Source organism: Dermacentor silvarum, chromosome 7, assembly GCF_013339745.2.
Source record: "Dermacentor silvarum isolate Dsil-2018 chromosome 7, BIME_Dsil_1.4, whole genome shotgun sequence".
NCBI lineage: Eukaryota > Metazoa > Arthropoda > Arachnida > Ixodida > Ixodidae > Dermacentor > Dermacentor silvarum.
This window is the reverse complement of record NC_051160.1, coordinates 61,942,951-62,067,871: the sequence shown is the minus strand read 5'-3', so window position 1 is coordinate 62,067,871 and position 124,921 is coordinate 61,942,951. Positions and strand designations below refer to the sequence as shown.

The 124,921-nt window shown below is 46.4% G+C and overlaps 2 protein-coding genes and 2 long non-coding RNA genes across 5 annotated transcripts; 3 read left to right on the top strand and 1 right to left on the bottom strand.

Moving 5' to 3' along the window:
* Positions 1 to 10,399: 10,399 nt before the first annotated feature.
* LOC119458912 (protein Skeletor, isoforms B/C-like) lies at positions 10,400 to 31,194 on the bottom strand. Its single transcript, XM_049671503.1, has 9 exons — positions 30,987 to 31,194; positions 29,970 to 30,042; positions 27,764 to 27,866; positions 26,172 to 26,340; positions 22,089 to 22,164; positions 17,137 to 17,354; positions 13,219 to 13,308; positions 11,399 to 11,451; positions 10,400 to 10,547 (listed from the first exon to the last, which is right to left on the bottom strand). The coding sequence occupies exons 1-8, from the start codon at positions 31,192 to 31,194 to the stop codon at positions 11,423 to 11,425; spliced, it is 966 nt and encodes a 321-aa protein (XP_049527460.1). The 3' UTR covers positions 10,400 to 10,547; positions 11,399 to 11,422.
* A 5,230-nt stretch (positions 31,195 to 36,424) lies between these two features.
* LOC125946505 (uncharacterized) lies at positions 36,425 to 53,259 on the top strand. Of its 2 annotated transcripts, XM_049670013.1 has the most exons (5): positions 36,429 to 36,572; positions 42,948 to 43,017; positions 44,593 to 44,670; positions 51,078 to 51,197; positions 53,184 to 53,259. In XM_049670013.1, the coding sequence occupies exons 1-5, from the start codon at positions 36,546 to 36,548 to the stop codon at positions 53,225 to 53,227; spliced, it is 339 nt and encodes a 112-aa protein (XP_049525970.1). In that variant the 5' UTR covers positions 36,429 to 36,545; the 3' UTR covers positions 53,228 to 53,259. The 2 variants fall into 2 exon arrangements, with proteins under 2 accessions (XP_049525971.1, XP_049525970.1); XM_049670014.1 differs by lacking the exon at positions 44,593 to 44,670 and having other exon boundaries at positions 36,425 to 36,572.
* A 1,664-nt stretch (positions 53,260 to 54,923) lies between these two features.
* On the top strand, positions 54,924 to 58,542 carry LOC125946504 (uncharacterized). Its single transcript, XR_007467628.1, has 3 exons — positions 54,924 to 55,047; positions 55,184 to 55,250; positions 58,473 to 58,542. It is a non-coding gene; the product is annotated as an uncharacterized LOC125946504 (long non-coding RNA).
* Positions 58,543 to 58,553: 11 nt separating this feature from the next.
* On the top strand, positions 58,554 to 60,952 carry LOC125946503 (uncharacterized). Its single transcript, XR_007467627.1, has 3 exons — positions 58,554 to 58,709; positions 59,732 to 59,824; positions 60,832 to 60,952. It is a non-coding gene; the product is annotated as an uncharacterized LOC125946503 (long non-coding RNA).
* The last annotated feature ends 63,969 nt before the right edge of the window (positions 60,953 to 124,921 follow it).

Genomic DNA, 124,921 nt, shown 5'->3' with positions numbered 1-124,921 from the left:
CCTGTGTGATACAGCTCAATGAAAGGCAATATAGAAATGTGACATGTCCCGGTATTTTCGGTAACGGACGTCGGACTTTTACCTCGCACGAGCGGAGGTGTGCTGGCGTTTTGGTGCTTGTTGGGTTTGTGCGCCGTGCGTGCGTGTGGGTGTGGTGTGTGTGGGTGTGTGTGCGTTGCGTGTGCGTGTGCGTGTGGGTGGGTGTGTCGTGCGTGGCGTGTGCGGTGCTGTGTGTGTGTGTGTGTGTGTGTGCGTGCGTGTGCTTGCGTGTGCGTGTGTGTGTGTGCGTGTGCGTGTGCGTGTGCGTGCGTGTGTGTGTGTGTGTTTGTGTGTGTGTGTGTGTGCGTGCGTGTGCGTGTGCGTGTGCTGTGTGTGTGTGTGTGTGTGTGTGTGCGTGTGTGTGTGTGTGTGTGTGTGTGTGACAACAGAATGAAGCCGATGACGATAGCATGGTTGCAGTTTCACTATTATTTACTATTACTACCATTGTTGTTATCACTCTATCATTGGCGGTATTGTTACTATTCGACGTGACGCAGGAGAAGGGTAAGTTTCTCACCGATGCATACGTTTCATTCCAGCACGTGTTGCACTCTCACACGTACTCGTTCTTCTTTAACGGTACGGCAAAAGTAGGCGCTTGCGAAAAATAGGGAAGAAAAAGGTTTCGGTTTGTGGTGCTCATGCTCGCTCTGTTCAACCACTGGAACCGCTATGGTGACGTTACATTTCACCGCTAAAACTGCACCTATATACGACTAAGCTAGTGCTACCGGTGAGTTTTAAGTGGTGGTCGTCTTCTGCGACATCGAACGACATACTCGGGTTCTTTACCGCCACTTTCCGCTATGCCCCATTACGTGGGGCAGAAAGATCCTGCCTCAGCCCCGACTGTCATCTGTTCCGGCACGTCAATGCAGCGTGACCCTCTTATATTCAGTGGGACGGAACACCACGACGTTTTCACTGTGTTGCTACGTGAGGTGATACAGGCGCCAATGGTCACAAAGCGCTTGTATGCGTCGGAGTGAGAGCTTGAGGCCTAATGATCAGGTCATCGGGTGTTTACTATGGGTTAGCTCTGTCGACCTCGTCACAGGACACCTAATCTATTTATTGAAGACTCCAGAAGCAAGGCGGGAAGTTACCTACAGCGAAGTGTATGGTATGAGCCAAAGAAGACGTACTGGGAGCTCGGCCGTCGTACTTCAGGTTTGTGATGACGATGCTTTTGTCGCCGGCGGCGTATACGGTGCCGCTGAAATCGTGCGCCAATGTCTCGATCTGTCCGATCAGCTTGCCATAGTACGCGCCCAAGACACCTGCGAGAAAAGGAGATAGCGCTCAACAACAGTCACGTTTAATTACATTTTGCATTCCCGCCACAGTAGGTCTCTGGCTACAGCATTATTGTATAGTGCACGAAGTCGCAGAATCGGTTCATATGTGCAACCAGGGAATTGGCCAGATGTAGGAATGTGAGAACGTTCTATACAGAATTGGTTGCAAGCTAATGGGCTCAAAGAAAAAAAAAAGCTGTCAGCCCTTCCTCTGGGGTGGAGATGGAAGACCAGCGAAGCTGTACTGTGGGAATTATGTATTTGCAATTATGACTATTAAGATGTGATGGTATAATTGGTTATTTGAACTATTAAAGAATGAGAAATATATATGATCCGGTGGTTTTCATTTATTTACTGACCACAGGGACCATGGTCTTATGGTCGCTACGGTACACAGATATAGGTTGTATGGCAAAGGTTGGCACGTTCTTCATAAACACGTCACCAACGCCGCGCGCGTTCGGTGCGAACGCGGGAAAAACGCCGCCGCCGTCGACAACAGTTCCGCGCGTTGTTTGTGTGACCGCACACAACCGATGTCAAAACGCTGGCGGGAGCAAGCGCGCCAGCAGCATCGAGCGAAGGCTCATGCGGTCTATCGCTTCAACGGAAACTGAGCGGTGAAAGCACAGCGCATACAAATGTAGGAGCCGTGTTGCAGATCGCTTTCAAGATGCAATGCGCGCGATCGCCCGGCGCCGCGCAAAGTACAAGTTTCTCGCATAGCAGAAGCCGCAACCCCTCCCTACCGCGCTGCCTTCCCGCTGTCCCTTCGCGTGGGCGATTGAGTCGCCAGTTCCCCTTGCGCCCGGTCGCAAGATACGCATTTGGTGCCGCTGCTAAACGTGGCCTCCGCTCCCGTCCCCCCACGGCCTTTCGCGCGACGGAAGAAGTCGCGTTTGCTCTCCGCCATGCGTTCGCTCCCCGTGAAAGCGCACGTCCCTCGTGCGCTTTCACTGGCACATATAGTGTACGGCCAATGAGAGTTTTTTGTAGCGTTAGCTACACTGGCCTAGCCAAGCCCGTTTCGCGCGGCACATCAAGAGCCGTGCTGCGCATGCGCAAGGATCAGTGATGTCACACGGCTTGCGCACCGGAGCCACCGGAGCCGGCACCTCTCGCGCACTCCGCCGCCGCCGCGCGCGACTCACCGCCGCCGGTCTGCGCATTCCAGAGGAGTGACGTCGTAGCCGTGGTAGACGCACTGGCGCCGGCGCGCGCTCGCTGTGCAGTCGCCGTCTGACACTGCGCTGGAGCCGCTGCGCTTCTGACTGGCGTTTGCCAGTGTGGTATAGCCATGGAGAAGGAGAGCGCAAATGCTGCTCAACAGCGCAGAAGAACGGAGAAGCTTGACTCATCAGATCCCGAAGTAGTTTCCTGGCAATTAGCGGTTGAGCGTAGGAGACAACCAGGAAAGCTAAGAATAATCAGCTGAACCTTTGCTAACGCTACGTATATCCTGGCATAGCCGAGCTAAGCCACTGCAACTTTTTTCTACATCCGGACGCGACCATGGAAGAGTGAGGTCTTAACAACTTCGCTGTAAAAGATATTCCGCATTGTTCTACTATAGCTTCTTTCATAACAAAATAACGTCTTGTACATAATGGTGTATCATTTAATATGGCGAGTTTGCCTGACAAGAAAATAAAAAAGCCGGCAGATCCAACGCCCTGTGGGAATCGATGTTATGCGAAGCAGTGTGCGGGGAGCCTATCAAGTTAACCAAACGACCATGAGAGCACCAATACGTAGGCGGCTCTTTCATGACCTACATGACACCCATGTCATGAGTCCACAGGAGTCCCTTTAGCTACACCTAAGAGACCTTAAGGCGAAGCCTTAGTCATGCTCATGACTATGACTACGACCATCATCCTTTAGTGTTTCCTTCACTAAGTACCCACGTCAGAACCCATTTCAGTGGCTTTTGAGTGTTAATCTTTTTTCGCCGAGTCATTGTCCTTTTTTATCAGTCATGGTCCTGACTATGACTTCTGCCATTATCCTTTGCTGTTTCCTTTATCTAGTGCCCACTGCCCGCACACATTCCAGTGGTTTTTTGAGCGTTAATCCTTTTCGCTGCTTCATTGCCATGACCTACATGACACGTATGTTATGTCATTTATGTCATGACCTATCACTTAGGTTCGTCATACTATGCCAATTTTGGTACCCACCAAGTTAACGAAACGACCATGAGAGCATGAAGACGTAGGCGGCTGTTTCATGACCTACATGACACGCATGTCATGACAAATCATTTATGCTCGTCATATACTCTTGTCATCGTATGCCACTTTCGGTGCATACCAAGTTAAGGAAACGACCATGAGAGCACAAAGACGTAGGCGGCTAGTTAGATATAGATAGAAAGATAGATGTATAGATAGAGATAGATACTGTCAAAGTAGCAAATGTTGGCCAAGAAATGCTTCACATTTAATAATAATTACAAAGGCCTGAGTGTGCCTTTTGTGGTTCCAACGTCTCCTACCTATGCAACTGTGGGCTTGTGTGCCTTCACTCTGAAGCGCGATCTCCAGGCCTTCCGTTTGTACTCAATTAATGAGGCGGCACGTGTAGTCAAACAGTAAACAGGGTCAAGTCGGGAACGTTCAGTCGGGACTCTGGACGTATCAACGCGATAGCTTTAGGGCCCCGTGTGGCAGAAAATCCGGCTTTTGCGTCGGCATTGGCGTCCGTGACCGAGAATATCATCACGAACCACGTTTAGGTATGCCACACCATTCTATCACTAATGTTGTCTTGCATTCCTCGGAATTTTGAGAATGACAATCCACAAACAAATGTCATGAAACAAAACACCCACAGCGCGTGCCTTTTATGTTAAATGTTCTCAGACTGAAATATTAAAAGTGCGAAACAAAAACGGAGTGATTTCTTTGGCGCGGTTGTGCACTAACTCCGGGATCGGCCCACGCAAGAGGCCGCGTTTCCACCAGAAAGCTCACCTACGTGCATAGCGTTCGCCGCCAGTGTTTCCCAGTAACCATTACGGCTGCATAAGCTGCAGTCGTCGGGAACCATGAGTAGCAGTCAGGGATCTGTGAATGCTATTGCGTTCCACTCTTAAAGGCGAAGCTTAAGCGTCCTCCCACTTTTAGATGCGAAGCAGCTTAAGGCGGGGGCTTTGTCCGTCCCTCCCGCGGCGTCCCACACCCCCACAGCGCATGCGCGTCCCCTCCTCCTCTCTATCCTCTCCTAAGCTCCCCCTTTTCTCTCCTCTAGGAATCCTCTACTGTACGGAGCGGCGCCCGTGTCCCACACCCCCACAGCGCATTCGCGTCCCCTCCCCCTCTCTCTCCTCTCCTGCGCTCCCCCTTTCTCTCCTCTAGGAATCCGGAGCGGCGCGCACGACAGGTGGTGCGACAGCTGCATAATCCGCAGGGGGCACCACGGTAGTTCCGCGGTATGAAAATGACGGAGCGCGCGCGCCTCATTCTCTCTCCTGTGCAGCGCCGCGATGAGCGCTCGGGGCGCTGCCGCGAAACCATCTCCCGCTCAAGCTAACCATCTCCCCGCTGCTTCGCATCCACACATGGTTCCCTTCAGTGGGAGATGGAGTAATTGTTTTTAATGAAATCGGGAGTGGTTTGTCAATATGGCGGGTGGTTGATGACTTGCTCTTTTATACCCGTAGTTGAATGCACCGCTGGGCACTGTGATAATGCAGCTGAAACTTGTTTTCTTCTTTCATTTCTCGACGAAATGTTCATGTGCCGCACAAGGCATGAACAAAGTTTCCTGCAGACGGGCTGGTGCTAACTTATTCTGTAGAATGTACCTTTTGGCTAGCGATACTTCTGATTGATAATGAACACGAAAAGATGGTGTTAAGCGCTGTCTCACGAGTGACCATTCATGTCAATAAACACCGAGGAGTCTTACTGAAAAGTTTGTGATTGCTGAATGGGAATGGAGAAGTGTAACTTCCCAAAGCAGCGCGAGTGCAGCGAAAGGCATTATGCAATAAAGGTCTCGGATGTGAAGCAATATCTGCCACATGTTCTACATTACCGTTCGCTAAACGGACGGCATATGAGCGTTTTTGGATCAGGCTCCTTTTACAATGATATCTTATAATCTGGGATGCCAATTATCTACCTCGTGTTCAGCCGGACACTAGCCATAGTCGCTGTTGCCATAGCAATTATGAATACCCTGCTTTTTAGTCGTGTCTTTAAAAGGATTCACACATGATAAATTTGACTTATTTGGTGTTCCACGGCATGCCACCCTATGAAATCAAATAGAAACATATTATTTCTCATAAAGAAGAGCATTTTTAGAGAAATTCATGAGCTAATAGGTAAGTAGGGACAGTTTGACTGGGCATAGCGTTTACCTAGACAGCATTCATGGTTAGTTTGGATTAGAAGGATGGAAGACGAAATTGTTTCCTATTGTACGAGCATGCATACGTGCCAATCACATTAGCAAGAGACACTGTAAAACTAGCAATAAGGTAACAAAGGTACCTTTGGGGGTGATTATTAGCAGGAGAACAGCAATGGATGGCCGCAGACCCATGTTTAGAAGCACGCTTGCTGGACGCCAGGTAAGGGAGCTGCTGAGGTCTACAGGGACTTTGAAGCAGAATCGGGGAGCTGCTTCTGAAACACTTCGTCGTCTTCTCTGCGTTTAGTTCGCTAGTGTTTTAAGCATGGAAGAAAGAAAAGGAACTGTTCCTTTTTATGTTGGAAAATTCTTTTTCCAGAGATTCCGCCTTCTCTTTCAACTCGTTTTCAGTATGTTTTTCTAGCTTGTGTAGTTCGGTTTGCTTTGCGTTGTTTCTGTTAATATTTAGAAAGGTGTTGTTATTTTTTTGTTTAGAGTAGAAGACTGGAGCGCAGATGCCCATGTCGACCTCTCTGCATTTTCTTTCCTGCGTATTCTCAATTATAGTTTTGCTAATATAATGCTCCCAGGTCCACAGCCCATTCCCTACGGTAAGTTTGTGCCAATAGTGCCGGAATCGTTATCACCATCATCGAGCTCAGCATAGAGCACTGCACGGGCCGATTTTTGCGGCCCGGGCCCGGCCCGGGCCCGTTTTTACACTGGGCGGCCCGCCCGAGCCCGATCAAAATTTTTATGGTGAGACCCGGGCCCGGCCCGGGCCCGGAAATAATCTACGTTACCCGCCCGGCCCGGCCCGCCACCCCTTTACCTTAAGCCCGAGCCCGGCCCGAGCCCGACTCGAAACCGGCCCGAACCCGGCCCGAGACCGAAAAATACAGGTTTTTCAGAGTTGAGAAGCCCGAGAATAACTCGCAGAAAGCCCGAGCCCGGCCCGGGCCCGCGTCAAAAAACTCGAGCCCGGCCCGGGCCCGGGTCAAAATGCACACGCCATGCCCGAGCCCGGCCCGAGCCCGTAAAAAAACTCTACCCGGCCCGGCCCGGCCCACGGGCCGGGCCGGGCCCGGGCTTTCGGGTAAGCCCGAGCCCGTGCAGTGCTCTAGCTCAGCAGCATGGATAACCAGTGTTGCTATTAATGATGATGAAGCTGTGTTTATTTTCGAAAAACAATTGAACGGTTGCAAGCTGTCATGGTCAGCGTCATGTATAAGTGATGAAAATGCTAAATAGGGCAGTGCTCGAGGTCCGCGGGTATTCAAGGAATGAATGAAGTAACGAGCCTTCTGAAACAGATCCGTTGGTTCCTTTGGGGAGCTTTCAGTCCTATTGTTTCGCGAGTATTAATGCGACAAGCATCTTTACGGTACACCACGCACCTTTCCGGGGACTATCTATCTATCTATCTATCTATCTATCTATCTATCTATCTATCTATCTATCTATCTATCTATCTATCTATCTATCTATCTATCTATCTATCTATCTATCTATCTATCTATCTATCTATCTATCTGTTTTCCACTAACTTGGACGACTCGGAGTGGGTATTCACTGGTCTAATGGGTACCGCATCTGGGTGCTGTGCCAGGGTTCAAAACCAACCATCGGACCAAGTTTGGTCACTGGGTACGGGACCAAACTTGACACCTAACATTGAACCTCAAAGAGGTTGAATGAACCTCTTTGAGGTTCCATGAGGTTTGAGAGAAAAGAGGTTCAATGAACCTCTTTGATGCCAGCGTGGGCCACGGATTATGCGCCACTAGGCCATGTTCCGCTCTGGAATAAACCTCTTTCACGCCAGCTTGAGTATAACTGTGCGTCCCTTAGTATGTGGCGCTTTTCAGTGGTGAAAAAAAGGACACTTATAATTATATCGTTCCTAGAGGGAATCGAACCCGCGTCATATAGAATTGCACAAGTTTCTCGGAATCTAGATTCACCCAAGCGCCACGCGCGGACTTCACGGCGGCGCCGCTGAACGACGCAGCGTGTCCAAAGAGAAACGCGAGGAAGGAGGACCGGCTGCCTACACGCCTCGTGGCGGACGCGCGTCCCTGCGGTGGAATTACTGTAGCTATACATTGCTTCCGTGTTATTCGCCTTAACGTCGACATTCACCGTGAGGTCGGTTCTGCCGGAATTTCTCATTTCTATTTCGTCGTAAAGGCCCTCAGGCCTAAGGAAAGGTTAACAGGGAACGTATGTTTGGGTATGTAGGTAGGTTATTTCATTTAAGCCTTTTATCGCTCAAAAATTCACACGGACTGCCTGTTTCCGTCTTTTACACAGTCCCTGTGTATTTTTGTGCGCAAAAAATGCTAAAATAGAAACAGGGAATAAACAGGGCGGTATGCTGGCGACACGTACGAATACCATGGAGGTTGCGCTGATATTGGCGCTTTGTATACATAGAAAGGTGTCGCTGCTACCGATAAGAAGAAATAATCACACCGCAACAGAACAGGAGGTGTCTCAAGGCTCAACTTGTGACCACACAGTGCGACGGTGCGTCGTTCATACAGAACGTGTCTTATATCCGTGTCAGTCTTACCGTTTCTGTGGTTTTGAACCTGTGTGGCTGTGGAATTTAGCGAGGACCGTCTGTTGCGGCATGGTCTTTTTCTCGGTGAATGGCTTATTAGAATTAGCTATACCAATGAAATCTTCTGCGCCTTTGCGAGCCGTCTCATCCGTTCACAAAGACTTTACAATACAATATAAGAAATCCCAGAATTAGTGAAAATCTCTTGCTGCAGTGTACAACGCATGCCTGATAGTCAAATAACATTTTTTCACCCAGAAATAAAACTTTCCACATCATCTGACATAAGAAATTGTCTCCACCACAAGCCAATGTTGTGTTTTTCTCTTTAAGTACTTTTGTTTGGCTCCCTTCTGCACTACAGTGGTATGCACATTTTTCACAAGCATTTGCTTTATTGTTTAATGTATTGTAACTCCCAGCTAAAGACACCTCTGCAGCGCGAACAAAACAGATCTTTCGGTTTTCTCAATCTGAAAACAAGATGAATGCTCTGGAAATGTTGATGATGGCCCCAAAATACCAATTTTATCCAGGCAGTAGGCGCAGACTGCAGAAAATATACATAAAGAAAACTGCCTCTACAACTCTTCAGTAAGCGTATTTCTTATTGCACATGATGCCTGATCTTTTCATGCTTTTCTTAAACGCAGTCTTCCGTGTCGCGAGCACGGCGACGTGATTCGAAGCTGATCTTTCAGTGACTACTGAAATGCTCCGTTCGTAAGCATCGACATGTAATTACATGTTACCACAAGAGGTAAGTAGTTTTATCCTTAACTGCCTTTAAAGTTAAACTATCGACACTTTTAACAGCGGAGCTGTTTAAGGTCAACGTTCAGCCGTGCCGAGCGTCCAAGAATCGGCGCAGGTGGATGAGGAGCGCGCCCGGGGCGCAGGCATTCGGAGAGCAGCGAGAGTGAGAGAGGAGAAAGGCGCGCGCTGAGCAGGAGGTGGGCGGAGCTAAAGAAAGTGTAGCGATGACGTAGTGGTGGAGAGATCGAGGGAGTGTGTGCGCCAAGCAGTAATTCAGGCGGAGGTTAAGAGAGAGAGAGGAGAAGGTGATGATGTAACCATGACGTGCAGGGTTCTCCTGAGCTGAAGAGAGCATGCGCTGGCGGCGGCGTCATCCTGCCGTGAGCATGGCTAGGACGAAGAAGCAGCTTTCTCCCGAAGAAGAAGAGGCGCAGCGACAACGGCGTCGTGATGCTGAAATTCCGAGCAAGGGCTGCTGAAGCAAAGCGACGGAGGAGGGTTGGAGATACAGAGTTCACAGAGAGGGAAGCCTCATCTCGGCAACGCCACTAAATGCTGGACACTAAGTGCTCACCATGAAGATACACAAATTGAGTGTAAAGCAAAGTTCAGGCTAAGAAAAAGCAAAAATTAAAGCTAAGTAAAAATTCAAGTTAACGCTATGTATAAGCCAAGTTACAGCTACGTAAAATCCAAGTTAAAGCGAAGTAAAATCTAGTATATAAGCCAACAGCTAGGCTGTTTCATCAGTCTTCGTGACGTTGGGTCTGTGAAGCTGGCTAAATTTTGATTTCATCGAAATGGTATGTTAGTTATGGAAATGATATTGGCACAGGTGGCCGTTGCGCCTGAGTGAACACACATTTAGTGATTATGTAGCTAACGAAGATTCAGAATAAAGCAATGCGAGAAGGGTACAGGCGTGAACACGCCAGAGGAAGGCCTGGATAACAAAAAAAAGTGTGGCAATCATACACATTCAGTGATGTCGCAATTTAGTAAGCAGTGAAGAAAGAGCAACGCATACGGAAGCGCATCGCAGACGAGTCAATATGATTTCTTTAAAAGTTCTCTACGAAACAGTGCGTCGACATTGAGGACGCAACCTTTTTAGTAGTAACTACCCTATCATTAACAGCACACACGACTGCAGGCTTCTCTAGGAGCTTGCTAATCGCGTACACTTGGTATCGACTGCCCATAACGTTAATTTTATTTACAAGGCATGGTCTCTGGTTAGCTGGGGCACTACAGTAAAGCCAGCAAGTTAATCCTGCGTCCTGATTTGGCACTGCTTTGCTTAAAGTTAGCCTTGGGCCACGATCAATGCGCTTACAGCAGGAGATGCACAGAACCAGCGAAGACATTTGGTATAAGATAGCTTTTATTTGCACCAACAGACCATTGTATACTTTCCACTCGGCACAGCACACAGATGGCGCCGGCAAGTTAAGTCCAGCACTCGGCTGTCGAACACGAAGAGTTATGGGCGCAAGACACACGGCGGAAGGCCTTGGAAGCTGCAGAAAACATTGAACACAGAAATGTTATATATTCTGATCGTAAATTCAAACTGCCATTGAGGAAGATTTTTTTGTTGATTGATGGCACGCACAACAAAGAATACAACCGATCCAGCTTTCTTTTTGCTTTTTCGTTAGATAATAAGATTGTCATCATATGCATTGTATCGTTATTAATCATTCTTTGACACCCATTGCAATTTGCTTCAAAGAAATAAATAAACGAATTACTGCGTGCGAGAAAGAGGAGCTCACTCTCCGATAATTCAGATAGCGTTTCATGCACTGGGAAGAAAGAAACTTGCACCAAACTGTGCGCATTCAAATCGCCAGGGTGAATTCTTTCCGATTTCCAATCAAAGCTCGGCAGCAATTTGTGTTTTAGTTTAGCATTGTACAATACGTGTGGCCACTGGAAAGTAACTAGCTCATCTGCGATTTTCGTGATACCCGGAAAATGCAATATGCAAGTGCTAAAAAACAATGCAGACTGCGGAGTTGTCGTCTAACTGTACTTCCACTCTATGCCAAAGTGCGAAAATTTCTTCTTGTTGGAAACAGTTGGGACGCCGATCCGCACACAGATACGCGCGGAACACGCCTAGGCTTCATGTTTCTCTTAGATATGGCGCCGTCTTATTTCTTTATGTGAAACGAAAGACGACGAGTATTGCTGACAGATTTGCTTTGTCTACGTCCTTGAATTTCGTATCGGTTTTGAGTTGGGTGCATATTCGTATTGTTGTGAGTTAGGAGCTGGTGATACGCCTATCTCCCAACTAATACACAATGTTTTGCATCTTGCAATGCTATGCGGGAAAGCGTTTCTTGCCACGGGCTTCACCTACCTCCACAATAAGAAGCCGTCGCTTTCAGCATGTCTTGATGCGATTATCGCTTTCTGAAAAAACATACAGCACTGTCAGTGGATATCAGGTGTTCTGCCTTCACAACTATATTTGTTCGCAATTGAGTTTGCAAAAAAACAACCTCCTGAATATATAGGGCAGTTTTTACTTTGTTTCAAAGTTAGTTGCCAACCAACTCTTGACTTCTCTCTGTTAGTCCTTGATCCATGGATCTAACTTACAGGCTTTCCGTGAACCCAGCCTATTTGCCTCGTCCGCATGAATTTCCGTTAAGTGGGAATCTTTGTTCCCGTGCCGGTCAGTTCATCATCTTGACATGCAATGTCTTTCTTTTCGGCCAGTAGCGGGTCGCTTGCTTTAACGCATGTAAACATGTAAATCGTAAAACATTTTGCACTAATATTGCTTACATCTTTGACAAATCAGTTCTTCGGAAGCCCGGAAGGCGAATTAAAGTTTATGGAAGGAGAAATTTGACAGCTAACCGTTTTGTAGTATGAAGCTAGAAAAGAAAAGAAATTGAAGAAAATTTTGTCCTGATTCGGGATTTGAACACGGGACCAGTGCCTTTGCGGGACGGTTGCTTTACAATCTGAGCTAACTAGGCGCCTAGCAGATCGCAGAACAATCTGCAAGCCACCTATTTCGCATCTTTGCAACCGTACTATCCAGGTGCATTAGTTTGGTATCGTTGTGTTGAGAAACGAAACCAATTACTCGATCACGCATGTGTCGCATGTGGTGATAATGCCAATATTGCACCACACATGAGGAAATTGCAACTAAATTTAGCCTCGCTATATCGCGGCGTTCCCAGAGGCGTGACTCGGCAGTGCGTGTCTGCAAACGTCGTGAAGTTAGTCGGGCACCTATCCTCGCCCGCCCCTCTTTGATCACAGCGATGCGTGTCCCTCTCCGTAGGTACCGCAACCGCAGGAACCCCAAACATGTACGACTGCGGCAGGCCCGAGCGGCGTAGCGCAAGTTTCCGGCGTCACCAGTGCAGGAGTCACTAGAGCATCGCAGCTAGACAATAAGACCAGCCTATCCGCATTCGCCAGGAGAATCCAGGGTGTATACCCAAAAACCCCGAGTGCGCGGGACCAGATACTGAGCAGATCACATGTGCGCCCGATTACCACAGGCGCTGGGAGTTGGCTACAGCGCAAATAAAATATATCTTCATCGACAATGAGTCATGTACCGATAGCTGCTTGTCCTATCTCTTTTTCAGTCTTCATAGGTATTTTCCGCTGTGTACTAATGTCCAGCTAAAAATGAAATGTATACGGCTGCAAAAAGAGGGAACTAATGTTAAAGTATTTATTTCTCTGTTACATATGATTAATTTATTGTATTCTGTTTTATTGCTATTTACATAGCTATTGTAAGTACCTCCCGTAATGTTAATACCTTGAGTTGATATTACATCTTTGTTCAAGAATTATGTCGGACTGTAATGTATTAGCCGACCTCTGTGCTGGTTTCCAAAGGGGGCTCAGGTCCTTTGGATTTTCTTCTGAGTCCCCTCCGTCCACTATGCAAACGGAGCTAAACTCCTTCCTGTTCTATTTGGTTGCCTCATTTGGTACCCGAGTATCCATACGCCCTCAGCAGCACGCTCAATGCGTTGCTGTACCCCACTGCGGCTGCGTCCCTGTTACAGACGACCCACTTTTCAGTTTCTCAGTATAGTTTGGTATGAAGCAACTTTAGATGTTTTAGAGAAAACTCACTTCTACAAGCACCTTGTACGCACCAATAGAGCCAGGAAAGAAAAAGAAAGCAATGGAACTCACCAAGGCATCGCCGAATGGCGAGAGCTGACGCAAATGTGACAGATATCAGAGTAAACACACAAAGTGCTGAGAACGGAGCGAAGGGCGCACCTGCACAAGTGAACACATTCCAAGATTTCATATCGGTCTCAAAGTCATTCTACAAACATCCTGTCACATACTCACACATACAAAGTAAAGAAACAGACGGTGACATTTCGCCGTGCCAATTAGTGCGCGTAGATAACAGCATGGCTATATATATATAGATACTTTGTTATTCCAATTTTCGTGAAGCATAGATAGTAGCACTCCCATTTATTTTTCTGCTTATATCAGTGTCATACGGACAACTCAGAGGCCTTCGAACGGATAACTTTTCGAATAAACGGCAAATGAAGAACTTCTACGCGGGCACCTTCCACTGTTTTACTGATAGAGTTTCTCACTATAATACCTAGAGGGTAAACTGGCGCCACCGTCTATGCGAGTTTCTTAAAGGGCGCCGTGCCCTCATGGGAATGACGGGATATGTGTCTGCGAGGCTTGTGTCGGCTGGTGTTGAACGAGGCTTCGTCTAAAATGTGGATATGGCTACACAAATAATGCGTTCTTAAAGTAAATTCTACATAAAAGGCTTTTATTCACCCATAATACATCTCTCAGTAAAGTTTACTCATCTACAATGCAGAATCAAGCGAAGACAAGCAAGAACAGACAACAAAATATTCCAAAGTGAGCGATAATGTTGTCGTCTGCCCTCCAACTTTAGCGGCCAGCTGATACTTTTTACGTTTCATATAATTGTGCATCCAATAGTAAGTCCTCAAAATTAAACAAAACTGTGTTTTTGTGTAATAATAAAGCTAAAGCAGTTTTTTAAGTGCTGTTTTAGCAGGAAATGAATCATTGTGACAGGCAGAACAGTGCTAGCCAGGCGCGTCTTCAAGGCGTTATGGCTCTCCAAGAACGATGCCAATCCGAAGTCACAATATACCGGCATTCCCATGGATACCACAGCGCAGCAGCGCCAGTTTTCCCTCTAGGTAATATAGTGAGAAACTCTATGGTTTTACCCCTGTATTCTCAAGTAATCGAAGCTCTTCCTCCACTCGCTTGAGTTGAGTAGAGCATCGCTAGGCGACAGAAAAGAAACGCTACGGTTCTCAAGATTTGCCGTGAAGCGCATAAGAGAAGCTGCGACCACTTCTGTCGATCGGTGGGGTTGCCATCCACTTCCTAGAGTAGAGACCCAAGGCTGAGTGGTGGAATGTTCTTGAATATGGGGTCTAGAGTTAACGGTGTGTCGAGTGGAAACGTTCGTGCTGACATCTATCGAACTCTCGAGCGGCAGCTAAAAAAATGTGTTTCTTGGAACTGACGCATTTCTTCGAACGCGCAAAAAAATCGGAGAAGTAACTTTGTAAAGTTCATATATTTTCTTGCAATACCAGCAAAAGCTCTGTTGAAAAAAAACTGCATCTGGAACTTCAACGTTGCCAGATCGCTCAAGAATATCCGTCAAAAATCCCTACAAATTGCGGACACGCCATAACAGCTAGAGGATAGCACCATATTTAAGCTTGACATTTATAAGCCTACATCAACAGAAATGCGCTTTGTGTATATTTAGTGCAATTTTCTGAGCAGGTCTATTTCAGCGCCGCAGAGTTATTGCTAGCGACGGCTTTGTTGAAGGCGCAATGGACCTCTCCCTGTCGTAAAGAGCGTGACGTCACTGGCCGTGCGCAAATCGAAGTGCGAGACGTGTGCGAACAGCTCCCTGATCCTTTTCTTATAGTATACTGCTGCAAAAACGATCCGAACTGCTGGCTGATCGTGCAATTCGGCTATATATATATGTTTACCTCGTAACACGGCCCTAGCACTTTGCACTATACGGGAGCAACGACATCTTACCGCTCGCTTAAGGCGTATCATTGAGGTTGCAGATTACTCCCGTATTTCATTGCGATCAAGAAGCTCTATCATGTTTGAATGAGTCAGGATCGAGCATAATCGCAGTAGGGAATGCAGGTGTAGCAGCACTTTAACCGGATCTGGTTCGGCCCCAGTCGAAAGTGCCAGTGTGAAATCAATCAATGTAGCAGAAGGTTAAAATGCTTGTTCGCTTCAGTAGCAAACCCCTGCTTAAAAGCAGTTCACACTAATGTAATAAAATACGTCACGTAGAGAACTGTCTACGTGTCATGCGCTGTTTCCAACACGTAAATGCGAACCAGACCACATTTTTCATGGCGGTTGCATCCTGTGTTCCACCTTGTAGCAGCAGGACACTGACAAGGCAGCAGCCACCTTATTGAAGTTTTTGAGAAAAGTGCTAGAGATCTCTGCAGATTCTATGAGCCCACCACACATTTCCGTGCGTACGCGAAGATCGCGACCCACTCGTGATTACTAAGGACGAGAGTGGTCTATCGATATCAAGTTATTGAAGCATTTGAGCGGCCCAATAATAACTTAGCGCTCTAGTCGGACTGTGGTGCCCGAATATACTTGCGCACTCTGGCACCTTTATTATAAAATGAACCTGTGTGCTTTAAATAATAAACTTAGACACGAGTGACGCTCTCTCGTTGTCGCATTGCACTTTTGTTCGCGTCTTGACGCACTGTTCTGTACCAAATGGTGAGTGTTGGAAGACCATAACCAACACTAGCGTTTCGTTCAATGCTCGATAGCCGTGCTTACCAATCAGTAAACACAAGATGTCGACCAAGAAAGTCACTACTGCATGCAGCGAAATGTAGTGGGAAGTACGGCTGCAAAGTGAGTGTGGCCATGTTCTGCAACTGGTTTCGTGCGACAGCTTGTGGCTGAGTACCAAACACAAGCCCTCGACGCTGTATTTTACACGATGCTTTTAGATAACCTCATATATTGACGGCAAATCTTGAGCCTGAACCCGCTTGTACTATACTACGTGACTTTCTAGGTTCCTAGCATTGCTAAGTGTGTTTATTAATGGTTGTAATCGGTAGCTTTACCAACGCCGTTTTCTAATCGCCTTTCCATTGCAGTGAGCTAGCGATATCAGATTATTATTATATGCGAAGCATTTCTTGGCGAACATTTGCCACTTTGAGATTATCTATCTATCTCTCTATCTATCTACATATCTATCTATCTATCTATCTATCTATCTATCTATATGTCTATCTATCTATCCATCTATCTATCTATCTAGCTGTCTACGTCTTGGTACTCTCATGGTAGTTTTGTTAACTTGGTATTTTCCAAAATTGGCATAGTATGGCAAGAGTGTATCACGCACATAACTGATATGTCATCGCATGAACTTCATGATATGCGTGTCATGTAGGTCATGCAACCACCGCCTACGTCTTGGTGCTCTCATGGTCGTTTCGTTAACTTGGTAGGTACCATACTTGGCATAATACGACAAGAATGTATGACGAAGATAAATGATAGGTACTGACATCAATATCATGACATGCGTGTCATGTTGGTCATGAAACAGCCACCTACATCTTGGTGCTCTCATGGTCGTTTCGTTAACTTGTTAGGCTCCCCACACACTGCTTCGCATAACATCGATTCCCACAGGGCGTGGGATCTGCCGGGTTTTTGTATATTTTAATTTTTATCGTTGTTCAGGCCTACTTGCTGCGAAGTTGTCTGAAACGTTATATTTTTAGTACAACAGGTAATAGCTCTGTCAGCTGTTGTCATACCTTTAGCTTTTGTACCTTTCTTGGTGTATTTCAAACATAGTCAAACCTTGTTACAACCAAACGGGATATTACAAAGTATTGGGTAGAACAATAGGCGAAATTAGGTTTAAAGTCCCCATGAAGATTCTTAGTAGAGTAGATGCAATATTGCATATATAGAAGCAATTGATATAACGAAGTATGGATGACTCCCTCTTCAACTTCGTTATAATGAGGTATTTACCTGCGTTGTCTGTCGACTCTATCGAAGGCAGGGGCATGATAGCCTTGGGATCGTGCAGCGGCAGCTTCTCAGCCACCGCCTGGTTGATTGCGATTTCAGCGTAGCTCTGCTTGGCGTCGACGCAGTACACTGAAAACCACTTGAACTCGTTCCAGTGCCGACCAATGGGCAATATCGCCGTGATATCCTTCTTGTTGTAACTTCCCAGCTTGCTCGTCCTGCGATCGCAAAATGCCGGTTGGTTAAAGGCGTTCTGTATTGCACATGAACTTCAATAAAATAGAATGTTGGGCTAGTTGGCTTGCGCGTAACCTCAAGTTATGCACATGAACGTTTACTCCGTTTATTGCTTAGTCATCAGGAATTACGAAACGCCTATCACATGCCACCAAATGTGCTCAGGAATAAGACACCGAACACTGAGCGCAATGGCTACAAACTAGCGGTGGTATTTGCCATGCACGTTCTTGTACTTTAAAATAGACAACCCGATTTTTTTTTTAATTTATGGTACCAAAGACCATAACGCAAAATATTGGATGCAGGTTGGCCTTGAGTATACGGCCGTTCCACGTTCCATATTGAGGTGTTCTTCGATTGTGGACTTGATTTAGAGGGGCTCAAAGCGACGCAGGCAGCAATGTTGTTCCAGCTTAGGGCAGAATGCAAGAAAAACCTCATTTGTGGTATGTCGTAATGCTGGCTTACGGCGATAAATGATGTTTTAAAGACTGCTGCGTGTTTTGTGACGTGAAGGTTGAATGGAATTGTTGTAACGTGTAATGACCAAAAGAGCATGTGAAAAAAAAAAGAACACGTGTCAACCAAAGGGGACATGAAAGTAAACAAAGTCGACGTACATGGTCTCGGTATTTAGATATGCTAGAATTGGGGAAATAAGCATTATGCAATGTTGCACAATTGCATGATATTGTTGCAGTATTTGCATTATTTTTTCTTTGCTTCATTCTCAGAGATTAAATTTTTATTCAGGACCCCCTTTTTCCATAATTCATGTTGAGGTTTTGCATTCGCTTTTTCTTCGTGCTTGTACGTAGACGTGTTCTTTCGCGCCAACATTGGTTGGAACTATAATTGTTTACCTAGGCTTCTGGCCCAAGGTTTTCTTTTTTAGCGAATTCTGGAGATACTACAGTCTATGGTGCAACCTAGTAAATTTTCGACTATATTGGCGCTAATTACGCAAGCACCGCTAATATTACCTTCTCTGTGACTAATCCGTGCTTCTAATTCTCCTTGAGACGTACATCGCGTTACCTTTTGGGACCCGCTATTACGCTCTGGAGGCACGAAAGGGCCATTTTCTGACCATGAGGCCAAATAGATACACAGATCTCGCGTACGACAAACCCGCGTCAAGTCGCCAAAGAAGACTTTGTCCTCAAAAGGCAGAGTTGGAGTGACGTGCGACGTAAGGCGACTGTGGGAATGTGAATATTGAACTTGAGTGTACTTAACATGATGTGTTAAGACTCGTTAGATGAATAATGGAGACATGGCGTTGAAAATATTCTGGCATATGATGAATCTAGCATACAATCTAGAGTGCTGACCGCGTAGTATGTTTGACATTATTTATGCTAAGAGCGTTTGTAGCGATGACGTTTTTTAAAAATAGTTTCCTGGCACCCATCGTACACAAACTCTGTTCCCGTAGATGCAATACACAGTAGACGGCGATTCCTCATGCAGAAAACATCAATATAGTAATAACCACATGATGCAAAGTTTCACTACAGCCACCGTGAATTCGACCAATAGTGCATAGTTCAAGGGTATGGCCAACACTAGCGAAAAGAAAAGGAAGCACACTTGTGCTGGAACGCGTGCTCTCAAGTTCATTCGAGCGACATTACGTCTCCTGCACTTAAGAAAATCAGCCTCAGCGCTTTGTTGCAGTGAATACTTCATTCTAGGTCACTTGGTTTGCTCACTGGCATTACATGTTTTGGAGAGATCTTCATTTGTAGGGTTCCGGCAAGAGAAACAACCAAGATACGCGCGTATAGATTGCAGAGGTGGAGAACAGTTTTTATGTACGGACAGACTGAAAGAAGGTTAGCGAGTAGGTTCCATAAAAAAGTGTGGCACGTTGAAAAAAAATAGATACGTCTTTCATAAAAATGGTGTTTTCAAAGCCACAGAATGGTTCTACTATATGCAAACGATGGCTCTAAGAACCCAGCAACACTCAGAAGCGCAAAACTTTCCAGGGCAGTATCCCTTTACTTACCCGTGCTCTGCATGATTTCTATAGTTCGGATAAGTAGTAGCAAGAGCCAAACCATAGACATTAATCTACAGGGCAATTACACGCTTTGCTTTCAGAATGTGGGTCCATTTTATTCTGCACTCGACTTCACAGAAGAAAGTTTAGTGTTTGATGGTAATTTCGACTTTGCACGTTCACTCTGTCATGGTGAGGAGGAGGAGGAACAAACTTTTATTTAAACCAGCAGTTTAGCTGGCTGGGCCTAGGCCTCCCACGTGGGGACATCGAGGTCTTGCCTCTTCGCCGCCTCGCAGGCTTGCTGGGTAGCCCAGAGTTGGTCGTCGAGTTGGGAGCTGCGCAGGGCGGCGTGCCATCTCGACGAGAGGGTCACGGTATTATTTGTCGGGTATTGGTTTTTACATTCCCATAGCATGTGGGGAAGCGATGCTGCCTCAGTCTTACAGATCTTGCAAATGTTACTAGGGTAGGTGTCCGGGTAGATCCTGTGGTAACGTGTTAGTGAGGGGTACGTGTTTGTAACAGGCGAAGGGTGGTTGCCTGTGCTCTGTTTAGCTTGTGATGAGGGATGGGGAAGGTTCTTCTGTTAAGATAGAATGATTTCGTGAGGTCGTTGTAGCTGGTGAGGCGATCGCGTTCCGCGGGTGCACCTGCGCTGTCTCCGGCACGGTTGACAAGGCCTCGTGCTACGGAGTGAGCAACCTCGTTGAGGTTGGTGAGGTGCGGATGTACGTCGCCAGCGTGCGCTGGGAACCAGACGAGAGTGATTTGCTTCTCAAGTGAGTGAGGGGCTTGGTTTAGGATGCGTAGCGCTTGTTTTGAAATACGACCTTTGATGTAGTTGCTGATTGCCGTGCGGGAATCGCTCACGATGGTATGGCAGTCCGGATCAAGGGTGGCCAGGGCGATGGCCACTTCCTCGGCCGTCTCGGCGTTTTGGGTTACGATGCTGGCGGCATGTTTGAGCGAGCCGCTTACTGTGGTAGCCGCGGCGAAGCGGTGCCCGTCTTGATATTCAGCTGCGTCGACGAAGGTGACGCCCGTGGTGTCGCCATAGGCTTTAATGAGGGAGGCAGCCCTTGCCTTTCGACGTTCTTTATTGTAGTCCGGATGCATGTTTTTGGGAATAGGGTCGGCATGTAGCCAAGTCTGTACGTCGCGTGGAATTGGGTATTTCTCTCCATGTTGACGGTGGTAGGTGATGCCGAGTTTAGTTAGAATGTGCCGGCCCGTTACTGTGAGGGTGAGACGCTCCAGATGAGACCGACGCTGTGCTTCGATTAATTCGTCTAGGGTGTTATGGGTGTCTAGCTGTCATGGTGAAGGAACCGAATTTTCTTTCTCGTAATGACCAGAGCCTATAATTTGCTTATTCGTGCACTATGAGTCTATGATTCAATTCGTCTGATGAAAAAGGCTCTATGAGTGACTGCATAAACAAAGCAACAGTTTTTAACTTTCTAAATGCATTCAATCAAGATAAGACTGACAGACAATCATTCCGCGACATTGACATTTAGACAATAGAAAGTGCAGCACCATGGAAACAAATTACGTAACTTTGACGCATTTATTAGCAATCTAATATAATTTGTTACTAAATGAGAGATGGTAGTGCTTCTGTATGGCTATGTTACTTTTAAAATGGGCCAAAGATTAGCCAGACTCATTGAGCAGTAGTTTACGTGAACCTCTTTAGCCCAACATATCTCTTAGCTGTGAAAGGAGCGTGGGAGGAGGTGCTCGACTGTTCGTTCAAAATGTCGTGCAACTGTAGAGTTCCGGCCCTTTATGTAGTATAAAAAGCGGCGCACAATTTACAAATGTTGTTTGTTCCTCATGGTAGATGGTGACATAGTAACAGTCCCGGACCGAATGACTGACAGCGCTGACGCGGCTCGTACACGTCGTTCAGCCACCAGGTAGAGGAGCCAGATATCCAACGAAATAACTGGGACTTGAAGAGCTGATATACAACAGCTGCTGCCATTATTTGGTAAAAGCTTCGTACAGGCTGTACAATATTCTTGTTATTTATGGCGTGCCATGCGTCGCTGACTAGTGAGACTATTGAAAAGCAGTCCTTTCGTTCCATTCTCAGCATCTGCTTTGAAGCTCAATGTGAATAAGCGCGGTGCAAGCAGGCGAGGCACTCTCGTTATCTTTCCTGTCCACCAGCAATCACCGCTGATCGAACCCGCGAAGACCTGAGCCCAACTCAAAGAGACGAGCAGGGTATGCAAAAGTCCTAAGTTGTCAAGTGACTGTTACAGCAGAAGTTGCACATCGGCAATGACTTACGAAAAGGGACACGTCGTCATATGATCTAACGTCACCATGGCGAGAATGACACTGCATGCGTTTCGGCCTAGATGGCATGCCAACGTCGGTGGATGTCTAGGCGGACAGCTTTTCACGTGCTCTCATTTTTTTCTGCTAGTGCGGTCATGGGTTTCTTATTATTTACGGCTGCGCGATGTTGCAGTGCGTTAAATGGAATCACGAAAAAGTTCTAGACAGGGTGCTTTCGCACATACACAAACCTACGAATATGCATAGAGTGACCACTTGAACTCTTGGTCTATACGAGGCACGGAAAGAAACGGCAGTACCACGGGATTCAAGTGTCACTCGCCGTATGCACGATTGGTGAATAAACGCGGATGAAGATATTTAAGACGTAAATTCAACATCTACTTACTTTCCGTTGTCGTAGATTAGGCGAGTCAGTTGATCTGGTTGGGCGTTGGCAGTACGGCCCGCCACGAAATAGGCAGCTGCAGGCAATTAAAATGACAATTTGCCCTTGTCGTTTTATTCAATGTCTCGCGGACTAAAACACCTACTAAAGAAAAAAGTGCTGCACTGTAATCGAACAAGAACTTCCTCAAGGCATTGAAGGCCCATAGAGTAGCGTGTCAAAATGGCGGTCCGGCACGGGGCTTAGGTTTCACGAGAATGCGTAAATTGCAACGGGAATATACAAGAGCAATTGGCCCTGACGCATTCCAGAGTGAATATATTGTTCATAAGTATACACGTTCTTTAAGTGCCTGTAGTAAGAAATTGTTTTTGTCAAGTTATTTATAAGTCAATGGAACAGACCTCAGAAATGCTTGCCTACGAAAATAAAGGAAATTTGTTATGATCAAACTAACGCTCGCATTTTATTCGCTTACTTCATTGGCAACTGTCACAACAGCGAACTGTTGTCTCGTTCCAAGCAACCTATTATGCTGGCCAGGTCGCATTTGTCGACCCGCTAAGACCAATCACGCAAACCCGTAATGGTATGAACGCCTTGCAGGCGTAGTGTTCTACTAATTTATATTAGTGAGTGTTTCAAGGCAAAAATAAGCAAAAACAAAATTTACTACACGCTTACAAAACAGCATGAAGCCTGTTCGGTAATCATTATGCGATAAAACGATTTCTTATGGTGTTTGAAAAATGAAGTAAAACTGAAATCAGGGCTTTAGACAGCTAACACCATATTAAACAGCAACCATTTGTCGAGTAAAATTATATGCCTACTGATGCCCCCGTTTAACTACCGGCTTCATAAATTCAGCACCACGGCCAAGCTTACCTGGTGCAGAGCCAGAACTCCTGCTGAAATTTACTCTTTGCCTGATGATTTCCCGCTAAACCTCATAACGTCCTGGGTAGCAAATTCGCGGCATGCGATATATACGCGGAGTTGGAATTACCGCGCGAGAATTCCCGGGTCGTTTAGGTCCTTCGCTTCGTTCATAGGAGCTATTTTTTATTAAAATATGGAAGCACGATCTAGTGGCAATAAATTGAACGAGAAACGAGAGCTCAGTAAAGCAACGTACCTGAAATCAACTACAAGCAAGGTCACAATGTTCCGTCTAAGGTGATACTGGCCGCAAAAATGTTTTGTTCTCCGGCACTTCAACATTATCCGTTGCATCAATGAATAATATACCTCAATGCTAGTATAGCAACGGAAATCCTTGATTTCTGCATTGTCACGAATTCCCGACAACAGGCATTTAGGCTTCCTTTGTACTGCCACAAATGGGTGGAAAGTGACCGCAAGAGGAGTAAGTGAATGCAATTCAAACGCAATTGAGCATCGCTGCTAAAATGACGCGAGCAGCATTACCATGAAAATTTCTTGTGCACACCGATGGCCGTGTTCTGAACCATGAATTGGAAGGGTTTTTTCTGCTGCAATGCAGCACTGAGCGCATAGCTACATAATATGGGCAACGCCCGCATGCTTCGAATACATTGGACCATAGGTTTATGTTCCGGAGAATGGTTCGAACTAACTACAAGGTGTGGTATCATTTCATGCAGTTAATACCCCTTCTTTTTATAGATCAAGTCGGCTCAGGACACGTCTTCCGGCAAAAAACTAGAGCGATAATAGCCGTCTTCAGGAAAAAAGTTGACGAGGAGGAGGAGTGCAAAATTCTAGGCCTCATATTTCTAGTAATGGAGAAAAGCAGTGATGACGAGAAAGAAGAAAAATGCGGTTGCTTCTAACGTGAACCTAACAGCGGTATAAAATATAGTGTGAAGTAGACAGAGTCATCCAGAACTGAGAATGTAGGATGCGGGAATGACCCGAATCCGTACTGAGAGTGAGAGCACGAGATTATGATTGAGTGTCGCAGATATATTTGTGTTGGTGTAGTAGCACGCTGAATAAAGCAAATGTCACTGTTTAAGTGGAACGGGTTAGAAGTCATTGTGCATCGATAACATTCTAGTCCTAAAGAAAACAGGAGGTCATGAGGCCATTCCCAACTACGAGCGTGAGAAATGAGAGCATGAGGCGCTGCCAACTTGTAAAACATAAGTGCCAAAGATGCATCCTCAGTCTAAGGGATATACGCTTTTGATGTGCCTCTAGTCGAACTTGCACTTCTTCTTCAAAAAGCACAGCTACCACTAGAACAATCTCAGCCAGTAGTAGCCGCAGAAAGACCGAATTCGTGAATTTTTACAGCGAAGCTGTTATTGGCTAGGTTCCAAGAGATCGCGTCCGACAACGGAAGTAGATCAACAATTTTAGGCTCCATGTGCGTGGCCGTATCCCGCCAGCTGTGCCTTATCACAGGTGGCAGAACAGGTGATGGATGGTCCATTGTTATACCCCTCGCCACTAGCGATGCCTCTTTTAGAAGTGTCGCAATGCTCGGCGGCGGAACGTCCCACCAATCGTTGTGCCCCTTTGTCTCGTGACGTAAAGGTCGCGCTAGCGCTGTTATCAGCATTTGCTCTTAGGACTCGCTATGGAACGGACGGGCGTTTAACCACATCTTCCAGGATCCTGACGTCAGGATCCTGACGCAGCCGTGCAGTGTGCCGTGGCTATCAACGCTCGTGGCTCATACGCTAGTCTATGACGATTAGGTGGACTTGGCGCAGCAAACGCACTACTTGGCCATTAAGCCGGGCGAAAACAAGACACCGGTGTCCGTGCTATTTGACGAACATGCCGAAGATGCTTGATATACTGAAATAATAGTATATAAATTCACTATAGCAAACCCACCATAGTCACAGCTTCGCTAGAATCCACTTTCACTGTAGTGGGAGGGCTCTGAATTTCATAAACATACGGTACAGGAAAAAAAGACATAGCAGTCTTTTTTTTTACGAATTGAAGCTGCATCAATTAGCCGCGTTGGAGAATGAAGGGCTGAATGCCGATTATCGCAAATTTGTGACCCACGAATTGAAAAATTTTGTACAACGGTAACGTGACTTAGCTTCTAAGCTGTGAACTGTTAGCAGTGAGCAGTTAATTAAAGGATATTTTTCTCATGACATTAACCTGCATATGAATCAATTGAAGATCATAACCTTCTCAAATTCGTTTTATGCAAGAACTTACAAATTGAAATGTTACATGCCTTTCCCATACAACAATGTTTTACTTCCCAAGGTTGCTACCATGTAAAGTGCCCTAAGAGTTGATATTGTTTAGGTAAAATTGTGGAATTGCTTGACCTTTATTATTAAAAATGCTTTTATGTACTGTTAATTAAACGCCAGCTTCATAATTTAATTTGTAACCACTAGCCAGATTTATTCAAAGCTAGATTGTGAGATAGACCTCAGCTTTTTAACGGCGGAGCTGTTTATGCCGAGCGTAATCTGTCTGTCGTCAATAAATATTCATGCTACGACTGAAGGCATAATTGACTGATTGATTGCGTCTACCGTTCAGAACCAGCAAAGCGCTACCAGAGACACTGCCATGGAGGGTCCATAATTAATTTTAGCTTCCACTGTTCTGTAAGTTGCACTCACAACCAAATACAATATCGTTTTAGTATTCCGTCTGCAATGGAATGTCATTCGCTCATCTATAGAACTGTGCTCGAGACGCTTGCGCACAGCATGAAGCTTTTCTAACAATATTTTCGGTAAACTTGATTGATGATGATGCATTTCTGCTTGGTCTTTGACAGCCTACTTTTCTACAGCACAAAGCACTCGCTTTCGCTCGGCTACGTAACTAATGCTGCGGAGCACCTTTACTTTACACGCGAATAGCTCAAGTAGGTGATAATGAAGTTGGACGAAGTCGATGGAATGACTCATTGTGCCAGAGGATAAAGCAGCACTGCTGATGGTAACTGCGACGTGAAAGCAATTATTTCTCAATAGAAAAAAAATAAATGAAAGATTTAATACTATTGTGCCATCGTTTTGTGCAAGGAACACGTGAAAGATTTGTTAGCTCTCCATTCTTGCAATTCTATTGCCATATGTATGTACAAAAAGCAGGACAGCTTACATCCTGGACAGGCGGCGCTGTACTCAAACCCCTTGAGCAGAATGGTGGCGCTATCCTTGAGGATGACTTCGGCAGCCATTGTGTTGTGCTGCTTGGCGGACAGCTTGCCGAGGCTCTGCTCCTTGGGCAGCTCATAGCCAGCCGGAATCTGGACGTTGCCGAAGTCAGCCTTCGATGCAAGTTTAACAAGTTGGTGAATGAAAGAATGAAAAAGAACGCCCTTTCCTCATAATGCATGCTTGAGAGCAATTCATAAATCAAATATCAATCGGACTGAACACAAGTAGGACAATAGCAATTGACCGAGCGCCGTCTATCAAATGATCATTCACATTCATCTGCCAGCCTTCAGCAGCAGCAGCATTCGATACGCCACTGCGCACAGTGATTGAAGCTACGAGGATAGACAGATGATTTAAAATTTAGCTTATGCTATTCTATTCTGTGGAAAATATTTCGCTTATAACCAGCTGAAAAAGTCCGAGTTCTGTCCTAGAGGCGAAGAATAGATTGCGATAGGAAATTATTAGACAGCTATAGAAAGTAAGGACAGTATTTTTATCGGCTGTATCAACTTGCAAAGATTCGCTTACTAACTAAATTAGCAAGCTGGCCTCACGTGCTCACAAGCAAACATGAACATATCTCACTCGATGACCGCGGAAACTCGCTCTCAAAACTCAGGAGTGAGTCAGCGTGGTAGCAGCAGAAATTGAATTGACCTTTCGTGATGCCTATCGCTTCAACGCGAACTAAGCGGCACGAACAGAGCGCACACGAATCTATCAGCACTCGGCGCATTCGGTTCCCTTCGCAGATCGCTTTCAGGATATGACCGGCACAGCCGCGCTTAGCCGTGCCATACGTAGCCGCCACCAGAATAGCACGCCCGCCCTGCGCTCGTTCATTCTCTACGTACTATCTTCCATCCCGGTGCCCTGCGCGCGATGGAAAACGGCGCGCTTCCTCCCTGCCTTCCCCCCTTGCGCGCGCGAGATCGAACCACCATCGCCGACTCATACTCGCGCGCTTTCACTCGCATCTACAGCATACGGTGCGCGTCCACCATGTTATCGTACTTGGACTTTATACGGAACATCACGGCGACGCCGACAGCGTAAATGTACTTGGAGTATCCGTATTATTGCTATCGTAATAATAACTTGCGACAACTGAGCAGGCGATGCCGATAATTATGCAATGAATGCTACCATCTACAGATCGATTTCATACAATGTTTGAGCCGCCGGTAGAATATTAGGAAATTATTTTTGGCGTGATCCATCCGCGTTGCTCTTAGTAATAACAGTTTGTGCAAGATCTGCTGCGAAATATCGACAAAAATGCCCAAAGAACCATTTATATTTACTTTCGTCGAACAAAACGTTTGCTATAGGCGTGCTAATGTTGATATCACTCTTTTAATGAAAATGTAAAATATGGTCTTCAGAGAGTCAAGCGACACGTCGAAGCTGTCTTAAACAGTTTTGGCGGAACGTTCACTAAGGTTTTAGCGATGCTTTTCTTTCGAAAATTCTGACGGAATATCTATCTAGCATAACCATGAACAAATCCCGACGAGCGCCACATACCCCGAACAATTCGCAGTAGATGCCCAGAGACTTGTATTCGGTGATCTTCCTAGGCAACCTAAGGAAAACCGTGGCATTCTTGTAGGGCTTCAACACCTTGGTGCTGTGAAATGAGCAAAGAAAATGGCCGTCATTGTTGTACTACGCTTCGACACTGATATTGTGTGCAAAGAATCTCAAGCGCAATCTGACGCAAAGGGATATAATGATCGCAGTATTTTGTCATCAGTCATCAAGAATGCCAACAAACCAGTGACAATTTTCGTGGTACCACTTCGGGAGTGATTGCTATTCGACCATTCACCCCTAGGCGAGCGCATACTTTTTGAGTGTGTTTGGCTCGAGGATGAGTACATGTAATTTTGTAAAAGACACACGTTCACAATATTCTTTGAGATTTTCTTGATTTAAAAAGCTTAACACCTCTCAATGCTACCATTCTCAAAATTTCCTTTAGTAACGTATAGGGTATTCAGGACAGGAAATTAAAGTAATTAGGCAGAGACCATTGAACAAAAGCTGGAAACATCTACAGAAAGTCGTGGTGTATTAGTAGCGTGCATACCGTTGAACTTGCCCCACTAAAACAAAATACAAAACAGTCTATGCCAAATAAGCCGCATCAGCAAAAGAAATAAAAACAGAAATAAAACAAACATCTGTTTTGTGCTAGTACACTGGCTGATACAAAAAGCTGACTCTCTAGCAAACAGTTTCAAACTAACAATATTAAGTGGAAACGTGGCGAGAGGGCGTACGCGTGCTGCCTGTATGACCGTCCGGCAAACAACACATGGCAGTACATGGATTAGGCAAATATTTGGTTTGGCTTCGAGTGACGTAGAGAATTGTTCGCGTTCTTGCTGATCGTTATTAATTTCAAATGGTATGCTAACATATACTCTTCTTTTTCTCGAACTTCCACCATTTAATTACTTTGGGAACATTGCAAAATAACAGTTCAAAATATCAAAAATTTATGGTGCCTGCTCTTATCATCACTTGATATTGAGCTTGGAACGTCACACAAAGTTAGTGTCATTATTTACTTTAGCGCTATAGCTTATACGATAATATAAATTCATTTTACTGAAAGCGTATAGCTGCTCCAAGGAAATTTTTGTGGCTAGACCGCAAGAAAGGTTGACAAACAAATATGCAGATACCATGCACTGTGGGAATCGATGGAACCAACGCTTTCTTTGGTGTTAGCGTTCATTGACGGTATTTGGCGGTGATGTTGACGGCATATGACGGTCGCGATGTGATGTTAATTGTTACCTTGCCTGCACCACATGTGCTTGTCCACGTAGTACACAGAACACAGAGAGACGGGCCATTCATTCTCTCATTCCTTTACTGAAGAGAGCCCCAATGAGCAATGCTTTCTGGCGACTCATTTTCTTTCTCCCGTGCCATGTTAGGTGAACTGCCACGAGGGCAGAGAGGTAAAGTTAATCACCCGTTTCCTGACTGGGTCAGTACTGGATCCAGTTGTACCCATTCTCTGCTTTCTGTCTCTCTACTCCTTCTCTAAAATTCTCCCTACCACCTGCCTGGACTGTAGTTGCTATTGCGCGTGAGTACGGAGCAAAGCGTGGCAGCTGGTGCAATACATTTGCGGGGTGTGACCCCTAATTACGGCGTCCGAAGAGCATTGTTCGATCCCCCAGATCGCTTCAGAGGGAATTGTGGCCCCGCTATACCGAAACGTCGTTGACATCGTCTATCTCTTCTCCCGCATTATTGCCTTAACTCTAATAGCGTCCCCCACTCCCCCCTCTCCCTAACGCTGCGTGCAAGGCAACAGCAGCAGCAGTGCAAAAGTCGTAGGAAGAGGCAAATAAAGCTTCGCTTTAAAATCTGCTGTGTGCTTCGTTCCCGCATTCATGATATGTGCTAGGAAAACAGACTATGTACACAGTTGCAATGTTTTATAGCACCTCGGGGGCGTCAACTACATGGTGCGCCGGCAGTCTTGTAGCGGTGAGCCGTGATGGGAACGGCGACAGTATACCCCGGCCGGAGAGGCGATAACGCTACCCTCTCTGTCCTTCTAAACAACTATTTCTTTCTATCCTGGAAGCATGGTCGACAAAAGTGTTGACTCTAGACAGCAAAATGTCATTTCGCACTGTCGTTATTGCGCTCTTGACTCGTGAATCTGTGTTGCTGTCCAGATGCATGAGATACACACTGTACACACCTCATTTCTTCGTCGAGCAGCTGGTCGCCATTAGGGTCCAGTCCACTGTTGGATCCAGCCCAGAAATGGGCCGCTGAAAGCGTAAATGAAGCGGACGTGTTCAGGTGGATAGCGCAAGCTATTTAGTATTTCGACTGTGTTTCATCCTGGCGGACAGTTAGAAGCCAGGTAGAAGGTATGCACTTCAGCGGTGGTTCAGCGGATTCCTTTTGGTTCTTCCTAGAAAATATTGAAGGTTCTAATCTTACACTAAAGCCAAGATTGTTATGTTGCCTAGCCTACGAGCCTGTGGTATAGAAAAGTGTGTGCAGGTGGGATTATAAAAAAAGACTATAAACTGTATACCATTGTATACACTCAAGAATAGCAAGCTGCGAAGAAGATATAATAAAATCAATACTAGAGGCGTGCACTTAAACTTAGCGAAATAAACAAATAAAATCATTAGGCGGCAGTTTATGCACACTCTTCAGGCGCACGTTTGGGCGATGGACGCAAGCGCTGAAACTTCAAATTCAAATACTGCTGGCAGGATATCAGTCGGAGGTTCAACATATGCATTTCAGAAATACACTGCTGAATATTTTCGCGTTCCCGGCTAACTTAATACACCCAGCGCAAGGAACACCTTTAATGGAAATAGTAGAACACCAGTCAATTCTGCAAACCATTTTAGCTAGGGGTGTCAAAAAATTTGAGTTAATATCTGGTTTCGCTCATCCATGTTACGACCACTCACCAGTTCCAACGCTCCAAAATGAACATATGCTCAAATGCAATTACTACAAGTTTATTTGCGCAAATTCGAAAATCAGAATATTTTAAAGAGCGACTTATCTTACAATTATTGTGCTGCCTTTATTATTATAACAGCCCGGATGAGGTCATCGTATTATCGCCCACCGGTAATCTTAAATATCCTGCCCAATATAGAAATATTGTGACTAGCAAAAGCAAGCAGAAAACAGTGAGCTAGAGTCTCCATATAAGGGCATCAAACCAATGAAGTAGGCCTACCGGGACCCCCACCGTCGTAGTTGAGGTCTGTGATGACGACGCTCTTAGCAGCAGCGGCGTACACGGTTCCCCTGAAATTGTGATAGTAGGTAGTGACCGAGCCGATAAGCTTGCCGTGGTACACAGCCGAGGTACCTGCGAGGAAAAAGCAGTGCAGCCGTGTTTTATGAATGATTACGTCAATGAAGCGTATGTTTCTCGGTTGCATACTTATTTACCGAGTACTCAATATGGGTTCAGCAAATTCGCAACTCGCGCTGCTTATAAGCCTGACATCGAATTCGCTACAACCATGCACATCGGCCATTTTCTGTCCAAGTGCTACAGGAAGGTTATATGGTATTCAAGGGTTGCTCTATTTCCACACACATAATGGTCCCCAACTTCCTAGCTCCCATACTTCGAAAAACTTCTGTGCGACAAGCGCCATAAGATAGGATGTTTGAAGGTCCTTGTGTAGAAACGTAACGGTGTGCGCGACTTTGTGCGGAGCGCCGAGCGGTACCAGCGCCAAGCAACCATTTTCAAGTACGTTACCTTCCGTTGTTCTCATGAGACCAATTTCTCAACTCTAATTACAAATACGTTCTAACTAAAAATGAGTTCGCTGTCCTTGAAGAAATCGTAATGGCGTATTGAACGCTAAGGAGAACCATAAGTTCTACCACGCCGACGACGTTGTCCTAAAGAAAATAATGGTTTCCATGAAGCGCACCTTTCCTTTCACCGTGTTTAATACACACCCTGTACGACGCGCAGGCGGGGACACGTCAGAGAAAAAAAGCTAGAATGCGTGATTGTTCATAAGATTGTTTTGGAATTTGGCACGGTCCAACTGGCCAAGCAGCCGCCGCGCATCTCCAATTTTCTGGCCAACACATCACATCGCAATGCGTTCACGCTTTTCGGTAAATATTATTGCTATTAGTGTGCTTTTAACCAATGAAACGAGTATCGGCCCAAGCAGCCATGCATATGCTGCGTACAGGGGCTCCGCGCGGGTCTATTCCTAATTTCTTTACGACTATTCGTCACAGCTAATTCTTCAGTCGATGTGGTCTTAACTAATGGTACGTAACCGTGTCTAACAAATTTCTCTTATATTACTGTGAGCCAGCTTAGCATAACAAGGTGAATGAAATCCACACTGTACGCACCAGTCAAACGAAGGGAAGTGGAAAGGATAGGCAATAGTCGCACTGGCTACACTGGCCAATCGTGTGCGTAAGAATGTGAATAGGGAGTTAAGCGTACCTTCCGGTGCAATGCACATCACAAGGAAAGCGCGGGCCAATCGCAAAGCCACTGGTGAACGCACGTTCATCGTCTGAAATGGACGAATCGCGAAACAACTTCAAATTTTAGGACTGACGTTGTTGACCTAGAATTGTTGCCTGACCTGCCCGAACGACTCTTTGTCGTTGTCATCTTCTTCTATGAGCTGGTGAGTGAGCACAGTGCAGTTATGTATGACTGATCACTAGCGCCATCATATGTCTATCGCGACAGCGCCGCTATAGAGGCCATTCCGGTCAGTGCTGCCGTGCTGTCACGGTATTGATGGCGCATTCACGACCTCAGCGGTGTGGCTTAAATGGTCTATAGAAAAACGAGCGACGCGAAGTGCCTTAGGCTGCAAAAACGACCTAACCAAAGGGATGCTATAAAATTATTTATAGGTAATGAATTATGCGTTTTATGGGGCCTGACGGCGACTGTGCTTTATCAAACCTAGTTTTTTAATAACGGATCATGTGATATTAGAAAAATGGGTACGCCCGGACAGGTAATTGCACACAGTGACGTCTATGTAGTTATAGTCATCGTTATAGTCATAGTTAAAGTTATCGGCGAACGGTAGGATGTTACAGGATACAAGCAGAAATAAGTCATCATTATGAGAAATAGTCCAGGCCCAAGAACCGATTCTTTTGGAATGCCTTAGGTTACTGAGCTAGTATTTGACAGGTGAATATTAGAAAGAATGTTTTTTTTTCATAGCACAGAAATATTATTAAGCACATACTAGTACAAAACAACATACCGATTCCCTGTGCCTGTGCTGGCCACCTGCCCTCCACAAGTCAAAGCACTTTCCTTACTTGAAGTCATATAACTTCCGGGCTCCCCACAGTACCCTTCATTTTCAGCCCTGAAATACCGTTAGTATGTCGCTAAGGTTGTACCAAAAGTTGTAAGTATATATATTTGAACAGTTTGCAGATGTTACGTTAATATTCGTTGACGTTGATGAAGAATAAGTAATATTTTATTGAAACCTAGCCTTAGGGCAGTAATGCCACCATTCGATAAACTAACATCTAAAATATTTTACCCTTTTGGGTTGCGAATATATATTGCGCTATATCTGTCTCACTTACATGTCTGATAAAGCAATACAATTTTTATTGACGTTATCTGCTTTCAAAATATCCATTGGCACTCTATCACAATAACGCGCGAATATGGCAAGCGCATTATGCTTGGTGCAGCAACATGGACTAAGATCTAAACATCGTCTCTTGCTGCGCTTTCTCCGTTTTTTTTTTCCTGGTCAAGTTTATTTTTCATTTTGAAGACAAGATCTTCTTTGCCGACTTCAGAGGGCCTTCACGGATCTTAGATTTTGGTAACTGTTTGTACGCAGATTTAGAAAGAAACGGTCGGTTAAGCAATTTGTAGATTACGAACATGACAATAATGATAAATGACACCTCGTCATGATCACTTTTGACGGGCCACATATCCCGTACTATGTCACCTACCAAAGTGGGGACTATCACTGTAAGCCCTATCGAAAGTCCGTGCAGTACTGCCGGACGTGTGGTGCCATTGGACAAAGACAAGACATCTGCCCCAGTCCCAGAAAAGACTTCTGCTACAAGTGCGGACAAGACGCAGTACCCGAGGATCACGAATGCCTACCCAAGTGCTAAATATGCGAAGAAGCACACGAGACCGCCGGAAAGGAGTGCAAGAAGTTACGACCAAACCCACCACCTTGCATAAGTGACACAACAACAACTTAACAAGGCAAAAGTACGAGAAAGTCATTGGAATTTAAGCAGCGACGACGAATTTCCCAAGCTGGACAACCCGTCCACAAGCTCGGGCAACGCACTGCGACGCCATGCTAGCCGAAGCAAATCTAGGTCTAGGTCTATCGTACCATCGAGCTCCAAGTCTGGCACGAGATCCCGAACGCGCTACCTTAAGCGAGTCAACTATACTGCTGCAGTGCGGGGTTACTCCCACAACACAAGCAGTTCGGATTTCTCGACTGCTGACACCGCGGCACTTAGGGCTCTGGAGAACATCGTTCGAAATCAGCAGAAGGCGCTGCAAAGCCTTCGCGAGCAGATTCGAAGCCAAGGCACCGTCATCAACAAGCTCACACAACTATGCCAAGAACGAGAAGAAATTATACACAAGCAAAATGACAACATTGAGAAGCTCACTCAATTATGTCAAGAACAGCTACTAGCTAAACAACAAGCCAAGAACCTCACAAAACAAGAAGTTGAAGCTGTCGATGAGGCGAAGATTGTCCCCGTCATCGAAACGAAACTGAAAACCGCCCATTTCGGTAATCGACTTTCCTCATCTGGCACTGTAAATGTATATCCTACAGACCCCGCCTTGGCGAATCTGCAAGAATATACAAAGACAAATGAAACAGACATTATTGCCCTCCAAGAGACTAACACCAGAAAAGTTAGGCTTCCAGGATACAACACCCCCATCATAACCACAAGAACCGCCATACTTCTCAAGAAGACAGTTACGGCCCAAGAACACAGGATAGAAGGCACCACGATTGATAACACTATCGTGGAAATCATACGCGACCGCAAGTCGCACCGAAGCCGCGCACCGAAGCCTCGCACCGCAGCCCACCGCGAGACCAGCTCGCGGACTAGGATCAATTCATCCGCGAACCCCGAAAACGCACAAGAGGCCACCGGCTCGTAGTCGTAGGGGACATTAACGCCCCGCACGCGGCCTGGGGCTACGCCACAACCACGAAGAAATGCGCGAGGGTCCACGACGCCACCCAGCAACACGGCCTCAGGTTTGGAAAGATTCGCTAGCAGCCTACGGAGAGTGGGAAACAGCGTCTCAAGAGACACCAACCGCCCGCCCCGATGGCTCAGTCAGCTAAGGCGTTGCGCTGCTGAGCACAATATCGCGGCATCGAATCCTGTCCGCGGTGGCCGCATTTCAATGGAGGTGAAATGTAAAAATGCCCGTGTGCTTGCGTTGTAGTGCACGTTAAAGAACCTCAGGTGGTGAAAATTAACCCGAAGCCCTCCACTACGGCGTTCCTCATAATCAGAACTGGTTCTGGCACGTAAAACCCCATAAACGAAGACTAAGAAGAACACCAACCTCGACCTCACCTTTACACGGGACGATCTGGACTTGTATCCCCGACACTCTTCGAAGTGACCACTACACCGTTCAACTCGACGTCGAGCACGCACGTCGACCGGCCAGGGCTGGCACGGCAACGCTAACGGGATGGAATGCCTTCATAACCGAGCTCGACGATGAAATCACCATATCGGACATCGACGCCTGGCTCAAACAGATTCTGGATACCGCTGAACGGTTCACAAAAATCATACGACTTGATGACGACCACCCCGCCATAGTCCAAAGCTTCACTCAGTTTATGAGGCGTATCATAGGAGGAGCTGTGGTATAATTTCAATAATGTGGTGTTTTAGAACGTACACAAAGCATACTACAGCAGCTATTTGTCAATAAGGCTCATCTGGATGTAACCTTGAATAAAACCAGCGCTGCTGTGCTCAATAGCAGAATGCCTTAGGCACGTAGCACCCGCCTTAAGTAAACAGACAATGCGTGTAGTTAGATTTATATAAAAAACCGCTAGGCTTTCAGCGTATACAGCGTGATAATTTCTAAAGTTTTATGGGAAAAAATAGCCAGCTGCGGATAACATAATTCTTGTCCTTGAGCTACGTTATTCAGAAAGGTGGACGTTACTGACGCGCAAAATCGAAACGCATATTCAAATAATTAAGAAATATCTACAAATTGTTGTTTGAAATAATTACTTTACACCACATATTACTATTTAAAAATTCTAGCAGGTGAGGTTGCAAGGCAAATTCACTTGGATTGAACTTCCGGAATGACGTCAGTTTGGAGATATGCGCCGTTAAACATGCCGTAAAACTGCCCTGTCGTTCCACTTACTTTTTTAGCAAAACGCTACTTTATGCACTGAAGCGCGAAAGTAACTGGAACGCCGATGTATTTCATTCCACACTTTGGGAATATCTCGAAACTAGTGTCACCCTAGAAATTCGTTTCAAGTGTTGCAAGCATATGTTCAAGACACATGAATAATTCAGCATTGTTCATTGACGTCACAAACCGCAGCGAGGCTGTTATTGCAAGCAGCGTTTGACCTCCTCAGTGCAATAACTTACACAAGTATTGTCGTCGAAATGCTTCGCACTTCGGGGGTGTAGGTTTCTTCGTATACGCAGGGAAGAACGAATACACGTCGTAGAAACATACCGTGTAATGCCCTTAACAAACCTGCCAGCAATGGTAAGAATCATTTTATATTTCATTTAGTCCCTAAAAACAGTAATCTGAGAAGTGCACATCCACGTCTTATACGTTTCGTTAGACCTCCGCCTCTCGCATGAGGTATACGCAGCGTTACACATGAGCAAGTCGTCCTAAAGAATCATTTGCCGTTGGCACGCGAGATTTATGCATGCGAATGTGGCCTAAAGCAATAAGGAAATAGTGACTCTGGTCTAATGATAAGAGAGTCGGTCTGTTGTGCTGGGAGGTTGGAGTTCGTTGGAGGCACGCACTGTGCCTTTTGTGTGATGATTCCTGGTAAACTATTGTTTACCTTACTTTTGCACTTCGCACTTGCTGCAGCTACAAGTTTAAATAAGAAAGTTACAGCGTATATCCACAACCAGGAAAGCAAACCAGTGTTCCTTTGACGAGGAAACGTCTGCAATGTGTGAACATGTTTTGTATGAAGAGCGTCCACATTGTGGAAGTTTGTTTCTCAGTGAAGGAAATATGCAAACAATGTAACTAAATCATTTTTGCTTGTTTACTCTTAATAATAGCCTGAAATTAAAAAAAAATTGTGGATTGTTCGGGCACCTTTGGCTTGGACATCACACTGATACTTTCAAATTTGGTTTCACGGACTCCAGTTGGGATTACAAATCTCGGTACAGTTTTTTCATAGAAACAATGCAGGTTTATATTCTCTGATGAATCTCTGACTAATCACGCATCTAACTGAGCAAATATAAAGAAAATGGTATTTAATAAATTAGCTTTTCAACTGTGCCTCATGCTTTAGTTTCCCCAAATTGCACAGCGTTCCAATCCAATTGCACAACGTTCCAATCCAATGTTGATTGCTGCTGCTGAATTCTCTGGAGGAAGTTTGACTACACGGGGTCGTTTACGTGCAAAAGTATATATGTAAATGCACAAGTTTTAAAACGAATAGCTTCACTTGCCTGTTGCACCTGTTTTTGAGGTTGGTCTACGATCGGCGGTCATACCCGGCAAGAAAAACGCTTGATCATTCTTTCGTTCATTAGATCGTTAGCTGGCGCGCACATACGCTCGGGCTATTCCCTTACACAGACAATCATCGTGGATAATTTTTGCACAAATCTCCTGCATTTGGTTCCATAAAAAAACGGCCGTTGCTGCAGGGAAAAGAAAGCGCGGGCTCACGCTCCGCAGCAGAAAGCCATAGCCAGTGAGTATGCACATCGGTTATTATCATTTCGTCGCCTTGATGTCCCTCATTTCATCACCAAAACATCACTACAACAAGCAATATGCTATGTGGTAGCGAGTGTAAGTGACCAATGTGCTAGCATCCCCCTACTTGATCGCGGCTACAGTTTGTAGTTTGTTCTACAGAGAATATATTTGCTCACCTGAGTACAGCTGGGGTAGAACTGCAATCGTTCGCTCAAGCGGTACGCTATCACAACCAACAACACCAGCAAATCTACCCTAACCCTTCTTCCCCGACACTCATATTTGCGGGCTCTCAGGTAGCCTGCGCAGAGATCAAACTGGACAATGTGTGCAAAGACACGGCTAACGTCCTAAACGTACACTGCACTCAGAACGTAGATATGACATGGACCCCAGGGCACGCTGGAGTGTCTGGTAACGAAAGAGCTAACGTACTCAGCCGATCAAAAGAACTGCGGGGCAACCTATTACGCGTGCACACGGTCCCTTAAATCGTGGCGAAAGCGTACTTGGGCCGCTAAGGCTTACCCGCTGCGTGTTCCCTTCCTCACATGGCTAACTTTTCCATAAGCATGCCGTCTTGATCTGGCAGGCTCAAACGGGCACTCATAACTCTTGCACGAGCCCCCCTCGTCTACAACTCTACTGACTTTCCCACCTGCCCCCACTGAGCAGGGGAGAAACATCATCGTGGTCTTCTCTTCTCAATGGACCACACATCCTTTGATGTCCTGCTATCCGGCCCCATCTGAATCCACCCCCACCCCCCAAACAAAGCTGCGCATTTTGCTTGACCCAGCATCGCTGGCCCTAGCGACATCTGCAGAATACCAACAGCATCTCGTGGAACACACTTTGCGACTGCTGCATCTCTGCCAGGAAAACGCCCTGCAATTACGTTGTTGCGTCCCTATAGTGACAAATACAGTTTTACTGCAATAGCCAATAGAGGAACACTAGAGGCGAATTGCCGCCATTGTTGTAGCCGTCACCACCGTCATCGATTGTTGCTGTGAAGTTCCGTATAAATTCGAAGTGCGATAAGATCCTATTACGCCCTGTGGAACCGTTTACTGTAGGCGCGAAGGAAAGCGTGCCCGGGTGAGCTGAGAAGGATGGTGGCTTGATCGGAGCTGTCTTTCCGCTCGCCCAGTGTTGTGCGCGAAAGGGGCAAAGGCGGGAGGGGGGTAGAGCGTGCTATGGGGGAGGAAGGAAGGCAGGTGGAGTGCGCTAACTCTGTCATTGCGGCCCGTGGTGTGGCTGAGTGCGGCAGCGCGCGCCTTATCTTCGAGGTAATCTATGAAGGCTACACAGGCTACAAGAGCCAAGATATGCTTGCGGCTGTGTCCTCGCGCACCTAGTGTTAGAAGTGGCGTAATTTCAAGTTTCAAACACACGTTGAAGCTAAATGATAGCACGAAGCGTTCGATTAGCGCTGCTGCCACCTTCATCGCACTGTTCTGAGAGCGAGTGTCCCCGGCCATTGAGTCAGATCTGTTCAAGTTCGCCATTTATTTAGTGAGCGAATGTTTACCGCTAATTTATATTGCCGTTAAAACTACTAACGTTGCTTCCCACAGGTAATAATTTGCTATAGCAATTGATGCTTCGCCTTTTGGGGGAAACTGGTAGCTTTTTTTTAAAGCGAAGCTTTATATGGCTGACTTGTGCCGGGGTCGGTGTACGTGAAAAACTATCATCATCAGCATTGGCTCGAGCGTCGTCGTCTTCTTCAGCAGCTGGCTCGTTGGCACCCCTCAGGGTTGCACTCGTGCTCGTGCAAGGCACGCGCTCGTTCCACTGCACCCGCGTTCGTCGTCGTGGACTTCTTCCACAGCTGGCTCCGTTGCCGCTCATCATTCCAGCGTAGAATTTCACTTCTCTGCTTTCGTCATAATGGGGAGGCCACGTTTACCGGGGTATGAGCCATTGCTTAAGGGGGTAATAGCCATTCATTGTCTTACGTGATGGGCATATTTATTTTGAAGCAATGTAATTTTGAAGAATCGCAAGCGGCAATGGCGGGCAAATGCTGTTAACTCGAGACATCGAACGTAATTAAGCGACAAAGCGGGCTTGGTCCACCGTTGTCGACATACTCATAGACGTGCCGACCCGACCGTGAGGGCTTCCCGTAGCCGAGGTTCGAAAGTTGCGCGAAAGGGAAGGAACAGTAGAAGGAAAGGGAATGATAAATAGTACGAAAGGGAAGGACAAGTAGTAGGAAATAGAAGGAAGAGTAGTAGGTAAGGCACACGCGTGGTAAGCTTCGCCTACCCCCATTTTTTCGACAGGGGAGGGTTGGTGATGTTTTTTTTCTTTTCTTCCCCGCTGTGGTGACCTAGTGGCTATGGCATTGCACTGTGCAAGAAGATATCGCGGGATGAAATCCTGTCCACCGTCGACGCAATTAGAGACGGGCGAAATGGAAGAACACCCGCGTATCTTTCAGTGGCTACACGTTAAAGATTCTCAGGTGGTCAAAAACCCCTCCGTACGGCTGCTGTTATAATCAGATAGTTGTTTTAGCACTAAAAGCATTAAAATTTATTTATATAATTATTTTATTATGATCATTCCATGAACGTCACACTTTCGTCGACATCCTCAATCCTTCATCACGCCATCGTCGTCATTCGGTCGTTTTTATGCCTTTGTCGTCCTGATGTTTTCTACTTTCCTTCTTCTTCATGACGTCATCTTCACTGTCATCATCTCATCATATCCGTAATTGTCACATAGTCACCGCCAGTTTCGTTATCTCTTTTTTCTTCATTTCCTCATCGTCACCGTGTCATAATCTATGTCATCCTTATGCATTTGGTATCTTCGTCATCGCCATTCTGTCTTCGTAAAGCCGCCGTCGTGATTCCATTGTCATGTATCGTATTGCGTACGTATTTGGCCTGAACGTTCTTAAGGTTGTCACGAAGCTGTGTGGCTTCGCGTTAAGGTTATATAAAAAATAGGGTAAACGATGATAAAAGTCATCGGAAACGAAGAAGCTAAAGGCGCACAACAAACAAGCTATATTTAGAACACACAGGACAAACAAACGGAAAACACCCAGCAGAAAGAGAGCTGAAGTTTATGCAAGTAATCTCAAAGTACGCGAAGAGCGCTCCCCAGCGAAGTGGGCGCGATGTACAGTCAGGGCCAATGAGCGCGCGAAGAGCATATTGGAGCGCGTTCTGGGGATGGAGCTCGGCACAGCGTCGGTCTTTGAGTATGTTTTTAGCGGCAGCACACCGTGTCGACGTTCACCGGCCGGAGCTTGGCTGAGGTATTGGAGACACCGGTCAGGCCCTGGCTGGACGCCCATGTGGCGTTTGCCAGCCGTATGCTTCGGGCGATGCTAGATGAGGCGCCCACCTCTAGGTGGGAGCCTGTTGCGACCGCAGGCTTAGAGCTCTAGTGGCCGCTACCCCCGCACCACAGACGCCCTCTTCCAACTCCAAGGCTCTTCCACCTGCCGTCGTGTCTTCCCCTCAATCCTCTTCACTTCTTTCTCTTTCACTCCGCGTGGAGGTTGCTGATTCGTTTGGATTCCCATGTAGCCTCGTGCTGCAGCTTCTCGTCAACTTCGTCCTGGATGATTTCTTGTTGATGCGCACGCGCCAGCGTTCTGCGTCATCGTCTTCGTAGTGTCGACACGGCACTGCACCGGCGTATATGATGACAGCGGTGCCTCTAGTCTGCCTCAATTCCACAACCACATTGGATGCTGTCTATGTTTTGTAAATCTTCACCAGAAGGCTGCACCATAAAATTATGTATGGACATCTATCAAGATATGAATCCGACAAGCAGAGGAACACGAGGCAGGGAAATATCTCCGCGGAATAAAAAAAAATAGGTAGGTTTCCACTGTGCAGCACTACAGGCGCTCGAACCCAGAGCCTCCCCTACATGAGGACAATTTTTAACCACAATGCCTCCATGATTGGAGCTTCGTAAACAATGTATACAAATCCTCACTTTTATTCTATGTTATGTAAGTAACCATGTGTATACCTCGGCAGGTACATGCTACAGGATGGACACAGCGCACATGTTCTTCCCCCTGTTCCTTTCCTACGCCATTTTCCCTTACCACACGTGTAGGGTAGAAAACCGTACGCTTGCCTATTTGATCTCCTCACCTTTCTTTTATTGCAAATAGTATTATTGGCTTACTTAAGCCAGGTTAGGTCTATCTAACCTGTTTACGGCGTTCTTCCACGAAAGCAAAAATTCTTAAAATTTTCCCAGTGCTGAGCGCAATCGAGACCCATGCCACAGGGGTTCCTCCATCATAACAACACGATACTTTAGGGCTGGACCACTAATACCTGCGGGCAGAGAGCGATTTTTTCACAGCGTTAGCGCGCACCGGCGTGTCACGACCACACGAAAGCAGGGTGACTTCGTGCCAACTTCGAAGCCAACTTCGCGCGAGCGCCGCTAGACAATCACAGCGTGTCAAGAGGAAATAGAGAGAATTCAAGCAATTCTTGTAACTGCGCCTGCGTTTAGGCTCCTTAAGAGGAACTAGTGCGAGAGAAGCCCGACTACTGTAGGCAGCTCACACATGACGCATTTCGGTAGCTCCTAAGGTATCTGTTGCCACAGTACTTGAATGGTACTCGCATAGCGTGGATAGTCATCGTGAGGTTGGTACTAGCAGAAAGCTTTCTTTCATTTTATCTCTCTACTTAGCTTGGTAAATTTTTATTACACATTTCTGAAAGCGTTATAAATGTTTGAAAAAAGCCGTCACGAGTAATTTTCACTCGATTGTGCCAGCGCTTTGTACACCCGCGATCCTGTGGTTCGTATACGAACCATAGGGTCGCCGAAAAAACTGAATTTGTTTGTCATTAACAAACTATAATTGGAATTGACGAGTACACTGAAAAGTTCGCAATGCCAAGTTTGGACTGCAGTCCCCAATTTCAAGTTTCGTTCAAAGGGAGAGGAAAAAATCGGCTTTATCGCGCAACCCCTTGTGCGTATACTTTTGCTCACGGGTGTACATTGCCTAGTTCCTGGTGGTCGTTTATTAGAGTTCATATATGCTTAGCACTCTTTCTTACACAAAGGTCGTACCACCACTTTCATTAGGCCGCCAAGGTCGCTGAAGACGGCAGGCTTCAGCTTATTTTATCACTTTTGCTCTTTTTTTTTCAGCTAGGTAGACCTAAAGCCTACCGCATGTTTCAATTACTGCTGGTTATCATCCTGGCCACCACCATTTTCAGCAAGTATACATTTTTTGGAAGATGTGTAAACAGAAGTCGCGAATGGTCGTTCTAACACTAAGAACACCAATTATTCGCAGAATGTAGACAAGTGCCGATATTGCAATCGACGGTTTTTGGTTCGGCGCTATAAACATATGAAATGAATTCGCACTTCGAAACTAAAAACACACAGCATATGTTTAGAGGGGAACGAGCTGTTCCTTTCGTAAAAACCCCATCAAATTTACTCACAGTAGCCGCCATCGAATGGACTACCTGGCTATAGCCACAAACTCTAATGGTATATACCAAGTTATATTCAAGATAAAGTGCAGAGCTGAAACTAACCCAGATAATGAAGTTGTGGACACAACCACGAATCTAATTGCTATAGTAGCGGCCATCAAAATAAAACTAATTCATCGCATCTAAAGTTAGGATGCGTTAAAGCTTAAGATGCGTTGAAACAGTGAGGTGTGAAGGACGCCATACTTGAGGTCGTCGAGTCAACTTCGATCTCCCGAGGTTCTTTAACGGGCACCTCTACCTAAGTAAACATGTGTTTATGCATTCGGCCCACATCAGCACTACTCCGACAGTATAGTGGCTAATTCGTCATCGTCTAGCGGCGACTTAGTGCTTGAACGAACGCATGAGACGACAATACTAGGTTGATTAAAAGTTTTATACCACTTCTGAAATAATGCTGGATGTACAACAGCGCTTTTGCACAGTGAATCTGATGTTACATGTACCTTCTAATGCCTAATTCTTGTGCAACTCAAGCGTCGAAGAGCATATTTTGATTGCTATAAGAGGGAGAGATTTAACCAGTCTGCGTACATATTACTTTCTATGTTCCAATAATAGAAAATGCAAATTCTTGAGCTTCGGCCATCACTCTTACATTGATAAGTGTTTTTATTTCTTAAATATATGTCACAAGTATTAGAAACATGTACATATGACAGAGTTCTAGTGAAACTTACGTGCGTGTATGCAAGCGTTTTTTTTTTTTTACACCAGAAATATAAACCCTACATATTCTTGATAATCTTGCGCGTGCTTGCTTTTTGCACCACGGCAAAAAAGAAACGCTGTGCAGGGTAATGTTTACAAGATAATACAACAAAATCTTAAATATATCACCTAATATTTCATCTGAAAATGCCCAATAATATCAGACTCAAAGTAAGAAAGACAAGAAACTTATGGTGTCAATTTTAATTTATATGCGAAATTCCTGCCAGTTAGACCTGAACCTGAACGCTTTTCGTAATACTAATACGTTTTGTTATGGAGAATAAACAGTTGTCAAATGGAGGCTCCTCATACATAAATAAATTGACGCTTTCTCGCACCACCGTGTCGGAATTTCATGCACTTGGTAAGGTTTGGCTTTCAAATGTTCATTTCTTCAGATTAACCCTCGTGAAGTTCGCGTTTTCTATCTACAAATCTTATGCGAAAAATATCAAAGTCTCTTCATTCAACAAATGTTACTAATTTCAGTCATCATATCGCGTTTATAAAATTTCTGCACTTAGATGCCATCGCTGATATTACTGGAAATTGTTGCGCATTTATTGCAGGGGTTTCCATGCGCAGATACGACGATTGGTCGGTTTCAGGACTTTGCACACGCTATGCAAAGTGGGAATGCCGATGGAGTAAGTTATGAATATAAATATGTAAGAAACTAGCCGCAATTTTGGCTTCACACAAAAAAGCAAGAAAGCTATGCAAGAACAATGGACGACGATTGTCAATGTAAGCGGATAGCTGAGCGCTTCTATAAAGCTTTGCCGTTTTATTTAATTATTTATTTAACCTCAAGCACACAAACCTTTACAGAAGGCAGTGTAGTGCACCAAAATAGCAATACAAGATAAAAATGACTTCACATGTATAAACATCTGCAGGCACATATGAGGATGAAATTTTAAAGGCTCACACAGCTGAAATTTCAAATACCATGATGCGAAGTTAGGTGTACAAACAAGGCATAAATAAAATGAAGAGCATTCCCTTCGCGCATACGTAATTATTTGTGTATCAATAAAGAAAACAAGTCATGTTCTCAAATCGAAACATTGTCCGAAGGAAGATGATTCCAGTCTTTCGACGTGCATAAGAAAGAAATAATAAACGCAAGTGTTAGTGCGGCATGTAGTCAGGTGTACCTTATGTTGATTATCTAAACGGGCTGAGTGATAAGTCGGGGTCTTGACAAACTGACTTTTAAAATCTAGATGATGATACATCTTGTGAAAAGGCCTAGGACGAGATGCTTAGCGGCGTGATTCAAGTTACGTCATGGAAAGGGTGCTTTTCATCAACGTGATACTGCTAGTGCAATGGTAGTTAGGTAATATAAAATGTGCTGCGGAGAGTAAGTTTCAGGAGTGTAAATTTCAGGAGAGTAAGTGAAGGGCCATTGAAAAGGCTCCCACGTTAAGCATGCGTATTCAAGGTGATACCACAACGAGTCTGTAGCCCCCACAGAGGGTGGCTGATGGCAGATTGCTTTCAAGATAGGGCCCGCGCCCCCACGCTCAGCGACGCCATAAGCAACCGCCGCCGCAGTAAAACCCTTCTCCCGTCTACCCGTGGTGTCTTGCGCGCGCAGCAAGACGGCGCGCTTCTTCTCTGCCTTCCTCCCTTGCGCGCGCGAGATCGAGCCACCATACTCGCACGCATGCACTCGCGCGCGCCGCCTACGGCGCGCTGCCTCGATGTTATCATACACTTGGGCTTCATGCGGAGCATCACGGCGACAACGGCGGAAATGCGCCTGGTGTTACGTGCGCACAAGCAAACATGAACACATCTCCATCGTTGACCATGAACATTCGCTGTCGAAACGCTGGAGTGAGGAAGCGCGGCGGTAACAGCGAGCGAATTGACTCTCGTGCTGCATCTCCCTTCAACGCGAAATAAGCTACAAAAACACAGCGCACACTATCAGTACTTGGCGCACTCTGTCCCCATCGCAGATCGCTTTCAAGGTAGGGGTCGCGCAGACGCGCCGTACGCAGCGGCCACCAGATTAGAACATCTCAGTAGTTTTCAGACGCGATGCAGGGCAAAGCAACCGCTTTGTCCCGTTGCAGCCATCGTGCTTAGGGATAAAACACGCCTCGGTAGTTTTCAGATTTATGCAAGGCAAAACTAATAGCGGTTTTGTGAGGTCGCGTGACAGACAGGCGAAGTGGGCGTAGCCAGAAAACATTGGACCAATAGCAGAGGGCTAATGGTGAAAAGGCGTCGAATCAGGAATGAATTTTTTTTTTCTCTCGTGCGGTTTAATCATGCATAATCAGTGTGTACACGTTATATCAGATGGGGAGATATCGCGGTTTTCGTGATGTCGCGTGACAGACAGGCGAAGTTGGAATGGCCCGAAATGTTTTGATCAATCGTGGAGGCTGATTGCAGAAATTGGAATCAAAACAGTTTGGAATCATTTTAAGTTATAGCGCCCCAGGGGCGGTATTTTGTAGCGAAGCCTTTTTCGATGATAATGCCTTTTCGGGCTTTTCGTGCTTGGTCAGCGGTCAGAGCGACAGTCCGCGCATGTTATCAGCGAGATCAGCCGGCCGTGAGCGGTGGATGATAAGACTAGCATACAATAAAGCATGATGCAGCGCTACAAAATAGCGGCCCAGGCCTGCAATTTGTCCCAATGCCTTTTGCTTGATTCTACTTCACCTTCATGTACCGTTCTCGGCCGGCTGATCCCTTTGATTGCGTGAGCAGAGCGTCGCTACGACCGATGACGAACGCAAAGAGTGCCAGAAAGAGTAGCGCCGGCCAGAGGCGAGCGTGCCGCCACTTGCAAAGACACCAGCCATGCACGGCAGTGCCTCGATGACCGGTGCTCGGTGGCAGCTGTTGCGCGTGGCTGCGCTGGCGGAGGTGACGTTACTAAGCAGGGTAGAGGTACTGTACCGGCTCCCTTTTAAAGGGAGCGTATACAGTAACTCTAAAGCAGGGCGGTCGCGAGCGCTATCCCGCGGCGTTTGCTCGCAACGCGCGGCATGGCGCTTTCGAGAGATACGGATCTTGAGGCCATTGTTTAGCTGACTGCAAACGGATTTTGAAACTGCGTTGCACCTACCCCCATCATCTTTTCTTAAGGGCCGTGATTTTGTAGCGATGGTTAACCGGTGCAGTTAATTTTCGGGCTTCGTCAGTGGTCAGAACGACGCTCTGTGGAGGTTATCGTCGGTCGAAAACTCCGGGGAACCGAGCACGTTCGCGAGATTTTTAGCCTGACTCGGTTTCGAACACGGTGTCAACATGCATCTGCGTTTGCGCTTATATGTGCGAGATTTGTCATTGCCCATAAACGACCGACGGGTTGGCTGCTGGGTCGCATATATTATCCCAAAAATCATCTACTAAACCTACCGCTCCTGGTACATTGAGTTTTTCTGAGGAAGTCGGCGGTTGCCGGCGCCATCTAGGAATGGCGTCATGTTGGCTTTACGCGGCGGGTATGCTTATGTTTTCGTGAATTCTGCTATCTCGACACCCCATTTATCTCGAAACTTTTTGCAGTTTTTACTACTTCTAGTTAACGGGGTATTACTACTTACACGAATTAGCGGCTGAGTGAAAATGTTACATACACAGGAGCGTCCAGATCCACCCTCCTTTTATTGCCCAGCATCTTTTTCTTCCCCTTGTTAGCCAACTTGGTACGAGGACCGTCGGCTGGACAACATGTCACGTCTGCGAAACCTCATGAAGTCACGTGTCGGATAGAAAGGAGGCGGAAATTTGCGCCATGCAGGCTAGGTGGTTCCACGTGGCCCCACCCTTTCCCATTGCCTTTTTTCTTCTGGCAGTTAATCATTTTATTTCGAATCATTATCTGGCTCAATCCAAGCAATATGCCGCAACTTCCTTTTTCGAATAATTTCAGCCCTCTTCAATAAATATCAAGTAAAAAATAACGAACGCCGGCCCCCAGCAGAAACGCCCGATGTTCTAACCATTACGTCACAATCTCACTCATGCTTCTTTCGGACTAACGGCCGTTTTCTCTTTGCGGCAGCAAGCTCTTTGAGACGGTTGGCGCCATTGCTCCGTCATGTTGCATGGGCTAGAGCAAGTGCGCTAGAGAAAAGTTATGTCTTCTTCATTGTGTCCCTTAAAATACACAAAACGGATTACTGCGTCCGTGCATCAACTAAGGCTCCAAGCAACTTTCCCGGTGGATGCTGGAAATTTTGTTCGATGGCTTAGCGCGGTTTCATGGTAATATATACAACTCAGTTTTCATAATCTATTGACGCTAGAAAGGTGTGCGCCCTATTTGTTGCCTCTCACGTACGCCTGTTTTCAATTTGTGGTATCAAGGTTACGAACTTTATGAACGCCCCTGATATATATAGTACAGAACTGCAAGACTTCTAAGGAACGACACCGTATTGTCTTCAGTTTTATCTACTTTCACCCGCTATACAGTCCCTTTATCAGTAGATACAATACATTTGTTGTGTTAACTGCGCCAGTATCAAGACTGGCATATTTTTTTTTCTAAGAGGTGCAATAAGTAATACGTTTTTATTGATACCATTAGGGGCATGAAAACATACGGAGCAACAAATAGGCTGATAATCGCCCCTACAAAAAACACATGGCCATCTTGCTCAGATGCTGTTTGTAAATGTTTTCTAGCAGTAGTGTAGTGTTCTTCTCATGATCTTGTGGGATTATCTGAGCATATTCATCAGTCGACCACTCCAAAACTGTATTCGCATTTAGAGCTAGCAGAGCAATAGTCACATGAAATACTTTACGTCCCCTCTTGCTCCTTTTAAAAACAAACACCACTCCCTCTTTCATAGGAATCGGTAGAACACAAAAGCTAAACGCGGCTTCACCGAAGCTGTTGCATGTTTGCTTCGTGAACTCACGGTTTCCTGCACCGAAAGGCGGACGCTTTGCGGGCCGGCGACCATGTTGCGGGTTTGTTGGCGCGCGGCGTCCTATTGGAGAGCGCCTTCCTGCTGGCGAGGGGCTTCAGCGAAGGAACGGTGTCTAGAATATATATATATATATATATATATATATAAGAAGAATGGGAACCAAGGGGCTCGATTTTATTAGTCATCACCACATTAAGCCAACAGAGAACGAAGCCAAGGAAAGCATCGGGGAAATTAAGTGTAGTTGAAATTAGAATGTAGAAGATAATGAAGAACACGGAAATGAAAGTGGACGAAAAGATAACTTGTCGCCGGCGGGAGCCGCATCCTTTTTAGCCCGATGGCGTTACGATACACGTGATCTTGGGAGAGCAGGCACGTGGCTAATAAACCCTCGCATGCTACCTAATGACATCAAGGCTGCCAGATTCAAGACCCCCGTAATGAAATACGAAAGAGTAATGGGAACCGAGGGGCTCGATTTTATTAGTCATAACCACAGAAAGCCAACAGACAACGAAGCCAAGGAAAGCATCGGGGAAATTAAGTATAGTTGAAATTGGAATGTAGAAAATAACGAAGAAAAGGGAAATGAAAGTGGACGAAAAGTTGTCGCCGGTGGGAGCCGAACCCGCAACCAGTGGACGAATTGATGGCCGTCGCTGTAGCACAATTGGTAGTGTAATGCGGAGGTTGCGGGTTCGGCTCCCGCCGGCGACAAGTTATTTATTCGTCCCCTTTCATTTCCCTTTTCTTCATTATTTTCTACATTCCAATTTCAACTACATTTAATTTCCCCGATGATTTCCAATCTGGTTATGACTTTATATATATATATATATATATATATATATTATATATATATATGTGTGTGTGTGTGTGTGTGTGTGTGTGTGTGTGTGTGTGTGTGTGTGTGTGTGTGTGTGTGTGTGTGTGTGTGTGTGTGTGTGTGTGTGTGTGTGTGTGTGTGTGTGTGTGTGTGTGTGTGTGTGTGTGTGTGTGTGTGATTCTATTCTAAGCACTGTAGCGAAGGTGCGAGCATTCTGGTGCGGCTCCGTACTGGCTACGGCAGCGAGTAGAGCTGCGACGCGCACTGCTGCAGGAATGTCAGTGGCAAAGATCGCACCGTGAGCCACGAACGCGCGAAGGCATTCTGCTTCACGCTGTCCCTCGCCGGAGCAAAGCGAGATTCACCCGGCGACGTCGTTGCCTTTCTGCGCCTTTTTTCGCAGCAGTTGTCTTAGATGGTGCCATCGCAAGCGAAACAGTAGCGGATGCACTGCTGATGCACGTTGAAGCCGCAATCCATAGGCGACGAGGCACCACAGGCCAATCCGCCGCCAACTGCCTATACGGGGCCACTGAAGTACATGAATTTGTCTGATGTTCATCCTTGTGGATTTAGACGTTCTTGTGGCTTTGTTTATTGTGCTTTATATGCCTTCGTTGCCGTAAATTTCAGAGCAATCTATACTTTTCAAAGTGCAGAAGACATTGCGAACACGCACAATCGCTACTAATTACAATGGTTCAGGTTGTCGAGGTGGCCAAATCGAAACGCGCCAAGCGTCTCAATGCACTGGCTTGCTCGCGATAAATTCATAAGGGCGATTTATGTCGCAGGATTTATGTAGCGTGTCAGTGCATGCCTCGGTGGCATAACCAATGACGAGAAAAAAAAAGCGTCCGTTGCATAATGGTTTAAATATCGGGCTTCTCTGCTGGAGTTCCTGTGTTTGAATCCTGCCATCGGACAATTTTAATAATGTTTTTATTGCATGACTATTTATTGTATAATATTTGCATGAAACTCTATGCACGAGGCAACACTTCGTTCTTTATTCTATGGCTACAGCGCGTTCGAGCCTCCACTACCTCCGCGGCGCTGTGACTACCGAAGCCTGTCGGCGCTCGCTAAGCTTCACTGCTCCAAGATGGCGGCGCCGGAGCCGATCACATCCGTTACATCCGTTGCCGTAAATCAGTCGGGAAACCCGGCCGGCATAAAACACTGTCGTGTTGAGAGAAATCAAAAGAATCGCCAATTTTTTAGCGTCATAAATGCACTTTGCAGAAATACTGCATGTTCTTGCGCGTTCATCGTTGTGAAGTACATCTCCTGACGTTTTCTTTACCAGTTCATAAGGACACCTGCCCACCAGTGAAAGTTAAACTCCTACCTTGTATTAGGAATGGAATGCTCGATTGCACTGAATGGAAGCTCAGGTCCGGATTAACATTCTGTGTCTGCCAGTGCGGTAAGTGCGATACAGGTATTTTTCGTAATCAAAGAAATCGGTTCACTCATTATTTCGCAGGAAGGGCCTTCATGGACAAGCATATCACACTCATTTTCGGGACCGAAATAATGCGTGATATTGGGCTTATGTGCATTTATTCCTTTATGTACCGCAGAAGTTTACGGTATGCGGTTTCCCCTGCTAATGTGAATTACTGCACTGTTCAGGCATGACACTTCTAATTTAATGAATCACAGTGTTTTTGGTCGTAGGCTACTACATGCTGGAACATTTAATTTGAGGTTGTGGGACCACACTTCGCGAGGATTCAGGTATTGTTAGGGAGCCTACATTCAAGCGCCGCGTTGCATGTAGGCTCCGTAGGTGTTGTCAGATCATGCGTCACCTAAACTTTTGCGGTTGACGCTGCAATATATAGTTGATAAGCTTACTTTCATAAACATGCCCAAACTAAAGTGACTGAGGCCATAAAGTAGCCTCTTTCTGCACCACAAGCCTGCAGGCAGTACACATCTCGACCACAATATGTGCTTTGTATTTCGAAGTTTATTATCTTGCACAGCTCAGCGTTGCTACCACTGAAATTAACCGCCGCGATAGGGCAGTAGCTATCACGTTGATCTCCTGAGCTCGAGGACGCGGTTTGAATCCTGGCCGTGGCGGCCGTAATCCAATAGGCGTAGAGTTCCAAAAGGCTCGTGTACCGTGCATTTGGTGCACCTTGAGCAGCCTCAGGTTTTCAAAACAATCCGAACACTCCCAGTATAGCATGCCTCATAATCAAATTGTGGCTTTTGGGCCCTGATACCCTTTTATTTATTTTATCGTATTTGATTGCTGCCATTAAAATTAGTTTGCAAATCCAGAGACGTACATCATCTGCTTCCCGTGGATTGTAATTATTGGTTCCTGGAATGTTCAGAATAAACGTTTTTGTGCACGGACCTAATGGGTGTATGAGCTGCGTAATATAAATGCAGCGTGCCCTGCTGGAAAAAGGTGTGGTCCCTTGTTTAGCTTGCAAGAAACGTTCTCATGGATCGTTCTCGTGGTTCTCGTGGATTGCAAGAAAACGGTTAGTGGTAGCAGATTAGTTATTACTTATTTTTATATGTGCATATTAACATATTGTATACAAAGTTTCTTGTGCAATAAAGAATTCGTGAATATACCCCCTGTCCATATCTATTTATCTCATGTTTCTAGTGTGTGTTCATTTCATGTAGTTTTATTTCTTGTGTATATTTAAAAGTGTACGTTACACTTCATGTTTCCACTGTAATCAATATATTAATAGTTGTATTTCGAGCGCTAGTGCTGTATTTTGTATGCACGAGTTTGGGTCCTGCCCCCCCCCCCCTCTGTAATACCCTCGCATGAGGGCCCTTAGGGGTATCGCTAATATATAAATAAATGCATCTTTAGCCTGTTTTGCCTAAGCCTAATTAGTTCAAGCGGGCAAAATTATCTCATAATAAGCAAAATTACAATATAATAAAATGGTTTCACATCAAAGCTTATATTGATAACACATTATTTTTGTCTGACGTCTATAATAATTGATTCACACAATCTGTACTCATTAAAACAAGATTGTTACATTAAAGATATCGGTGGTCCTGAACAGTCTAGGCGGTATTCAAGTATTTAATTCTGAAAATCCTTTGCCACAAACGACCAATAAATACCTGCGATTAGAAATAACTGGCGTTCGTATCAGTTCGTAAAATTTGTAGCCATGGCTATGATTAAAAATTTACGTATACCGGAGAAGTATTATAGCCATTTCATGTGTCCTCTGAATATGTACCAAAATTACAGTCGATCACTAAAGCAGCACAAACTGTGTCATGCTCAACAACAAATGTGGGCAAGGAATTCCCCTTAGCGCCTACACGACTGTTTGTTGCTTAGTTCTCAAGAAGGTCTGGAAATAAAGCTACAATATAACTTTTTTTTGCTGTTCAATAATTTGTCTCGCAGGGGGTCACAGAACTGCCAAAAACAAGAACCGCACACACCTTTAAATTCAACATAATCAACGCTGGTGTTTGTATTGTGTTATTAGTAAGAAAGCGTTAGCAACGATAAAGGAAATAAAGCTTTCTTTAAGCAAGCAAATTGTGTTGTTTCCTTAGTATTCGCTTAAGATATAATAGCTGTTGTGTTCTGGAATGCCAAATTATACAAACAGTCGGAATTTCAGCTAATTAAGCAAACATAGGAAATTCTGGACATAGATTTTAATTCATTAGGCTCTAAATTTTGTTGTCGTCATGATTTCCGCAAAAATATCAATTCACAGAGCTTTACCGTTTTTGCAAACGTCAAATCCTGGTAAATGTGCTGCATTTTTGAAGTAACGTCCTTAGGGGTGCTCCCTGAAGTAATAACAAACTCGCTGCTGTCTGAAAACGGCGCTAAGACCAAGCAAACATTAACCCAGTTCATTTTTCTAGGTGTGCTTCCTAAACGAATTGTCTGCCTTAAGTAGAATATTGAAACATATATAATTCTCTAAAAATAATGCTCATAAATGAGTACTGCTGGAGCAAAAGACCGCGAAAATGTTTTCTTCTTACAGCGAAGCTGTTTAAGCCCGCCGTAATGCGATTCTGGTTTTGCATTACGAAACACTTCCAGCAACAGAATTAGCTGGGCTTATGTAAAAACGGGAAGTGGAAACGGAAGTAGAAGTCGGCTTCCGGAAGCCGGAGCTTAGCGTTCATATACTATACATATGCATACATACATACATACATATATATATATATATATATATATATATATATATATGCATACATACATACACAGCGGTATCCATGCCAACCAGAGATGTCTGGCTGGGCGCGCGTAAACTTAGTTACTAGGCGAGTGTTTACAAGTATATACGGCCGATAAAACTATTATCCTTACTTCGTATAGGTGCCTAATTATTTGCTATCGCAATTGAGGCCTCGCCTTTCGGGCGAATTATCTTCTTTTTAAAGACATTAAGATTAGGTTTCCTCGAGAATGTGTGCTGGTGGTATAGACTAGGGTAGAAAAGAGCCTTTTAGCATTTCACTCGTCTAGTTCCGAGACAGTAAAAAGACCCATTGCCTCTCTGCGCCTAGCGTCCGCGCTGAAGTAATCATGTCACCACCAAAGCCACGAGAGTTTTGAAATGAAGGTGGCAAAGCTGTTCACGGCAGGCTTTCCATGCCAAGGATATCAGCCGTTCTAGAAACCTTCCTGCTTAACTTTAAACAAGGGCGCAGCAAGGACGGTGTCGAATTTAGGAGAAAGAAGTGCCGGCTGGAAGTCATGCGTAACTTGCACAAAGGCTCAAATCACCTCAATAAGGTGGTGTGTAGGCAGGATGTTGCCATTGCATTTTCTGCCCGCAAGCACGTTCGCCCGTCTTTCCCCTCGCGCAGTCGCGGCAGGCGATACAAAAATAGGCTTACCAAAAAAAGCATGGTTTGCCCTTTTTGTGAAATGCACCTGCGGAAGGGTTTACGACATACCATTGTCCTGTGGGAAGAGGTGTATCGGTTAAACCGCAAGGTGTGTAAGCGGCCTATTCCGAGAGGACGGCTTGAACATAGAAAACAATAACTGAACACATCTGGCGGAACACGTGATCTCTTGCGTTTGTGAGGCATTGTTTCAGGTAGCGAAGATTCTTGGCAAAAGCTGCAACTTCTTACTCAAAGTATTTCCCCTAAAGATGTGTGCAGATGGCTGTGTCAGTGAGCGTTGTTTCTTTGTATGTAAAAAAATCAGATTATTCGAGGCGTATGTAAATGGTAAAACCTTTGTCGTTCTGTTCTTTCCGTAACGCCTCGCTGCAAGCGCATACCATGTATATATACTTCATGATGGGGTTGTGGAATAAACAGTGTATAGTTGCGCTTGTCCCGTGTCCCCCCTCCCCCTTTTTTTTTGTTGGTGACGTGTTTGTTTTTCTGCGCTCAATTATTATGCCATTCTTCCTGTAGGCACGAAAGAGAAAGTGCACACCATAGAGGATTACAGAGAATGCCTGCAACAACACTGCCAGCACCCGTGAGAATACAATATATTTAGTAATTAGTGTTAAAAATTGCTTTAATTTCATAAAGGCACACTCAGAAGGACTTACTGAGAGTTAATTCAGCCAAGTGTCACGCTGGTAAACTTTGAACTTATCGGAGTGAATATTCCATACCGAAACCAAAGTGACGGGCGTATACTTTATAAATAATTTACCATTTAATTTTCGTGTGCTTGCGTTGTAGTGCACGTGAAAGAACCCCAGGTGGTCAAAATTAATCCAGAGCCCTCCACTACGGCGTGCCTCATAATCAGAACTGGTTTTGGTACGTAAAACCCCAGAAAGAAGAACCATTTAATTTCGTATAAAGATTTTGCTTGCACTCTTCCAAATCTCTGCTACGCATTAAGTTATGAGGCTTTCCGTATAAATGCTTGTAAAATGGCATCCCCGCATTCCTTCATTGTAGTGGCTAGGATTTCCTATAACACCTGCCCTTTCTGCTAAGTACTATACTGCCAGATATACCTTACACAGCTCCAAGCTTTCATTCCTATTTATTTGTGAGTATTCCATTTCTTCTTTGCAACTACATTTAATCATGTACGTGGCTGTTGTCGATACGCTATAGTGCAGAAATCTTCTGCTGCTTTTATTGTATCATCCAGGTTGCTAAAGACATTGCTTGGTTTGTCTATGGGAGCATGCATATTCTCGCAACGCTCCTTATTAAGTTCGTGCCTGCCCAAACCTATTCTCCTTCGTCATTATTTGCAATGTTGTAATTTCTAATTCCGGCTATTTTCCGTGTGCTGATAAGTTGCGACATTTCGGGCACCTTAATTGTATCTCTGGGATTCGAGGCTGCCATACTCTAGCATTTTTTTTCGGAGATTTTGTTGGCTTGGCTCATGTGAGATTTTCATCTGGTTTCACATCGACCTGACTTCAAATGAGGCCTCCTAAGTGAGCATTCCCCGCATAAGGTTTTCTTTCCTACCTCTATGTCATCGTGATCATCCGCTTTAAAGCTGCGTGTTTTTCACGAGCCCTAGCATAAATTCTTCGGCTTTCCAAGTGACTGCTACCAAGCAGGCTTTTGTATTTTTGTACTACGACGCCACTTTATTATTGTACATCTGAGACCATCCCCGCCATCAGAAAGCTTTGTTCCCTACCATTTATTTTACTCTACATCTCTAGCACGTCCAGTACAATGCTGGCGTTCACCCGGAGTACGCACCTTTTTTTTTTCAATTTCGTTCCGGTGTTAGCAGTTTTCCAAGGTCTCCACGTAATACTGAGTTCCTGGAAGAATTAATTTAATATTTCATTTCATTCTTTCTTGCGAACTGATTTAATATAACGGCCTTGCTATGTACAGGGTCCAGCATATTTCGCTGCGTGTGTTCGAAAAAAGGTATTGCGCTCACCACTGCACTGTTCTTGCTCAAATTTTGCAGAAAGATCGCATTTTGGAGTCGACTTCATTTAGTACAACACTTTTTTTTAGAAAGTTCGCCCAACGGCATAAACTAATAAATATACAAATGTAGGCTGGGTTCGTCGACGAACCTCAATAGTGTTCGATGGTTGGTCCCATGGAGCCAAGAATCGTAGTCCGGTGGTGTCGTGGGATGAAGGCCCGCTGTTTGCAGATAGCGCCCTCGTATCTTGTTTAGACTAGGGCATGTCCACAACAGGTGTTTGATTGTAGCCGCGGACCCTCGAGCTGGGCAATGTGGGCGGGTGTACCTAAATGGTCGTTGGAGGTGTTGTGGCCAGGCATAGGTGACCGATGGGGTAAGTGCTGCCCCCACACTTTCCCCAGTTAATTGCGTGGTTTTTAAGAAAAACGTGCAGATTGGCCTTCAGATGTGCGGATGCGAGCTGTTGCATCGACTTGGGAAGCATAACATTGTGTCGCCGTCTGTCGGCAGCTGCAGAAAGCAACCAGGCAGGAAGGTCTGCCGCGTGTTGCCCGCTCCTGGAACACGTGGAGAACCCCCCTCACCGGCTGCTTTCTGCAGCTGCCGGCAGGCGGCGACACAATGTTATCGATCCGACGTCGCTGCAGTAGCTCGCTACCACATAAGTAAGAGGAAATTTGCACTTTTTTCTTAAAAACCCGGCAATTAACTGTTGTAAGTGTTATACTAAACGAATTCGACTCCAAAATACGATCTTTCTGCTAGTTTTTAACAAGAGTTGTGCAGCGGTTAGCGCAAAACCTTTTTTCGAGCCCGTGCGACGAAATATGCAGGACCCTGTATATAGCAGATGCCATGCTACTCTCCCAGTTTCTATTCTCGTGATTTGCTTTTGTGCACTTTCGCAAAACTAAAGTATACTAAGGCTTGACCTGAACGGCCTCATGAAACCTTTCGGTTGGATGTTCGCGAATACGTCTTTTTCCATTAAAATATAGAATATATTTGCATTATCACATTACCTACTACCCTTGTGTAATTGCTTTAAGATGACATCGAAGCTTCTTCCGATACTTTTACGCAAAATAAATTCGATTGAGTGCACGCTATCTCTTATCCCGAAAGTATCTGTGTAGAACACATGCGATTAGCCAAACAAATCATTAGTACAGGGTACCCTTCAGGGTTCCCAACTAACACCCACAACGCTTATTTTAGATGACGCTCTCTCTTCAAGTGAAGCCAACTATATGTTATTAAAGCTACCAAGACAAAGCCGCACATTTGTTCCGTTCTCTTTTATTTGCTAATTATAGATATTGAAAAACTTCTAGTGATGAATCAACGTCCAATATGTTAATAGAGATGTTCTAGAGCGAGCACATGAAAGAAATATGTTTGTTGTTTGCCGCGAGTTATTGGCACAGATCCTTTTTTCCACTTATGATTGGAAGCCCTCGAGCGGCGAACAAATACCACGTAGCTGATGTCATGCATATATATGGTAGGTTGAATCCACGTAGGAGTGTTGGAGTCGGATAGAAGTCACTAGCCTTCCTAACCTCGCCACTCTCAAGAGTATTGCTCGCAATACCTCCTAATACCTGAGAAGACTTCCTGAGCAATCGTTGTACGATAAGGTTGCGTGACTGGCACGTTGTCTGGTTTATTTTCTGTTGTAGCCTGTTCGTATCTAGTCGTCTATAGTTCCCTCCTCTGCGCATCAGGTCTAACAACCGCCAAGCTCAGCTGCTCAATCTCCGCTAAAACTGATCGCCAAATCTTAATTTATCATGTGTACCCTCTTTGTTTCTTTTTTTACAGCCATGCAGGTCTCAACGTTACCGTTTGTTAGAGTTCCTGGTGGTGACCATCTTGTCCAGCACGATTTTAAGCAAGTATACATTCAGCCGAATATATTTGTACACGTATCGCATAAACAACGTTCGCTCTGCTAATTGCAAGACAAATTAAAAAATGCGATTACCAGTATAAAATTGTTTACAAGGTGTATTTACTAAGCTACAGAGCTCTGACGGATACGGAAGAGAGCCCAGCTAGGTATTGCTTGTTTATTTGTTTGCGCTCTGATAATTTCTCATACCTACCATGGGTGATAGGCCAGGACTCAGATGGAAGTAAGAGCCGATTAGTAATTCCAAGAAAGCAACTGAAATAATAGGTAAAAAATAAGAATATCATAAATAATTCGAGTTTTTACTAAGAAACCTTCTTGAAACCAATATAAACTCCAACATCTGAGCAAACATCACTGTGACATTGGCAAAGAGAGGAAGTTCCGAGAAAAATAATTTGAGGAAGTGTAAAATTCACTTCCATGAATTTAAATGCTGCTTCTTAAGTTTTTTTTTTAATTTCCGCATTGCCAAAAGAATTAAAAAAATGCTCGCCTGGCTGTTCTAGTGTGGCATCGATTCGGGTCAGCCGTCTCTTTCCTTCGCTCCTAAGGCATAAGCCTACAGGTTCAACCAGGCACTGTACAAATGCCACCTGTGGTGTACAAAATCTAGCGTTCACGAAGCGTTGCATGGCATGGCAGGGATGCATAGCTGGGAAGGGACACCTTTAAAACAGCTCTGCAGCGTGGGCGTTGCGGCGCTCTAGAGCGCAAGACTTCGTTGAACTGCTTTCAAAGGTGAGCCCGGGTTCACTTATCTAGTTCGTTCAAGTGAAATATTCGCTGTGCAGAAATTCGTTCAACTGAAAGATTTTTGCATGGAATGCATAGGAAGAACGCCGGGGATGTTGTAAAAGCTCGTTATTCTGAAATATTCGTTAAACCGACCTTCGTACAACTGAGAGTTTACTGTATTACCGGCCGCGTTACATAGTTGCCATTGCGTTGCGCTGGTTGAACTCAAAGTCGTGCGTTCGATCATGGCCGCAGCGACAGCATTTCGATGCGCGTGGAATGGAAAGAAAAACGCCCTCGTGTCATGCTTTGGGGTCCGTTAAAAGAACGGTCGTCAAAATAATTTCGGAGCCCCCACTGTGTACACCTGTTCACGTCGTTGTGTTCACTCGTAACACGTCCAATTTTATTTAAATTTTACCCTTTCCAGTGATTTCCTCCTGCACTATATCCTGCCCGAGTGATAGGCCTCATGCAATATGTGTACGATCAAATCACTACGACGAGTGCAACTGCACATGCGGTAAGTTATATACCTGGCACCAGCGACCATTTTATCACCTCGAAACAGGATAAAAAGTCACGACACAGTAACAAAACAATCGTGCCGTACAGTTATGGAGAGCTTTGAATTTCTTTCTTTTGAACATTACGAGTGTTTAAATTGACATTGGCGGAAATCTATGCTAGGTCGCCCAGAATATATATGTATATAGATATAGATAGTTGTGCATAAGGAAATCACGCTGGCCCCGGTAGTATAATGAAGAGAAGAGAGTACGACGTACGTTGCATTTGCACAGTATATTTGCTAACATTTCAGCTGGTGGACCAGCCTTCGTCAAAGCCACATTACATATATATATATATATATATATATATATTCTCTGCAAACCTTGTTTTCTCCGTTTATGTGCAGTTTGTGATAGCAGGGCATGACCCTATCACCATCTTGTTTGAATTTCTTTGCGCTGTTCCACAATTTCTTTCTTAGGTCGCGCACTCGGCTTCAAGTCTTCACCGACTGAAAACTTCGAGCCTTTTAGTTTGTAGCAGTTATTAAGCACTCTGTTTTTGTGTCTGTAATCAAGGAGCTTTATTATCACTGGCAGATACAGTCAGTGCTTTACACTTTCGAAATGAGTAATTATAGCTTGCTATTGACATTGAAGCAGCCTTTCGACAGCAAGCAAAGGAAACAGTTTTTCAGCTTTGAGCGTTGAATAGCAGGCATTTCAAGCGGGAATAAAGCTCTGCTAATAGAATCTGTTTGGGAATACTAAATAGGAATGAACATTGAGGCTTTCCTTTGTACTTTCTTAGTTTGGCGGACTAATCCAGTTTGAAATGACTCGTTTGAAGCGTGAAGCGTTTTGTTTCGGCGGTAGCAATATGGTATGTCGCTACAGTACTTCAATGGTATGCGCATTAACGTCGACATTCATTGAGAGATAGGTTCTGCTGGAATTTGTTGCAATCATTGTTGTTTTGTGGTTGTGTTTGTTCTTCGACTTGTATTTATTGTTGCAGTTTCCAGAGACACATACTGTCCACCATCGAATAGCGAACTTCCACCTTGCGACAGGGACCAATACCCCATTTGCCAAGGATGGCAGCATCTCGCATCCACATTCGTATGCATGTGCGTTTGCCGTAAGTGTGGTACACGTATTCTTTGCATTAAGAGCAAGATATCCGGTATCTATGGGCTACCTGAACTCATTCAGTCTGCGACACAGGGCTGGCATGGTTTATTTTGTTATATACATTGGTTTATTACCTTCCTAGTCTCAAACATAAAAACAATTAGTAGATTTACAACGAAAGGCATTTGCGTTTTCCTGCCTGGCAACTCATAAAGCTAACTTTTGCCGCCATTGAAAATATCTTCCAAATTTAGATAAGCTATCTGGGCGCTGCAGGTTGCACCAATCTGTGCTATCTAGTCGTTTTTAAAGACTGAAGTGCGCATCATAACGTATAATATTGAAAATAATTCTCATGGACGTTAGTGGACAGCTTATACCTATCATTTAAGAAGTCCGTACAAATGTTCTTTTTGAATCGAAGATGATCGCATGTGTTGTCTCAGGGTCACTGAATACTTCGACCACTAGCTTCGCTGTGATCACCATTTACATAATGTATATTAGAAACATGTCGGCGAAACCTACATTGCGAAGGAATAATTAAGTGTTGTTTGTGATCAGCCTATTATATGCAAGCTACCGAGACGAACCTAAACAGCACATTTTTCATGATTTCCACTCACAAAAATGTTATCGTCAGAAAAAGATAATAGCCTACTTATGAGGGCAAGATTGCGAACGTATTTGCGGAGCCTTCTTTTCTAAACCAGTGAAGAGTTAGGTAGCAGAGCGCCAATTTGTTCGCAGTTTGCCTCATAGCTCTGTATCGCCGTGCACTTCTTCTTTTTGCAGACACTAAGCAAGTTTATATTGCACTAACCTACACAACGGCACGATACTCCTGTATAATTAAATTTCTTCTAAATAACAGACCGGGTGTTTCAGTGCTCGCTGTTTCAATGTGAGAGCAATTGAGAGCCGGAAACACGCTTTCATATGTCCACCCACTTTGTTATGCCATCGTCGTATCGAAGTGATCGCACCACCTCCTTGGCACCATCTTCTCTCTGTATTAAGTCAGCCGGATGGATCGTAAGCAAACTTCCTATACTTATCGCAACGCCTAATCGTTTACAATCTAGTGGCAGCCACATAGACACCGCCCGCGGCTGATGCGGGCTAGACAAGGCCGCGAGTGCTCCAGGCCCTAATAAAGGCATTCTCGTGCAGCAGCAACAAAAAGGCTGCGGGCTTGAGTGTGTTCCAATTCTGAATAGCATCGGAGACCGTCTACATAGACAGACAGCTAAGCAGACAGCCGAGACAGCTTCGCGGCAATGTAATGGAACACGCTTACAACCGTCTGGAAGACGTATGCAAGACTCTTCTGTGACGTCACGCCACCTCGCGGCGACAAAACAAAGTTGAGAAAAGAACACTATATTTCTGTGTTTTAAGTCTTCATGCCAGCGAGTCAATGAAAAACGCCATGTGACTTACATTAAGGGTGTAAGAAAGCGTGTCTACGTTTTCGTGTGCGCAGAAGACCTTCCTGTCGGCTTTCCGAGCGTCCTGCTCAGCCGCCATATTGTTCGGACAGGAAAGTACCCTGCATCACTTTTGACGTTCGATGCTGTCTTCGCGAAGCTGTCTACTTTGACTTCTCCGTGAGAATTGGAACGAGACTTAAGATGGCCGCTGTCCGTTTAGCTGTCTACTATGCCGTCTACGGCGAGTCTTGGAATGCAGCTCTAGTATTCTGGCTCTGCTTTTCACATCCAGTTTCACACTTGCGCTCCACAGCTGGTGACACGGATGTGATCAGAACACGCACCCTTTTGACTGCATTCTTCATTGTTTAGGAACCCATTCTGTTACACTACGACTAGGCCACTGGTTCATCGTTTTACGCCGTAAATAGCCTTTCTACTTGCTTCTCTACTTCTTTCTCATAACAGCAGCTAGAATATCACCTACATCGTTTTCAGTCTAAACCTCACAGTTGTCATCAAGTGTCTTGAAATTACGCGTACAATTTTTGCACCACCGCTGGTGCAAAAATTGAATCATTGGGAACAAATAACAACGATAATGGAGAGAACGAGACGGGTAGGATTTTCCTGTCCGACTAGCAGAATCAATAAATAAATTAATGAAAAACTTTATTTATCCCTCTTTAAGGAAGGGGTCAAGAGGATAAATTGGGGGGACACTACTTGACGTAGGCCTCCGCGACCCGCTCGGCCCACCCCAGGATGTCCTCCTGGAGGTCCGGCCTGGAGCTGTTCCGTCTGGAGCTGCTCAGGCTTTAAGTCTCCTGTGGCAGAGCAGCATAATTTACAAGAGGAGGAGGGGGAAGTAGCGGGATGAACGAGGCGGAGGAGGTTAGAGGAGAGAAAGGTGCGAATCTGCAGCTGTGGCCACAGAAATTCGCTCCTGCGCGAGGATTTGCGCATGAGTGGCAGAAAGGTTAAACGATCTAGTCGGTAGTGTGTGCAAATCTCATTGTAGGTAATAAGGCGATTCCGCGCTCTAAACATTGCTTCCTCCATAGAGAGTTCCGACAGATCTGGTGCCTGCGACCGGACCGTAAATCCTCGGGCGCTGGCATGAGCCACCTAGTTTCCGGCAAGGCCCGCGTGCGCGGGAGTCCAGATTATTGCTATAATTTTATGGGGGATGGGCCAAAAGGAAGCGAAGGATCTCCCTCACCTTGTTGCATAAAGCACTTACAAAACCCTCCACCGCAGCCGCCCGCGTGGGTGCTGGCCGCTGTTGAAATGCAGCATAAAATGATGGATATGCTGGTTAATTCATTCACAGACGTCTCACTCACACCTGACAAATAATAAGCGCCAACCAGCAGGGCGAAACGTTTCATCGCACTGAAAGATTTGAGGAAAGCTAAGGCTAGGACGTGCATACCGAGCTTAAGAATGTAGAGGGAGACTATAGACGAGGGCATTTTCTGCCGCAGGTTCCCCTGTATTGAGGGACGCTGGCCGCCGCGTCCTTGACCTGCCACTCGCTATAAGCATTTCAAGTCAGAGTGCTTGAATACTCCATTCTATGCCGTAAGAGACACTATAGGTAAAACTATAAACTTTATTACCGCCTTTCCGTAACCTGAGAAAACCAATGACATGAATGTCGTAGGTTCCTGAATAACCCTTTCTAACGCCAGCGTGTTCATTGAGCTTATCGAAGACAAGTGTAGCCTTGATTGTATTTGAATCTAGCTTACTGAATATTTTCTACATTAGAGAAAGATGGTATTGCGCCTATAATACCTATTTGTTAACGCCTTCTGTTTTGTAGTTCAATTATACTGTAAATGTTTTTGTAAACTATATATTCAAAACGGAAGAAAAGGAAATTTATTTCTGCTACTACCACTGGTTACGTTACTCCCGTCCATGCGACAAAGTACATCCAAAAGCGGACACGCTTTAATGTGAGCTATCGCGCAACACCCTTAGTAATTTGTGTAAGGGTCTGGCCATCACACAAACCTATTTCTGTGCGTTTCGAAGGCCAAGTAATGGGTATGATAAAGACGTTCTTCTGATAGCCACTCTACGGTTCTAAAGTGTAAAGGTCGAAGTTCTAAATAAGTTATGATCATAAAAATGTATACGCAAAAGTGGTAGTCTCCGTTGCGAGAATGTGACGCTGTCGCAGTCATTGAGTTAGGAGCCGGAGAAATCGCTGAAGTTTGCTGATTTTAAGCTCCTAATTATGAATTTTCCGAATATTTCGCAACAGTTAAATTGATGAGATTTCATTTTATGTAAACCAGTTTTTCACCGCTGAATTTTACATATTATTTTTTGCAGCTTGCTTATGACAACTAATGAATCGTATGTAACCTTTCAGCCTTACCTGAAATATTTACAGAAGAACAGCGCTATAGAAAACGGCATTAGAAGGAGACTCCGTGTCTTAAAGAATTAGGGCTTACCGCAGTAAAAAAATTTAAGATTTACAAACTTTACGGTTTCTATTGAGGTCGTTCTATCTGTGATTTGCTACTGCTATATAGTCTTTCACTCTACAGCAGCACTAGTGCTTTGCTTTATTACTACTCTCTATGGTCTGCGATGCGAGGTCTGCGGCACCGACGAAACTATTGACCACCTGCTGTGCCAATGTCCACGATATGCCCAAGAAAGACAAGAACTTGCTAACGCACTAAAAAGACTGGACAATCGGACGCTTTCCGTGCAGGTGCTGCTGGAACACCGCCCCCATCACTCGTCGGCCCATAAAGCGGTGAAGGCACTTTTGTGCTTCTTGAGGACGACGGGCTTTGTGTCAACGTCTGTGACTTTTAGTGCACTAGCACACGCGTCAGCGAACTAACCGCTCATTTCCCTTCTTTCCTTCCCTCCTCTCTCGCCCTGTCATCTTTGTGTTTCCTCTTCCCATTCCCCCGGTGTAGGGTAGCCAACCGCACGTTATTCTGGTTAACCTCCCTGCCTTCTGCCTTTCTCTTGCTTCCTTCCTTCCTTCCTCTATGGAACATTCGTGCAGTAGGGTATAGAATAAATAAATAAATAACCTCCAGCCTGTGGGTTACAGGCGTATACGCTCATGTATCCGCGGACACACTTCATTTGGACATAAAGCCATCTTGCTTTGACAGTGTTGTCGACTCCCATTCGCATTACTCTGAGCGTAGGTATCTCTAAGAAAAATATATTTTTGCATCATGTAGGCGATACAAGGCGTCAGCTGTGCGCGGCAACGAATACACGGCTTCTTTTTTTGTTATTTAGTTAAAGTGCTCGCAGCCGACAAAGAAGCGCCTGTTACTACCCATTCTGAAGAGTGAGACCGGGGAGATTAAGGGCTACAATAAGGTTTATTAATATTCCGTACCACTATCTTACCGACTTTATTTTCTGCGACATGACACTGTGTAAGAAGACGTGGTAGGGTCGTTTGTGTATCGAACTGATATCACCGGTCTGTATCCGAAACTTCACAACGGATCTTAGGCCGAGGGGGCAATCATCGAGATGTAAGATATCCCTGAGGGAATGGAGAAGGACATTCAGGAGCGGTCATTGCGTCAAAATATCTAATGCTGGAGCTCTAGGGCTCAAACCTAGAGTCGTAGTTGTTGGAGCATCAGCAATTATGGTAAAACTGTGGTACTCAAAGGCCGGGGCAACGGTTACCAGGAATATGCACGGAGATATCTCTTGAGGGTGTAAGCCGAAATTTACTATAATAAGACGTTGCCCTTGATACTGACCACCCTTTGCGGTAAAATCACATTGTGCGGAAAAAAGATGGTAATGCTCGGCGGCACTATTGTTTCGTCATCGGGGAAAGCTAAATCAGGCGAAAAAGCACTAATGTCACGGCTAGGTGAAGCATGCGAGCGCAATCATTGGAACATAGCTTTCTCTTGTGTAGGAGCTGGTGACTGAAATGCGTACGGTAGGGTAAAATGGATAACACCTGCCGAAGAGTCAATGAGCACCGAATGTGGCGAAAAAAGCCAAGGCCTAAACTAGAGCACTGCACAGGCCGATTTTTGCGGCCCGGGCCCGGCCCGGGCCCGTTTTTACATTGGGCGGCCCGCCCGAGCCCGATCAAAACTTTTATGGCGAGACCCGGGCCCGGCCCGGGCCCGGAAATAATCTACGTTACCCGCCCGGCCCGGCCCGCCACCCCTTTAACTTAAGCCCGAGCCCGGCCCGAGCCCGGCTCGAAACCGGCCCGAACCCGGCCCGAGACCGAAAAATACATCTTTTTCAGAGTTGAGAAGCCCGAGAATAACTCGCAGAAAGCCCTAGCCCAGCCCGGGCCCGCGTCAAAAAACCCGAGCCCGGCCCGGGCCCGGGTCCAAAAGCACACGCCATGCCCGAGCCCGGCCCGAGCCCGTGAAAAAACTGCTCTACCCGGCCCGGCCCGGCCCACGGGCCGGGCCGGGCCCGGGCTTTCGGGTAAGCCCGAGCCCGTGCAGTGCTCTAGCCTAAACTGCTTTTGTGTCGGAACGACCTAAAAAATGGCTGTGGCTTAGCTCAGCTAACCCTGGATATGCAAAGCGAAAGCTTGGTTTAGCCTGGTTAAGTCTTGGTTTCACTTGGTTAACCTTTGATTTAACTGTTTTTGTTATACTCAGGTATACACTCATCGTGTATACCTGAGTACCATCGTGTATACCTGAGTGTATACCTGAGTATACAGTCTCCGACGCTAGCTTCGCGTGCTTGGCCTTCGGGACCCTCTCCATTGAAGCAGCTCGCTGGGCGATATCCGCGGGGTGTTCAGACGTCACTTGCCGATGACGGCTCAAAGCCTCCCGCTCCGGCGCAACGCTCAGAGAAGACGGCCCGGCCTCGTTCTCATCCATGGCGAAGCTCTCACTGGCTAGACGAGCGCGGCGCTCCTCTTCGCCAGGCGCCCGGCGAGTCACGTGGTCAGGCGGCGACGCAGCTGCGGACAGCGCATGCGCCAAGCCGGCGGCGGCTCCGGTGGAGCTCGGCGCGGGGAGTCACGTGATGCGTTGCCAAGGCAACGGCGCAGCTGTGGTCAACTGAAGCTCAAATTTCTGGCGATGGCGAAACTCGGTTTGACTAGGTTAGTAAAGCTTTCGCTTTCAACAAACAAACGAGTTGCGTCTGGCAACTTTGACGCGGGCAGCACATATTATAGTACCAGCTAGAGTTCCTCGAAAGGCGATGCGGAAGATAGATAGCGGGCAGTTAGAACTTTCTTCAGTTGCGCACGGAGGTTCGACTTCATCACCAATATGTGTGCGCCTGTGTCTGTGTCAGTCAATTATGTTACAAGTATTCTGTTGATGTCCATGTTGAGGAGGTTATCATGGGCAGGTAGTATAAGCAAACAAATTTCTGTTCGGATCGCCATGGCAACATCGTATCTAGGAGTCGCCAGTTAGTTTTCGAAGATCGATGTAAATAGGACTGAGACGGGGAGAGACAAGATAAGGTGAGCAAGAAACGCGTCGGCAAGGCGAAGGGAAATGATTTACTGAACATGATACTTAGTAGCGCAAAACTCGAAATAAAAGACAACAGCGAGAGGCGAGAGCAAAGGTAAGACAAGCACTACTCTTCCTTTCCACTCGCCTCACACTGTTGTCGTTTATTTCGAGTTTTGCGCTACTAAGTATCATGTTCAGTAAACACCAACTCGCCCAAGAAGAAGTTATTCGGAAATGATTGAGTCGTGCTGGCAGAGATGGCGGAGCAGTCTCGTCTTCAAAGCACGCTGGAGTGTGAGCACTACCACGTGGGCGACGGGTGTTCGAAGGCTCTGCCAAGGATGCTAGTTCCAATAACTGCGCCCATGGTGTTAAATTTTTCGGGCGCACTCATAGCTACAGCAGATAAGCTTGTGCTCCAGAGTTAGTCATTCTGTCGGGTTGCGTACGGTCGTTTGGATAGATCTGGTGCGTACTCAGTGAACGATATTTCGGTTAGTTTACGCAGCAAAGGGATCGGAGTCGGACGTTGGCCAGTTCTTGACAGAGAACAATTTGAATAAAAGAAATTGTGGCTTGGGACTTGTCTGAGGCACGAACATGAGAAAGAACTTATGAAGCAGCTTCAATGTCACGGTGAACGATGCGCACAATACTGTCGGATGCGGTGGGAAGTGGTGGGAAAAGGAGGTTCTCGCAAGTAGATGCCGCAGTTGTGATGGGAAGAGGAAAAATGGGGTGAATATTGCCATGATTTCTCGCTTCTTGGAAGCGGCGACATTCTACAATGATCTTCTGCATGGTCGAAAGGTTTTGAACCCGAGAAAAGTAAGTACAGTTGTCCCCTATACTACAGTGCACGTGTGTGACCTTCTCTGCTTTCAGCATGCTCTCGTCAACATTGCGTCAAAGTGCCGATATGTTCTGCATATAGGTTACATAGGAATCCGTGCAAGTCCGAACTCAGGACGCAAGGGCTTTCTGCATGGCACGCTGACTGCCAACAGGCTTGACGAAAAAAATCATTGAGCTTTTGTTTGCAAAAAGCCCAGCTTGTGATTTTTTTCTCGTGGGTCGCAAACGCAACCGTGCCGTTGCCCTGACGTAAAATATTACGCTAAGCGGCATTAGAGTCAGCGGTTGTGCAGGATCACCCGTTAGTACATTTGTAGTTAATGCTACACATCGATGCTGTTGGTTCCGGGAGAATGTAAGTTAGTCACACGGTTGTGCCATGGTGGTGGCAGGCATGGTAGCCGACACGTCAGAATCATTTTCACCATGAGATAGAATTGCCTCTACAGCCAAGGAGCGCATGCTGCGTAGTTCCGTCCTGCATGTAGAAGAGCCTGGACTCCCCCCCAAAACATTATGAGGCGAAGAAGAAAACGAAATCTGTTTACAAGGTATTTATAACGCGTTCAGTGGCACACAAGTTGTTAGGCAGTCCACGTGAACTGGAGAGCGTCGTCGTCGTTAGTAGGGTGTTAAGCTGTGAGTGGTCTGCAACAATATGTACGTGCGATGGACGCTTTAGTGTGAGTGAGTGAAACAACTTTATTTAGACCAGCGGATTGAGGCCTGGGACTAGGCCGCGCCAGGGGCGGTAGAGAGACCCTGTCTACGACAGGGTCTTTTGGGGAGAAATGTGGGAGCGATCCCACGTCTTCGCATTACGCGTGCGATGCTCTTACCATTGAGCTACCACGGCGCCGTCTTCCCATCCACTTTCTGGGGTATTTATGTTTTTACAACTACAACTAACAATGGGAGTGTCAGCCAGCGCCACCACCAATAAACTATAGGCGGCGGATGTGGAACATCATTTCTGCCGCAGGCGTCACGAGTACATCATCGTTTTGGGTGAGGCAACTGGTCAATAAACCAACATATGCTACCTGAAATCGTCAATGTTGCCGGACTCGAGCCCAGTTCCCTTTCTTCTCGTTCATCACATAACGAGGGCTCGAATCCGAATGTTAAGGATGTCAATCCCATCACTAAGATGTGATGGTGTAATTGGTTTTATTTGAACTATTAGAGAATCAGTAATATATATATGATCCGGTGGTTTTTTATTTATTTAATGACCACAGGGGTTATGGCCTTATGGTCGTTACGGTACACTGCCATAGGGTGTACAGCAAAGGTTGGCACGCTCTTCATAAACACGTCACCAACGCCGCGCGCGTTCCGTGGGAACGAGGGCAAAACGCCACCGCCGTCGACAACAGTTCTGCGCGTTGTTTGTGTGCTCGCTCACAACAGCAGTCAAAACGCTGGCGTGAGCAAGCGCGCCAGCAGCAGCGAGCGAATGTTTATGCGGTCTATCGCTTCAACGGAAACTGAGCAGCGGTGTCAAAGGTAGGAGCCGTGTTGCAGATCGCTTTCAAGATACGGTGCGCGCGACTGCCCGGCGCAAGCTGCACGTACAAGCTGCACGCAGAGGAGAAGCCGCAACCCCTTTCTCCCGCACTGCCTTCCCACTGTCCTACTTTCGCGTGGGAGATTGAGTCGTTAGTTGTCCCTGCGCGCGGTCGCAAGATACGCATTTGGTGCCGGAGATAAACGTCGCTTCCCCTCCCTCCCTCCCGTCCCCCACAGCCTTTCGCTCGACGGAAGAAGTCACGTTTGCTCTCCGCCGTGCGTTCGCTCCACGTGAAAGCGAGCGTCGCTCACGCGCTTTCCCTCGCATATACATCTTACTGCCAATTAGAGTTTTTTTCTACATCCGGACGCGACCATCGAAGACTGAGCCCTTCACAGATTCGCTGTAATTGGGGGGGGGGGGGGGGTCAATTTGATACATTGCCCCTTTACTTCTGACAGTAATGGCCGCGCATTGTGCGTACCCCTGAACAACAAGCAGCTCTCGCCGAGTGCCGATGTGAGATCGCCCGTGAAAGGGCAAGTCGTCGACCAGCCGATCCTACGGTGCTATCCGCTTAAGCTGCGGCACTCCGCCAATGCTGAGCAGATCACCTGTCCTTCCATTGGTCGCGGTCAAGTTACTCACAAGAAACACAACCGTCAAACTCAAGGTACACCCAGGACAAGCTTCGCTTACCTCCATTTTCTGGTAGGCGAAGGGCCGACAAATTTTTTCTTTTACACCGCACGGCGCAGTGCCTTGATCTTTTGCCACTCTTGCGTGCCATATATTATTCCGATGAAGATGGCATGACGATGAGAGTATGCTAAAACCTGTATAACGACAATGGTGTGACGGCGACGGCATCACTAGAGCGAAATGGCGAAGCTGGAGTGACGATGATGGCCCGACAACGACGGCATTAGGACGATGGTCTGGCAAAGCAATCGTGATAGCGACTGTATGAGAATGAAGGCTTGAAAAGAGCGGTATAATCGCGATTCAATGACAACTGTACGATTAAAGTACAATGACGAAGAAAGGTTGAAATCGATGGAACGACGAAGGTCGTGGGACGACGGCCAGATGACATAGGATGACGTTACTCAATGGATAACACTGATAATACGCTAGCATGAGGACTACGGCTAACGACGACTGTGTGATGATGATGGCAATGGGATGGCGGTACTGAATTGATAACAATGATATACAGACAGCGTGACCAAAATGTCTTGACGACGACTGTAGAACGATGATGGCGGGATGACAACGGCATGGCGGGAGTCGGATGACAAAGCTAGAATGACGAAGATGCAGCGACCACGATGGCATCACGACCCCGAACACATACCTATTGGCACAAACTATTAGACTACTTAAATGACTGGGTCAGAGTAGAAGGCATGAGGACGGCAGCATAATGAAAGTCAGATCACGAAGCTGGAATGATTACGATTAAACGGCTTTGATGGCATCACTATGGCGGTGTGACAACGAATGCAGGACGACTGTATGACAAAATTGGCGTGACGACGACATGACGAGTGTCGGATGCCAAAGCTGGAACGACCGTGATGCAACGGCCACAATGGCATCGCGATCACAAGCCCATAAAGGTGGCGCAAGCTAATCGACAAACCGCGCAACACGGTCAGTATACAAGGCGTGGCGACGATGTCACGACGAGACTAAGACATCACAATGTTGGAATAACAATCATGGAGTGATCACGATAGCTCCAAGGCCAGGAACAAATACGTATGGGTCCAAGCATTTGGAAAAGCTGGGCCAATGAGTTGAAAAAAGAGGCTAGATAGATAGATAGATAGATAGATAGATAGATAGATAGATAGATAGATAGATAGATAGATAGATAGATAGATAGATAGATAGATAGATAGATAGATAGATAGATAGATAGATAGATAGATAGATAGATAGATAGATAGATAGATAGATAGATAGATAGATAGATAGATAGATAGATAGATAGATAGATAGAGATAGAATACCTCCGTTTGCTGCTTCCCATGATGCGAATGATAATTTTTACCACTGATCACTCTCTGTCCGAATAGTACTCCGAATTTTCGTGCCCATGAACTCAGTGGCCCTGTAGTACTGAAGTCTCCTTAGTTGCAGGTTTCGTCAAATTGTGTAGGCTGAGTGCATGCGCTGTTTATGGTTTTTCAAGTGCAGCTTGAATTGGCTCACAACTTTCAGTGGCATTGTAGCCACGCAAAACCTCCCTGTGACGCATACCCGCATTGCATATGGGGATATGAGACAGGGATATGAGCGTATGAGACAAGGACAAGAAAGAAAGAAATAAAGAAAGAAGGAACGAAGGAAAGAAAGAAAGAGCAGGTGCGGGGAAAGCGGAGCCGGTGCTGGATCACGAGACGCGCGCGACCAATCAGGGTCATTTGATTTGTCCCGGGGAGGAAAAGGGAAGGAAAGGGGGTTGGCGCACGCTATGCCGGGCTAAATAGTGAACAGGAAGCAGTGATGAACCGGATACAGAGGCTCCTTCTATAACTAGCGATGAAGTTAGAAGGGCCTTGAAAGACATGACCAGGGGAAAAGCTGCTGGAGAAGATGGAATAACACTAGATTTATTCAAAGATGGAGGATATATCACGCTTGAAAAGCTTGCGGCCCTTTATACGCAATGCCTCACAACTTCAAGTGTACCAGAGAGCTGGAAGAACGCCAGCATTATACTAATACATAAGAAGGGAGACTTTAAAGAATTGAAGAATTATAGACCCATTCGCTTGCTTTCAGTATTCTATAAAATATTCACCAAGATAATTTCCAATAGAATCAGGGCAACACTTGACTTCAGCGAACCAAGAGAACAGGCTGGCTTCAGGATGGGATATTCTACGATGGATCATATTCATTTCATCAATCAGGTAATCGAGAAATCTGCGCAGTACAATCAAACTCTGTATATGGCCTTCTTAGATTATGAAAAGGCATTTGATTCAGCAGAGATACCAGCAGACATAGAGGCATTGCGTAATCAAGGAGTACAGGAGGCACACGTGAGTATCTTAGCAAACATCTACAAGGATTCCACAGCTACCTTGGTTCTCCACAAGAAAAGTAGAAAGTTACCTATCAAGAAAGGGGTCAGGCAAGGAGACACAATCTCTCCAATGCTATTCACTGCATGCTTAAACGAAGTATTCAAGCTCTTAGACTGGGAAGGCTTAGGAGTGAGGATCAACGGCGAATAACTCTGCAACCTTCGGTTTGCAGATGACATTGTCCTATTCAGCAACAATGGAGACGAATTACAACAAATGATTGAGGACCTTAATCGAGAAAGTGTAAGAATTGGGTTGAAGATGAATATGCAGAAGACAAAGATAATGTTCAATAGCCTGGCAAGGGAACAAGAATTCAGGATCGCAAGTCAGCCTCTAGAGTGTAAAGGAGTACGTTTATCTAGGTCAATTACTCACAGGGGAGCCTGATCACGAGAAAGAAATTTACAAAAAAATATAATTGGGTTGGAGTGCATACGGCCGGCATTGCCAAATCCTGACTGGGAGCTTACCACTGTCGCTGAAAAGAAAATTGTAGAATCACTGCATCCTACCGGTGCTAACATATGGGGCAGAAACTTGGAAGTTAACAAAGAAGCTCGAGAACAAGTTAAGGACCGCACAAACAGCGATGGAACGAAAAATGTTAGGCCTAACGTTAAGAGACAGGAAGAGAGTGGTCTGGATCAGAGAACAAACAGGGATAGCCGATTTTCTAGTTGCCATTAAGCGCAAGAAATGGAGCTGGGCAGGCCATGTAATGCGTAGGATGGATAACCGGTGGACCATTAGGGTTACAGAATTGATACCAAGAGAAGGGAAGCGCAGTCGAGGTCGGCAGAAAACCAGATGGGTTGACGAAGTTGGGAAATTTGCAGGCGCAAGTTGGAATACGCTAGCGCAAGACAGGGGTAATTGGAAATCGCAGGGAGAGGCCTTCGTCCTGCTGTGGACATAAAATATCGGATGATGATGATGATGATGATGGGCAGCAGAGCGGCTGAATTTTCGGGCTAATAGGGTGATCACTACGTTGACGTTGCGAAACAAGAACAGTAGGATTCAATAGGTTAAAAAGTCGTAGTTTAAGCCGAAACGCAACTACGTCCTACTTCTCCGACCGAAAGGCCACTACACGAAGTAAGGGTCGTAGTACTATCAACCGTAGAAGTTGTAGTAATCATTCGCTTACTAATTAAACTAACAAGCACGGTAGCACGTGCACAATTGGAAACATGGGCGGATTTGTTCCTCACTGACCCCAGACTCTAGCTGCCATATCACTGACGCGATGAAGAGCGGCAGCAGCGGCAAGCGAATACTTGATGTTGTCTCAGGGTTGAGCGCCTCCCCACAACTGGAATACGCGACTGTCCACACCAGGCGCGAGAGAAAACAGTGCACATGAAGGTGCCAAAGATCCCGTCTCGCTTGTCGTTCCGCCCGCCACTGATTACCTCCTAGATGCAGTGCAGGGAGCCATGTTCTGCCGTGCCATACGTGACAACGGCCGGTCTAGAAGAGGCGACGTGCACTCACTTGCCCCCTTCCTTACTGCCTCCCCCCTACGTCCTTCATAAGAAGTTATGACAGCGACCTGGCAATTTGGCCATGTTGTGTTGCTACAGAATGCTTATTGTTGAACTGATGCGATGAAGCCTTTTCCCGATACCTGCATGGATGAGTCAAGAATGTGCTCAACCGCGAACAGCCACACTGTTTGCACAACAGCGCAATATTTGGTTTTACGCACACAGTAAGAACTTTCCGACATTTGCATACATTTAAGATATAACATCAATGTAGTCATTTTAGGTAGAGCAACTCATGGCCAGTTTGGTGCGGAACAACTATATGCAGTAAATAAAACACCTCGATCTGCCTTCACGAAACAATGTGATCCCTCTGAATGCTTCGGAACATTGATGCTATTGGCTTGGTAATGATGGCAGTGACCAGTGGAAGCTGTTGCGCATCTGAATCTCTATCAATTCGACGGAGTTTATTATAGGATAATAATTTAACGCTTTAAATAGCTGGCTGCATCCGAAAAAGGATATTTCGCGCAAGAAGTATCAGCCTTAGATACAAGGACATGTGTGTGACAAAATTTATTTTTCCATTATTATTCTTCGATTGTTGGCGAAGGAAGTCGAAATACTCGTGACTTCATCAAGCCTAATGAAATGCGCTGCAGCATATCATAATACGTGCGTTGGCGCACTTGTTTCTGGAAAGAAAGCAGCAAATGTAATAACTTCATAGACATAAACTGAAGCAAGCAATTTTTTACTTACCGCCAAAATAAAATTTAATTTGTTTGCACAATTATATTAGTAATAGCTGAGTAAAGCCACTTCACAGTTGGCTGTCATTTTGCACTGGCCCAAGCTATAGCTATAAAATAATTATATACAATCGTCACCAGCAATTATCCCATATTCCGCGATTAGTAGTGCAAGCGCATCTCCATAGAATATCGAGATTTTTTATGTCAGTACTAACGTAACAGTTTGTAGGTTTTTGTTGGTAGCGGTTACTGGGCAATAGTAAATTTACCTCTGCATATAGGCACACCGAAATGTAAAACTGGAGGTATCAAAAGCACTATTTGAAAATAGCTAACACGCAGTCCCACGTTTCAAGAGTACTTCGCAGAAAAAAAACATTCATAAAGCATGGACAGAAGGTACACATGTGCACTGTCGGACATCTCAAAGCGGCGCCGTGTCACTTGACATTGAGGGTTAACGTGTAACACAGTGCCTCGTCACACACTTTTCCACGTTGCTTCAGAGGCATTGAACCACCTTCATGCTGCGCTTAAGAAGTGTTAATAGGTTACACGTAGGAAATAAAACGAAGCCTAGACGTGGACGCAGTGAATCATTGTGAGGAAGCCTGACATTAGCTATAAAAAGCAAGAGTACCATGGAACGACTCACCTTTTTTATTGATTTGTTTTATTAACAATAGCATATTTAGTGGTACTAAAAAGAATGATGCTGCAAGGCGCAGCAATGGAAAGGCTACAGCCTAATTGCTGCAGTTTTCAGGTGAGCTATGAAGTGATGAGGAGCGTGCAGCTTCACAATAGCTATATTAGCAGAAAATCTGAACCTGCAATTGCTGGGCTAATAATATCATAATAATATAAAGCCAAGCAACAATGTAGTCAAGGAAGGCTTAGAAAAAATTGTATTCAACAGTAGCAATTCTAAGTAAAAGAATAGGTCATGTTGTCGAAAAGACAACATGACCTAGTTGGCAGGGCAGCCGATCACGCAAGTTTTCGTTTAAGCGCACATTGCTATCTCACTGAGCTACTGCGGCAGCCATAATCTTCTCAACTTTTGCGTGTATTTAAATGTGTCTACAAGATCACCCTTTGGAGTGCTATTCAGTGCCACTAACAGTATTAGTGGGGGAGCTGGAACATCCTTTGAAGTCGCATAGCATAAAAATTAAAAGCCAGTAATTTGCTATTAATCCCTCGTGTGTATACTTCATGATACCGATATTGCCACTGTTCCGATTTTTTCTATGAGTCGGCCAGAAAAAAAAATACTTGGCGGGTTTACCACCTGCTTTCATCCACTTCCATTTTCCATTTTATTATCATTTCTACCATTTGATTAGATACAAATATTTTCCCTTTGATTGTGAATACTTTTTTCGGTGCTATCTTTATATTAAAGTTGCTAACAAAAACTCTACCTATCGTTTCCTCTTATTCTTCGTCCTTATTTAAACCGTAAGAAGTACAGGTGTTTATGTACGATTTGTTTGAGCTTTCTTTACAAAACATCTCGCAGCTCCTTTTAATATTTACCTCACCCATGAGGCGCGCTATACAATTTGATTTATAGCAGGTAAACGTTTTATGTGGAAAATGGCACATCTGAATGCATAATTTTAAGCGTGATAACAAAGTACTACACTTTTTATAGCGGTATTACTAAATGTAGATAATCATCCTCAAATAATATGATGTGCATTTTTTACTGATATGAAGACTCTTGTTCCGGCTGTGGCTACCATGTCGCATGGCAATAAGTTGCTCTCCTATTTTCTCCTGTGCTTCCTCCCAATCATGGCAAAAGAGTAGTCGGATGACACCCTCCAGCGCCGACCTCCCGAGGTTCACCGATCCCATGGTACCGCGGCCACCGTCTTAGTATTCCTGGACTTAGAGCCCGTGCCATTGACCCCCCAACCCCCCTTTTAACCAATAATACTGTAATGTTTTTCAGTCTCTGCACAAACCTAAATTAAGGCGACATCTTCTGGAAAATATTTATGCTATGAGCGCCATACGATGAGCGCATTTAGGCAGTATTCATGAATTTATTTTCTTGTTGCCATGCAAGTTGTGTGCGAATACAAGCAGAAGAACCGGAAATCAAGGCATGCGGGCATACTGATTTCTGCGCGCCCCTTGACTGAGCTAAATTGCGTGCGTTGGGCGCAGCTTACGGCGGCGTTCGCTCGACCAGAGTATCTCGCCAGGAGAGATGGGTGGGACTGCGTCAACATCACTGCATTTTATCTAATGAGTAGATGCAAAAAGAATAGCTAATGAACTGTAGCGGCAGAAAATGCGGTCGCAGATGGCATCTTGTAGCCGGACATGCGAGGTTTTCGGCTTGTTAATTTCCGGCCCATCATTGAGTGACTAAGCTGCAGCCGATGCTGGTAGAAAAGTAGATTATTTGTCACCCTCAGGTAGATTGGGAAAACTGTTTTTAATATTGGTACCAACCCGCCGTGGTTCCTCAGTTGCTATGGTGTTGGGCTGCTGAGCACGAGGTCGTGGGATCGAATCCTGGTCACGGCGGCCGCATTTCGATGGGGGCGAAGTGCGACAACAGCCGTGTGCTTAGATTTAGGTGCACGTTAAACAATCCCAGGTGGTCCGAATTTCCGGAGTCCCCCACTGCGGCGTGCCGCATAATCAGATCGTGGTTTTGGTACGATCTTTAATTTAATTTAATTTATTATTGGTACAATTACTGCTTGCTGCAATCATGCTTCTTTACGCATGCTATACACGGTTTTTCCCGACCCCGACCATGCAGGCCCTCCTCGTGGCGCAAGGCGTTAGTGAACAAAATTGAATTTATCAAAGTAAAGACTGTCAGAAAAATCGTAAAATACGACTTGACCACAACCTACAGACGTGATATCGTCGGATTGTAATTTGAATATACGAGAAAACATAATTATCTTGCGCCGAAAATCAAACACAAACCCCTTTTCCAGCATTTCTGCCATTCAGACAGCGGCGCGCCCGCGGTTTCTTTCTTCCAAAAACACCATCCAGATGGCGCCTCCTCAGCAGCTGCGCGCGGAGGCGAAGTTGGACAAAAAAGCTGCAGTTGCCGGGAAGCCTGATAAGAAGCCAGCGATCTTTGAATGCTGTTGCGTTCCACTCTTAAAGGCGAAGCTTAAGCGTCCTCCAAATTTTTAAATCCTTAGTGGAAACACTGGTTCTTTCGCGCATGCCTTTTCATTACCAGATATCTGATCACACGCCGGAACGCGTCGCAATGGGTCCGTCCCTGGTTTAGGACGGCGCCCTTGCGCTCTACAGCGGGACCAGCAAGGCCAGAAGGCACGAATCGCGTCAGACCTCACCGCAAAATATTTTCGCTCTCGACTCGCGCTTTTTCGTGCCCAGGAAAGGTAACAGTGCGTCAGCTGAACAGTCAGGCGAGCCGTTCTTTCTGAAAAGGTCCCGAAGTGGCGACTGTCCCGCGCAGGACCGTTCGAACAATAGCTGAAGCGACGACGCATCATGAGCGAATGCTGGCCCAGATAAGTGTCGCCTAGCAACGGAGGCACGTCTCCTCCTTCTCTCGCCCTTCTTTTCGCGTGCCTCTTTCGCGCCTCTTTCGCGCTTCTTTCTGAAGCCGTAGTAGCTACGCCACTACGCGCGCGGTGAAATGTAAGCTCCCTACTCGCGGGGTTGCCACACGGTCGCACTTTGTACTTACGGCGCGGTGTCAATTACACGCGCTTGCGCTTTGGAATAGTTCAGATGTCTGCCTCGAGCGAGACAGTGGCGGTGTCCACGGCAAAAAATGTCAAAAACAAACAAACAAGCTTTGGAGGCGACACGGAGATTCCGTTTAGTCGGTAGTTTACCCGGCATCAGCGTCTGTTTGGAGCTTGTCACTCTTATTGCACGATGGTGCGTGGGGCGGGAATCTGTGGCAAATAGTAACAACCCAAGCCGAGAACTAACAGCGACGTCTTCGGGGACAGCTCATATGGTGACAACTTATGAACTGATGGATTAATGGGTAGAATGGTTAATTTGGGACTTTCATTATAACGGCTTTTCAGAATAACGATGCATTTACCGCGGTCACCTGAAGCTCCTTATATCGAGATTTCACCGTATACGCCCGCGTATGTGCTTACCAGAATAATAAACTTCAACTTCAGCTTAACCAATTTTAAAGTAAGTCACCTGTTGCTGTCATGCCGCGCAGCCAGTCACCTCGTCAAGCGACTGAATATCGTAGGTATAAGAAGCTGCTCCTTTGTATTATGTAGAACATGAATCTAATAGAATTGAATGTGAATTGAATTCACAAATTATAACACAAGTTGCACCACACGTATATATATATATATATATATATATATATATATATATAGAATCAAGATTTGGGGCAAGCGGCATTCACTCGCATGACGGTCGACAATATGTGACTAGCATTGAAGGAATCTAGTGACACACTGTACATTGTATTACCACAGCGTAAACACTTCATGTACGAAGGGCGTGCAGCATTTATGCTGCTCTTTTTCGCTTCCCTCTGAATACGCTGCGAGCTCTATCGGCGCCTCCACAGAGACCGCTGCTGGCACGTGTCTGAATATATTGGGATAAGAGAGCCTACTTATATGTGACTAGATTTTGATTCCACCCAGCACCGTATCAATTTGAAATTATATCCTTTTTATTTCTATTCAACAGCGGCTGATACCCAGTGACCAAAGTTTGCATCAAAACAGTTGTTTGAAAAGCGGCACTTACCAAGTGCCACATCCCAGAGTTCCAAACTGGCGTGAAAGAAGTCAATTGACGAGCGACGCCTACGCTGTTTCACATACCCAGTGAATCAAAGTTGATTTCAAACCCGGTTTCCGGAGCACAGAATCCCGATGCTCCTACCATTAGACCATGGACTACCCATTGATCAAAATTGGCGCGTAACTGCTAGACGGGCACGGACATATACATAACAGAAACATTGTGAAATACTATAGGAATTATTATAGTACAAAAGTTTGATCAATGCCCATAATTATGCAGAACACACGTTTTAAACTTACTGCAGCTGCATATGCACACAGGATGCTCGCCCAGCAAGGACCAGCCTTCGCAAGGAAAGGAATTAGGGCTGGGGCAATCGCTGGGTAGCTGTGATCGCAGGGGAGGGCAATTTGTCGTTGGCGGGACTGTAAAGAAATTGCAATGTAAGTACACCGTAAGATAGATATGTCAATAGGAGTGTGTAGGTTCTTATTACAGATATGAGATCAAGTGGCTAACGCGGAACGAGTTTCCGAGCGAGGCACGTCCTTTTAAGAAGCGCACATAAAAAACAGCGGAAATGTGCCGTTCGACAAGCTGTGGTGATGACGCCTGTTTCATTGCATCGCATGAATGTATTCCAATGTGAGCGGTTGAGCTATTTTTATTCCACGACCAAACATTCTTTAACGCGCAGTAATCATGGCTCTGAATCATTTTCCTCAGTTGATATCGCAGGACTAGTTTACTCTTTCCAGACCCCATACATGGTGATGTTCAGACCGGTCGCTCATCGCTCTTTCTTCCGCGAGCAACTTCTTCCTATATTTCAGCAGATTCAATTCCACTGGTTCTTCCTAAGTGCATGTTTACGCGTGTCTCGTGAGGTGTGGCACGAAGCGGAGCCTGTGCCTTGTGAAGCACTGCTAAATTGAACGCTCGCGCTACGTTGTTATGCAGACAGGTTTGTACAATTCCCGCTGAAAGGACATGTTAGCACGTTGAAATTATTACCAGAATGCTTTGTTAGGGCAACTAAAACATTATTTAGTGCTAGACTAGTTCCACCCATAATCTTACGTAATAAATAAATAATTTATCTAGAAACTCCTCTGAATGATGCGTAAGCGTTTCGTAGTGACGACGTTGTGCTGAGTGGTCACACTCAGCACTGCTAGTAGCCCTAGCAGTGCCCAGCGGCTGCGGTCGTCTTGGTGCCATTCTGGTCAACGTGACAGCGCTGCGGCAACGCGAACTACTGCGCAAGGTGGCACCATGTGAACTACTTAGGCAGGCAAACTTCTGCAGGTGGCGGCGCCAGGTGCGCTGATGACGTCCGACCCGAAGCCATGGCTGCTCCACAGTTCCGGCTTAGTAAAAGTGGGCCTAGTGCGTGCCTGATTGCACACGTCACGTGGTCGCAGAGGCGCGCTGGTGCCACTGCTCGCGTGTACGTCTACGTCGTCGTCTTTTTCTACAGCTGGCTCCGATGCCGCAGATCATGTCAGCGTTCCCGTACTGCCCCTCGCGCTCGTGCCCCTGCTCGCGTGTTCGTCTTCGGCTTTTTTCACAACTGGCTCTATCTTGAAGCGGTCGTCTTACGCGGAGGAGGGGCGGACGCTCGGACAGTTTTCTCGTTGGGTAACCATAGAAACGCTTACACATTTAAAAGTTCCCCCACTTGATACCATCTTTAAGAAGGAACGTTCCGCTTCCTTGTGTATTTCAATTTTAGTGTGCTTCCAATGCTGCATTTTTCTTGAACGTTCAAATGCTTGACGGTTACGAAAACTTCCGTATTAAGAAGCTGTTCGTCTTCCTGTTCGGTTAAACAGCACAGCCGTGTAGAGGACGAAACGTCCCGGTGGTATGGTCGTTTCAGTGGTTGGAATTGGTTGAACTCTTCGTCGGAGCTTTGTCACCTTGTTAGCTGTTCTTGATGTCTAATTCCATGGTGGAACATTGTCCAAGGTCGTAGTCATGGCAAAATTTATACCCTTATTTTATTTGGCAGACACCATATAATTAGGATGATCTTTTGTTCATTTTACCAGTGGACACCAACCGCTTCCAAGGTGCATCACCTTCTGTTACACTCATATTTGACAAATCAAGATAAATAAACATCAATACCTTGATCATTTAGAATATTTCTATGCGGGGTTCTTACCCATCCGTTTTTCCAAGTGGGAAAATATATGAACCACCGCCATAATGCAGTCATAATTCTTGCACTTGTTTTATGAATAGCAGTAATAATATAGTAATAACAATAATGATAATAATAATAAACTTTCTTACTACTTCTTTTATTTCTTCTTCCCATCTACCCACAAGCGCTGTTCTATAGAAACTAATCACTAAGAGTGTATCTGCCCCAGGAATATCTTGCTTCAAGTGTGTACAGACAAACGATAACTATTGACATACGCATTACATTGACATATGTGTTCCATGAGCGAGTTGTGTGTAGTGTAACAATTGAAATACCAAGAAGTGGCGTTGAAGCCTGGATATGTGACTGCCTGTGACGCATAGAGTTGGTGTGTGTAAATTGTCAGACACCGCAGCAAGATTTTCCACACTCGCATTTTTGATGTCACGCAAAAACGACGCTAAGAAATTGAATTTATCTCCAACCGTAGAGGCCATTCTGTCTTATTGCATGAAAAACATAAGTGAGCGATAAATGCAGACATAGAGCACAACTTTACATTCACTGATTGGTTGAAGGCACAAGAAGTATCGTGATTTCCTTTTTCAGAGGTCTACCCTTATTAGGCGTTACTACAGCTTCCTCGAAATTGAAAATTTAGCCATAACAAATAACAGGTAACATAACAGATAACAGAAAAAGATTATAGATTTACCACAAGCGCATTGGCATTGCCCGCTGAGACCGTAAAGGCATAGTGATCGATTTCGTCCTTCGCAGCCCAGGGAGCAGGAGGTCACCACTGCATAATAAAACGTAGTTACAGGGTGTGAGGAAAGCAGTAACGATATATGTTGGTTAAAGTTATTTGTGCATATCTTAACCTGTTTGGGAGTGCTTTTTGAAAAAGATTGGTCTTCAGTCCACGCTGTGAAGGTGTTTGGAGAGCGAAGCTGTAGAACACCTAGAATGGTTATCTATTGCGACGTAGACTCACATGGCGACATTCACATAGAATGCACCGAATCATTAGCCAAAGACGTTTGAACGTCTTGCGACTTGGCTTGAGCAGCTACTTCGTGCACCTACGAAGAGTCGACCAGACAGAAGCGAAATGCACTTAACCACACTCTTTATTACTTTGCAACGCATTCCCGAATGCTTTATGATTACTCTAATAGACACTGACATTTTCGGTTCTCCGTGTCGAGAGATTCTTGGCGAACGTTAGATCAATGCATGATCCATGAATGGTAGTTTGTTGAGTCTATCGGTGAAGCGCATGAGTGCAAACTCTTTATGACGAATTGGATGAACCACTTGCATTGCTTTTTTGAAACGTCCGCATTGAATTCCCCATAAATGATTAGCGGTGTGGCGTGAACCATTGTACCTGACGAGAAGTGCGTTCGCATGAAGGACTTGAGGTCCCATTTGGATGTATTCGGTGCGATGTAGACCGTGAAAATGAAGATTCCATCACTGGTAGTAACAGAGCGCACATCCTTGCAGGCGACTTGGTGTGATTGCTGCAATAAAAGCAGCGGAAGACGCGGTGCGCGCTAAGTGCCGCTTATACAACCGTAATCGTTACCGGGGAACGCTTGCAGCGAATGCTCTGCTCGAAGGCGAGCTTTCTGGATGTAGTTTTTTTCTCCCCCCGCGCGGACGCCGCAGATACGTAGGGAGCCTACATGCAACGACGGCGTTGCATGTAGGCTCCCTACAGATACGCGGAGGCGAGCGCCATCTGGTTTAATGCAAGGAACGCGGCCGCGCATGACACGGGTGCCTCGCGCTGTGTTTGCCCACTGACTAGGGAGCCTACATGCAAGCGCTGTTTAAAACAGCGCTTGCGTGTAGGCTCCCTACCACTGACACGACAGACCCATTGGGAGGTAGAGCTATACTGCTTCGCTGATAAAAAAAAAAAAAAGATTAATTTTCCCTTTTTCATAAGTCTTCTCAATAACACATTCGCAACATTTGGTAAGGGTTTCAATGTCAGGCTTCTGTACTAGAGGTCCTCGGTTTGAATCCTGCCGTCGGACGCTTTCAATAATGTTTATTTCATTATTTATTACGCTGTACTTCGGTGATAGCCTGGCAAGGGAACAAGAATTCAGGATCGCCAGTCAGCCTCTGGCGTCTGTAAAGGAGCACAATTATTTAGGTGGATTACTCACAGGGGACCCTGATCATGAGAAATAAATTTACAGAAGAATAAAATTTGGTTGGAGTGCATACGGCAGGCATTGCCAAATCCTGACTGGGAGCTTACCACTGTCGTTGAAAAGAAAAGTGTACAATCATTGCATTCTACCGGTGCTAACATATGGGGCAGAAACTTGGAGGTTAACAAAGAAGCTCGAAAACAAGTTAAGGACCGCGCAAAGAGCGATGGAACGAAAAATCTTAGGACTAACGTTAAGAGACAGGAAGAGAGCGGTGTGGATCAGAGAACAAACGATGATAGCTGATGTTCTAGTTGACATTAAGCGGAAGAAAAGGAGCTGGGCAGGCCATGCATGTAATCCGTAGGATGATTAACCGGTGGACGATTAGGGTTACAGAATGGATACCAAGAGAAGAGAAGCGCAGTCGAGGACGGCAGAAAACTAGGTGGGATAATGAAGTTAGGAAATTCGCAAGCGCTAGTTGGAGTACGCTATAGAGCAAGACAGGGGTAATTGAAAATCGCAGGAAGAGGCCTTCGTCCTGCAGTGGACAAAAATATAGGCTGATGATGATGATGATGACTTCGGTGAAAATGATGAGTTTAGAAAGTCACGAAGCTGTTTACACTTGGTTCATTATTCAGTGGCTACACCGCATTGGAGTCTTGGCTACACTGTGACTACAGAAGTGGTCCTTGTAGGCCTTCTTTAGTGTCACGATGCAGTACTTTGCTTCACCTCTCCTAGATGGTGGCACGCCATATCCGTTGCAGGAAGTCATTCGTGAAAGCCGGCATAAAACACTTTCGTGTTAATAATATGTCTTGCATTCGGTTTGACGGAAAGTCTTTCTTACGAACAATTTTAGCGTAAGAAGCTTTTGTGTATTCGTGCCCTGATTTCCTGTGCAGAACATAAACACAAAAAATACTGATTCCTACACTTTTGGATTCTCTTAGTATTCATTGTTTGTGTCTTATTGCAAAGTAATAAATTCATGTGCCACTTCATAAGCTCTCATGAAAGGCTTCTTCTTCTTTCTGAGGTTTTACGTGCCAAAACCATTTCTGATTATGAGGCACGCCGTAGTGGAGGGCTCCGGATTAATTTCATGAAAGGCTATGTGTGACTGGGACGTTTCAGGAAAATAGGTTGTAGCGCCCACCAACGCCGCAGCTTTGGTGTGCCTTGGCGCCGGCTGTCGAAGTGAAAAATAAAGAAGCGCAGCGCGTGCTCGGGGCGCAAGCTCGGCACGCGCAGTGTCGTTCCAAAAGCCAGCCACGCTGGTCGTCGCAGCCGTTGCTCGGCTCGCCGCCTTCGCCCTTCTGATCAGGGACGACGGCACGGCTCGTACAGCCGCCGTCACGTCCCTCCTACCACGGCCGCTGGATAAAAAATAAAGGTGCGGCCGGCCGCGTCAGGCGCGCTGTAGTTGCATTGTCGGCCGCTTGGCTGGGCCGAATGGCACTAGCTGAGGGGGATGGCTTCGGCTTGCACGCGGGACGGCGTTCCAAGCGCGTTCCTAAAGCATCTGCCATGCCGATGCCAGACAACAGACCCCGGCGTGTGGCGCCGCGGCGGGTCACATCGTTTTCGATGCGCGCAATAGGCCGCACCTTTTTTTAAATGCGAATGCATTTCTTAGTCGGGGAATGTCAGGCGTCTGTCGGTGTCCGCGCGCCGGCAGGTGTTATCTCTCCGCCCTCACTCCCTCTCCCATAGCAACAGCTGCGGGCGCGCGCTTATCCTCGCCCCTAGCAACCGCCCGCCCTTAGTGGTGCGGGCGGAGTAGCGGAGAGTGAGTGGAGAGGAGGAGCGCGCTCTGGCGTGTGAGGGCGCTCGCATCGCGGGAACTCGGCGGAGCTCCCGCGTGTGTGGAGAGAGTGTAGGAGAGGGTAGGTGCAGTGCTTCGCCGCTCCTCCTCTCGCCGTTCGCTCTCTCTCCTCCCTGCGCCCCACTCTCCCGTTCGCTCGCTCGCACGTATATATAAATGGAGTGAAGCGCGCGCCTCACTCTCGACCGTTCGCTGGCTGGGCGCCTCTCAAGGCGATGGCAGAAGTCGGTGAAGGCGAATGTCTGACGGCAACGGTACCCCTACCAAGAAGTGTAATACAATCCAACCCGAGCAATACACCTCTCACTGGAGGTGACGTCACTGCAGTAGGTTCAACGTCATCCTCAACCGGAGGAGAAGAAGCGGAAGACGAGGCTGCGAAGCGAAGAGCGCGTGATGCCGAACGCAAGCGAGCGAAGCGAGCTGCCGATACCGAACTCCGTGCTCGGGAAGCCGCTGCGAAACGCCAACGCCGAGCCGAAGATCCGGAAATGTGTGCTCGATACGCCGCTGTGAGACGTCAACGGCGAGCCGAGAACGCTGAAGTTCGTGTTCGAGACGCGGCGGAGAAACGTCAACGGCGAGCCGCCGATCTTCGAGTGAAGCGGCGCGAGCGACGACAGGCTGATCCCGCTGCCGCCCGCGCTCTCGATTGCGCCACGCTAGCGGCGGTGCGCGCTCGGCAGTTTACGCAGCCGGACGTCCGTTTCAAGCGCGACTTCGAGGACCACAGCTTTGGTCACAGCTGCAAGATTTGCGATCGGTTGTGGTTCGACAACAATCTGAGCGTGATAGGGAACATCAAGAAGGACTCGAGTCGTTTGAACGCGCTTCGGGTTCTTTGGAATGAGTTTGGAAGAGGAGGCCCCGACGACGCGCACGGCGACAATACCCTTTGACTGTACACTTTAGCGACCACAAGGCTGTCATTATGGCCGTCAGGTACAATGACAACACAAACAGGTGCTGATGAATGTGTAAATAAATGGTTACGGTATAAATCCTCGTCTCGTCATTAATTTACGCCATTAAAATTACTACGCCGTGTACTCTCGGCGCAAGAAATGCATTCGCATTTCCTCACGATTCCCTTCGGGGAGGTGGTGGCAATTTTTTTTTATCCAGCGGCCGTGCTCCTACATTGGTGACCCGGGAGAACGCGCGTTCCACCAAGCGACACGCTGCCATAGCCACCTGGCCGGAGCCACAGTTTGACCCGCCTCTGCCGCCGTTCTCGTCCCGCTGCGTCGCCGTCTGGTTCGCGCAATTCGTGGCTGCTCTGGAGCTGAATACCATCTGGCTCCAGGAGTTCAAGTACAAGGTGCTATTTCACGCCCTGCCACTTAATCTCCAGCTCCGCCTCGGCGTTCCATCGCCTGGCCCGCGCCCCTACGACGAGCTGCGGCAGTCTGTCCTGGACTTCAACGGCGCTACCTACCATCCTCTTCCAGAGGTGGAACGCACGGTGCGTGACTCTCTGCCAACGCCCTCTCGGCCAGCACTAGACGCGTCTCCTTCAACGCGCGTTAACCACCTTCAGGCAAGCCTTCCTGCCTCGTCTTGCCCCGATACCGTCTCGGCGACAACCCGATGCGCTACCGCACAGTCCCCGGCCTCCGGCTCTCTCCAGGGGTCTCTTTCGTGCGAGTATGCGCACAATGTCCTCGACACGACCATGATACCGGCCACGTCACTGCCTTGCTTCCCACCACCAATGACACGCGACAGTGGTGCCATCGCCGACCCTACACCGGCTCCCGGGCCGCACGCCCTCGGGTCTGGCGCCAACGACGTCGCTCCTGTCATTCGGCCTTCTACCAAACATTCACCAGATTTGTCCACGCTGCCGGATGAGTCAGCGCATGAGTCTTGCCCCGTGCCGACTCCGCTGCCTCCGACCGTGTCAGCTGTCGCTACACCGCGGCACCTACCAGCCAGCGAGAGCCACGTAGCAGCAGCGACCTCCTTCCCTGCCCTGCGCTCCCCGTCCTCTCATTCGGCCAACTTGCCGTTGGGCCCTACTACCGGCTACTCTGACAAGTCGGACGTTGAAGGCTGGGAACAATCGTCACGCGACGCTGATAGGGCAGATATACTGACACCATCATCCCGCAACGCAAGCCGTGATGTTGTCTCGCGCCCACCACCTCATCCTCCTTCGCGTCCTGCCCACATTGGAGCTCGCCAGGCAACATGACTCGGCTGCTGCTGCCCCGGCTCTCCCAGATCTTCTTCAACCTGCACCGGTGCCGTCATTAAGCGTTGTCCGACGACGCCTTCCCCGCCAAGAGCGCCACTGGACTCCAACGCCACTGACCGTGGCAACACCCCAGCTCCGGCAGGCGCGCACCAGACCCTCTTGTCTTGACTCGGGCGGTGTCACGCGCAAAAGCTTGCAGCTTACGACGTCTACCGCGGGTCGAGCAAGACCGGACAAGCGCGTGCACAAGCTGCATGCACCAGAGCTCACGCACGAACGAGTTCGCGGCTTGTCGTGCCCACCAATGCCAGCGCCCAGTACCCGTTCGTTTCGCCTGACCTCCGTGAACTACTGCAGATGCGTCTACCTCCTCGCTCTCCGTGCTGGCGTGCTGTGTGCCGTGAGTCCGCACCGCCACTCGCAGCCTCGTCCACCGGAGGGACGTGGCTAGTCCCCTTCGCTTCAACGCACTCGAACTACTTGGACTGCCCATGGACTCTTTCTGCCCTTATAAAACTTAATTTATCGCCGTTCCGTCTGGGCGGGGGGCCCTGTAGCGCCCACCAACGCCGCAGCGCGGAGCGCTTTGGTCGGCGCTCTCAGCCGGTGCCTTGGCGCCGTCTGTCGAAGTGAAAATTAAAAAGCGCAGCGCGTGCTCGGGGCGCAAGCTCGGCACGCGCAGTGTCGTTCCAAATGCCAGCCACGCTGGTCGTCGCAGCCGTTGCTCGGCTCGCCGCCTTCGCCCTTCTGATTAGGGACGACGGCACAGCTCGTACAGCCGCCGTCACGTCCCTCCTAAAAGGTCTATACGTCCTAATTTCAGACCACCTATCATCTATATAGTGTCACGTAGTAGTGACGCTGAAGAAAACAGTCGTAAAACTGTGTACGACGAAACTGGTTGTTTATTGGGCGAACCTGTGCCCACAAAAGCAAGGTACACTCAAAGCACAACGATAGCGGCGAACACAGTCGGCGATCGTCGAAAATCTGATCAGCGGCGAAGCGCGTCGGCTTTCATACCTGAGTCATCGAAGGTTCCAGATTAATCCCTGATGCCCGCGTGTCTTCCAGAAAGTTCTAGACAATTCGCGTCGGTCATACAATCAGATAACATAAGCGTCGGTGAAAACAGGCAACGGAAAGAAGCATCGATGACGTTCTAGAAACTTCCGATACAGGCGCGTCCTGCGCCGAGCGATAACGTTTAACATTTGTTAGCCGGTGGAAAGCGGCCACCGGTGAAAGATAAACATGTGTACGTGTCAATACCCTCCCCTTAAAAAGCATCGTCCCGATGCTACAAACACGAAAGCGAAAACAAAACCATGCGTAATAAACAACAAACAAACAAACAAAAAAAAACAATAACAAAGTAACGGAGTACCTAAGGTCGTCAGCGGGCGTAGAAAGGTTTAAGACGCACCACATGGATGACTTCAGGTCGTGCCCGGCGCCGCTGTGATTGCGAAATGCCGTCTGGCACGACCTCATAGTCCAGTGCGCCAATACGTCGGATTATCTTATATGGTCCGAAATAGCGACGCAACAGTTTCTCGCTAAGTCCTCGTCGGCGAATCGGAGTCCAGACCCAAACACGGTCGCCGGGCTGGTACTCGACGTAGCGTCGTCGAAGATTGTAGTGTCGGCTGTCGGTCCTCTGCTGGTTCTTGATGCGCAGGCGGGCGAGCTGTCGACCTTCTTCGGCACGCTGCAAATAAGTGGCAACGTCGACATTTTCTTCGTCAGCGACGTCTGGTAGCATGGCGTCAAGCGTCGTTGCTGCGTTCCTTCCGTAGACCAGGTTGAACGGCGCCATGTGCGTCGTTTCTTGCACGGCCGTGTTGTATGCGAAGGTCACGTACGGAAGGATGGCATCCCACGTCTTGTGTTCGACGTCGACGTACATTGCCAGCATATCGGCGATGGTCTTATTTAGGCGCTCGGTGAGGCCATTCGTCTGCGGGTGGTAGGCGGTGGTGCCTAGGATGACGTCCCTGGAGCAGTGCGGCAGGATTACGAATCTCGCCGGGTAAGTGCGGTTGTTTACCGTGACTCGCGCTGTGCAAATTCCAGCCGGCGTTATTAGGTGACCTCCCGCTGTCCGTATATCGGGTCCTTGCCAGGCCGTCTTCACCTTCTTTAACTTGGCGGCGAACGTGCCACTGAAAACTGAATAGTCGGCGCCAGTGTCGACGAGAGCGGTGACGTTATGACCATCGATGAGCACGTCTAGATCGGTAGACCGGCGTCTGGCGTTGCGGTTAATTCGTGGCGTCGGATCACGGCTGCGTCGGCTTGCTCTGCTGCTGCTACGTCGCGTCGGAAGGTCTTCGTTCGGGGGCGATGTGTTGTCAAGGCTGTTGCTAGGCGGCGTGCTGATATCTCGTCGTGATGATTCGCGAATCGTCGTCGTCGGCGGCGGCGGAGGATCTTCGGCATTGCGTCGTACAGCAACCGCACCTCCATCGGTTGCTGCTTTTAGTTTCCCGGGTATGGGCTGGAAGATCGGCCCCGGGTTGGGCCGGCATACAGGCGGCGATGCGGCGAGATGTAGCGGCCTGGTGACGGCGAGCGTGAGGGTCGTCGTGGTTGCCACTGGGCTCCGGCAAGGTAGTCGGCGATGTCACGTGGTCGCTCGCCAAGCTGTGGACGTGGCGCGTTGACGGCGAACCCTCGTAGGCCCATCTCGCGGTATGGGCATCGGCGGTAGACATGGCCGGCTTCCCCGCAGTGATAGCAAAGCGGGCGGTGGTCGGGGGCGCGCCAAATGTCCGTCTTCCGCTGGTAGCTGCGCTGGGCGACGGGCGGGCGTGCTGGCGGCGGCGGCGGTGGACGACGGCACTGCGGCGTTACGGGGCCCTGGCGCGAGCGCGGAGGGGGGCCTTCACGACGGGCGACGGCGGCGTAGGTCATCGCTTGCGGCTGTGGTTGCGGCGATGCCGGAACTTCTGGCACTTCCAGTGATCGCTGAACCTCTTCTTTAACTATGTCAGCGATTGAAGCCACCTGAGGCTGCGATCTTGGGAATAATTTCTGTAGTTCTTCCCGTACAACCGCTCTGATCACCTCGTGCAGGTCGTTGGCGCCTAGAGCTTGAGCTTCGGCGTAGTTTGTCAGCGCACGGCGGTTGTATTGCCTGGCTCGCATTTCAAGCGTCTTCTCGATCGTTGTCGCCTCCGAAACAAATTCCGCCACAGTCTTGGGCGGGTTGCGCATCAATCCGGTGAATAGATGCTCCTTGACGCCCCGCATCAAGAACCTAACTTTCTTTTCTTCAGACATGTAGGGGTCGGCGTGGCGGAACAGACGAGTCATCTCCTCCGTGAAGATCGCGATGCTCTCGTTCGGCAATTGAACTCTGGTTTCCAGGAGAACTTCAGCCCTTTCTTTTCGTACGACACTCGTGAAGGTCCTCACGAAGTTCTCGCGAAATAGGTCCCAAGTCACCAGGGTGGTCTCTCTGTTCTCAAACCATGTCCGAGCAGCGTCATCCAACGAAAAATAGACATGGCGCAGCTTGTCGTCGTCGCTCCATTTGTTGAATGTCGCGGTCCTCTCGTACGTCTCCAGCCATGTTTCAGGGTCTTCAGCTGATGATCCACGGAAGGTCGGTGGCTCCCGAGGTTGCTGCAGCAGGATGGGGGACGCTGGGGCTGCCATTGTGGTCGTTGACTTGGCCTTGATCGCTGTGGTCTTCTCGGGAAGAAGTCCGTATTCTGGCAAAAGTCCTTGCTGCCTACGGCTAGCTCGCTGGTCCTTGGCGACGTTGGTCTCGTCCTCCGGTTTCGGGCTTGGGTCGCGGCTTTGCGGGGGCGTTCGCTGCATGGACACAAAAGCACCTCCACCAGATGTCACGTAGTAGTGACGCTGAAGAAAACAGTTGTAAAACTGTGTACGACGAAACTGGTTGTTTATTGGGCGAACCTGTGCCCACAAAAGCAAGGTACACTCAAAGCACAACGATAGCGGCGAACACAGTCGGCGATCGTCGAAAATCTGATCAGCGGCGAAGCGCGTCGGCTTTTATACCTGAGTCATCGAAGGTTCCAGATTAATCCCTGATGCCCGCGTGTCTTCCAGAAAGTTCTAGACAATTCGCGTCGGTCATACAATCAGATAACATAAGCGTCGGTGAAAACAGGCAACGGAAAGAAGCATCGATGACGTTCTAGAAACTTCCGATACAGGCGCGTCCTGCGCCGAGCGATAACGTTTAACATTTGTTAGCCGATGGAAAGCGGCCACCGGTGAAAGATAAACATGTGTACGTGTCAATAGCAAAACTAACAAGATATTCAAATGTCACGTTTGATAAAATGTCTACAAACCATGCCTATGCGACAATCTCATGAAAGAAGAGAGCATTGCGAAGGGTTAGTCTAAAATAGCCAAGAAGAGGTAAATTCCTCTTTGAAAGTAAACCTACGAAGTGTTGTGCCATGTATCGCCGTTGTACTCTCCCCTGTAAATCATATCTACAAAATGTGATGGATAGAATTCCTACTCTTGCACTAAGACTCCTGTTCATTTACGCATTGTCTGGTCGCTGAGGAGTTCATAAATTTATTAGTCAGCAGGGATGATTTCACTTGACGTTGCAAAAATATGGGAATAATACGTGCAGAGATGGCGAGTAATTTCGCTGGAGGCAAAAATAATAATACCTATGGGTAAATTCTCAATTATTCATAGTCGGCACGGTCAGAGTGGACACGTGCCCCCCCCCCCCTCTTTTATAGTAATGCCTTTTAGGATACATAAAGGAATGAACAATTAAAAAAGATAATAAATCTCCAAAGAAATAAATAGCGTGGCTGATGCGGCAATTCGTAAGGGCCCCAAAATGGTTTATGAACTTCAGCGCTTCGTGAGGGCCAACTTTTTATACATTTGTACTGATTTCTCAGCGCCAGTGACTTTGCAGGTGCCAATCACCTACAAAGAAGGTGATTCTTTGTAGAAACTCTCGATTGCTGAGAGTTTTATTGTGACAAAAATATGAGAAAAAATATATTCTTACGTGAACTAGCAGTAAGCAATGTGATCAGCTTGAAGAACCTAGTGGTGAGGCAAGCTTGAGCCATCAGAAGCTGTAAACATTTCACGGGCAAACTTAAGCATCAAGAGCAATCCAAACATATTGAAATAGTCACACAGATCACACACAGATCACACAGTCACACAGATCACACACAATAGAAACACAGATCAATCAAAGAATGGCGCCGAACACTTTAAGTCGTAGGAACATAAACGCTTACGAAATAGCGCGTCTATATTAGCGATCTGACATAAGCGGATTTACACATCCTCAATAGGCGATTCAGCAGAATAGATTCTATACGCACGCTGTCCAATAGTTCCAGAGACGGCTATCGAGCAAATAGCGTACTAAAAAGAAATAAGCTTAATTCAGTTATTCCACAAGTTCCTGTTGTTCTGCGGTAGCATTTGCTGCCTAACTTTTCGGAAAGTAACTATCTTATTCCTTGGTATTTTTTACGGGGGGCAAGAGAGAAGGCTAGCGAGGGTGGCAGATGCTTTCCCGGCGTCAGTCAGTTGATGCTAAGATCTACCCGCAGCCGTCCATCCTGTGTTGCGATGCAAGCGTCTCTTTTTACAGCGTAAGCTGTTATGGGCTCATTCCAATAGCCGTTTCGGTTCGCGATGGTGCCGCCACCGCCGGCTTTTAGCCGCCGTAACCGCTATCGCTGGAAATGCGAAAGAAGAACGCGTTTCCCGCCGGGATCGAATCCGCGCCCGCTGCGTGGGAGCCAGATACTCAACCACTGAGCCACGCAAGCGCTTGCTATGGGCCAGCGGAAATACCCTATAACGCAAGCGCGCAGGGGCAGACGACCCGAGCCTCCGCCAGTATGGTGGCGCCATCTAGGTAAGGTGCCTGCAAACGCAGCGCGCGTAGGCACAGACGACGATATGCGATTCAGACGAGGCGCGCAATCAACACGCTCCCGAGCTGCCGAGCCTTCGCCAGTATGGTGGCGCCATCTAGTTAAGGTGCCTGCAAACGCGGCGCGCACGACATGTAAGTTGCAGTTGCAAGCCTTGATCGGGCTCAGCAGACTGCTGTGCAGGGAGTATTACTAGCCGCAGCTCGCCGTCGACGCCGGGCGGACAGTTCAGATCGTTCTCGTCAAAACGAGGCGAACAGACTGCCGCGAAGACCCTGTTGTGCGTGGTGCCCAAACTGGAGCTGCTGTTTAACCGCTCTACCACTTACGCTGTGACTGTGCTGCGTGTGCTTACGAAAGCGTCAAATGTCTCATTGAGCGAAAGAGCCCACGTCTGTCATACTCAGCAGCGCAATGTCATCTAAACTCACATTGTTATTGCTTGCGAAGCCACGTGATGAGCGCACCTCGATGGCGTTCCAGTTTGATGCGACGCCGCGGCATGAGCGTGCCTCGTCGGAGCAGAGCGGGCACAAGGGAACACTCGATTCCGTGCTGGCGCGCCAGATGTTGGGCGAGGGGTCTCTCTCGTCACGCAGGACTTCGGTGGCATGCGGTTTTGGCACACCAGGCTGCTACTGCTTGCTGGCTCGGGCAGCACGCATCGCTATGGTACATTACTCGCAGCGCAAAAGTCCCATTCGCCTTCACAACTCATAGGAAGTGTTTAGGTGTCCTCGGATTTTTTTAATAAATGCATAGGCAGCGAAAGTTTGCAAGAAGTGTATTTTCATACTGCTGCATGCAGCAATTTTCGCCCATGAACACAACATCGTGGGCTGCCCGAGGAATTTGCTTTGCAGGAGACGGACACGTTTATCACAATATGTTGCATAACGCGGCTTATAGTAGCATTTAAAAGCGATACAAGATATAGTTTGCAGGGCTTTGCTTGAAATTTTACAAACAGCAGTATGTTTTCCTCACAGCCGCATATTTTCTTCTGTTCCTTGAATCGCTGACGATTGCTCCAAAATGACGCACACCTTCAGTGTATATCTTAGGTTTCAGTTGATATTTGCTGTAAACGGCATTAGATGTTTTATAAAAATATCGCTCAACAGTTTATTCTGAAATAAAAAAAAATCTCTTGCCACTTGCACCACCTGATCGAACTCTATTGTCTACCAGGATTACAAGAAATCGTGAATCTTTATTGCAGGTCCATATATATCACCCCCTATCTAAAAAATAGTCACCACTTCTTAAATAAACAAACAAATAAAACGTTCCCCATAAAGAAACCAATTGTCAACTCCATGAAAATGTCAAACTTTCTGTATTTCTGTTTACCGATATCCACGTTTTCGATGTTGAAAATTCAGTTTCCTGCACAACCCATCTCATGATGAATGTCAACCCTAAAGTGATTTGAACGGATAGGATTTCTTTTTCTATATATCTGACCTGGGTTTGATTCTACCTAACACCGGGTAAATAATTATTTTTCGTCGATTAGGAGTAGCATATAATTATCATTATCATCAGCGTATATTTAAGTCCACTGCAGGACGAAGGCCTCTCCCTGCGATCTCCAATTACCCCTGTCTTGCGCTAGCTGATCCCAACTTGGGCCTGCAGATTTCCAAACTTCATCATCCCACGTAGTTTTCTCTCGTCTTCGACTGCGCTTCCCTTCTCTTGGTATCCATTATATAACCGTAATGGTCCACCGGTTGGTTATCCATTCTACGCATGACATGGCCTGCCCAGCTCCATTTCTTCCGCTTAATGTCAACTAGAATATCGGCTATCCCCGTTTGTTCTCTGATCCACACCGCTCTCTGCCTGTCTCTTAACGTTACTCCTAAGATTTTTCGTTCCATCGTGCTTTGTGCGGTCCTTAACTTGTTCTCGAGCTTCTTTGTTAACCTCCAAGTTTCTGCGCCATATGTTAGCACCGGTAGAATGCAATGATTGTATACTTTTCTTTTCAACGACAGTGGTAAGCTCCCAGTCAGGATTTGGCAATGCCTGCAGTATGCATTCCAACCAAATATTACTCTGCTGTAAATTTATTTCTCATGATCAGGGTACCCTCTGAGTAGTGGACCTAGATAAATGTACTCCTTTACAGACTCTAGAGGCTGACTAAAGATCCAGAATACTTGTTCCCTTGCCACGCTATTGAACATTATCTTTGCCGTCTGCATAATAATCTTCAACCCAACTCTTACACTTAATCTGATAAGGCCCTCAATCATTTGTTGTATTTCGTCCCCATTTATGCTAGATGCATTTGTCCGCAAATTTCGCGATTTAATATATGGAAACTGGTGCCATCCTGAGAATTCGTTCCAAGTGGATGCGCCTTGCGAGCTCCACGGCTGGAATTTGTAAGCTGCAATATGGGCCATAAGGTAATTAGCTAAACATTTCATTAGTGAGTTTATGTTCATTAGTCGATTATGCATTTCAATTGATTGTGCAAGAGATGGCCGCCCCTTCGAGTAGACCAGGTCATGAGCTATCTTCCACAGGCAACGTTTATAAATTTTTGAAAGTGTTCGCTGAAACACCCTTTATGTACAACAAACCTATTTCATGCCGACATGGGTCACAGAAGATGGACTGTGTAAATACCCCTCTTTGAGGAAAATCTTTGACGCCGACTTGGAGCAATAGGTATGTTCCTCTCGGTCTGCACTCGTCTTCAATGAATCTCTTTGATACCATCTTGGGTCTCAGGGCATTAGTAAGTAGTTGCGTGTCGCTCTTCAATGAATATGTCCTTTACTCCAACTTAGGCACCTCGCAATGTGCCACCATGACTGTGCTGCTCGATAATGACAAACACGATTCTCTAAATTTATTCGAGGCTCGCCGGTATGTCCCCCACACAAAGCGTTCCCCAAAAAGAGAAACGCGACACAGGTTGCGTCACAGTTTGACTAGATGGATTTCAAAGGATTTCAAAATTAGTGTTTTCAAAGAGATTTCAAAGTTAGTGTTTCACGGCAGCGCCTTCGCGAGTTGTGCTGTGAATGCACTGGGTATGAGCCACTCTTCAGTGAACCTCTCCCCAACTTGGGTCACAGATTATGTGTTATATGGTGTACGGAAAGCAAGCAAGCATTAACAGGAACCGGCGCGCCGCGCTTTTCGTGTCGGAGGCCAGGGGCGCATTTTTCATCAGCGCCACTAGGCGCAGCGTATCCTCTAAGAACTGCCTGGTGGCAGCATCACACGTTTATCAGTGTTCGCATCAATGTCCCAAAACATGGGACGCCGGTGCGTGCGAAGACTGAGAAACGCATCATGCCGCATCTAAACTCCTCTCTCGTGCTTCGTTTTGGGCCTACTGCGTCAACTGGTGGTACTCCCGAGAAGTTAGCGCGCGGCCTCCGGACAATAAGCGTGGCGCAGAGGTAGATGCGAACGCTGAAAATTGTGCCTTTGCTTGCCTCACACTCAGTGGCACATACTGAGTGACCCAAGTAGGCGAGCGGTTCAATGAAGAGCGGCAGATATCCCGCACATTCTTGGCTCAGCTCGCTAAAGCGTTGGCATGAAAGGCGTTCATTGTAGAGCGGTACATGCCCAGTGCCATTTTGTAAGAGCCTGCAAGGGCGATAGGTTGCTGTGCTTGAGGAACCCTTGTAACATGGATTTGATTCTGCTCAACGTGAGGAAACTTGGAGACCTTCTTTTGCATATTCGTGGCGGTGCATTCATAGTGGCAGTCACCTAGTTACCCAAATTGCTGTCAAATACGTAAATTGAAGAGCGGAACGTACCTACTGGCGCATGCCCTATTCTTAAGTGACGTAGTCGCAATCAGACTGCCTTGCAAGTGCTGGCGGCACGTGCGTTTTTCTTTTGATATTCTTTCTCTTGTCCTCCCTTTTCCTCCCCCCTCCCGTTATCGTACACAAAGCTACCATACGGAAGCAAGAAACATTCATGTCCCAACCTTCCAAATGCGTGCTCTCGTTATTCAGTACACATGCCACACGCGTAGTAACAATATAACAGTGGTGACAAGGCCAGATAGAACCCTCGAAGTGAAGAATGAATTAAGCCAGGCAGTTAAGCAGCAAACAGCCGCCGCGAGAATGTCCACCACGGCCCGTCACCAACTGCCAGAGTACGATGGCCAGTGTGACAACTTGAAGGCCTACATCACGAAGGAGGAAGCTTATTACAGCGAAGCTGTTAAGGGCTAGATTCCCCAGGATTGTGTCTGCGTGTAGAAAGAAACTATCATCATCAGCATTTGCTTTGGCTCCATGTGCGTGGCGGTGTCCCGCCAGTTGTGCCTTAGCACAGGTGTCAAAACAGATGATACATGGCGCATTGTTATACCCCTCGCCACCGCCGATGCCTCTTTCACATGTGTTGCTATACTCGGTGGCGGCACGTGCCACCAATCGTTGTTCCCCTTTGTCTCGTGACGTAGAGATCGCGCTAGCGCTGTTATCAGCAGTTGCCCTTTGGACTCGTTATGGGATGGACGGTCGTTTTTACCGCATATTCCAGGATCTTGACGATGCCGTGCAGTGTGCCGCGGCTATGAACGTTGTGGCTCATACGCTAGTCTGTGAAAATGGGGCGGACTTGAGGCAGCAAGCGCACTACTTGGGCGTTGCGCCGGGCGAAAACAAGACGCCGGTGTCCTTGCTCTTTGACGAACATGCCGAAGACGCTCAATATAGTCAGTAATGAAAATATATAAATTCACTATAGCAACATTCACTATAGCAGACCCATCATATTCACAGCTTCGCTTGCTTCCATCTTCACATTTGGGAAAGGGCTCTGAATTTTTCTGGGCAACTGGCATCATAGACTCGGGAAAGGAGAGCGCGTTGCTGGTAGCTGCAATAAGTGCGCGCACCGTGCAAGTTCTCTCCAGGACAGGTTACACCAAGGAAGCCTAACTCGCCGGCGTACGAAGAAGCAGTCAACGTTTTGGAATACTACTTCGACCCTAAGTGTCATGAGATAACGGAGAGCTTCCGGTTCTTCAATCGCTGCCATTTGGAAGGCGAGCCCATTCAACAGTTCATCGCTGAAATTCTCCGAATTGAGGTTGGCTGTACTTTTGGTGACATGCTAGATCGGATGCTTCGGGACAGGCTCGTCTGTGGAGACAGGTCAAGCGATTTGCAGAAGCAGCTATTAGCGAAAACGGACTTGACGCTGAAGGAGGCCGAAGCAATTGCCATATCGGCAGAAGCAGCTGAAAAAGAACAAATCAGATGACTGCCGACCTTGTATGCATGCTGAAAGTCAATTCACCACAAGCGCATGTGGGCGTAGCGGAAGTGAGAAACACGACAGGAACGCTTGCGGCTGGGTAAAAGAGAGGTGTTACCGCTGCGGTGGGTACGGCCATATGGCGAAGATGTGCCAAAGCGACATGCGGAAAGGACGTCCTACAACACGTTCACAATGCAGGCAAGGAGAAATATTTTGCAGTAACAGGGGATGCCAGTGAGGAAAATGAAGACGTTGACGATGCGCACATTTGCACATTAGCCGCGACATTGAAAGGTCAGCTACCACCACCTATTCGTTGTGCTTTCACATGGTGTGTTATTGAAGTACCTATGATTGTGGACACCGTTTCACCTGTCTGTGTCGTGTCCAGAGAGCTGTTTAAGGAAAACCGAGAACGGTGGCTGACATTAAAACACGCATGCATCAAACTGTCCTGTTATCTTGGAGAACTGCTAATATTAAGAAAGCTAAGTATGTCGGTATCCTACAACGATAAGGAGGTCAAGACATCCTTTATAGACCTGTTCTGGTCCAAGTCTCTGCCGACGAGGGTTGATTGTAAAGTTCAGTGACGCAGGATCTTCGGTGCTCAACGTATCAGTGCAAGAAGGCCCTGCTCCAGGAAGCAGCCATCATACTCCAGCCATGCATGCCGTCCTGTCAGAGTTCCAAGACGTCTTCAGCACCGAGATGGGTTTAATCGATGGACACACCGTCCATCTGAAGCTCAAAGAAGGAGCCATGCCAAAATTTTGTACGGCCCATTATCTTCCATTTGCTTTACACGACAAAGTTTCTGAAGATATTTATAGGCTCGTAACGCTTGGAGTACTGTAACCTGTAACGCACACCGAATGGGTTACCCCCATTGTGCCTGTAATGAAGGAAGACGGCATGGTTAGAATTTTTGTCGATTTAAAGGTCACCTTTAATCCCATCTGTGAACTGGAGCAGCACCCGTTGCCAGCCACTGATGACATTTTCACATGCCTGAACGGTGGGGACTGCTTCAGCACACTGGATTTAAGAGATGCCTATAACCTGGTTCCCCTGGATGAAGACTCAGGGACGCTGTGTATAATCAATACACACCGGGTATGGTTTTGGTGGAACAGACTGCCATTCGGCATAGCTTCCACGCCTGCTTTCTTCCAACAGAAAATAGAAACTTTTGCATTTTCTGACAAGCGTTCAAGCTTACCTCGACGACGTCTTGATATCAGAAAAACATGGCAGCACCAGCAACTTAAAAGTACTGCAGCGTTTTCGTTAGCATGGAGTGAAGCTCAGATTTCAGCAGTTGCAGTCGTTTTTGGCCATGAATACGTTTTATTCGAAGTTCGGCCCTAACATGTCTTCCTTACTTGCACCGCCGTACAAGTTATTAGAGAACAACACACGTTAGTTATAGGAACACGCGGAAGAAGCAGCTTTTTGTGAAGCAAAACAATGCCTTCGGCAAGTGGATGTGCTGGCTCACTGTGATCCCTAGAAACCCGTCAAACTAGAGTCTGACACTCCACAGGACGGAACAGGTGCCTCGCTTTTTCATTGATTCGGAAATATCAACAAACACGTTGGTTTCCGTTCTAGAAGGTTAACAAGGGGCGGAGAAGAATTATTCCGAGCTTGAGAGAGTGTGTCCAAGTTGTGGAGTGTCCAAATTTCGTGGTTACCTCTTAGGCCGAGAATTTGGCGGGGTCAGCGACCACCAGCCGTTCTTGGGCCTGCTGAAGGCGAATGGACTAACTCGAGCATTGGCAGCCACCAGAATACAGCGCTGGGAGCTATATCTAGGCGGATTCCACTATCAGCTTGCATACTTAGGAGGTAAACATATTCTCAATGCTGACGCCCTTAGTAGACTGCCGCAACGGACTCCTGAGCCGAAGCCACTAGAAACGGATGCACCCGACCATCTACTACTACCCTTGCTGGGTTCAATGAGAGAACTGTGTCATTTGATGAGTTAAGGCACTTGACTGCAGATGACCCTTCTCTGGGTCAAATTATGTGATTCACTAAGAAAGGTTGGCCATCCTGCTCAAAATACCTGAATACGAGTGTCGCTCCCTTTTTTGACAAGAAATTAGAGCTGTCCTTGGCTCGCGGTTTGTTGCATTGGTGCCGTAGAGTAGTTTTTGCTTCGAAGGTGTGACGTCGCGTCTTATAGCTTCTGCATGAGACACACCAAGGATCGTCCCCGATGAAGGTGGTCGTTAGATCGTCATTGTGGTCACCAGGCTTACATCGTGACATAGAGAGAGTGACAGCATCATGCCAGAACTGCATGTGCCCAAAAGCTGTCCAGGCCGGCTACAACAACGCCAATGAGCTTGCTCGCTACAGCTGAAAAATGGGCAAGGGTTCATATCGATTTTGCTGGTCCTATTGCAAGGAAAACGGTGCTCGTGGTCGCGGATGCATACATTCACGGATTGAAGCTGTGCCGTTCCGACAAACCAACGTTTTGTGCACAATCAACTGTATGCACGGTAGCTTCTGCAGATGTGGCGTGCTGCAAACCATCGTCTTGGATAATGGGACGCAGTTTACAGGGGCCTACTTTTTCTAGTTCAAGGACCAGTTCACTATTTTTGTCAAGATTAAGAACATAACGCATCTGTGCACAGCTGTATATCATCCCAAGTCAAACGGTCTAGCAGAAAGGGTATTCAGGACAACTACGGACGTCAACAAGAATATTGGTGAGGGGCCGTTGGAAGATACGCTGAACAGGCTGATTTTCAATCACAGGAGGACGCCTAACCACTCTGGAAAATCACCGTCAGAGTTGCTCTTCGGATATCAAATTTGATCCCGTTTAGATACATGTTTCTCTCTTGTACACACAGACGAAGCAGACGTGTGGCCACTGTCATTACCTTAAGCTGCCGTGTACTCCCGCAACTACGGAATGGGTGGGAAATGAACGCCAGGAATTGTAGAGCCCGCAACAGGTTCTCGGATGGCTGGTATACCGACACAAGCCCGATTAGTAATACGTCCCATTGACCAGGTGTGGAAGCGGGAAGATTCGACGCTATCACTTGGTACAGATGAAGAAGCGGCATATCAAGCATCAAGAACAGGTACTCTTATCGAGCACCCACAGTCGCCGAGACCGTCAGCTGAACAAGGGGGCATAATCGAACCTGAGCATGAAGTTCAACTGAAACTAGCAGCGAGCAACGCTGCCACGGCTGAACCCTACAGATCATCCCAAGACTTGCGGCGCTCTACACGACAAAGAAAAGCAGTACATTGACTTCAGTATTAAGGGAGATGTTGTAAAGCGACGTCATTCGCAATGAAACTGCCTTGCAAGCGCTGGCGTGGCGGCGTGTGTGTTTTTCTTTTGGTGTGTTCCTCCCTTGTCCTCCCTTAACCCTCTTTCGGATTTCGTATATATACGCTCCCATACGAAAGCAATAAACATTCATGTTCCAGCCTTCTAACACCATGCTGTCACATTCAGTACACACGCCACGTGCGTCGTAACTATGTAACATGCCCTGTTACTCAAGCTGGCATCAAACAGGTTTATTGAAAACCAGCACAGACCGATTGGCACATACCTAGTGTGACAAGTCGGCGTCATGGAGTTTTTCTCGAACAGCGTTACCTGCCTAGTTCCGCATCTACCACGACCTATGTTGGCATGAAACAAGTCCGTCGAAGAGCAGCACGTATGTGCGGATTGCCACATACTCATTGGCCCAAGACGACTGATGGTCGGTTTTGAACGCTATTGCCTAAGCACAACAGCCCATGCGCTACCCATGCAATCCTGTTCTAATCTGTGTCCCAGGCAGGCGGGAAAACGGTTAGATTCCAACATACAAATACGCTCCAAAGAATAGATATAAACATGCAAACGTAGCCCCTAGAAAGTTTGTGAAGTACACTAAGAATGCTGGTTCATTAAAGAGAAGATTGGTGCCAGTTGCCGTTGTAAAGGCTTACGGCTTTGCAGACTACCGTCCGGACATAAAATAAAGTGCAACGTGCCCTTAATGATTTCATTGATTCCAGCTACATTCACTAAATTTATTGCGTCTTCAGCCCCATGGCTCTTAACGTATAATGTACAATAAGCGTGAATGCGCCCTGCTTTTTTTAGAAAGGCAATATGAAAGTGACTGCTTCGTTTTTTAGGCCTGTGTGATCTCATGCAGATGCGCATGCATTCTTTGAAAACACGAACCCTTAAAAACTGAGCTATGCAAAAAAAAGTGAAACAGCGGTTGTGTTCAGTATTCGTAAACAAAAAAGCAGTTCTCTTTCCTCTATATTTTTACGATGTAAACATGTACCTTCCGTCAAGCAGTACGTGTCGCGACGTACTTTGGTCAATGTACGTTGTAAATTATTTTAGTTCGTACTTTAGTTCCTAAGACTCAGTGCTATAAACGATAAAGCATATGCTGGCATCATACAAGAAAGTCTTCAAGAAAGCACGAAATGCGGTGTACCGACGTCTACGAAGTGTAAATTATTACGATGAGACCAGAAATTAGATAAAATTCTTCAAGATAACTTGGTAGCTGGTTCAAGGTAAGTGGCAATCCTCACTTTCGTGGTGGAACACCACGAAACACAATATTTGTTCAAAAACATTCATACGATGAACAATTACAGGTTTCAGTAAGCTGTCATTCCATGAGTAAAGCTGAAAATGAAAACACAGACGAATAGCTATATTTTCCAGCTTTCAGATCGACAATGAAGGGATCTTCAATTTGAATTCCATCGGTTTGACATATGTGAGCTCTGTTTACTTTATTTATCAAGCGATCCACATTGTGGCCAAGTTAGCATACCGTATTGATTTTCCTATGCCTACAGTGCTGTCCTGCAGTGGACCTAAATATAGTCGGATGATGATAATGATGATGACAATTTGTGACGTGTTGGTACGAATGTGAGTTAACGGCCCAAATGTCGTGAAGTGTAAACTGTTGTCACGTAGCATGTTGAATTTTATAATTTTAAATTACACATCTATTGTCGCTTTGTAGAAAGTTTATTATTGAATCGCCATCGCTGTTCAATGATTTACATACTCACTGCTAAACTTATATACCAAATTAAGAAAGCACAACTCTACCGCAAATAATCATCTGCGACAAACTGCAGTGCAAATTTAGCATGCAATTACATCGCAGAAATATTGCACGCTTACCTTGTTGCAGGACTCTAGCGATGTTTAAACTATGAGAAAAGCAGATGCTGCGCTGGGAGGCCGGAAAGTGTGCAGCAGTGTGCGACTATAAAAGTGCACAAGCAGATGTGAAATAAAGCACAGTCGGTGTATTTTACTGTCACAGGTTATAGCTGCCGGTATGATTATGCCGTCACACACACTATTATACAATGAGGCCCAATAGAGAAAATGCGTATGCCTGCGCCGTCATGCACTGCACTTAGTACGTCACCGCTATCTCTTGCGTTGAGTATCTGGAAAATGAATTGGAGCAAGTCTTCTATAAGAACAAGCCATTTTATATACACCGGGATGCTTATTTTAGAAGCAGCTCGACATTACAATGGCATGGATGATAAGCTGTAGTAACAAAGGCATATGCAATCAAATGCATTCGAAAATAAACAAGTTATATATGAAATACCGTCATGTTTTGATCGAAGAAAGGACTGAAACTGCAGATGCGTCTATTGTACCTGATCACTCTAAGGTCTCTGAAGTCGCATTATGAATTGACTGTAGTAGAATTTTGAAAGGCAACCAGTACAAAACAATTTTGCATATCCCAGGCACTGTAGGAATGTACAAGAGAGAAGGTACATAACGCTGAGAGACGCACTGCAAATTTTGATGACGAACGGATCCCTCAGCCATCATGGTTGACTCTGTTTACAAGGCGGAACATTTATTGATCATCCAACCACGTTAAACCGCAAGACACGACGTGTTTGATCTTGCAGAAACGCGCCACCACACCGCAATACGGTGAGAAACGTGCAATCAAAGTCAGTAATGAACGCGTCTCGTAGTTTCTATTTAAATCGTCAGCTATACGCTCTCACAACTTTCTGTGGCAATAAAGGTGAAGCTAGTGGGGTGGGGCCTTTGCTCTTGTGTTATTGTGGCAACTATTCCAGCATCATCTGACAGCGTTTTTCGTTTCTTAGAACAGATACCGAATCAGTGCTGCCTACAGCTGCGAAGGTTTTGCATATTTCACAACGAGGGATGGAAAAGCAGAAACAAATATGGCAAATTTGAAACCGAGTGTTGTATTTTATCCGATTTTGCCGTAGTAAATAGAATGATATAGTAGGCTCCTCCCCTGTCAGAACTAGAGCCTAAGAAAAAGTGGAACCCCCTTGAGGAGCAACCTTATGGACGCTTTGCCCCGTAGCTCTCCCTTCATTGCCACAGAATGTAGTCTGTGAATATCGAAGGTGCGTGCTCTCACTTTTAAGTATTTTCTGCAAGACATGTCTTTACATAATTAAAGTACTGTAACGCGGCATAAAAGAGAGGTTGAAGAAGAGCAGGATGACGACGGTATCTGCAGCGAGCAGCAGCAGTTCAACCGCTACCTTCCCGACGATCATCTATGCCAGCCTTCATCTGTAAATAAACACAATCATCCGTAACAGTTTTGGTGGAATGTGCGGGGTACCTCGACCACGCCAAAACGGTTCTCCAACCGCCTGATCTTCGCCAAAGCTGCCACCTTGCTGGAGTGCCTCCATTACCGCTGGTGTCGAGGTGAGACGCGATGTAGGAGGAACCCGCACTGTGCCAGCTCTCCATCTAATGGAGGCAGACCAGCAAGGCGTTCCGTCAACTCAAGTTCCTAATTACATCCGACCCTATACTGCGTCACTTCGACCCTTCTTCACCCACCAAAATCCGTACTGACGCCAGCAGGACAGGCATCGCAGCAGTGCTCGTACAACGATACAATGACGCAGAATACGTTGTTCCTTATACCATTCGTTGTCTGAGCAATTCTGAGCGAAATTACACTGTCACGGAGCAAGAATGCTTCGCGGCTGTTTTGCTTTTGAGAAATTTCGTTGTTATATTTACGGTCGCCCATTCAAGGTCATCACCGACCACCATTCTTTATGCTGGCTTCTAAGTCTTAGAGATCAGTCGGGTCGTCTGGCACGATGGGCCTTACGACTTCAAGAATATAAATTTGTGGTAACTTACAGGAGTGGCTACCATCATGCTGACGCCGACTGCCTTTCTCGCCTACCACTGGCAGCGACCCGCTCCGATGAAGACAGCTTTGATGATTGTCTAGCTGCTATCGCTCCTGAATTTTCCGAGACTGCAGTTTTTCTGAAGTAACAGCTTAACAACGTGGCCCACACTCCCAAAGCCAGTGGTCGGTTTTCTATACGTGACGGCCTGCTGTATGAAACAAACTGATAAGCGAGTGGAGCTCGCTTCCTCCTTGTTGTGCCAGATAGCCTTCGAAGTGACGCGCTACGCGTCATGCATGATTACCCGACATCTGGTCATCTGGGATTCGCCCACACGCTGCAGCGTGTCCAGGGGCGCTTTTACTGGCCACATATGCGTCACACAACAAATCAATGCGTTGCCAGCTGCGATCAGTGCAAACTTCACGAGCGACCTAAAAGCGCTCCATCAGGCCGTCTCCACCCACTGATTCCTCCGCATACACCCTTTGAACAAGTTGGTATCGACCTCCTGGGCCCCTTTCCGCGGTCATAGAACAACAACCGATGAGTATGTGTTGACTATCTTACTCGGTACGCAGAAACAGCAGCAATAGCCTCATCCACCGCTGCTTGCGTCGTAGCTTTCTTGTTGCGTTTTGTTGTTCTACTACTTGGCGCACCTCGAGTGCTCATAAGTGACCGCGGTAGGCAGTTTGTCACCGACACTGTAGAAATGCAGCTTCATCTGTGCGGTGTATATTTCTGACACTCAACGCCATATCCTCCCCAGACCAGCGGTATTGTTGAACGGATGAACCGAACTCTGACGCGCACGCTGGCCATATACATGTCCTTGGACCACAGGAACTGGGATGACGTCTTGCCTTTCATCAAGTATGCGTATAACACAGCGAACCATCAAACAACTGACTACAGTCCTTTCTGCCTTCTTTATGCCCGATCGCCGCATACATTCCTTGACACCCTCACGCCGTTTTCTCGGTATACTGAAGATTCACTTGACAAGAAACTGCCTTGCCGAATAATCCCGACGAATAGCACGTCTTCGCACGGTGGCATCGCAAAACCCCTCAAAGCAGCGGTACGACAGCACTCATAAATCAGTTTCTTTTGAAAAAAAAAAGGCAATTTAGTGTGGCTTTGGACCCCACAGCGCAGGTGCGGCTGGTGCCGAAAGTTTCTGTCGCACTATGTTGGCCCGTTTGCCGTTTTAGACCGTTTGAGTGACTTAACTTACATGGTCGAACGCCTCTTGTCTATAGGTCAGCGGTCAAGCAACACTCAACGTACCCAACTTGCGTATGTTGCGCTCCTTAAGCGATGCTATCCCGTCACTGAAAAATGACTGTCCCAGTGGGCTTCGTCTGTGAAACGGGGATTGTAAGGCGACATAAAAGAGAGGTTGAAGAAGAAGCGGTTGAACTGCTGCGAGCCGTTCAACTATTCATCCGTTTCAACTGTTTCACAGAACAATTGTTTCAACCGCTATTTTCCCGATTGACCATCTCTGCCAGCCTTTTATGTAAATAAACACACAATCATCCGTAACAATACTGCTGTATGTTTGGTGTGTTGGTATTCTAACTTGGATAACATTTTAGAGCCAGCAGACAGGGGCAGAAGCAAGGCGTATTTACCATAATTTAACGCATCGTGTTGTCTATGCCTTCATTTCTGTTCTTGTATGTGGCCACTAAAATGCCCAAGAACATATACTAGTTACAAATTCATTATTGTAAAATAACCTGTGCGAAATCAATTGGAGGTTTAGCACATGGGCTGAAATATCAGGATAGAGAACATGTACGAAACTGGTATCATTTGTGCCAATAAAGGTAACATTTGTCCTAATTCTATTTTCATATGTGTTGATGAAGTTTTATACCTGGCCTATATATATCACCCAAGAACTCATGACATCTTGTAACTTATTTAATTAAACTCGCGCGGGACGTATCAATTTTAGCATTGTAGCGAATATAGACGCTAGTGGGTCTAGCTCTAGTGGGCCCAGACGCTAGTGGGTCCAGCGGTTTTGCTCGGCAACGGCGCTCGTGCCTAAAAGCCGTGTATCCGTTTGACTGTCGCCACTGCGCTTCTCCGAACTCTAATAAAGCCATTTACACCATGTATTATAGCACATATCCACTTCACCAAAAGGCTTTGATATTTTGCATTCGTAACATTCTGAGGAAATATGACAAGCCGGTCGCAGTTTACACAGTATGCATAAGTACTCGCACAAATAGTTATCATTATTTTTTAAATGGTTGTCTTGTCTTTTCGGATTGCGCCTATCGTGTAAAGCTCAGAAGTTATTTCTTTGACAGTCTCTTTCTCTTTTATTCATGGTCATTTATTCATGGTGTGTCGTGGATATGCTACTTCGTTGCTTAGCACGAGGTTACAGGTTGCATGCCTCCCGTTAGCCACACTTTAACCCGGTTGCAGAAGCAGAAACTTAGCTGAATGGCAAGTTACTTAAGCCTTGTCGCATTTTTCGTTCGCATCATTTTGAATGATTCACCTTGAGAGCCAATAATTTAGCGGACTGCTTTTTTTCTGGACAGTGGTGCACAACGAAGCATAAATATCAGTTCGCGCCAATAAACAATGGCAATGTGTAATCAGCCGCGTTCTAGTGCAAGGGAAACTCGATATGTGAGGAGAAATTATGGTTATTTGTAAGTTATCTTGAAGCTTTTTTTTATGCCTCGTAACTTGTACATGCACGCTAAGAAAGAACAAAACACACAGGGCTACGGGTGCACTGTGTGTCTTACTTGCTGCTTCTGTGCGTCCGTGCACTAGTTGCGCTACTCTGGAAAGCCTGGATGTAGATATTTCTTCAGCAGCTTGAAAATACCCAAGGTCAAACTGAAGCATGTATAGATGAATGAAGGCCCTTCAGAGCAGAGCGCAAGCATAACATCTAAAGTGTTGTAAAGAATCCTTCAATCGAGACTTCGTCATGAAACTACCGAATTTCTGTATGGCTAAACCGTAGAATAGTAAGCAATCCACTACCACGAGGATATGTTCTGATTTGCAACTTGTCCATTTGTAGAAGAGCACCTCCTAGTTTTCAGTTTTCAGAGAGTCACGTTTGGCACATTTCTTCTCCTAGTTCAGAATCTTTATATGTTTCAAATTAAACAGCTACCATTTTATTTGCGCATACATCGGAGCGCTCGTACATCCCATGGGGTATCGGATATATTTCTTGGAGGTTAGAAAGTTTGTATCCTCTGTGGCTGAGTGTGTTTGAAATTTGTAACTGACCCCCGTTAGTAACATTGATTACCCGGTTAAGTCAGTAATGTTACTAACTCTACCATTACCAACTACAGTTATACTACGGTAGTAAATGGTGGGGCAAGAAATTGCAACGACGACGAACTTGAGTAGGAGCCTACCGAGGGAACTGCAAATGAAAAAAAATTCAGTATTGTTGCCACAAAAAACAAACTTGATGACAGGTGGCGAGCCTCTGAAACATCTCTAGATGTGTGTTTAGATATACGCCAATACTCACTGTAGGCAAAATTATTTTACCATTTAACTTGTAATTGAATATTGTTCACTTAGTAGAATATTTTGCAAAAATAGCGCAAGCTCAAATATTAGCCTTGGCTTCTAAATTTACCGGGCGGTTTGAGCGTGTTCATAAGACATCACAAAAACTTCAAGTGCACAGCCAGACGAGGACGGTGAAAGAATACTGAGACACAGGAGCGCTGCAGCTATCGTGTGTCCCGGTCATCTTTCCCCCTCCTCGTCTGGTTGTGCGTCTGAAGAGTTTTTTTTTTTAAGTTTACCTTTATTTACTTAGCCGGTGAACAATGATATTGACAAAAATATCAAAAGTGACCAGCGGCAAATGTTCCAGTGACAGACTCCACATCCTTTCATTCCCCTCTTGTCGCACCGGGGGCAATTATCTCTGTCTCTGCAACTAGGGAGAACAGCGTCTTGATGTTGCGTTTGTGTTACGGCATTGGACAGTTTAAGTTTACTCAACAACGAAGAAGTTACAATGTTCACTTCAATCGCGGAATAAAAATATTCAGGCCATCAATTACCACCTCAAGAAGACATTCCAGCTTTCTTATCATCTTCATATCATACAACTTAGTATTTACACTATACATTGTTGTCGTGCGCCAGCACAACAACGACGATATACGAAATTGCGTACAAAACATTCCCCAATGAGTTGGCCTTAAGGCGAACTCATTGATTGTTGTAGATTTACTCTGATATTTTAATTTACTTATTTATCTTTATTAATTTCTTATTCATTGACTTACTCTGAAGGCCTAAACATTGCAGAGAGTAGTGAGAATCGAGAGAGAAAAAAAGTACGACAGAACTCATCTGACGATGACTGTAAACGGTAATGCGATTAGCATTCGAGCAGGGCAGAGACACAAGATATATCTGAAGTCACGTTCAGTGAACATCTGCAGTGGTGATTAGGATACTTCTGTTGCTTCATCTAAATAGGACATACTCTGGTATTGTTCTAATTTGATGTAACACTCGACTGCGAATTTCTACCATGAGTATGGCGGGATGACTTCGGCGTCGCTGTGATATTCAATATAAAGTCCAAATGGGATAACATCGCGGTCACGCGAAGCATATGCTGTAGGTGCGATCGAAAGGTTTTGAGGGCGAGCTGAGAAGGATGGGGGCTTGATGAGGCTGTGTTTTCTCCCGCTCGCAAAGCAGGAGAGCGGTGAGGGTGCTCGCCGTCTTCTCCCGTGCGCAGGGGGAGGGGGTGATCGGGGAGATGTCCGAGCGCTAGGAGAAAGGGCCGGGGTAAAATTGCAAGTGAGAGCGCATCTCCTCTTCTACTACAGCGGTGGCGGCTGGCTGTGGCCGTGCGCCTCCTCTCTTTGTGGCAACCTGCCCTGGGCTCGAAGGCTGTCCGAACCGAAATAGCTGGTGTCTTCTTGTGCACTGTGTTCTTGCCCGCCGAGTTCGAATTAACTCTACAGGCAGAATGGAGGGTAATTCTTTCACCACTGCTGCTGCTCTTCCTCACACCAGCGTTCTGACAGCGAATGTCAGCAGTCATCGAGTTACACGTGCTCGTGTCTGCCAAGGCAAGTGTGCCTACGTGCTTGGTAGCTAAGTTAGCAGGCGAATGTTTACAGCAGCTTATGCAGGTAATAAAACGACTAACCTTAGCTCGAATAGCTGCCCAATAATATGCTATTGCAATGAATGCTTCGCCTCTCGGACGAAACTGCAACTTCTTTATTGCCATTATTATATTATGTTCCCCTTTTAATTCTGCAGTAGTTCTTCAACTATGTTTAAACAGCAGATCTGACACGGAAGGTCCCTGCCAAGGAGAGCGAAGCGCCCGGGACGAGGCACGTGGCAAGCTTAAGTAAATGCTGCTTTAACGGTCACAGATCAATGAATAATGACACGTTGTTACTGTGAATACACCTAATGGTGAAATATTAATTACCCCGTTATGTATCAGTACTTGTTTAGGGCTGGGCGGCGCATAGGCATAGCATGAGCATAACGCACGTACTCCTCCCGTCGCCTACGGCCATGTCAATAGCAGAACGCTAAAGTGCAACTGCGAAACAGAAAACCTTATCTTACGTGAACCATGGCGACATGAGCCAAGCACTGACGACAAAACACTGCTACTTCGCCATTAGGATCTCTGTATCGACCGATATGATACCGTCTGGACAAACGTTCAGCCGGCGGTTACACGGGAGTTCTGCGTACGCAAACCCACTTTAGAAGCAAGAGTACCCAGGCAAACGTTCCCAGATCCCGCCAAAGTATTAAGCAACAGTTCCCAAATGTCTCGCTCGCGACTCACGGATGCGCATGACGCTCGAGCAAAACCGAGAAGTTCTCATGAAAAACGGGGTTAGCAGCTGAAGAGCACAAGGAAGGATCACGATAGCGCCAACGGTTATCAAGGCAGCCGTGTTTCGGACAGTTGGTGTGCGCACGGATCACTGGGGACAAATGAAGTGAGATGCCGTACAATACGCAATATATTAGTCGCGGTTGTACGCGAGTTCAATAATTAGGCGTAGCGAAAATTTTCAAACGATGGATGTTCAAATAATGGAAGTTGAAATGAGTGGCGACAATGGAAAAGCAACATTCTTGCCGTAACCACAGCTATCGAGAGTCCGCAATTTTAAAATTTTATTCCTTTGGTTTGAACACTCCGGAAATGCTCTACAATAAAATTTTAACCAAACCAAATAATAAACTGATTAATATGCGCTGGACAATTCAAAATTTTGAATGATTGTATAAGTGCACTTGTTTTTCATGTGTGCTTCGCCACATTGTAAATCTTGCAACACTGGCATGGGGTTTTGTTGACCATTTTGATGATGAATGAATAAGCGTTCGCAAATGCAAAGCGCGCACACATACGGTCTATTAAAGTTGTCTCATAATGGGAGAAACCAGGTGTCAGGCACCAGTCAGGGTGAAGTGAATACAATCATAATTTGAAAAAATCTCGCGAGTTCCATTTTCGAGGTGCGACCCAAGGAGCCACTTTTGCATGACGCAACTAAATGCGATGTGATGCAGCAAAGCAATGAAGTTTGACACAACGACCAACGAAACGGTAGACCGCATTATCTGCCACTTTCTATTTTCCGGGTAAAGATTATGGGCTCAGTGTACTCGGCGAAGTCACTTCATGACAGACTGTTCTTGAAAGTAAAAAAGGCGCAGTTTATCCCGAAAATCTATCCAGCGATTGCGATAGCAAATTAGTGGATACCTAGTCAAAGTAAGGATAGTAGTTTTATCGGCCGTATAAACTTGTAAAGATAGACATGTTGACTAAATTACCAAGCATGGTGTTAGGCGTGCAGAAACATACGTGAACATATCTCACTCGATGAAAGCGGAAACTCGCTGTCAAAACGCTGGGCTAAAGAAGTACAACAGCAGCCGCGAGTGAATTGATCTTTGTGCTGCGTCTCACATCTGCCCGAACTATGCCGTGAAAACACATCGCATGGCGGACTGTGTCCCCGACGCAGATGGCTTTCAAGATAACGCCCTTCCAACATACCTACCAAGAACGTCCCCTCCCACCCTGCCTACCCGCCCCCCGGAGCCTCGCGGGCCGGTCGGGTGCGCGCGGCTGCCTGGAGAAGAACGCGCACCCGCTTCCCTGTCCTCCCCGCGGAGAGTGGCGCGCGACGGAAGACGGAACTTTCATACTTCGCTCCCTTGGGTGTGCGAGATTGAGCCACGATCACCGGCTCACCCTCGCACGCTTTCACTCAAACATACAGCGCATGGCACGCGGTGGCGATTTTATCGCCCTTGGACATTATACGGAACCTCACGGCGACAGCACGAAAGTAACTGGAGTGTCCATGTAATTTCTATCTCAACAAAATGTTGAGACGTTGGCAGGAGAACTCTTCAATGTACAACGCCAAGCGCCGCATATTCACTCTAGGGAACTCGACAATAGAAGCGCATGTTTGTATACCTCAGTGAACATCCATCTGCACGGGTGCGGCCACTGGCTCTCCTTGTTTCTTTTGATATTTCTTTGCCCCTTTCTCTTTCTTCGCGTGGAGGGCAGTCATCCCGGCTGGACCATGATTACCCAACTACCTCTACTTCTTATTCCCTCACTGGATAGCATTTCGTCGAGAAATAAAATTGCCCTCTCGTTTAATTTGTTTCTGCACGTGCATGCATAGGCGTCGCGGCCGTTGGCATTTCCAATGCAGTGATTCATACGCCGAGTTGATATGGGTCCCCACTGTGCAATTTTGGCACACATTGCAAAATGTGTTTAATTTTGTGTGTGTGTGTGTGTGTGTGTCTACGCCTTACCCCCCCCCCCCCCCCCCCGTTCTTGCAGACACGCACACGCCGATAAACGACAATATTGCTAATCATTATCATTGTGGTATCCTGATGCCCACGTTTGTATTTTCAAGAACTTTTCTTCCAGATGCTCCTTTAACATTTTCTTGCGCCTAAAGAAATCTACCCTTCACATCCACGTCACAGAAGATATCGTGTTACAAGTATCCTATAGTACCACGCTTAGTTTTCTGCCTAAAATAGCACCGCCATAAATTATGCTTCTTCCTAATGATTCTGATACAATGATGCAATATCCGATTCGTTTCCAACTTTTACCAATATAGCAGAGCAAACCGCCACAAGCAGGATTTGGCATAAATGCGCAAAAAAAAGCGTTTCCGCCAGAGCTCAAGGGCACCTGGCCGACACCTAGGCAGGAGTATTCGCCCACATCCCCGAATAACTCGCCGGATCATAAATAAAGTTATCATTCATTTCATTTTTTGCGTCGATGAATACTGCACGCCGTAGTGAACCATACTAAGCAAGTGTGGTCGCCCGTACTTTTCCCAGCTAGGTCGCTGCGCAAAAGCCAAATCCATTCGGTGCAGTAGTTCGCAATGACTAACGAGTTCTATTGTATTTGTAACAATATAGCTTAAGCGCGAATAACATTCACAGAGAAACCGTGACGGCGCTAGCAGAAGATGAAAAAGTTTCTGCTATTTGACTCTCTCCAGTGCTATATTTTTTGTGCCTTTAGTTTTGCTTGCTCTTAGAAAAAGCATAGCCATCGCCAAAAATGTTGCCAACCTCTTCTCTGTTTCAGAAGACGTTCATGAACGCTTAATGATTTCTATCGTTCTGCACGTTATGATATTTCACAAATGAAAATCAAGCTAAGCAATGTCCGCATGATGAGAGTGAAAGCATGCACCCTTCTCGCTCTCACCTTCAGCATTTACACTAAATATTAGGAACTTCTCATCACACTTGCAAAAATACAACCACAATGAAACCATATACAGTTGCGATCTGCTGAGTACTAACTTTTCTGGGTTGCAAAGAATTCAATGTATTTGCATAAAATTTAGTACATGTTCTATGTGCTTAAAACAATCAACTGGTAAGGCCAGCAGGCTGCTGATCATCGTACACGTAGCCAAGAGGCGTGACCTTGTAACGGCTCCGAAAGCAAATCGTTCGCTTTGTGAGCCGCTTTGTGAGCCGTTACAAGATCGACCCCCTGGGATCTGGAGATGGGACAACGAACAATGTGCAGGTCCAGCCATTTCGCACCGCTCATTCTATAAGCGCCTGCAGTTGTCGTCCGTCGAGAAGACTTATTGGAGAGAAGCAGATGCTGTGCATGGGTTCATAGGGCAAGTCGCATCAGAAACATCGACAGAAACCATCTCACGATGACTGTCGGTGGGGACGTGTTTAGCATTGAATCAATATAGTGGCACGATGTATGGCCAACGTCGAAATGTTATGCGTGTGGCTTGTACTCCAATGGCGACTCCTAGTTCACGCTTCCCTAAGATCACTAGTGCCATCCAGCAGAGCCGTTAAAAAGCCTTCTCTTGGCCTCCGAGGTGAATGGTTCACTGGTGTGTGCGAACGAGCAGAAACGCTGAATGCGGAAACTGGGCTCCGCTATGGCGCATCGATGATAATGATGATGATGATGATGATTTAACGGCATCCCCTTTGAAACGGGGCGGTGACACATAGTAACCTTGCCTGCTTGATTACATACCCAGTTCATTCATGGCGCAGCTCGCTACAGCGTTGGCGTGAAAGAAGCTCATTGAAAAGCAGCAGATATACAGCGCATTTGTGGCGCATCCTGCTAAAGCGTGCGGTTGCTGTGCTTGAGGAAGCGACGTGACGAGGGTTTGAGTCTGCCCACCATTGGAGAAATTGCAAGGATCTTTCTCGTCATTGTAGAGTGGCACATACCTAGCTACCCAAGTTGACGTCAAAGACGTTAATTGAAGAGTGGCATACGTACACCTACTGGTACCAACCTATCGAACCAAGTAGGCATCAAAGATATTAATTGAAGACCAGCACCGACCGAGTGACACATACCCAGTGCTCCAAGTCGGCGTCAGAATTACTTCGAACAGTAGTACCTACTCAGTTCCACGTCTACAGTGACCGATGTCGAAGTGCAAGAGGTTCGTTGAAGAGCGCTACGTTTGTACAGATTGAAACATTCTCATTGAACCATGTTAGTTCAATGATAGGTTTTGATCCCTGTTACCACAGCAAAGCAGCCAGATTGCCTGCCCATTCGACACCGAACTGCGCAGTGACTCAGGTAGCAGGGAAAACGGTTAGATACAAAATATATCCGCAGATACATGGATGCCTACATAAAGTATTCATAGGCAGATTGATACATAGCCCCCCGGAAGATCAGTTGGCGGTATCTGCAGAAAAAAAAAAGAAGTCATAGCCAGAGTATAAGGCTTTACGGGTGAGAACACGCTCCTTTTAGACTAAATAGGGTACCTGATGACCACTTGCTTTTTCACTGCTTTAACATTCATTGCACTGCCCCTGATATTTCTGCTGCTGACCGCTCTTAAAATGTTGCAGTTTGGAAGTCTTTAGAAGTAGGCGATATGGGAAAGAGGGTCAACTCACCGCAGTTATGAGAGTACGCTTTGCAAGGCTGGGTCAATCGCGCGCTTCTAAAGCGACGTATGAGGGCTCAGGAAATTTCGGTATCTTTCATATTATCAGAACGAACTTTTTGAACTTTTGTTCATTTTTACCAATCATACTTCCGAATCTTCGTTCGCGTTCAAATGCGACCAAAAAAAAACAATGGAAGACATTGCAAAACGCATTTAGGTGAAACACATAGCTGCAGCGGATTATAGTTCATCATGTTCACCATAAAAATAAAATTTTAAAAATCGAACACAACTGGCAACGCTTTCTATAAAACCTTTTAATAGCTAAGCAAAAATGAGATACAAGTACGTAGTAATGCTTAATTTCCAACACAACGGGGATGGACATTTTGAGAGGAATGACATTCTACGTCATTGTTACTGTGGACTCAAAAACGATTGCCTTTATTTCTTGCAATGCACATTTTACGAAAGCAACTGTAAGCCTGAAAAAACATTGCTACAAAAACATTTGCATAAATACTTCAAGAAGCTGCCTTTTTCATCAGTGTTAATAAATGGAACAATAGGCTCAGTTGTGACGTCTGTCGAGACGTCACAACGCCGACCCAGCTGCCGACCCAGCTGCCGAAGTTCTCTGATAGCTTGGGTCTGTATGTTAGTGGTCATAGTCGTCATTCCGTAATGCTCGAGGCATCGTCGTCATCCGTGCCATCCTCCTCATACTCTCTTGGTGCATGGTTTGCCGCACCGTCGGCCTGATCCCACCATGGTCATTCCATCTTCGTCATCCCAGACTCCACTGCCGACTCTCGGTGTTCTGTTGTCGTCAACCTTTCAATCATACCTAGTGTCCTAAGTTATTTAATAGCTTGGGTATGTACTCGCGGCCACGATTCCGCCGTGGTCACTGCATCATCTTCGTTGCAGCTTCGTCACCCAATTCTCGTCATGCCGTCTTCGTTTTAGCATCGTAGCCATACAGTCGTTATTCATTGGTTGTCATCGGGTCGACGTGATGCTGTCGTAGTAATTTAAACGACGCCCATGCAGCTTAGTCAGTCGATGGTGTCGTCATCACGGCATCGCCGTCATTTCATCGTCGTCACACACTCGTCCTCACGTCATCACCGTCATGCTGCTGTTCTCGTAATGTTGTCATGTCACTGTCATCATTGCGTCGGTGTGATACACTGGTCGTCATGAATTCTTTGCCATAGTGTTGTCTGGTGCCGTCGTGGTCGTTCCATCATCGTCATTCTAGCTTAGTCACCTGACTTTGATCATGCTCGTCGTCTGCCCGCAGTCATTTTCCCCTAGTCGTCGTCATAGCATTGCCATCAAGCCGTCTTCGTCACTTTGTCGTCTTACCAACGACATCACTTCACAAAGGTCATCGTGCCATCATCGTCATACCACCTTCGATCCAATCGGCATCATTAGTTAATCGTTAATCTATTGTAATGATGCTGTCATCATTCAATCATGATTATGATGCCATTGCCATGCCATTGTCGTTATCACGTCGTCGTCATGCATTTGTTGTCACTGTCGTCGTCACTCCATCGTGGTTCTTCATCATCGCCATTCGAGCTTCGTTATCCTGTTTTCGCCATACCGTCATCCCCACGCCTTCGTTGTAACACAGTGTTCGTGATACAATCGTCGCCACGTCCTCGACGTCGTACACTCATCGTCTTCCCATTGTCGAAATGCCGTCGTCGCCATGCTGTCAGTCGTTATATTATCGTCAACATTAATCGACATCTGATTCCCGTCAAAGCGCCTTCGTGTTGCATCGATGTCGTTCTTTCGTCTTTGAGTCTTCGTGGTCATACCGTCATGCTCACGGCAGACCTTGCCAAGTAGAGTGCCATAGCAAAAGGGCCCGATGCTGTAGACAGTATAAGTATGTCGCATGTAGCCGAAGCAAGTAAATCTCAGAGTGACCGCTAAAAATTTCAATTAGGTGTCTTCAACGGTAGTATGTGTCTTTACATTGGTTTAATTTTAAGTGCACAACCGTCGACTGTCATCGGCAGTTCGGTTTTCTTTTCTGCTGTAATTTTTTGCCCTCTCTGGCTATTGTATATGTGTGTTTTTATTGCGATAGAAAATAAATGGACACTCCAGGCACATTTCTGCCATCGTCGTCGCCATCGGCGCTGTCGGGACATTTCGTATGAAGTCCACGTGTGGTAACATCTGAACAGCGCGCCGTATGCTGTAGGTGCGAGGGAAATCTTGCAATGGTGAGCCGAGAAGGATGGTGTCTTGCTGCGGCGCTGTCTTCTAGCGCACTAGGGAGGAAAGCGGGAATGGTGCTCACCGTCTTCACACGGGCGCAAAGGAGGGAGCGTGGAGATGTGTGCGGTAGGAGGGGGGGAGTGAAAGGGGCTGGTTAGCGCGCATCTCCACTTCTAATCCGGCTGCGACGGCTCAGCGCGGCTGTGCGCGCCCTATCTTGGAGTTAATCTGCGGTAGGTTGGAAGGCTAGGCGGCGCGAGATAGGTTATGGCTTCGCATGCGCAGTGTTCTCGCGCGCCTTATTCGCATTCAAGCTCACATCAGCACAAAGGGGAATTCACTCGCTGCTGCTGCCACTCTTCATCACGCCAGTCTTGTTACAGCGAGTATCCGCGGTCATCAAGTGAGTTGTGTTCGTGTTTGTATGAGCCCGCGTGCCAACGTGCTTAATAATTTAGTTGGGAAGCGAATGTTTACAGCAGTTCATGCAGGAAATAAAATTAATAACTGCACTTCGCATAGCGGTCTAATAATTTTCCATCGCAATGGTTCGTCTTTCACGCGAAACTAACTTTGTTATGTAGAATAATAGTACTATATTTTGTATATTTCTCTTCGTTCACGTTCATTTCATTTGAAGTTAAGAATTGAAGTTAAGATTTGAAGTTAAGTTTCATTTCACTTTTCATTTGAAGTTAAGATGACCAGCTACAATTTGTGGACATCATGCTAGCTTTCACGAGTGAGCATGTCTGTCGGCGATATTGTCGCCAAACGACCAATTCCCTTCTTGACTTTTGGCCTAGTAATTCGAAAGTAATTCAGAATAGTTTTGCTACAACCCCCTATATAGCCGAACCCGTGAGATTTTTCTTCATTTAAGTGCAACAGAGCGTGGCTAATCAAATCAAGTGAGTGCCCATAATATTATGTCATTGACTTGCAATATGTTTCTTAGATAATTAAAAACGCAACCTGCAGAGAAAATACACACGCGTAGCAGAGTAGCCGGGATACCTTAGTTCCATTACTTTACGAAATGGTTGAAAAGGTGGCGTCAAAGTTCTATGTCAATTTCGCGTATAAGCTAGGGTTAAGATTAAGAGAATTTGGGAAGCGGTAGATGAGCGCGAGCTCATGAGGTGTTCGGATACAAGGGGCATACATCGAGATACATGTCTTCAAGGTAGTCGATCGCCACAAAATTTTGAGCATTCTATTCCTTTTCTCTGCTATTTTCGGTATATCAGTTAGACTAGACTTCGAATATCATTCAAGGTGTCACCTGGACCTTTATTGGACTACTCTACTGTGTTTGCGCCTTTAAAGCTTGCGCGCGTGATGGAGGCTTACTAATAAGAAATAATGGTTCAGATTCTGTTGGCCGTTTCTATCACTGCAAGAAAGCGAAGTTGTTTTGTCCGATCTCGGTTGCGGTCATACATATGCTTGATGCCTAATGACATTGCTATTAGGATATCTATATTTTTTATCAGTACTGATGTTTCTTTTTTCTGTTTCTGCTGTTGGTGGCATTTCCATGTTTCTTTGGCTTCCTTTATTTCTTTTTTAAAGCATGCGACACTTGAGAAGCATTGCATTTTTAACTCGAAGGTTGGTTTTTGATGGTGATCGTTGGTGTATGCCGAGAGTGTTAAGACAATGAGACTGGTATTCGTTATATATTGTTCTTTTTGCTGCGAAAACCTTAGGATTTTCAGCACCTTGAGATGTTGCCTCCTTTTCTTAGCTCTTGTCTAGTTGTGCTGTTGCAGCTATTAGCTTATCATCATCAAGAGATTATTAAGTGCACCACACTAATGGTGAACATAAGTTCACCACTGTTAGGTGTCCTGTATTAAATTTTGTAGCAGCAAAAAAAGGCGCTTTTTAACATGGTATGTAAATTCCCAGAGGTCTACCACACTCCAGAACACCTTAATCAAATTTTGGACCAGTGCTCATGCGCACCTCATATTGCATGTGTTCAACGCGAAATGTCCCACGTCTACTCTCAATTCAGCACTGGCACCTACATTTTCGTGGAACCCTCGGACGCTGCCTATAAGACCCATATGAGGAATTTCAAATACTTTTAAATAGTAGAAAGGGTGTAAACCTACCAAATATTCTCAAATGTTTTTAAGCTTGGCTGATCTCAGAATTTTGGGACATACCCTACCAAATATGTGCAGACAAATATAAAACCACTCATAATGTTTTAGACATTAAACATCTGACAGGTCCTTTGTGCCACGTTCACTTTTGCTAGAACTTGTAGTGCCTGCGACGTTGAAGCGAACAAAGCTAATCGTCAGGAAAGCCATAACCTAATTCATGGGAGTGAGATAGTGTCACGCTATCGAACAGTGGTGCTAGCGACGGGTACAATTCCGTGCAAGCACCACTGTTGTAATCTAACCAAATATTTTCTTAGTGCAGCAAGAATGTCGTCTGTTTATTACTGTCGACGGCCAATGCATGTGGCACTCTCCTTCTTTAGACGCCATGCCTAGGGCGGATTCCCCGAGCCGGGTTTAAAAGGCTTCCCTCTTGCCCCCTGAAATAAGAAAAATGCAGGAGATTATCACATATTTAATAGTTTATATTCTGAAGGCGAGTGCCTTAGATGGCTCATGGGTCGGAAATTTCTCAGTCCGGAAATATATGGCCCCAAAAATCAATGGCACAAAAAATTGGGTGTCGAACCCTGACCTTTGGTGTGAGTCGAACCATGACATTGGGGGTTATTAACGGCACAGTTATTGAAGGCACAGTCAACTTAAGATATAGTTAATTAATGCACCATGACGCACTGACCTTTGGTGGCCGTCGAACACACAACCTTTGTGGTTAAGTAGGGCGAATGTTAATTAAGGTACAGTTAATTTAATCGAGCCCAAAATTCAAGCACATGCGCCAGTAAGCCATCAATTTCTCTATAGAAAGCGTGAAGTCCTAGGGAAGATGAAGCGTCATGAGGACGCTGAGTCTGTCTCGCCCTACTACACCCGCTGTGTCGTGCATGGAAAGTGCGTCTTCAGAGAATAAACCCTACCGAAATTCCCGATACAGCTTCGGTTGCTCAATACGTGCTACATAAAAGTGTTTTTCCGAGCGTGAAAGAAGCCCGCGTGTACACGTAAAGTGACTCCGCGGGCTTCTTTCACGCTAGGAAAACCCTTTTACGAAAGCGCATATTGAGCAACAGAAAGCTGTATGGGGAGTTCTTCATGTGCTGTACAATGTTTTCATTGACGCTTTAATCTAATTAAAATATTTGAGAAGTTTATTAAATATTTAACCCATTTAATTAATAGGCGGAATGCAAAAAAATTATCAGAATAATCTCCAAGCGACGGCAAACAACATTACATTGGTTCTCTCCAGCAACATGCATTGTGCATATATTTAAAGTTTAGCCCAAGGTAATTCAAACACCCTGTAGCTGTAGTGGAGAATGCCAAAGCATATCCACAAAAGTTGGTGTACGTGGCGCTAAGCAGAGTAATGAACCTTTCTGGCCTCTACATTGCAAACAAAGGCTGTGATTGGAAATTCTACCATGGCAAGGAAATCTCGACAGTAGCATTGACCGACGATAGAGTCATCGCCCGGCGCCGTATGCGGCATGTGCGAGCGAAAGCGCGCGGAGGTGTGCCGACGATTGCGGCTCAATCTGGCGCGCGCGAAAGGAGGAAGGTGGAGAGCAAACGCGAAATCTTCCGTCGCGCGAAAGGTCGTGCGGGATGGGAGGGAGGAGGCGTTGAGCTTCGGCACCAACTGCGTAATAACGCGATAGCGTTAAGGGCCTCGTGTCGCAGAAAATCCGCCGTCGGCGTGCATGTCGGCGTCAGTGGAGGAGAAGATCATCCGAACCACCCCGACCGCGCAGGCCCTCCGCGTGGCGCAAGGTGTCAGTAAACAAAAAATTGAGTTTCTCACAGTGAAATCTGTCAGGAAAATGGTAAAGTACGACTTAACCACAACCTCAAAACCTACAGACATGATGGCGGCGGACTGCTATTTGAATGTACGAGAAAACATAATTTTGTTGCGAGGAAACTCAAACACAAACCCCTTTACCTGCATTTCTACCATACCTCCTGTATAACTACCTACTATTGTTTACTTGGGAAAATGCTATCCAGATGGCGCTCGAATCCTCGGCAGGTTAGGGAGCCTACATGCACACGCTGTTCCCACATGCACGCACTGTTTTAGGGTGGCGACAACCTTTGTAAGGGCACTTGCCGCCACCAGCTTAATTGGCGGGTTAAATCTGGGGCACAAAATGGCGAAAGACCAGCTGACAGACCACATTTCCCGCAACCATTGGTGACGTGAAATTGGCGTATTTTAATAAACTTTGGCCTCAGAAAGAAGAGACAAATGGCACGTCTGAGCGCTGTACATCGCACGTATACGTTTTAGTTAAGCAGACTAGTAAGGACAGTCTTTATTACAGCACACTTCGAAAACACCCTTTATATATTATGTAAAACTGGAAGGCAACGACAATGCTTAATGCAGTTCACATTCTTGGCGTGAGATAATACTACCACGAGCACGCCATCGTGTCTTATAACTTGTTGCTTTAAATGTGTCGCACGGCGTGCAATAGAAAAGTAAGTTTCATGAGTTCAAATAAAAGGAAAAGGCAACTAGTATATTAAAGATGTATGCAGGTTTCTTGTGCGCATTGGCGCAAAACTAAATTAAAGAAATTTAATAGATCGCGTGCCAACATGTGTACATCAGAGCGTGACAATAAAAAAGGCAGAAAGTCTGGGGACCAAAATTGTTACATACCAAATTTGGCGGCAAATAGCGTCAAAATTTTGGTGTTGTCAGCACCCTAAAACGGCGCTTGCACGTAGGCTCCCTACGGTAGGTCAAATTGGGACTTGGCCTGCCTAATGCGTTTTGGACAAGCGCGCGCGTCGCGGCAATGGCAAACAACGAATAAATAATAAAAAAGTCCTAGGGGCTTCACATTTTGATACAAGAGGATTATATTGCCCCTGGGAAAGCGTCTTCCAAGCAATTCTTTTCTGTTTAAAAGTGAAGCCAACTTTAAGGGGATCGGTGTAAGCT

Coding starts and splice junctions, on each gene's coding strand:
- LOC125946505 (XM_049670013.1), top strand. CDS start 36,546: ATGCCCTTAACAAACCTGCCAGCAATG. Junction 36,573..42,947: donor TAACAAACCTGCCAGCAATG/GTAAGAATCATT, acceptor TTTTTTTTTCAG/CTAGGTAGACCTAAAGCCTA. Junction 44,671..51,077: donor AAAGTGGGAATGCCGATGGA/GTAAGTTATGAA, acceptor TTTCTTTACCAG/TTCATAAGGACACCTGCCCA.
- LOC119458912 (XM_049671503.1), bottom strand. CDS start 31,194: ATGCAACCGAGAAACATACGCTTCATTGACGTAATCATTCATAAAACA. Junction 17,355..22,088: donor CTAATCTACGACAACGGAAA/GTAAGTAGATGT, acceptor TTGCGATCGCAG/GACGAGCAAGCTGGGAAGTT. Junction 11,452..13,218: donor CGCCATTCGGCGATGCCTTG/GTGAGTTCCATT, acceptor ATGTTTTTTCAG/AAAGCGATAATCGCATCAAG.